The 143,562-nt window shown below is 43.2% G+C and overlaps 7 protein-coding genes and 1 non-coding gene across 13 annotated transcripts in view; 6 read left to right on the top strand and 2 right to left on the bottom strand.

The window, feature by feature from the left end:
• The window catches only part of LOC114794171 (transmembrane protein 263-B), a 24,772-nt gene extending 15,566 nt beyond the window's left edge, over nt 1-9,206 (top strand). The window contains exon 3 of the mRNA XM_028986553.1: nt 6,997-9,206. Within this exon, the coding sequence (XP_028842386.1) occupies nt 6,997-7,277 (281 nt within the window). The 3' untranslated portion in view covers nt 7,278-9,206. The remainder of the gene's footprint in view (nt 1-6,996) is intronic.
• Nucleotides 9,207-52,302: 43,096 nt separating this feature from the next.
• On the bottom strand, nt 52,303-53,559 carry chst1 (carbohydrate (keratan sulfate Gal-6) sulfotransferase 1). The gene has a single exon (XM_028987500.1). The coding sequence runs from the start codon at nt 53,557-53,559 to the stop codon at nt 52,303-52,305; it is 1,257 nt and encodes a 418-aa protein (XP_028843333.1).
• A 12,961-nt stretch (nt 53,560-66,520) lies between these two features.
• Nucleotides 66,521-66,602, top strand: trnal-aag (transfer RNA leucine (anticodon AAG)). The gene has a single exon. It is a non-coding gene; the product is annotated as a tRNA-Leu (tRNA).
• Nucleotides 66,603-79,683: 13,081 nt separating this feature from the next.
• cry2 (cryptochrome circadian regulator 2) lies at nt 79,684-89,177 on the top strand. Its single transcript, XM_028986145.1, has 11 exons — nt 79,684-79,986; nt 80,781-80,889; nt 82,724-82,866; nt 85,166-85,350; nt 85,494-85,582; nt 85,879-86,019; nt 86,207-86,518; nt 86,764-86,915; nt 87,076-87,278; nt 87,361-87,444; nt 87,578-89,177. Exons 1-11 carry the CDS (start codon nt 79,829-79,831, stop codon nt 87,628-87,630), a joined length of 1,629 nt encoding a protein of 542 aa, XP_028841978.1. The 5' UTR covers nt 79,684-79,828; the 3' UTR covers nt 87,631-89,177.
• A 1,766-nt stretch (nt 89,178-90,943) lies between these two features.
• On the top strand, nt 90,944-102,426 carry mapk8ip1a (mitogen-activated protein kinase 8 interacting protein 1a). Its single transcript, XM_028987337.1, has 12 exons — nt 90,944-91,260; nt 91,600-91,711; nt 92,618-92,965; nt 94,555-94,639; nt 94,839-95,825; nt 97,666-97,741; nt 98,188-98,360; nt 98,998-99,101; nt 99,190-99,306; nt 100,807-100,877; nt 100,962-101,060; nt 101,221-102,426. The coding sequence occupies exons 1-12, from the start codon at nt 91,190-91,192 to the stop codon at nt 101,291-101,293; spliced, it is 2,316 nt and encodes a 771-aa protein (XP_028843170.1). The 5' UTR covers nt 90,944-91,189; the 3' UTR covers nt 101,294-102,426.
• A 1,599-nt stretch (nt 102,427-104,025) lies between these two features.
• Nucleotides 104,026-108,915, bottom strand: cstpp1 (centriolar satellite-associated tubulin polyglutamylase complex regulator 1). 2 transcript variants are annotated; one of them, XM_028987339.1, is made up of 10 exons: nt 108,751-108,915; nt 106,938-107,040; nt 106,631-106,761; nt 106,464-106,548; nt 106,290-106,375; nt 105,942-106,134; nt 105,749-105,858; nt 105,514-105,577; nt 105,394-105,406; nt 105,160-105,312 (listed from the first exon to the last, which is right to left on the bottom strand). In XM_028987339.1, the coding sequence occupies exons 1-10, from the start codon at nt 108,791-108,793 to the stop codon at nt 105,292-105,294; spliced, it is 849 nt and encodes a 282-aa protein (XP_028843172.1). In that variant the 5' UTR covers nt 108,794-108,915; the 3' UTR covers nt 105,160-105,291. The 2 variants fall into 2 exon arrangements, with proteins under 2 accessions (XP_028843171.1, XP_028843172.1); XM_028987338.1 differs by lacking the exon at nt 105,394-105,406 and having other exon boundaries at nt 104,026-105,312.
• Nucleotides 108,916-109,370: 455 nt separating this feature from the next.
• Nucleotides 109,371-131,523, top strand: ckap5 (cytoskeleton associated protein 5). Of its 5 annotated transcripts, none has more exons than XM_028986980.1 (45): nt 109,371-109,525; nt 110,441-110,530; nt 110,781-110,974; nt 111,474-111,680; nt 111,779-111,950; nt 112,073-112,205; nt 115,081-115,181; nt 115,266-115,379; nt 115,579-115,683; nt 115,812-115,901; nt 116,002-116,166; nt 116,255-116,383; nt 116,476-116,652; nt 116,732-116,827; nt 116,985-117,095; nt 117,238-117,330; nt 118,053-118,238; nt 118,578-118,672; nt 118,777-118,834; nt 119,130-119,255; nt 119,938-120,074; nt 120,161-120,335; nt 120,508-120,621; nt 120,691-120,819; nt 121,581-121,775; nt 122,101-122,239; nt 122,413-122,504; nt 122,801-122,926; nt 123,156-123,305; nt 123,869-124,072; nt 124,329-124,464; nt 124,601-124,794; nt 124,887-125,056; nt 125,345-125,374; nt 126,688-126,858; nt 126,956-127,076; nt 127,791-127,970; nt 128,797-128,984; nt 129,085-129,160; nt 129,237-129,425; nt 129,689-129,826; nt 130,041-130,124; nt 130,222-130,384; nt 130,472-130,614; nt 130,733-131,523. In XM_028986980.1, the coding sequence occupies exons 2-45, from the start codon at nt 110,474-110,476 to the stop codon at nt 130,970-130,972; spliced, it is 6,093 nt and encodes a 2,030-aa protein (XP_028842813.1). In that variant the 5' UTR covers nt 109,371-109,525; nt 110,441-110,473; the 3' UTR covers nt 130,973-131,523. The 5 variants fall into 5 exon arrangements, with proteins under 5 accessions (XP_028842813.1, XP_028842812.1, XP_028842811.1 ...); XM_028986979.1 differs by having other exon boundaries at nt 130,721-131,523; XM_028986978.1 differs by having other exon boundaries at nt 130,718-131,523.
• A 1,479-nt stretch (nt 131,524-133,002) lies between these two features.
• On the top strand, nt 133,003-139,978 carry LOC114794640 (serine/threonine-protein kinase dst1-like). Its single transcript, XM_028987328.1, has 19 exons — nt 133,003-133,331; nt 134,584-134,644; nt 134,911-134,995; nt 135,146-135,210; nt 135,296-135,351; nt 135,451-135,498; nt 135,619-135,661; nt 135,795-135,864; nt 135,962-136,093; nt 136,484-136,525; nt 136,617-136,698; nt 136,837-136,902; nt 137,112-137,743; nt 137,973-138,103; nt 138,601-138,908; nt 139,069-139,199; nt 139,281-139,384; nt 139,760-139,798; nt 139,882-139,978. Exons 1-13 carry the CDS (start codon nt 133,227-133,229, stop codon nt 137,730-137,732), a joined length of 1,476 nt encoding a protein of 491 aa, XP_028843161.1. The 5' UTR covers nt 133,003-133,226; the 3' UTR covers nt 137,733-137,743; nt 137,973-138,103; nt 138,601-138,908; nt 139,069-139,199; nt 139,281-139,384; nt 139,760-139,798; nt 139,882-139,978.
• The last annotated feature ends 3,584 nt before the right edge of the window (nt 139,979-143,562 follow it).

Raw genomic sequence — 143,562 nt, 5'->3', positions numbered from 1 at the left:
GAGGGAGTTACGTTACTTGGGGCATGTTTTGGGGAATGGGGTGATCTGTCTACAAAGGGACAAGGTGGATGCCCTCCAGGACTGTCCAAGGCCACAGACCCAGAAGGCTGTGCATTCCTTTCTGGGGCTTGTGGGTTGGTACAGATGTTTCATTCTAGGGCTGCACGGTATATCAAAAAATGATCGTTATCGCAATGTTAGTATACGCAATATCTGTATCGCAAAGAGTTGCGATAAATAAAATTTATGCTGCATCCGAAATCTCACACTATATACTATTGTGACGAGCCGTTGCTGCGAGGTCAGGAAAGGAGAAATGAGAGTTTCGGAATAATGCTTTTTATTGAACGGAAGCCAGTAGGTGGCGCCAATACCTACTCCTCCAGATTCTAGAAAAAAAACTCTTTCGGATTCTTCTCCTACAGCCCTACACCTCGACTTCATGGTGTAAAGTTTCTCTCCTTGAACACACTACATTAAATCCCCATAACACACACATACCGAACCCCAACAGAACACATTTACCCATGGTTAACTATTTGCAGTCCCCGGGCGCGCCCGTCCCGTCGGCGCGTATCTCAGCCGCAAGGCATGCTTCTCCCAACTCATTGGCCGGGCTCCACTAACGCACAATATATTGTCTGTGAAAAACAGTATGCGAGGCGAGTAGTATGTCCGAATTCATAGTAGGGATGCACCGATACCGCATTTTCTATGCATACTCGTACTCGTTAAAAGTCCACCAATACCACGGTCTGTGTTTAAGCAGCGTGTAAGGGGTTAATCACAGGTGCCAAGTGCCCACTGCAGCAAACTCCTGCACGACGACAGAAAATGCTCTTACAGACCTGACCCGGAAGTATGGTACCAACCAGATTCAGTGGGGTGAGGTACAGGAACAGGCATTCGAGATCCTCAAGGGGGCTTTACTCTGTGGACCAGTGTTGCAGAGCCCAGACTGTCAAAGACACTTTACAGTCCCGACTGATGCCTCTGGGGTTGGGCTGGGGGCAGTCCTCCTTCAGAGGGAAGGGGCTGAGCAGAAGTCTGTGGCTTACATAAGCTGCGAGCTCTTCCCACGTCTTCAGAGGGGGTAGGAACTGTAAAAAGCGTGTGCCCTTTTTAACTGTATGCTGCATGTTGTCAATGGATTATAGGCTTATGTATAGGTTATGTCTGGTTTCTGCACGGGTGCCGACGACAGATCATTTTGACTACCCATCCCCCCTTCCTGTCATTAGCTTAGGTTTTTCAAATAAGCACACCACACCGTAGGTTACCAGTTTAATTTTTTTATTTATTTACTTACTTATTGTTAATCACCCTAGTGAACAGTGAGGTACCCTCTGCTTCAGCTTCATTATTCATTCATAGTTCCACACAATTACGCATAATTGTTCACTGTTTCTTACCATGGTTTTCTGGATCCGGCAGCATAAATGTTCCCCGTGGAAACTCGGGTCCTGGGAGAGCGGTGCCTTTATAGGCGAGCTTGGGACACAGAAAAGGGTGTTTGATGTAGGGTGTAACTGTTTATGTGCTGTGTTTATCTTGTTAATGTATAAGTGTTCTTTGTATAATTTGAGTCATGTTATATGTATGGGTATATTGTTATGTTGATATGTAGAAGTCTAGAGTTGACCTGATTATGACCGTGAGGCTGTGAATCTGTATCTTTTGTCATATCTATATTATTGCCTAAAATGGCCGGTTTTATTTGGGGTTTTTTTCAGTATTCTTTTTTTTGGTTTGAATTTTCGAGCACTTCCCGCACTGTAATTAAACCTGCACCTTTTTTTTTTTTGGTGGAAGCACCCATTGTAGACAGGACGTGGACATTCCTGCCTCCCAAGAACATTCTGCTTCTCATATATAAATCCTTGCATGGTCATGCTCCAGTATATCAACTCAACATGTTCAGTATGCATAACTTCAGTGTGCTTCGTCCCTCATTCCACGCAACATGACAAAACCCCAAAAAGTTCAGGTTTTCTTGTATACTAGTGAGATGAGAAACGATTTCTTATTATTATCAATGATTAAAACATTTTTATTAGTTAAGTTTATCACATTCTGGTCTGTTTAATTAATTAACACAATTGATGGCAGTGTAAAAACTGGGGAGAATAAAACTCTCCCTCTGCACACAAAAGCACTGTATTCAAACCACTGAAACTTTATGTTTCCTGGCAGAAAGAGGCATGGCACAATTGAGGTTAAAAGTTACTAAATTGTTAACACAAGTAAATTATTATTGCAGTTACATGTGAATATTTATGTAAAATGGGGAAAAAGGGAGGAGAGAAAAGACTCGGAAGGCGGAAGGCTTCTGATGGAAAAACAGCTGAGAAAGAAAGAAAAAAGTCCCTTCCCCACATGTGAACAGATCTTTATACACCTGGCCTACAGGAAGCTGTCACAGACCAATCAGAACCTGTTGTTTCTGACGTCACGCCCCCGGTGCCTCCCGCCTGGGGGAGACAAAGAGAGTAGGCGGTCCCGACGTCCGACACCTCACACGTTTTGGCTTGGGGGAGGGTCGGCAAATGTTGCAATGCTGTTCGACAAAGGCATGCAAAAAGGAGGTGTTGAATCTCCATGCACAACAAAGGCACAGAAATGTCATGGCTCCGCGAAGTCCCATCTTACAGCAGCATTGAGTTGAGTCACTTTGGTCATGTCCTGTTCTAGGGGAAGCGCAGGGGAAACCAGAAGTGATGCAAAAGGAAAATGGTAGGGAGGCGGGCGGGGTGGATGGCACGGCAAGCGCAGCCCTGAAAAAGGAGACTGAGGCTCCTTTTATTCTGTCTGTCCACAGCAGGAACAGGTGGGCTGTTTGTTTGAGAGAGAGAGAGAGAGAGATATCTCACAGTGCTATAACACAGTATAGTCAAGTCTTTTTACATTGAGGGGTGGATGAAACAACAGTTTCATCCAACAACTCTCCACCAAAAAAAGTCATGTCACATTTATTTCTAGAGCACGTTAACAGCAGTTCCACTGCACCAAAGTGCTGTACAGGCATAACCGCATGGACGGTAGAAGCTAACAAATACGGATGAATAAATAAATAAAATTAGTATATAAAAAATGGGCGGCAGAAGAAAATAACATAGAATAATAATAATAAGTTGTGCTCACTTGCATAATGAACTGGATCCATGATAATAAAATTACGTTTTGAATCAGCTGATTTGTTTGCATGACCAGGAATTTCCTGGTGTGAGCAGCTCGTGCTAGTTTCTGCTCTCTGTTTCTTATTGTAAGTGGTTGTTTCATATGTTTGCCATTGTGTCACTGTTTTCCGCATCACGGAAATAATTTAGCCCTACAATAAGAAGAACGGGAAACCTAAAGTCTGCATGGATCAAATATATTTGAATAGAGCTATAAAGAGAGATCGTTTCAAACTAGAAATAGAGAAGAGAGAAGGGATAATGTCTCAGTTCGCAAATGCAAACTACTTCAACAAGCTAGATGAATCATCTGGATTTTGGCAGCTGAAGCTGGACGATGCAGACTGTGCATGTTTAATAGGCCATTTGTTAGATTACCTTTTGGCATAGCCTAAGCATCATAAAACAATTCACTTGGTCTATGAACATCTGGATGGACACATCCATGGATGACATCATAGTGTGTGGGAGTACTAAAGCTGAACATAACATGAGACTGAAAATAGTCCTGGAAGCGACAAGAAAGGCAAATTTAAGACTAAACAAAGAGAAATGCCAGCTCGGAGTGGGACAACTGACCTTTGTGGGTGACATTCTGAGCGGTGAGGATGTTAAACCAGAGCCCATGAAGATATCAGAAATAAAAAATATGCCAAGACCAGAAAACAAGAAGGGCGTTCAGAGGTATAACAGAATACTAAATTACATATCGCTGAGATGCTTGACAGAGAAAAAGACTGAATGAGAATGGGATCGTGAACATGAAAAGGCGTGGAAAGACCTGAAGACAGAGCTCACATTAGAACCTGTTCTGAGATTTTATGACCAAACAAAGCTAATCAAAATATCATCTGACTATAGAAGATTGAATATTGGCAAATGACTCCTTTGCATCACGCTCCATGCCAGAGACACGGCATGCAAAAATTGAAAAAGAACTCTTGAGCATAACATATGCCTGTGAGACATTTTACCAGTTTGTCGGCGAGCAGGTAATCAGTGTTGTAACAGACCATAAGCAATTGATTGATTTATTTTAAAAAGCCTCTTACAGACTGTCCTCTGAGAATGAGAGTGATTCCAGAGAATGATGAATCGGCTGCAGAGATGCTCTTTAACAATGGCATATACACCAGGAAAGCTGATGTATAGGGCAGACGCGCTATCCCGAGCAGCTGACACACAGGAGCCAAGGAACAATAACCTACAGGATGATGTAGATGTCTATGTGGACATGATCACTGGTGTATTACCAGTGGCAGATGAGAAAATATGGTGAGCTTATCAGGGAAGAGCCCACCAAAGGTGTGACATTGACAAAACTTGATGATTTGACTAACACTAAGCAAAATTATGATAACTCTTTATTGCGGTTGCAATACACCATGTCACTAGTCACATGTACCAGCAAAAAATTGGCAATCAACCAGACCATACATATATACAGAACCATCATATTTGGGGTTGGACAGGTCAGGAAGATATGGAAAAACATAAAAATCACATGGGGAGGGGCAGTGGTGGCCTAGCGGTTAAGGAAGCGGCCCTGTAATCAGAAGGTTGCCGGATTGAATCCCGATCCGCCAAGGTGCCACTGAGGTGCCACTGAGCAAAGCACCGTCCCCACACACTGCTCCCCGGGCGCCTGTCATGGCTGTCCTCTGCTCACTCAGGGTGATGGGTTAAATGCATTGGATGGGGTGGGGAGGTCTTTTGGATGGGGAAGAGAGTCTCCCCCGAGGGTGTTTTGGATCAGCCAAGTCTGAGGCCACTGCTGACCAGGGGAGGCCCAAAACTCATAGGATGGGTGATGTTGTCCAATTTGCGATCGATCGTCACAGTTTGAGTGTCTACAGCTCTGCCCACTCCTTCAACCATCCCGGCCAGCTCAGTGGGGTTTTTAGGGGCTGTCGCCGTTTCCAATCTTCAATTACCAGGGCAGTGCCTAATCAAATCTGCACAAGATCTGTTATCATGGTTACAAAAAGGTAGAATTCCTCGATATCCTCCATGGAAAGAGCTGCAAGGCATGCAACCCTCCATGATGTACCCCGCTGCATATGTTCCAGAAGGACTCTCGGGTTCAAACCCATTGACAGTTGATCAAATCCATGATTTCCTTGGTTCGGAGAGCAGTGCTGGGAGTCTCTAAAGGTATGAGAAAATAGAGGAAGGAGCAAGCAGGGAAATAAGGAAGGGAGGGAGAGAAAAAAGATGCCGAGAGCAAGAATTCAGAGAGCAAGAGCAAGTTCAGCAAGTTGAAATCACAGAGTACTGGAATTACAGAGCAGAACTATCAGTCATCAGAGATGTTGTATACAAGGGTAGCAGGATTGTAATCCTCTTGAAAGAAGGCATGCTCAAAAAGATACATACAGGACACCTCGAAAGTGCAAGGAAAGAGCACATGAGAGCACTCTGTTCCAGAGCCTATATGAATTATTTCTGACATCCCACGGTCATTGGAGAGGGCTTTGAACAAGCAACACCTGTTCTCAGAATAGAATGTCAATAAATGCTATGAATGGCATTAATGGTTCAGTGAAGTCTGATTTCTATCTGATCTTTTCTCTGTCTGGACATGTCTCTTGTTATGACAGAGGCATGAAGGGGTGTTTATAGTGTTGTGTATAGGCAAGAATCGCACAATATGATACGTATAATGATACATGAATCATGATACAATATGCATCACAATACTGTACTGTGCATCACATTTTTGCTAAGATCTGATGGAACAGTTGGACTGCTATGCAAAATTTTCCAAAATCTCAAAGATGTTTATGGGTTTATAGTCTGAATCCTAGAATTGTCATCTTGGAATATGCAACCAGGGAAAAATTTACCTGGTTATTTAGTATAATCAGGTGGAGGGTAAATTAAGCCCAAATGCGCGGTTATGAATTAATTAATAAGAACGTGATTTCAGTAATTTATTAATAATTCCACGTATTTGATGCCTCATCCGCCGAGAGATCCTTGTGGTAATAATATACTGATCTTTTATATATATGTGTGTGTGTGTGTGTGTGTGTGTGTGAGAGTCCTCCTACTCTCAGGCAGGCTGTGATGTCAGCTGCCAGCGTTCTTGCGTTGTGTGGCAGTGGGTCGTGGATGTCGGCACGGTTTCTGCTTCTTCACATTCGGACACATTCATTAACATTTTTATCAAACAAAACACAGGACCAAAGTGCTGACGATGGTGATAGTGATGGTGATTATACGCGCTGTTCTGAAAAAAGCATTTGCGGTATGTATGTAGTTGTGGATAATATCGGCATTAATTTAATAAAAAAGTAGTAATAAAAGCCTTTCCCCTAACATCTTGCTCCATGTCATGTTTCAACGTGGACAACTGCGTCTTATAGACAAGTGCGGCTTATGTAATTATGTAGAATACATTTTTTTCTTTTTAAAATCAGTAGGTGCGGCCTATACATCGGTTTACCCTACAATCATAGTTGCTCAGGGTGGTAGTAGCCTAGTGGGTAACACACTCGCCTATGAACCAGAAGATCCAGGTTCATAAAAGAAAGAAATAAGAAGAATGCACAGCCGTCTTATACACATCACACTCATGCCAAACATCTTATAACAAAACAATAAAGCATCCTCCAGTTTGCCATCACTGTGAGGGGCATAAATCTTCTGGTGAAAAGGGGCCCCCATGGCAACATGCAAACTCCAGGACACGCAGGTATGGAGGTATGAGGCCACAGCCTCAAATCATGAAACGAATGGTGTATCTGGAGAACAGACATGCTCCTAAATTAAGTTACTTTGCCTCTGAATGAACCTGATGTCATTTTTTCTGTTGCAGATCTGGATAAAGACCACCCAAAGACTGAAGCCGGAGTGATCTGGCGGGTGACGGGGGGACTGTTCAACATGACCCGGGGTGCTGTCGGAGCTACGCTGGGTGGCGTGGCGTGGGTGGGGAGCAAGAGCTATGAGTTGACCAAGACAGCCGTTACCAGCGTACCCGCTGCTGGTGTCGGCCTGGTGAAAGGCAGCGTTTCCGTGGTGACGGGAGGTGTGGGCGCTGTGGGCTCAGCAGTGGCAAGTAAAGTGACTCCAAAGAAAAAGGACAAGTCTGACTAGATGTAACATGTTCTCAACTCACATACACACACCCGACCCGCTCAGCGGCCTCAACGTGCTTCATTGTCTGCTCTGTCTGGAATTTGTATGTCCACTGTATTAGACTATGAAGAAGAGGCAAAAAAAAAAAAGGCGTTCCCTCTAGTGTCATTCTTTAGTTAGTTTTTCCCCCATTTTGATGTTTGATATAGGGTGTAGAAATCTGGGAAATTTACGTTTTCTTACATCAATGCCCAAAGTGGGATTTCACAGGATTAGTAAACCCATTCACAGCATTATAGTCATATTGTGGTTCAATTTTCTTGGAACAACAATACCCAGGCGACAGAAGGATCTCATCTAGTACAGATAATACACAGGGATGAAGTATTAAAGACTGTAAGCACATTTCATGTTATTACTCCAGAAAGACACACAGCCAGGGCAAGTCAAGAGCCTGAACCCTCAGACCTACTCTGCATAGGGATGGTACAGTATTATCTCTTTCTGTTCTTCAATTTACCAGTGTAAAAGAGACTCTATGGGTCCGTTTCCCGTTCATTGATTAACCCTAGTCATAGACCAGGGGTCGGCAACATTTAACACATTTTTATTACCAGCACGTATATGCAAACTGATATAGAAACCGATGATGTGAGGAACGTTTAATCGCCCAGACGAGTCTAAGAACCCGACCAGACATGTTCGGGGAAACAGGGAAATGTGGTCTCCCTAACTTAGCAGCGCAATGCTAACTTACATATCAACTTAGTCTTTATATGCAAATCATTAAACACTAAATATTGCAAATATTGCCCTAGTGGCGTCAGATTTTGAAATGCTACTCTAAGAGAACAAACTGATAAACAGCTCTAATGAGGGTGGCGGGCATATATGCATATACGGCATTTGTGATGTAGCCTACGGCATTGTGAAGCAGCCTTTTAATGTTACAAGTTTACCATAACCTTCAAATTTCAATGTACAATTAAAAAAAAGAAACACTTAAATTATTATTTATTTTCCAAAGCCACATGGAGCCGCAGTGTAAGGATGAAAGAGCCGTGGGTTCTAGACCTATAAGCATTTTTGTATGGAGAATTCCTATGAAGTTAACTTTTAGTCTAGGACTAGGATTAATCCATGAACAAGAAACCGACCCTAAGTGTTCATTACTGTCTGCCGGATGTTCAGGCATCATCTGCTTGACAGAGGTGAGCATGTCAGAGAATGCAGGACCAGCTTAAGTGGACTGTGTCAAATGATATGGTCCAATTCATAGATCATTTTCACTAACATGCGTTCAATCTTGGGGTGTATTGGGGTTTGAGAAATAGATGGATCAATGAGCAGAAACATTACAACTTTCTGGATTTAATTTAAATGGACCTCCAAATTGAGACAGCCCTGGCTTTTTAATCAGTCTTAGATGGACTTGGCTTCCGAATTGAGATGTAGCTCATGATATGGCAAGGGTGGTGCTTTTGTAACTTAGCAATCATCAGTACGAGACCTTAGTGTGTTGTGTTGTGTGAACATTTTAATCACAGTTAGCAGAACCTGGTATTAGCATTTTTTTCAATCAATCGAGCATTTCAGTGGCCAGTGCAGACTGCAAAATATATACAATTGGAAGCTTAAGATGATGTACATCCTTTTAAATCCTTTTCCATTTTTTTTGTTTTACTTTTGAGAGATGAACTGTAAAGCTGTTGGTTGGGTGGTGGGTGGAACTGGTTCTAGTGCATTGCATGCTTTTATGTTGTAGTTTTCTGTTCACAGTATGCTGTTTATGATCAATTTGTATTTTTTATTCCCTCTCCACTCTCATTTTGGATTATAGCCTCGAAGCTCTGTTACTGTAAACTGGACTCATAGATTTTGTCTATTATAGAACTATTTTTGCAAAATGTATGCTGTATACTATAAATAAAGCAGCTCTGTATTTTAGAGTTGTGTTGACTTTATTACCATCCATGCAAAACTCACTCATTCAGAAACAGGTGAGCGGGGCCATTGACGGATTTGCATTCATGTGGACTATGGATGAAAAACAGAGGAAACCCAGACTAAAAAGGGCGGAACATACAAACTCCAGTGCCAATAGACCGGCACAGTATCAGGCCAGTGGGGGTGTGCGGATATATATTTAGTAAAAATATGACTGGTCAAAAAAACAAGTAAAACGTGTTTATACTAGGGTGGTCAGACTATTTGTAACTGATTCATTCTAAATTTTGCAACAACTAATCATGATTAGTTACTAAAAGACTAAAGCTTGCAATAAAGCTTATTTAAAATTGATACTGAGATAATATGTCTCTGAGATTATTTGGTCTATTTTTTATTTTAATAAAATATCCTGCTGTAAATAAAATGCAATGGCAGTAAAATATTGATATTGCCATATATAAGCCATGCAATATATACATACAGTGGAGGAAATAATTATTTGACCCCCTTTGGTCCACTCCTCTTTGCAGATCATCTCTAAATCACTAAGGTTTCGAGGCTGTCTCTGTGCAACTTTGAGCTTCAGCTCCCTCCATAGGTTGTCTATTGTCATTGTCATGCTGGAACACCCATCCACGACCCATTTTCAATTTCCTGGAAGAGGGAAGGAGGGTGTCGCTCAGGATTTTACGATACATGGCTCCGTCCATTTTCATGTTGATGCGGTGAAGTTGTCCTGTGCCCTTAGCAGAAAAACACCCCCAAAGCAAAATGTTTCCACCTCCATGCTTGACAGTGGGGACGGTGTTTTGGGGGTCATAGGCAGTATTTTTCTTCCTTCAAACACGGCGAGTTGAGTTAATGCCAAAGAGCTCAATTTTGGTCTCATCTGACCACAGCACCTTCTCCCAGTCACTCTCTGAATCATTCAGGTGTTCATTGGCAAACTTCTGACGTGCCTGCACATGTGCCTTCTTGAGCAGGGGGACCTTGTGAGCACTGCAGGATTTGAATCCATTGTGGTGTAATATGTTTCCAATGGTTTTCTTGGTGAATGTGGTCCCAGCTACTTTGAGGTCATCAACCAGCTCCTCCCGTGTAGTTCTAGGATGATTTCTCACCTTTTCAGAATCATTGAGACCCCACGAGGTGAGATCTTGCGTGGAACCCCAGACCGAGGTCGATTGATGGTCATTTTGTGCTCCTTCCATTTTCGAACAATTGCTGCAACAGTTGTCACCTTCTCTCCCAGCTTCTTGCTAATGTGAGAACCAGAACTCTTAATGGTTGGTAGGGGTTTAAATACTTATTTCACTCAATGAAATGCAAATCAGTCTCTATCTTTTATTTAAAGTTATTTTTTCAATTTTCCTTTTGATGTGCTATCTGTCACTGTTAAAATAAACCTACCATTAAAATGATACTGTTCTGAGACTTTTCATTTCTTTGTCATTGGACAGCAAGGGGGTCAAATAATTATTTCCTCCACTGTATATTTCTGCCTATAGGCTGATTAAGACGATTGTGAAATAGGTTACATAGTACTCTGTGCATAGCAATATATATCTGGTTGCAGGTCATTTCCACTGTCTGCTCACCTGAAAAAAGCCACATCCAGATGCAAGCGCATCGTGGACCTCGAGTGTGTTTGAGCAACTCTGAAGCCACGTGTCTTCATTTGAAAAATATGTAAATGCAAACACAAAAGATGTGTCTTCTGAATGGGCCCTGAAACACCATTACTGTCCATGTCCATCTTTATTTATGGGTTGTTTCTGGCTAGGATGAAATTTGCTTCAGACCCCACAGGAAGTAAATGTGTTGCTGTGTTAATTGCAGTGATGAATTATGACAGCCCAAGTTCATACACATTCCTAAAACATAACATGACAATATTTTAACTTAAGAGTGTAATGATCAAAAGAGGATGAAGCATTACATTTTTTATGGGATTAGGTGAAGCTGATGTTCTAATATACAGTCTACCATAAGATTATGACCAATCAATATTAGGTCTGGTCGCGTCGCCGCCGTTTGCGCCGCTGGTGACGTCACGAGTCCCGGTTCCTCGTCACCGTTCTCTTCCCCCTCACGATGTAAGGTCGGCCCTATTTATAAGGCATACAAACCTACCCACAATTACATTACAGCCATTAACACCGTGCTACAAGCCGCTGTACTCGACAAAAGCACATTGTAAGTCGCTCTGGATAAGGGCGTCTGCCAAATGCCTTAAATGTAAGTGTAAAATGTAAATAAGTCAATCAAATGAGTAAATCTATTTTGCAGATATATTGTTTTATCAAACCTCCAGCCTCACTGCCTTCCTCCTGCTCATCAACAGGCCACTGTCAACTAAACCAAATCACCCTGTAAAGCACAGAAGGTCTCAGATCAGGACATGGGTTACCCGTATGGGACATATCTGAAGTGGCTTGGCTGTAAAAGTCCTAATTGCTGTGTACTGGATGGCAATGGAGGTTAGGGCAAGAAGAATCACAGCCTTCCAGGAACATTGCATGACAAAACAGTTTCATTTAGATGCTGTAGTCCAATCTCTTGAGATCACTAAATGTGCAGCTGAAAACAAGAATGACAATAAGAGTTTATTGGCATGGTGTCACATGATTCCATCAGCCGGGAGATGCCAGCAACCTATGAAGCACTCATACAACTGGCGCTGTGGATCAATCACCATCCTTTGGCACTCCTGAAAACTGCGGCTCCTACTCCAACCGTGCACCGGACTCCCCGACCTCCATTCTCACCACCTCAAACAACCGTCACTCGGGGTAACCCATGCAGCTTGGACGGACAGCCCTCACCCAGGAAGAGAAACAGCGATGTTTCCCGGAGGGTTTGTGTGCATACTGCGCTTCCCCCTCACACACCCGCTTAAACTGCCCTATTCGTCCGGGAAACGGGGCGCCCAGCTGATTGGAACGGCACGATCAGCTGGGCCACTTCTTCTTCATGTTCTGACGCCGACCTCACGACTCACTCTCCCAACTGTCCTGGAATGGAATCAGCACGTTGTCTCCACCACCGCCTTTGTGGAATCCGGGGTGGCTGGAAAATTCATAGATCACTCCATAGATCACATCCCCCTGGAACATCTCACAGGTCCACTCACTATCACCTCCGTGGACGGTCATCCCGTCTCCTCGGGACCCATCACTCACCGCACGGTTCCACTCCAGCTCCGGATCGAAATCCACATCGAAAAAATCCAGTTCCTGTTATCACGACCCAGCCACCATCGTCAGTCCGTCCCAAGCTGCCCAGCTGCCACCCCATCGACCAGGCGACATGGCCATTGACCTGCTACCAGGAATCACTCCACCTAGAGGACATTTTTACTCTCTCTTGAAGGCAGAGCAATTGGCCATGGACCAGTTTGTGGCTGAGGCGCTTCAGAATGGCACCATCTGCCCATTGACCTCCCCGGCGGTGGCAGTGGACTGTTACCAAAAAGGTCTGAGACCCTGCGTGGACTATCGTGGCCTCAACAAAATCACCATCAAAAATCTAACACCATTGCCCCTGACTAACACCGCCCTCTCGGGGGCAAAGTATTTCACAAAGCTGGATCTATGCTCGGCCTATAACCTCATCTGCACCCAAGAGGGCGATGAGTGGAAGACAGCCTTTATCACCCCCACTGGCCACTTCGAGTCCTTGGTCATCCCCTTTGGACTGTGCACTGCACCCGCCATCTTTCAGCAGTTCATTAACAATGCTCTCCAGGACATGCTGGGACGGTGGGTGTATGCCTACCTGGATGACGTTCTCATTTACTTGCCCACCCTGGAATCCCACATCCAACATGTGAGAGCAGTCCTGAAGAGATTGCTCGATCACTGTACTGTACTGTAAGTTGAAAAAATGCACCGTCCACCAGCGCTCCACCGCGTTCCTGGGTTTTACCATCTCGCCCCAGGGTGTGGCCATGGAGCCCAAGAAGCTGGAAGCAGTGGCATCTTAAATAAAATAAAACAACACAAAACCCAGAAAAAAGAACCCAAAGTGTACATACAACAGTACAATATTCATTTAAAATTGCACAGTTTAGATGTAATGTATATATTTTCCCCAGTTTTTCACAAACTTAATTTTAAAACTCTCAGAAAGAAAAGAAAACAAACAAACAAGATACACAAAATGTAAATTCAAAATATTTCCCATATTCCCTTTAAATCTGAATAAGGTGGAGACCCATTGTAAATCGCTGTGCTGATGCCCAGACGGTAAAATCTATTGCTAAGAGTTCCAAAACAAAACGAGAGAGAGAGAGAGATAGGCCCCACACACACACACACACACACACATACCAGAGAGATAAGGTCTGGCAATGCGTGTAGACGCACATACCCACACACACACACACACACACACACACACACACACACACACACACACACAGAGGCTGGAGTGTCTCATCAGAACTCCTGTCCTGCACTTGTATTTTCCTGTAGATGTAACCATTCCCCTATTCCGCCAGTACTGAGCAAATGTATATTGGCTATCAGTATATATAGTAACATCTTTCCCTTTCATTAATTTACAAGCCTCAGTTAGAGCAATTATTTTGGCTGCTTGCGCTGAAAAAGTCAATGGTAAGTTGTCAGCTTTAATCACTGCTGTCACCATGGCGTAGCCCGTTTATGTTTTTCCCAAATAATTTTTCTTTGAAGAGCCATCGATGAATATTACCTCACCCTGAGGCAAGGTTGGTCACTTAAATCTAATCTAGATTTAGCTGTGTGTTCGTGTTATTCTCCGTCATCGGGTAAAGTTAACAATGTGGCTGGGTTAAATGTGGTGCATCGTTCGATAGTGAGATGTGGCTGTGACAGCAACGTGGCCATGCAGGAGAGGTGCCTTGCAGGTGATAAAAAGATCATATTGGTTTGCAGTAGTAAAGCAGCCACTGCATGTGGGACCTTAAGGGTCAATGGGTGGAATAAAACTATTCCGGCACTTGCTTCTACTGTCATCGACGCTGCTATCACCGCCCTCACACAGTGTGGCATTGTGCGGGCTACACTATCTAATTTGGATGAAAAATATGCTATCGGCCTCAGGTTGTCTCCATGTTGTCGGCCTAGGACAGAAGTCATATATTTGTCTTTGCAGTCCACCATTTGTATAAACGGTTTACTATAATTTGGCAAGGCTAGAGCTAAATTGGAGGTCAGCGCCTGTTTAATATCACAAAAAGCTTTTTCTGCTTCTGATGTCCAATTTAGCGATGATGTCATTTTCAGGTCTTCAGTGTAAATTAAAGCCGTGAGTGGGGAAGTAATCTCAGCGTAATTTGGTACCCAACTTCTACAATAATTAGTTAATCCTAAGAATGACATCATTTGTTTTTGATTAATTGGTTTTGGCGCCTGTAGGACCACGGTTTCCGTTCTTCTAGAATAGTTCTGCCGCCTGCAGTGAGGTGGTGACCCAGGTATTTGACTTGTGGATTCCACAATTGCAATTTGTTTTTACTAACTTTGTGCCCCTCTATAGCTAGGTGATTTAAAAGGGCCACAGTGTCAATTTTACATGCTTCCAGACTCGGAGAAGCCACTAATATATCATCAACGTAAAGTAGAATCTGACTTCCCCCCGGTGGTTGAAATTTGGACATGCTGGCATGCATGGCTTGGGAATATATAGTAGGGCTTTCGCAATAGCCCTGGGGAAGCCTAGTATAGGTGTATCGTTTCCCCTTAAATTTAAAAGCGAACCAAAATTGGCTGTCTGGGTCTATGGGAATGGAGAAAAAGGCATTACTAATGTCGACCACAGTAAATATTTGCGCATCTGGTCTTTAGAATTTGGAATTTAGTAATGTGTGTGGGTCAGGCACACACAGAGCTCGCTGTACTACTGCAGCATTTACTGCCTGCAGATCCTGCACCTTTCTCCATCCCATCGAGGGAGCTTGCTTTTTCACCGGGAATATAGGTGTATTGCAGGGGGAATAATCTCTCTCTATAATAACCCCTGCTTGCTGTAAGTCACGTATCACTGGTGTTATGCCTTCTAGTGTGTCAGGTTTAAGCGGATATTGTCTTATGCAAGGCCGATATTCTGTTTTGGGTCTGACTCGTACCGGCAAAATTCCTTTTATCAGTCCTACATCAGACGGTCCTTGTGACCACAATGATTGAGGGATTTGTACATATGGACAGGGGGGTTTGTGCTAGTTCTGATTCATCTTCTTCAGTGAGCAGAAAATGTCACTGGTTTCTGGATGTACTCCAGTCTTGGTCTGTATTGTCCAATACAGCCATTTCCAAATTATGCTCTAATTTGTCCCACATGTCTGCCCAAATCCGTTGCGCTGTCACCTTCTTGAACTATGGTGCCCAACGACTTCCAACTCCTCTCTCTGTTTTTATACGGTGAGATGTGCGGTGGATACCAACCCGGAGCATTGCTAGGTAAAGCGACCCCCGCCACCACGTTACCTTGCCCGTCCGAGTAAACATAAAGAATGACTATGGTTGTTGGCGTGAGTCGTGACAATTTATTTTCGTATATTGGATCAGGCCAAGGAGAGTTTTTATACCACATGGTGACATGCAGTTTGTCAGAGGGCATGAGCTCCACACCTGTTACGGAGTGGAGACGAGTGCCAAACCTAATTTAAGTAAGCCGTCTCTTCCCAGCAAATTAACAGGGCATTCTGGGATAAAAAGGATGGACACGTTTTACATGATGTTCCTTTGGGGTCTCTCACCCAAACTGGTTTAGAAGCAGTGACTATTGTTGTACCCCCATTTGCTGATCTCCCTACTACTCCCTACTAATTCTTCTCCTCCAGTCATGCCGTGTTATCTCCCGGCCCTGCTAGACAGTCTCTGGCTATGTGCCCAGCCTTCCCACAGGACCAGCAGCCTGCTCTCCATTGGCCCTGTGTGTTCCACCCTCGTCCTTGGACACCCCCTCTTCTTCTTCCCCTGCGTCCTCCCTGTCTCCCTCTACCTCCGCCTCCATGGTAAAACGTGTCTGAATTCCCCATAGTGTCTTCCCAAAAGGTGTCAGTTTTTTTTATAGGTTTATCTTTTCTCTTTTTAGTTCTTATGAGTTTGTCTATGTGCATGGCGTGGATATGCCATATCCCATATCCAGATACAGGGGAGGAGCTGCAGGCACAGAGGGAAGCGCTGGTGGCTGCACTAGCGGCCCCCATTGCCCCCTCCTCCCCTACTCCTTCCTCGTCAGCCCTACGCACCCCTTCCCTCTGACTTCCCCTACTTCCAGTTTCTTCATGGTCTTCTTTGCGGAGAAACAGAATAGTTTTCTCCACTTCCATCACTTTAACTGCCTGATCCTCTCTCTCCCTTTCCTCCTCACGTGCTGCATTCTCTCTAGCCTGTCTTATCTTCCTCTCCCCTTCTTCTCTCTTTCCTGCTATCTTTATCCACTGTATTAAAGCCTCAACCCCTTCTCGCTTCATTTGCTTCTCCTTATTTTTACATGTATGTTTTATGACTCCCTGTAACTCAATTAGTAGGGCTCAATTAGTAGCTTTTTACTCTCAATTGTCCATCAAACCCGTATTTTGTTATCCATTTATCTAACGGCTCGACGTAGGCTTTGTTAATCTGCTCTACATACTTCCAGTCTTTACATTTTAGTTCTTCTTTCGGTTCTGGTTTACTGGATCTCTTACCCATTTTGACCTAAATTTGGGCCAGTGTGTTGTACCTGGGGTAACCTAAAACACTGGTATTTGTTCACAGGACAGCGTATCAAAATTCCTCTCGTGGTGTATTTCACTTCTACCTCAAATCATTTGGGGTGGAAATACCTTGCCTCTGCGTCCACGAGGGGTCGCTGTTTCCTTCCCTGTGAGGTTTTGTATGGAGTGTCCGTCTAGTGACTTTCACCCCCACTCATCCACACACTCACATCCGCGCGCACTCTCATACACCTGTATGAGTTTTAAATCACTTATTTTACTATTGAACGTTCCTTTTCACTGACAGAGGAGTCCGTCCTCCCCGCGGATTTTAACCCTTTAAGGGAGGGGTCCGCCCCCCCACGGAATTTAACTGTCTTTGTTACCTGCCAGAGTCTAGAATACCCAGGGTTTGTTTCCTTTAAGTAACCTCTTGTTACTCTTGTTACCTCTTGTAACCTCTTGTTACCTCTTGTAACCTCTTGTAACCTCTTGTTACCATTCATTCCATTTCTTTTAAACAGAAGTCAACTTACCCCCGTGCCTTCTCTCACTCGTAAGATTCCGTCAACCTCCAGATCCCAACCGACGGGTCGGCCTCCCAGTCCCCAAAGGGGTCTGTCTCTGGCCCCTACTAAGGAGTCAGCCTTGGCCAAGGATTTCCTGGTATCCGTCCCGTCCGCTGGAGTCCTTTGGTGTCTTGGAATCCGGCTCGAAGGACCAATAAAATGTTAGAGTTGTACGCCGTTCCAACACTTATAAACCAGAGAAGAATGACACGAAGAAGTTGAGCTCTTTTACTTGCAAGGAGAGCGATCAGAGACGGCCAATACAGCAGCCTCCAAAAAGCTCTGCCGTCTCTTCCGCTTCCTCTCTTTTTATTCAATAATAGGGCGGTACATTCATCACAGGATCACACCAAATAAGCTTATAATTTGCATGTAGGGTTGTCTCTTTGGTAGACTCTCCATCGCCAAGGTCTTCTTGTTTTTCTTGCTTCTCCGCAGCTGCAGGCCTCCTCTTATCAAGTCGCGGTCATTCTGTTCTGCAAACAGCCTTTAGCCCACCAGTTTCTGAAGAGACTAATGATTCAATGTAGTGCGCATATTAAAAAGATTAATATAGTTTAATGCATGCGAGATATATATATATGTCAAAAGGATTAATAGAGTTTAATACATGTGGGATATATATGTCAAAAAGGTAGTAAAGGTTAATAGCATGATAACTTATATACATTTTCCAACACCCCTACCCACGGTGCTGCAACGGTTCCTTGGGTTTGCGAATTTCTATCGAGGTGGGTGCTGGCGCTGTTCTCTCTCAACGCGGTCCGGACCGGGAATTGCACCCGTGTTGCTTCTTCTTGCGGAAGTTCACTCCTACGCAGCGGCGTTACGGGGTGGGGAACCGTGAGCTGCTGGCAGTCAGGTGGGCACTTGAGGAGTGGCGACACTCCACAGCTGCAAAGCTGTGACACCCCCTTTCTGGTCTGGACCGATCACCAAAACCTCATGACCATCAAACCTCATGACCATCATTAGTTATAAGAAATGTACTTGAACTCATCTGATGTTACCTTGACATACACATGGCATGGCACAATAGAAGTTACAAGAATAAACAGTTTCTAATTTATTAACACAGGTAGATTATTATCGCAGTTACATGGAAATATTGTATGTAAAATGGTAACAATTTTACAGAAAGACCCAAATGAGAGAAATGGTGAAAGAGCAAGCAGCCAGACAGGGAGTTTTTATGAGCCGTGATGTTTTACAGCCAGGTCGGATTTACATTGCAATAGATTTTTTGTCCATGAGCAAAAAATACTGTATAACAATGAAAGAAACATTGGCCCACCAGCATAGGCCCACCAGCACAGTTACTGTGTATGGTATATACAAACAATTCCAAGCAGACCTTGTTGACATGTCTATGTAGTCAAAGGAAAATGACAGTTATAAATACATGATAACGCGTATAGATGTATTTAGTAAATACGCGTGGCCTTGTATTTTAAAAAACAAGACCTGAACCGAGGTGACTAGAGTGTTTGAAACTATTCTGAAGGAAGGCTGAGACTAGACTAGAGACCGACTAGAGAAAAGAGTTTTTCAACAAAGGTTTTCAAAATGAAATGAAAAAACACGGTATCGGTCATTTTGCCACTGGTAGCGAGTTAAAGGCAAGTGTGATCGAACGTTTCAACAGGACGATTAAGCATAGTATGTGGTGATATCTGACATTGGTCAATTCTAAAATGTATATAGACGTACTCCCAGCCTTAATAAAATCATACAATGCTAGTTACCACCAAAGCATTAGGATGAGACCTGTAGATGTGACCTCTGAAAAAGAAGAGCAAGTGTTTAAAGCATTGTATGCCGTGAACAATGTGAAGCAAAAAAATTACATTTATTTATGATGTTTGTAATAAGGCTTATGTCAACTCGGTCGAACCTGTCACCATAGTAATATCCGCTAATTTTAGGATTATTTTAGGTTTCAAGAACAGCGAACATTTTGACACAACCAGTACGGTAGATCCGATCTGTACGGCGGTGAATACGCCCTTTTTGTCTAAACAGACATTATAGAATACCAGGTGGTGGGTGACTATTTTGTACCCCTTCTACAATGCATACATATATTAGGGAAAAACAAAGATATTGTCACAATCATGTATGACAGAGCACACTATGTACGTGTCACACCCATATAGCTGTAGAGGTGAAATCAGATCAGAATCGCATCATGCCGTTTAAATACAGTAAGGTGGTTACAAAACTACATTTCAGACCCACGAAACAATATTAAAAATTAGCAGGGCTAGGTGGTATTTTTCGAGGTCTTTTTTGAATGGCACTACCGCCATTCACTATAACAAAACCCCACCTGAAATCGTCCGCTAAAAACATTGTTACCGATGTCGTAAGCAACGTCATGAGACCTAAACAAGATGATGTTGAACAGGGTGGTTCAAGGATGATGGAAATGCATAGAAGGTCTGTGTACAGACCACCAGGTGTGAAACGCATGGGAAGAAAAACAAACTAAAGAAGAAAAAAAGCTCATTGTCCAAAAGAAACCCGAGGTGTAAACAACGCTTGCACTGGCTAAAAGAAATGTAAAAAGTCATGGCGTTAATACACAGCATGTCCGATGAATGTGTCAAGTCAGAGTTGGATTTGTTCACAGTCCCTATGACGCAGATGTCTATAGAAAAAAATACATACGTCGAAGTACCGCTTATTTCGGCATTGGCTGACACCGCACCCCTGGAGTTTTTCATAGCAGGAAATGGAGAAGTCTATGTTGATTTAATCAATACACTTCTATATACAAGGCTCAGGATCACTAAACCGGATGGTACAAACATACGGTACAAACATACAGTACCAAAGTATTGAGATGAACTTTTGTTAGTGACCAAATACTAATTTTCCACCATAATTTGCAAATAAATTATATAAAGATCAGAGGATGTGATTTTCTGGATTTTTCTTTCTAATTTTGTCTCTCATAGATGAGGTATACCTATGATGGAAATTACAGGCCTCTCTCATCTTTTTAAGTGGTAGAACTTGCACAATTGGTGGCTGACTAAATACTTTTTTGCCCCACTGTAGATGATGGAGCAGCAGTCGGGTTGATTATCCTTGAGCTACAATATTTTCGCAGGTCGACTTATCCTTGGGGGATTGTCTGATCTCAAAGAGTTCAAATATATACCCGTACAGAGTGTCTGATGAATTATGATCACCACACCCTGGAATCACTTTTCTCTGCAGGCCTATTTTACAAGGATTCTGCGGGTCATATGGATATCGCAGATCCGACTGGATCAAACCAGGGTTTGAAAAAAAGGGCCGATTTCACTAACGCTAGTAATGTTGTAGAGTTGTTAATGCCTATACACAGCGATATCATTTTTGCAAGAAAAACTGATGCAGAACGGTGTTGATATTAAAATTCGGTTAACGCGGGCTAAGGATGAGTTTTGTCTAATGCACAGCGACAATTTGGCAATATAAAATCAACATACTAGCGGCGTCCTTATTTGTTAAAAAGGTTTCTGTGTCACCAAGTGTCAGATTGGGACATGCTCAGGCTCTAATCACAGCAACTGCTAAATATCTTATCGAGAGTGTGCCTAAAAAATTTCTCGGTGGCCGCCGGGACCTGTGTTGCTGATCAGGAAAAACTGTTTTTGGGGACACTACCAAAGACCCTTGTGGTTGGCATGATAGACAATAATGCGTTTACAGGATTGTTTAGTAAAATATCCTTTTGCATTCAAACATAATGATTTAGAGTTCCTAGCGGTATATGTGGACAGCCAACAATTCCCGGCCAAGCCATTTCAACCGCAGTACACAGAAGGTTCTGCTGTAAGAGAGTTTTACCATTATCAACTGGTAGACATCTAAAAAACAGGGCTTTGTCTATAGATAGAGAAGATTTCTTGAACGGATACACGCTCTATGCTTTTAATAATTTTTAATAATATTATTTATGAATAAATAATTGTTTGTTCATGAATTATTATTATTTATTCATAAAAAGTAGATACAGTTATTCATAAATCACAAATGCACATAAAAATTCACACATGTGCAAATAATAGAAAAAAATAATATATACAAATGTTATACATATTGATGAAGTATTAGTATTATTTACATATTAAATATCTACCTGTAACATCTCTCAAACTCATTGTATATCAAAACCCATAGGGGGAGCGTCGTAAAGTCTGGAAGCAGGACTCATTTGTTGTACACAACTTTGAACCTTTTGACATCTGATTTGTTATGTAATGTGAGGTGTCTTTTATTCCTAGTGAGGTTGCGCCCCATCTCTATCAGTTACATAGTTGTTAACCAAATCAACCAGAGAGAGTAGATTTACAGCTTTTGAATTCTCAGCATTGAGTGTGATGCCCTTGTCCTTCATTGTTGTTTTACCGTTAGCCATAATGTAACCGCATGTTTTCGGACCGCCTGAACAAAATTCTGTAAGGTAATGCCTGGAACCTACCTCCTCAGTAAGATCACCCAGATACGGCCCGAGGGGTGGCTTCAAAAGAATTTTGTTTGTACTTCCCCTTGCAGGGTTGGTGCATATTTCTTCCAGGGTTCAGACTGATACCCTGTTTCTGAAAATAATAATCAACGCGTGCCCTCTTTTCAGCATCCGTCACAGCATACGCTGGGTACCCACTTGCCTCCTCCTTATACTGTAGAAATGTTTTCACATAATCTGTAAACAATGTTTCTGACACTTCCTGAATCCGGGATGAAACATAACCCATCTGAACAGCTTTTGACTATTCGATGCTAACCCAACAACCCGAAAGAGCTCTCTCATTGTCACTGTGATCACAGGTTGTAGTTTGATTCTCAAGCATCAAGCATGTTCTACAGAGGGGAAACGTCAGCTTACCATTGCATCGGTATGGTAGCACAGGGTGCAAGAGACCACGTGGTGGATACACCGCAGCTTTGATTAACCCGTAGTAATGTTCGAGACTATCAAAGAATTTCAAAATGATCTGCGGGTGTCCGATCGGATAATCCTTTGTTGATTGGAGGAACGGGTAGAGGCTGGTGAAATTGACATAGCTGATTTTTTCATCATCCGCAGTTTTGTGGTACAATTTGTATGCATTCGTCCAACCGCCAAAGAGACTGTTTCTCGGTTTCAGATGACTTGGGTGTGAGTATGTTGACATGAACTCTATGACTGCAGGGTCTACCTGTTTTAAACAACAGCACTCGCACTCCCACATAACTTCAACTTTTAAGCCGTACGCTTTGGTGAGGGTTTCAACCTTATCATCAAAACGCTTTCTTAGAACACTGTACAGTATCTGACAAAGGGTGTGTTTGGGTGGGTGTGTATTTAAACTCATGTCCATGATGTATACAACCGTTAAATTCTAAACCATGTGTAGCCGCCAAATGTTGCACAGTTAAAGGTTGTACTATTCTAGGTGGAACACAGGGTGGCGCATGCTGGTTTTCAGGTATAAAGGTAGCGCAAACTATGTTTTTGGTAAGTGTTTGACCCGGAAGGGCAAAGGGTTTTTTTGACCGCTTGCACGAACGCTACACCAGATAGCTATTACCAAATAGTATAGCATTGTTACATCAAGCGCGTCAGCCAGGCCACATCCCGTGTCACGCACCTCAGTAGTTCAGTAAAAGACCAAGCTCCTTTAATACCATGTTTACGACCATTTTTTTCATAATAGCGTCAAGATGGTATTTTCCAACAGCCATCTCTCCCTATGTCAGAGCGTGCTGAACGTCAACATTTCTGGATATCTTAATATATTCCAACCATTCAATGCTGACGTCTGAAAACGCCTTGTTTTGTATTATGTACGCATTGTTATGCGTAAGCGCGAGTTTGTCACGTGGAAGGAAGTGCGTCTCATGCAGCATGAGGCCAACATGGTTTGACCAAAAGGGTCTAGCCCTGTGCATTCTATAAACTCACTGCGGTATTTCAGCCACGCCTCTCTTAACAAAACGACATCGTTTCGACCATAGGAGCGAAGTTCTTTCTGACCACCCACAACATCATTGTACCAATCATCAAATGCACGTATGCAATTATTAGACATAGTATCGTATCCATAAAAGGATTTGGATACGGGCCTATGTAGTGGTTAATCTCGCTTGTGTTAAACTTATGCGGAAAATAACTATTTTCTGTGGTGAAAAGATTCAATGCAGCAGTTGTTTTCGTCAATCTCATGGGTGTGAATGAGTAGCTGTCGATAAACCTCTCTTTAAAACATTCATCGTAAATGTGTTACGTCCTGGTATTTTGGGTGTGTTTCTGTTGTGTGTTTTGTGTTGTTTGCAGGTGCCTGGTGATTGTAAATTGAACCCACCTGTACCTGCTGTGGGACAGACTGAATAAAAGGAGCCTCAGTCTCCTTTTTCGAGGCTGCCCTTGCCGTGCCATGTTTGTTTGTTTTTCTCTGTTTTCCTGTTTTGTTTGCCGTTATTCGTTGTAATTCGTTTTGAATGTATTTCATCTTTATTTATATATTTAGTTGTTAATAAAATACTGGTTAAAATTATCCGTTTCGTCTTAGTAGGTTTACGTTTGTGTCCTTTCTTTTGTTATGGGCCGGAGCCCCTAGACCGGCTCGTAACAAAATTGGTGGCTTCGTGTAGGATTTGTTCTGTTTTTTTCTCAGGACAAATTTTATTTATCTTCGGTACATAGGTATTTTTGGGGAAGACTCGCGTTCGACGTTCGTTTGGAACTCAGGTAAATTAGGCGTCTCCAGCCGGATTTTCGTAATCCCTCCCATCGGAGCGCATTTGTTGTTTTGTTGGTTTGTGTTTGGGGATTTTATTTGGGTGGTGTTTTGAAGAGCAACCCCGTGAGGAGCTTCGCGGTTTGTCTTCTGACTGACCACGAACCTTCAATTGGTAACGCTCTTTGAAGAAGAGAAGGTTTATTTAGTGGGAGAGTTAGGCAGGTTTAGGGATCAGAGTTCCCACACGAATACATTGTTGCGGTGGAGAAAGCGCACGTTTCGCTCCGTTTTGATGCTGCATATCGTATCTCTTGGCAACATGTCGTTGGCAGACGAGTTTATTCAGAGCCCTTCGTACGAATTCCTGTCGCGTTGCACTAAAGAGAATTTGTTGCAAATTGCATAAAACTACGCGATTGAATTAACAAGCGAAGATAAAAAGTTGAAGGAATCTCTTTTTAAAGCTGTAGAACGGGCTTTAGTGGGCACTAATGTACTTGCGGCGCGGACTGAGGGTCCGGCGTCCCCGCAATCTGCAGCCAGTAGCGTCTCTGAAATGGAATTAAAGATGCGCGAATATTCTTTTTGGGAGCGGCAGATGCAAGACGAAACAGCGAAGTGGAGATCTGAACGTGACAGCCGTGCTGTGCGGGAGAAGGAAATTGAGAAAGAGTTGCAGATTCGTAAAATGGAAATCGAATTAGAAGTAAAACGACTCGAGTGTGAGGAACGCGAGAGAGAGCGTAACCGGGAATATGAAAGTCAGCACGAAAGGGAAGAGCGGGCCTTCGCTTTAAAGAAATTAGAATTAGAATTGTCCGCTAGAAAAGACGCCGTAGTTCCGGCGGTGGCCTCGTTTCCTCCTGTGTCGCTGTTACCTCCTGGCTCTGTGTCTCCTCCTCAAGTCCCTCCTGTGGACCAGTTTTCTTCCGATCCAGGTGATTATGGGTTTGATGTGTCCCGTAATATTCGCCTCGTCCCTCCGTTCAACGAACGGGAGGTCGAGAAGTATTTTAGTCATTTTGAGAGGGTTGCCATTACATTAAAATGGCCAACTTCTGTCTGGAGTCTTTTATTACAGTGTGTGTTGTCTGGTAAAGCTCAGGAAGTTTACTCTGCCCTCACAGTTGAGCAGAGTTCAGACTACAGTACTGTTAAAACTGCGATTTTAAACGCATATGAACTAGTACCTGAAGCATACAGACAAAAATTCCGTCGACTGAGTAAAAATGACCGAATTACCTATGTTGAATTCGCACGTGAGAAGGAGAACCTGTTCGACTGCTGGTGTACATCAGAGCACGTTACATCCCGCGAACAGTTGAGAGAGTTAGTACTGTTGGAGTTCCTGTGGAACTGTGTTACTGATGCTGTCGCTACCTATCTGCATGATCGACAGGTGACTACGTTGGCTCAAGCTGCTGTTTGCGCTGATCAGTATGCTCTGACACATAAAAGTGTCTTCGTCCCATTCTCTTCGTCTCCCTCACGCTGCATTCGCTCGCCACCTTCCAGCCCAAAACAGAGCTGGAGGAATTCCCGAAAATCTTCACCCCCCAAAGACCCTCGTGGGTGTTTTTATTGTCATGAGCTGAGTCATTTAATTGCTGCATGTCCTCGGTTACAGAAAAAGAATCTAGCATCGTCCAAATCACTCCCAAAGAAAGTTGGGCTGGTGCACACGTTCACTTCGGAGAACATTAACGATGAGGTTGAGCCTGGCTATGAGCCATTTATTTTAAATGGAACTGTGTCTCTTACTGGTCGTGTGGAAGATGACGTTGCTATTAAAATTCTGTGTGATACTGGTGCTGCACAATCGTTCATTTTAGATTCGGTTCTCCCATTCTCTACAAAGAGTTGTTGTGATTCCGATGTGCTGGTGCTGGGAATTGAAATGGGGTTCACTAGAGTCCCGTACTGCTGCCAGAGAAGGAGGTGTAGTTAACACATCAGAATCATTTTACTGGGAAGATGGATTTTTAATGCGGAAGTGGTTAAATACTGCCGGTCATGCCATCGCTGTCAAATAGCAGGAAAACCAAATCAGGTGATTCCCCCTGCTCCGCTCCGTCCCATCCCAGTCATTTCTGAGCCATTTGAGAGAATTATTTTAGATTGTGTAGGACCTTTGCCTACGACAAAGTCTGGGCATCGATATTTGCTGACTATTATGTGTGCTGCAACACGCTATCCAGAAGCCGTCCCATTACGTTCGCTCAAAGCTAAATCTGTTTTACGCGCACTGATCCGGTTCTTTTCTACGTTTGGACTGCCAAAGGTAGTACAGACAGATCAGGGCTCTAACTTTCTATCACGCCTGTTTAAGGAAGTGTTGAGTGAGTTGTCCATTAAGCATGTTGTGTCTAGTTCTTATCATCCAGAGTCTCAAGGAGCCTTGGAAAGATTTAATCAGACGCTGAAGACCATGTTTCGTACGTACAGTGATGACACTAAAGAGTGGGATGATGGGTTGCCACTACTATTGTTCGCTGTTCGTGAAACACCCCAAGAGTCACTTGGTTTTAGTCCTGCGGATTTGATCTTTGGCCACACCATCCGGGGCCCATTGAAACTTTTGCGTGAGAAGTGGGGATCTCAGGGCAAAGATCATCCACGGAACATTCTTGATTATGTGAGTTCATTTCGTGAGCGTTTGCATCGAGCATGTGAGTGTGCACGCAAAGCTTTATCAACATCAGTTAAAGCAAAGCAAAGTTTTCTGGCCCTTCTGAAGTTGTGTCTAAACTGAGTGAAACAGATTATGTCATTCGTACGCCTGATAGACGGCGTAAAACTAGAGTGTGTCACATTAATATTCTCAAGTCTTATGTTACCAGGGATGTGGAGAAAGTAGCTGCTGGAGTCGTTCCAGTCGCAGCCATATCCACTGCGGTGATTCCTTGCTACAGTCCTGAGGAGGATGACCTTACTCTGCGAGACGTTCCTGTGACTTGTGCCCGTCTCCAGAATTCTGAGATCATGTCTGATCTGGACTCGTTTCTGTCACATCTCTCTGATCAGCATGCTTGTGAGATTAAAAATTTAAAAGGCCTCTTTCCTTCTTTGTTTTCAGATGTGCCATCTTGTTGTAATGTCCTGTGCCATGACATTGACGTGGGTGACCATGCTCCCATAAAGCAGCATGCATACCGCCTCAATCCCACAAGGAGGGCTGCGATGGCAGCTGAGGTGGCCTATCTTGCTGATCATGGATTAGCAGTGCCCAGTTCTAGTGCCTGGAGTTCTCCGTGCATTCTGGTTCCTAAACCAGATGGCACTCATCGGTTCTGCACTGACTATCGTAAAGTGAATGCAGTCACACGACCTGACTCGTTTCCTCTGCCTCGTATGGAGGATTGCGTCGACCGTGTGGGCTCAGCTAGCTTTGTCAGTAAGCTGGACTTGTTGAAAGGCTACTGGCAGGTGCCACTGACACCTAGAGCTGCTGAGGTCTCAGCATTCGTGACGCCACATAGTTTTATGCAGTATTCCGTAATGGCATTTGGGTTGCGGAATGCACCAGCAACCTTTCAGCGTCTTATGACTACAGTGTTGGCAGGAGTGCCAAATTGTGAGGTCAATGATGTAGTAATTCATTCGTCTACCTGGTCTGACCATGTGCAGTCACTCCACACTGTGTTTCACCGCTTGTGTAAAGCTTCGCTCACCCTAAACTTGGCAAAGTGTGAGTTTGCTAAAGCAACTGTGAGTTACTTGGGTAAACAAGTTGGTCAGGGACAAGTTCGTCCCCTTGCAGCTAAAGTAGTAGCCATCTCTGACTTTCCTGTGCCAACCACTCAGCGAGAGCTGCGTAGGTTCCTTGGGATGATTGGGTACTACCGTAGCTTTTGTTTGAGTGTTTTGTGTTGTTTGCAGGTGCCTGGTGATTGTAAATTGAGCCCACCTGTACCTGCTGTGGGACAGACTGAATAAAAGGAGCCTCAGTCTACTTTTTCGGGGCTACGCTTGCCGTGCCATCCATCCAAAATTTGATGCAGCCACGCTGGGATCACTCTTCATAGGCTTGGGCTGTTTATGTTTGTCAAAACAAAAATCAGACTTGCAGAATCTTCCACAAGACAAACAATATTTTGACACACCCTCCCTCAGAGGGCACTCAGGATCGTTACAAACATCACACCGATATTTACAACTATGATCTCGGAACGAAGTGTAACTGGCGTAGCAGAACTCACAGATGTGTGGCACTCCTATGAAAGCCTTAATATTCAATATTCCGTAATAATGGGAATCATGAAGATATAGAAACTGTGTTTTAGGATGTGGAATGATATTTGTTTGAAATTTTTGCAACATGCCATCATCTGATCTGTAAAAAACGACAATCTTGACCTCTAATAGATGCTCAAATTTTGGAGCATCTAGAAAGCCTTCTTTCTGATGACTAGCTAGGCCGCATTGAGTCTGAAATGTAACAGCCATTCTTTCTAAATACTCTGATGATTTCTGAAGATTTACAAAATTTGCCAGACATTTATTTACGGGACTCAACACGGCATTTACATCAGAAAGAAGAGAATCACCGCTCAATGTGACATCAAAAACACTGCTCTTACCAGCCAGTGTGTGAGAAAAACTAATAATAATATAAAATGTCATGGAGGTGTGTAATGTATGATGTAATATCTGTGTTCGATCCAGCTCTGAAATTAATATCTCGGTGCAGTACAACCCCATTGAAACATGATCTAGGTGATATTTGAAAATTGTCTATGATGCCCCCTGTTCTGCACAACTGTTTTAAAACCACCGGGTCATATTGCGTTCTATTTTCAACACCACCACCATTTTGTATGTATTGTAAAACATTATTAAACCTATCAATCTCACCCCATGTATCACTGTTTAACAGATTGTGTAGTGTTTTATTAAAATTAGATACCATATCCTCCCCCACACATTGACGCTTAGACTCCATTTTGGTTTTTACAGATGATTTACATGAGTTTTAGAGAGTTATAATAAAATACAAAATGACATATACAACAACTACAATAAAATAAAAAAACTTATACGTGATATATGATTTAAACGTAACAATACTTTTGCATTCCAGTCCACTCTCCCCAAATCACTTATTTGTTCTATTCCTTTTGCCATAATTTCCACAGCCTTAATCAACTTCTCTTGTGACGTGTAAACTTGACAAGGTAATCTAACAGCTGTTTATGATCCACACCACATTCAAAACCAGTGTGTTGGAGATCTGAAGTTTCAGACGGTTCTGCATTGTTTGTGAAATCACCTGCATCCCAACTTGCATAATCTTCATTTGTCCATGATCCGACAAAGTTTAGATCCTCCTTTACCGGATTACTAATAACTGCACAACAAAACACATTGTTAAAATCAATATTTTGTATTAAAATAATAAAACATGTTAAAGATCTATGTAAAAACATACCTTTTTTCACCACATGTTCACCTCTTCAGCTTTTCTTCTTGCCGGGGGCAGTGGTGGCCTAGTGGTTAAGGAAGTGGCCCCGTAATCAGAAGGTTGCTGGTTCGAATCCCGAGCCGCCAAGGTGCCACTGAGGTGTCACTGAGCAAAGCACCGTCCCCACACACTGCTCCCCGGGCGCCTGTCATGGCTGCCCACTGCTCACTCAGGGTGATGGGTTAAATGCAGAGGACAAATTTCACTGTGTGCACCGTGTGCTGTGCTGCTGTGTATCACATGTGACAATCACTTCACTTTCACTTCACTTCAAATTGTTTTGTATCAGCAGTGGTTATTATAGTATGATCTTTGTTGCCGTATTCTTTTGACCTCTGACAGGCGTGTGTGTGACTGCTGCTCCCTCTGCAGTAGTTGTGGTGTGACCGTTATCAGCACCTTCAGTATTATGCCGGCATGGCTAGGGTGCGCAGTTGCTGCTTGTACTGCTGTTTGGCTTCCTCTGGGAATATGGCCAGTGTCTGCAGCCTCTTCTTTTGCTGTTGTATGGTGTTGTTCTAGTAGAGCAGCATCTGTGGATGTGGTGTAACCTCCGTTGGATTGTTCAGTAGAACTCTGCTGTTCAGGCTGCTGTATGGTCTCTGATTTCACTGAATGGTTCTCATATTGAGTGCAACTCATTGGCTGCTCTGCTGTGCGATCCCTCGTGTGCTTTCTGCACTCTTGCAGCTTCATAGTGTGACGTCTCTCATGCACTTTCAGGACTGATGCTTTCTTAAAAGTCAACCCACATTTACTACACAGGTATGGCCGTTCGCCAGTATGCATCATCTCATGATAGAGAAGATCACTTTTTTGTCTATAGCTTTTACCACACTGTTTGCATTTGTGTTTCCTCTCACCAGTGTGCACTAATTGGTGTCTTTTTAAATCTGCCTTTTGTGAAAAACACGTAGCACATTCTGGGCAGTAATAAGGCTTTTCACTAGTGTGCAATAATTGGTGTTTTTTAAATTATGCCTTTTGTGAAAAACACCTACCACATTCTGTGCAGCAATAGGGCTTCTCACCAGTGTGCACTAATTAGTGTGCTTTAAAATGTGACTTTTGTGTAAAACCCTTGCCACATTCTGGGCAGCAATAGGGCTTTTCAACAGCGTGCACAAATAGGTGTTTTGTTAAATATGCCTTTTGTGCAAAACACCTACCACATTCTGAGCAGTAATAAGGCTTTTCACCAGTATGCACTAATTGGTGTGCTGTAAAATGTGTCTTTTGTGAAAAACACCTACCACATTCTGGGCAGCAATAGGGCTTTTCACCAGTGTGAATTCTTATATGGATTTTAAGGGTATTTCGTTGACTGAATCTCTTACCACAATGGGTGCACTGGTGTGGTTTTTCATGTTCTGAGTTGCATGTGGTGATGCTTTCTTTCCTCTAAATTATCTTCTGTGCAACAGCTTCTGTATGGCTCTTGGCCGATCCCAGACTTGTTCTTTCTGCTTCCTTTATATCATTGTTTCTAATTGCAAACATCCTTTAGCAATATTAATGAAAAATGTCAAATGAAAATGTCTTTGTTGTTTAAATAAATCACCGTAACGTGTTCAAGAAGCATCACGATGCGTTCAGGAGGGGTGAAGATGCGTTAAAGAAACTTGCATTTATAACAATCACGCTTTGGACATTGTCCTTTATTTCAGTAAGATTTTACTTTGATGATTAATTGATTATGTCCATTGATCGAATGTTTACATGGTGACCTGTACGTTTGACAGATATATATCACATTGCTTTAGTTTGTGACAAGTATAACACATTATAGTCAAGTCTATTTACATTGAGGGGTGGATGAAACAACAATGAAATAAAGTTAACTTTATTTCTAGAGCATGTTAACAGCAGTTCCACTGCACCAAATTGCTTGTATATGTAGCGCCCCAAGCCCAGCCAGGGATACGCTCCCTGGGTTCCCTCTGAACCTCAGTATTTAACTAGTAAAACTAAATGTAACTAGTAAAACTAAATTTTGGATATGCTCATTTTCTCCCACCACTTACCAATAAGGAAAACCACTAAATGCACAAATTAACACACCACAAGTATTCTAACACACATAAAGAATTTACTAAATATATTTACATATTACATTAATGATTAGACGTCCGCGTCTTCCCTTCCGTGACCCGCGTACCGCGTCGGATTCACCGCTCGGTTTCGCGATCATAATCTAACTCTAATCTCCGCTATTGTAATGGGTCACTGTCTGTTTCCCACTAGCGCTATCTGTTGTGATGGTTATAAATACATGTGCTATGTATCTATTATCTCGGCTCGCAGGTAACTTTACTGCACCTCGCGTCCATCCTCCATCCCTCTCCTATCCCTTCTCTTCCGGTCTCACCAACCAATCACCCCCTACACAGTAGGCAGGTAGTACACACATTACCGAAAGGAAATACTTTACATATATAAAAAATTAATAAAATGCAAATACAACAATTATTCCTCCATACAATAAATAAACAATAAATGAACACCGTATCCAGGCATTTATCAGTTCTATAAATTAAAGAAAATAAATATCAACAGAATAAAATATCAGCAGGGCTACATATAGGCATAAAATATGTGGACGGTAGAAGCTAACAAATAAGGATAAATAAATAAATAAAATACCAAAAAAAAACATGAAGAAAATAACAGAGGTATAATAATTGGATTAAACATTTAAAATGTAAAAGTTGGGTGGGGGGGGCTAAAGAGAACTATGTAAAATACACTATTGGGACTGTCTATCAAGAAAACAGCAAAGGGCCAAGTACAGAGCCCTGGGGCACCTCATAGTGCCCAGGAGGTTCGAGATAAACAGGAGTTAAGAAAAAATTATTCGGGGTGGAGGTGCCTAGATGAGGTTTCCTGAGCATTGGTTGCACTAGAGCCTGTTTGAAGAAAAGTTGGGACAATGCTAGAGGTAAGACTACTATTAAGCAATGTCTGAATGCAGGGACCTAGATAAATAAAGGAATTTTTAATCAGTCGGGGTGGGGCGACATAAGTAGGACCAGGTGATAATTTCCTATTTGAAATCACTTCCTCAATGGAAGACAGAGAAACTGGCTCAAACTGACTGAAGGTTGTTGGGCATGAGGAAGGAGCAAATGTTTTTTTAGAATGCGGTGTAATTAAAGCTCTAATATTTTTAACTTTATCCACAAAAAAAATTAAAAAATATTTTGTAAGTATCAGGGGAGGCTTAAGAGATGCATTGATGGTAAGTAAAATAATTCCAGGCTTGTGACCATTGTCACAACTAGCTCCAAAAAGTCTCTAGCAAGGGGCTTGATGGGGCAAGAAATATGGATCCCCAACAATTAAAATCCCAACAATTAAAAAACGATTATATTTTGGCACAATTTCAGGTAAGAAGACTGAAAAGTCTTGTTATATTTCGGTGGACGGTAAACCACAGCACAGAAAGCTGGATCAGATCTATCCAGCTTGAATACGCAGGACTCAAAGCTAGAATAAGGTACAGGCAACAGTTGCTTAAAACAGACAGTATTTTTTAAAATGACAGGGGTATGTTCAATCACGTGCATTCCGTTGGTACGAGTTCAGTAAAGAGACTTGACTCACCAGTGCTCAACCAGCTTTCAGTTAAAAGATAAAGTGATAAAGTTAAGTGATTGTCACTTGTGATACACAGCAGCACAGCACATGGTGCACACAGTGAAATTTGTTCTCTGCTTTTAACCCATCACTCTGAGTGAGCAGTGGGCATCCATGACCTTGGAGGATCAGGATTCGAACAGGCAACTTTCTGATTACGGGGGGCGCTTCCTTGTGAAGTAAAAAAAGTCATTGAAGATAAAAGTTTTTGTTATTCAGAGACCTGCCGTCCACCATTGTTGTCGCCCTGCTGTTCTCGATCCAGGGAGCCCGGGCGATGGACCAAAGACTACAGACATTCACTCCGCCTTGCTGGGGAGCCAGCAGCCGAGGGCGTGGAGCTGGGACTTCCGAGCCCAGGGTGACAACATGTACCAGCCAGGTGTATGCCGGCTTCAAAAATCTGCAGGTTGCAAATCGGTGGCGATCCGGTCAAAGTTCAGTCAGCAGTCCTTCGAGACAATTCCGAAGGGACGATGCCAACAGCAAACCTCTGCGTTTGCCTCAGCGGTGGCAGCTGGTTCAACGCTTCCTCTATGGTAAGCAGGTAGAGGTTGGGTACAGGTAAGCGGGAACTCCCGATAAGACAGTAAGAAAGAAGGGTTTGGTGATCGTAAGTTTGTACGCAGCCAGCATAATACAGGATGAGTGTAAACAATAAAAACACAAACAGAGCTGACAACTGACGGCATGCCACACACACTGGCGCTATCTTGGATTTTTTTACATCATAATGTCATAGTGCTAGTCTGCTTTGTTAAAGAAATTAAAGGATTTCGATTTTTTCTTCATGTCACAAATACGAGGGTGAGACGATGTTCATTATGCATAACAAAACTCATGACAGTGCCTTAATTGATTTTCTTAAATTGAATTTTCTAAATGTTATGTGTCCCTCATTCCACGCAACATGACAAAATCCAAAAGAGTTCAGATTTCTTTTCTACTAGTGAGAGGCGAAATAATTTTTCAATTATTAAATCATTTTTATTAGTTCGATTTGTCACATTCTGGTCTGTTTAATTAATTAAAACAACTGATAGCAGCGTTGTGTTAAGTCACTTCGGTCATGTTCTGTTTTGTGGTGTGACCGTTATCAGCACATTCACCAGCATTATGCTGGCATGGCTAGGGTGCGCAGTTGCTGCTTGTACTGCTGTTTGGCTTCCTCTGGGAATATGGCCAATGTCTGCAGCCTCTTCTTTCGCTGCTGTATGGTGTTTTTCTGGTAGAGCAGCATCTGTGGATGTGGTGTAACCTCCGTTGGATTGTTCAGTAGAACTCTGCTGCTCATGCTGCTGTATGGTCTCTGATTTCACTGAATGGTTCTCATATTGAGTGCAACTTATTGGCTGCTCTGCTATGCGATCCCTCGTGTGCTTTCTGCACTTATGCAGCATCATACTGTGACGTCTCTCATGCACTTTCAGGACTGATGCTAGCTTAAAAGTCAACCCACATTTACTACAAAGGTATGGCCGTTCACCAGTATGCATCATCTCATGATAGTGAAGACCGTTTTTTTTTGTATAACTTTTACCACACTGTTTGCATTGGTGTTTCTTCTCCCCAGTGTGGATTGTCAGGTGACGCTTGAGATCTGTATTTTGTCTAAACTGTTTATCGCAATGTAAACACTTATATGGCTTCTCACCAGTGTGCACTAATTGGTGTCTTTTAAAATGTGCCTTTTGTGAAAAACACCTACCACATTCTGGGCAGCAATAGGGCTTCTCACCAGTGTGCACTAATTGGTGTTTCGTAAAATGTGTCTTTTGTGAAAAACACCTACCACATTCTGGGCAGCAATAGGGCTTTTCACCAGTGTGAATTCTTATATGGTTTATAAGGGTTTTTCTTTGACGGAATCTCTTACCACAATGGGTGCACTGGTGTGGTTTTTCATGTTCTGAGGGGCATGCGGCGATGCTTTCTTTCCTCTGGATTATCTTCTGTGCAACAGCTTCTGTATGGCTCTTAGACTGTCCCAGACTTGTGCTTTCTTCTTCCTTTATATCATTGTTTCTAATTGCAAACATCCTTTAGCAATATTAAATTTCTAATGAAAATGTCTTTGTTTGTTGATTAAATAGAGCACCCTTAACGTGTTCAAGAAGTATCACAATGCGTTCAAGAAGTATAACAAGCCTTCAAGAAGTTTCACAATGCGTTCAAGAGATATCACGATGCGTTCAAAAAGTATCACGATGCAATCCAGAAGTTTCACAATGCTTTCAAGAAGTATAACGATGCGTTCAAGAAGTTTCACGATGTGTTTAAGAGATATCACAATGCGTTCAAGAAGTTTCATCATGCCTTCAAGAGGCTTGCATTTATACGGTAACGGTCACAATTTGGACATTGTCCTTGATTTCAGTGAGATTTTACTTTAAATGATGATTAATTGATTAGGTCCGTTGATAGAATATTTACATGGTGACAAGTGTAGGACATTATACTCCAGTATATTAATATTGAGGTAAGTGCAGAGCAGCTGGTGGTCTCGAAAGGTCTTGGAGCCAAGGTGTTAGCTCTAGGACATGACATCCCATGGGCCAGACATCTGGGTAGTGTTGAGAGAATAGCTACACATTGGTTGTCCAACAGTATTGTAAGGGTTGTCCCACATGTAAGCTATGTAGCAGCCATAAAGTAAAACCTGCACTCCTTATGTCACTCCACATACTTTGTACACGACATAGTTATATACAGCACCACATGGGGGCAGCACTTGGAATATCTGGGTGAGGTGCTGCGGAATCTGCATCAGGCTGGGCTGACAGTCCAGCTTAAAAAGTGTACCCTGGCTCAGAGGGAGGTACGTTACTTGGGGCATGTTTTGGGGAATGGGGTGATCTGTCCACAAAGGGACAAGGTGGATGCCCTCCAAGACTGTCCAAGGCCACAGACCCTGAAGGCTGTGCATTCCTTTCTGGGGCTTGTGGGTTGGTACAGATGTTTCATTCCCAACTTTTCCTCCCAAGCCGCACCTCTTACAGACCTGACGCGGAACTATGGTACCAACCAGATTTGCATTTACGGCATTTATCAGACGGCCTTATCCAGAGCGACTTACAATCAGTAGTTACAGGGGACAGTCCACCTGGAGCAACTTTTTTGGGTGAAGTGTCTTGCTCAGGGACACAATGGTAGTAAGCGGGATTTGAACCTGGGTCTTCTGGTTCATAGGCGAGTGTATTACCCACTAGGCTACTACCACCCTCTATTGACCAGTTTTGCAGAGCCCAGACTTTCAAAGACACTTTACAGTCCAGACTGATGCCTCTGGGGTTGGGCTGGGGGCAGTCCTCAGAGGGCAGGGGCTGAGCAGAATTCTGTGGCTTACATAAGCTGCAAGTGATTGTGATTAATTAGAAGACTCACTAAGAACAGCATTCCTGTCTTTACTAGACTCAGTTGGAGTTAACCAACATATAACAGGACCTACTCATGAAGATGGTCACACGCTCGATCTTGTACTGACATTCAGTTTAAATATAGAAGATATAGTTATTCTTCCGCAATCTGAAATTAACTCACATCATTTCCTCATCGCTTTTAAAATATGTCTCAGACCCCCCTCATTATAGAGACCAACGGACAATTACATGAAGTACGGCACAGAGGTTTATTAATACCCTACCAGATTTATCAACGCTGATAAACTCTCCGTCAGACCCCGCTGAACTCGACCAAGCAACCAAATGTCTAGAATTAACAGTGTGTAGTACGTTAGATAAAGTTGCTCCCCTAAAAAGGAAGATAGTAAGAGATAAAAACGTAGTTCCTTTGTATAATGATCACACGCGCTCGCTTAAGAAGACCACCCGGAAATTAGAACGTAAATGGCATTGAAGTAAATTAAACGTATTCAGAATAGCGTGGAAGGAGAGCCTACTTAACTATAAGAAGGCTCTTAGCGTGGCTCGATCAACGTATTTGTCCTCGTTAATAAACAAAAACAAAAATAATCCTGTTTAACACTATAGCCAAACTAACCAGGAATAAGACAGAAATGGATAATACCACTCAATATCATCATAGTAGCGATGATTTTATGAATTTCTTTAATACTAAAATAGTCACAAATAGAGATAAGATTAAAATCACAACAAATAGCTCCGCTGATATTTCTATGGAAAATAATCTTCAAATAGCTGACCACCGATTAGAACGCTTAAGCCTAATTAAAGAGCATGAACTAATTAAACTAATCTTGTTGTCAAATCAATGTACTTGCGCTTTGGATCCGATTCCAACAAGGTTCCAAAAACAAGTAGCACCCGATATTATAAATTCTATCCTCAAAATTGGTAACTCGTCGCTTAGCACCGGCCACGTACCAAGTTCGTTCAAGGTAGCAGTCATTAGACCCCTGATTAAAAAGCCTGATCTTGATCGCAGTCAGCTTTCAAATTATAGACCGATATCCGACCTTCCGTTTAAATCAAAAATCTTAGAAAAAGTTGTAGCCCAGCAGCTGAGCGCATACCTAGACAGCAACAATATCCACAAAGTATATCAATCGGGATTTAGACCTCATCATAGCACTGAGACAACACTGGTTAAAGTGGTTAATGACCTGCTGTTGGCCTCTGATCAAGGACGCATCTCGCTGCTTGTCCTGCTTGATCTGAGTGCAGCGTTTGACACTATCGATCACGCTATTCTCCTTGCCAGGTTAGAGAATGTTATTGGGATTAAGGGAACAGCCCTTGAATGGTTCAGATCATATATGACCAACTGATATCAGTTTGTGGACATCAATGGTGTTTCGTCTTCACATAGTAAAGTAGAGTTTGGTGTTCCACAAGGTTCTGTCCTAGGTCAGATCCGCAAACATGGTATTAGCTTTCATTGCTACGCTGACGACACACAGCTGTATCTGTCAGAAATGCCAGATCAGAGGCAGCATCTGAACAAAATAGAGAATTGTCTGAAGGACATTACACAGTGGATGCTCACCAACTTTCTCCTGTTTCTCCAAGACAGAAGCTCTTGTACTTGGGCCTCAAGCAGCCAGGCATAAGCTGGCTGACTACACCATAACTCTGGATAGCCTTTCTACTTCACCAAGTATTGAAGTAAAGGATCTAGGTGTCATCACTGATGCAGGTCTCTCATTCAAATGGCACGTAGATAATGTCACTAGGATAGCCATCTTTCACCCTAGAAATATTGTGAATGAAATTTAGGATTGACTACAAAATCCTACTTTTGACCTATAAAGCTCTAAATGGTCTCACCTCGCAATACCTTTACGACCCGCCATGCCCCCTTTGATCAATGGGTGCGGGGTCGCTGGTACCAAAAGTACAGAAGGTCACAGCTGGGAGCAGATCCTTCTCCTATAGAGCTCCGCAGTTGTGGAACGGCTTGCCTGTCAGTGTCCGGGACTCAGACACAGTCTCAGTGTTTAAATCCAATCTCATACTGTTTTCTCTGACTTTTTGTTAAAGTCCTAGACACTCATTTCACTTCACTTTGACACAATGTCAATTATAAAGTCCAGTCTATCACAGAGTCCCCCTGTTAGACACAGACAGAGTTAAATTCACCCTAGTTAGGCTGTCCTAGTTAGGGTACCGGGCCACTGTAGCACCAATATACCACACATATTTCAGTACCAGTCGTACAATGCCACCATCTGCCGCTGCTTCTGTTTGTTTTCTCTGAGACATGGAATCAAGCGCCAAGACTACTGGCAGACCCCAGTGAAGAGACCAGCAGATAAATCCTGGTTCCTGACAACTGCTAAACGAGGACATAGCATGAAACGAACCAGAGGGTCACCACAGCCACCACCACCATAACAACTACAGCTTCCAACTACAGCTCACTCTCAGTCCCTCTCTGTATCACTCCTTCCCAAGGTTTCTTCCTTTCTTTTTTTTCTCTCTCCTAGAGTTTTTTTTTTTGGAGTTTTTCCTTGTGTGCAGAAGGGTCAAGTGTGGGAGGTGTCAACTGTAGGGCTTGTCAAAGCCCATTGAGACATACTGTACGTGATTTTGGGCTATATAAGAAATAAATGTTGTTGTTGTTGGTTAAGATCAAAGCTACCTATTCAGGAAGACCCAGTGAGGCTCAAAGACACCACAAACACATGGGCACGGAAAGCAAATGTTCTAAGTGAAGTTCAACCACGATCATACAACATTCAGACAGAAGATGGATCAGTGCTGAGACTGAATCGGAGAGATATCCTGGAACCAGTTATAGAAGATCAGACAGCTGAGGATACTGCTGCTGAGAAACCTCAACACTCATCATCTGAGACATCATCTCTAGTTCAAGAACATTTACTTGAAGATCATCAAGGAATGTGAATCCACCAAAGCGACTGGTTGAACAGATTTGTGTAGTTTAGTTACAAGCTTATAATTTGTTAAAGGAAAGGAGGGAAAAAGCGCTTAGTTTGATTATATTGCTTGAACTAGTTGACTAGAAATGAATGAGTTGACAGTGTAATGTAAGCTCTTTATACTTTAAGAAAAGGGAGTTGTAATGATATGAGCAACTTATGATTTGCTGGTTATGTATGTTCATGAAGTTATGATGTGTAAATGTTAGAGGTGCACGTGCAGGTGACCCGGAAATAATAGAGTGGTTCGTATTTTCTTCAACAACTCTATGTGTGGTCTGAGTGCATTGCTGGCAGAGGAGCTAAATTGCTTCTCTGCTCGCTTTGACGCACAACAGATATTGCCAGCGCATACCAAGTGGCATCTCTCCTCAATGACCTAAGATGACTAAAACTAGGCACCCAAGTTAGAACCACTGTGAATTAGGGACTGTCCCTGTAACTACTGATTGTTAGGTGCTCTGGATAAGTGCATCTGATAAATTTAAATGAAAATTTCATTTCATTTGGCAGTGATGCCTGTAGGCATCTGGATGCAAAAACTGGTCTCCAGGGGATTGCCTGGAGAATGGAAAAGATTTCTACATATGTGCACGGCTTTGGGTGGTTTGAGAAACCAGAGAAAACTACAGGTCTATCTTTGATAAATTTGGCAACATAGTTAGTACAGGGCAAAATTATATGGAGTGAAGGTGCAAACTGTTGAGTAATCTGAGAGTAATTTTATGTGAATGTGACTTTGTTATCAGTATTACTGAAATATACGATGAGCTATACAAACTTTGTCCTATAGAGCAGACTGGTTAACCATTGATTCAAGTTTGTTTTACTCCAACATTTACATTTACATTTACATTTAAGGCATTTGGCAGACGCCCTTATCCAGAGTGACTTACAATGTGCTTTCAAGTTACCATCAATGAAGAGATCAATTCTGGTTCGCTAGGACCCCCAACTATGAATACAATCTTTTTATTCACTCTGTTGTAGATTCTGTACACAAGTTCGACAATAAGAAAGTTCATTCCACCACCAAGGGGCCAAGACGGAGAAGAGTAGATGAATGTTTTCTTTTTACCTTTAGCGATGGAGGGACCAGGCGAGCAGTACTGGAGGTTACATATCTTGGTTACATATCTATGGTTACATATCTTGGTACTTTGCTCAGTGGCATCTCAGGGGCACGTTGACAGATCGGGATTCAAACCAGCAACCTTCTGATTATCTTCCTTTACCGCTAGGCCACCACTGCCCTTTCTTTACATGATGCTGGTGTTGAGTGTGCAGGTCTTGTTGTTCAGTTAGTCTACACTTACTGTACTAACCTATAATTTAATACTGAATTATTATGAATGAATTCAAGCTAAATGGTAAATTGTTTGAGGGGCAGGTCTAGTTAATAGGGATTGTTCTATCCACTCACATACATCTTGCATTGGGGTGGGGTTATATGCAGTGAAACCAATAAAATGCTGACACATCATCCACATGTGTAAAAGAGCCTATATGAACTATTTCTGACATCCCACGGCCATTGGAGAGGGCTTTGAACAAGCAACACCTGTTCTCAGAATAGAATGTCAATAAATGCTATGAATGGCATTAATGGTTCAGTGAAGTCTGATTTCTATCTGATCTTTTCTCTGTCTGGACATGTCTCTTGTTATGACAGAGGCATGAAGGGGTGTTTATAGTGTTGTGTATAGGCAAGAATCGCACAATATGATACGTATAATTATACATAAATCATGATACGATATGCATCACAATACTGTACATTAGGGGTGTATATTTGCAAGGGCCTCACGATACATGATGACTCATGATACAGTACATATTGTGATACTAAAAAGCCAGATGATATTTGCATTAATATGGAATTTGATTCTTTGGCTTGGCAAACTAGAGGCTTCCAGTTGCATCCAGTGTTATCGCGAGACGTCATTGTTCTGTTAGCATGAAGGCAGTTAAAACTGAAATAGCAAACAGTAATTCAAAGTAACCAGCTGTACAGCACCGTGTACATGAGTGGAGGTTGTAGTCACACACTGACTCTCAACTCTGCTGACCTCACTAAAGAAAACGGTCAACAGCACCACCCGGTGGAATAAACTTTTGCATACAAAAATGTTGATATTTGATGTCCCTGTTTCGATACGATATCAGCACGTTAAATATTGAAATATATTGCTGTATATTTTCTAACACCCCTAGTTGTAGACATTTCAGATTTATTAAATTAGGACCCTAATTTACAGTGGTTCTAACATGTGCTTATGGGTGCCTAGTTTTAGTCATCTTAGGTCAGAGAAGCTTAAATTATGTCTCATGTCTATCAGACTATTAAAGTGAGATGTTCTCAGCTTCTTAGCTTCCTGTCAACCTCCACAGTGAACCATACATTTTTGGTTTGTTCATTTCTCTTCCTTTGTTAAATGTTAAATGCTGAATGGTCTTAAAATACTGTCTTGGCTATGACTGCACTACAGTATGTGCTGCAATGGGCCAGAGTGATATAATGGCATAAATGACTGGTTGAGAGATTTTGGCAGATTTGGGCGCAAAAGCAAGGTGCTTTCTGATAAATAGAAGTTCACACACACACTCCCCATAGAAAGAGATAAATATGACGAGGAAAGGGGGCACCTTGCCAGCATTAGTTCTGATCTCAACTGGCCTTCACTTTTCCTGCTATGCCTCACTGTGTCCCTTGTGGTTAATATTCAGAAAATAATAGTCATATGTGGATGTATTCTTCTCAGTAATAAGGAAAAGCTAGGGTGGTAGTAGCCTAGTGGGTAACACACTCGCCTATGAACCAGAAGACCCAGGTTCAAACCCCACTTACTACCATTGTGTCCCTGAGCAAGACACTCAACCCTGAGTTGCTCCAGGGGGGGACTGTCCCTGTAACTACTGATTGTGAGTCGCTCTGGATAAGGGTGATAAATGTTGTAAATGTAAACGTATGAGGCCACAGCCTCATATCATGAAACGAATGGTGTATCTGGAGAACAGACATGCTCCTAAATTAAGTTACTTTGCCTCTGAATGAACCTGATGTCATTTTTTCTGTTGCAGATCTGGATAAAGACCACCCAAAGACTGAAGCCGGACTGATCTGGCGGGTGACGGGGGGACTGTTCAACATGACCCGGGGTGCTGTCGGAGCTACGCTGGGTGGCATGGCGTGGGTGGGGAGCAAGAGCTATGAGTTGACCAAGACAGCCGTTACCAGCGTACCCACTGCTGGTGTCGACCTGGTGAAAGGCAGCGTTTCCGTGGTGACGGGGGTGTGGGCGCTGTGGGCTCAGCAGTGGCAAGTAAAGTGACTCCAAAGAAAAAGGACAAGTCTGACTAGATGTAACATGTTCTCAACTCACATACACACACCCGACTCGCTCAGCGGCCTCAATGTGCTTCATTGTCTGCTCTGTCTGGAATTTGTATGTCCACTGTATTAGACTATGAAGAAGAGGCAAAAAAAAGGCGTTCCCTCTAGTGTCATTCTTTAGTTAGTTTTTCCCCCATTTTGATGTTTGATATAGGGTGTAGAAATCTGGGAAATTTACGTTTTCTTACATCAATGCCCAAAGTGGGATTTCACAGGATTAGTAAACCCATTCACAGCATTATAGTCATATTGTGGTTCAATTTTCTTGGAACAACAATACCCAGGCGACAGAAGGATCTCATCTAGTACAGATAATACACAGGGATGAAGTATTAAAGACTGTAAGCACATTTCATGTTATTACTCCAGAAAGACACACAGCCAGGGCAAGTCAAGAGCCTGAACCCTCAGACCTACTCTGCATAGGAATGGTACAGGATTATCTCTTTCTGTTCTTCAATTTACCAGTGTAAAAGAGACTCTATGGGTCCGTTTCCCATTCATTGATTAACCCTAGTCATAGACCAGGGGTCGGCAACATTTAACACATTTTTATTACCAGCACATATATGCAAACTGATATAGAAACCGATGATGTGAGGAACGTTTAATCGCCCAAACGAGTCTAAGAACCCGACCAGACATGTTCGGGGAAACAGGGAAATGTGGTCACCCTAACTTAGCAGCGCTATGCTAACTTACATATCAACTTAGTCTTTATATGCAAAACATTAAACACTAAATATTGCAAATATTGCCCTAGAAACACCCTAGAAAAGAAACACTTAAATTATTATTTATTTTCCAAAGCCACATGGAGCCGCAGTGTAAGGATGAAAGAGCCGTGGGTTCTAGACCTATAAGCATTTTTGTATGGAGAATTCCTATGAAGTTAACTTTAAGTCTAGGACTAGGATTAATCCATGAACAAGAAACCGACCCTAAGTGTTCATTACTGTCTGCCGGATGTTCAGGCATCATCTGCTTCACAGAGGTGAGCATGTCAGAGAATGCAGGACCAGCTTAAGTGGACTGTGTCAAATTATATGGTCAAATCCATAGATCATTTTCACTAACATGCGTTCAATCTTGGGGTGTATTGGGGTTTGAGAAATAGATGGATCAATGAGCAAAACATTACAACTTTCTGGATTTAGTTTAAATGGACCTCCAAACTGGGACAGCCCTGGCTTTTTAATCAGTGTTAGATGGACTTGGCTTCCGAATTGAGATGTAGCTCATGATATGGCAAGGGTGGTGCTTTTGTAATTTAGTAATCATCAGTACGAGACCTTAGTGTGTTGTGTTGTGTGAACATTTTAATCACAGTTAGCAGAACCTGGTATTAGCATTTTTTTCAATCAATCGAGCATTTCAGTGGCCAGTGCAGACTGCAAAATATATACAATTGGAAGCTTAAGATGATGTACATCCTTTTAAATCCTTTTCCATTTTTTTTGTTTTACTTTTGAGAGATGAACTGTAAAGCTGTTGGTTGGGTGGTGGGTGGAACTGGTTCTAGTGCATTGCATGCTTTTATGTTGTAGTTTTCTGTTCACAGTATGCTGTTTATGATCAATTTGTATTTTTTATTCCCTCTCCACTCTCGTTTTGGATTATAGCCTCGAAGCTCTGTTACTGTAAACTGGACTCATAGATTTTGTCTATTATAGAACTATTTTTGCAAAATGTATGCTGTATACTATAAATAAAGCAGCTCTGTATTTTAGAGTTGTGTTGACTTTATTACCATCCATGCAAAACTCACTCATTCAGAAACAGGTGAGCGGGGCCATTGCCGGATTTGCATTCATGTGGACTATGGATGAAAAACAGAGGAAACCCAGACTAAAAAGGGCGGAACATGCAAACTCCAGTGCCAATAGACCGGCACAGTATCAGGCCAGTGGGGGTGTGCGGATATATATTTAGTAAAAATATGACTGGTCAAAAATACAAGTAAACGTGTTTATACTAGGGTGGTCAGACTAAACTGATTCATTCTACATTTTGCAACAACTAATCATGATTAGTTACTAAAAGACTAAAGCTTGCAATAAATCTTATTTAAAATTGACACTGAGACTATATGTCTCTGAGATGATTTGTTCTCTCTCTTTTTTATTTTAATAAAATACCCTGCAGTAAATAAAATACAATGGCAGTAAAATATTGATATTGATACTTTGATTAGTTTTTTCAGCAGTTCAGCCATGCAATATATACATGTATTTCTGCCTATGGGCTGATTAAGACGATGAAACACTGTGAAACAGGTCACATAGTACTCTGTGCATAGCAATATATATCTGGTTGCAGGTCATTTCCACTGTCTGCTCACCTGAAAAAAGCCACATCCAGATGCAAGCGCATCGTGGACCTCGAGTGTGTTTGAGCAACTCTGAAGCCACGTGTCTTCATTTGAAAAATATGTAAATGCAAACACAAAAGATGTGTCTTCTGAATGGGCCCTGAAACACCATTACTGTCCATGTCCATCTTTATTTATGGGTTGTTTCTGGCTAGGATGAAATTTGCTTCAGACCCCACAGGAAGTAAATGTGTAGCTGTGTTAATTGCAGTGATGAATTATGACAGCCCAAGTTCATACACATTCCTAAAACATAACATGACAATATTTTAACTTAAGAGTGTAATGATCAAAAGAGGATGAAGCATTAAATTTTTTATGGGATTAGGTGAAGCTGATGTTCTAATATACAGTCTACCATAAGATTATGACCAATCAATATTAGGTGCTTGGTGAAACTGCAGATGTGTCCTCTCTGCCAAGCAGACTGCAAGTCTGGAGGTAGTCACCACAGAATCTCTAATAAAATTACAAAATTGCAGCAAACACAAGCTGTTCGGTTCCATTTATTATTGAGAACCTCTGCAACATTCATCTGGCAGGTGTCTAGATCCAATTCAGAGCCAGTGGAAGTGCCATGGTGGGTGTATTTGTGAAGGTATAATTTGATTATTGATTGTGTTTGTGACAAATTAAAAAAACAGATGATGGGCGCCAAAAACTTTGACAATTCTGGAGTGGAGAGTTTGGGTTCTCGGGTCTATGGGCATTAGTGTGATGTGGGTTTGGTTTGTCAAATGTCCTAAAGGCATATTAGTAGTGACTGCACTGAAGAAGATTCTTACAATATTGCAACTACTGAAGACCGTTCACCATTTTTATTGGTTTTATTCTTGCTCTCTCATTTCTTTTTTCATTCTGATAACTGTCATCAACAATAGAGAATACAATTAACCTCTTGACATCAAAATTGAGCAATAATTTTGATCACATCATATTTACAAAAGTGGAACTTTAGTACATGCACTTCATACATCTTTGTTTCTCCGCCTATGTTGGCACAAAGTGTAGTGATTACATGGTTTGTGAATCACTGCTGGAAAGACATTTAGCAGCTAGATTATTATTATTATTATTATTATTATTATTATTATTAGATTGTATATGTGTTTCATTCCTACGTGGCTTGAAGTAGAGAGGCATTAAATCATTTGACAACGTTTTTTAGTATTTGGGGGCGCTAGATGACCTGTTAAAATTAAGAAGAAAAGTAATGAAATTAAACATTTAGCAAACTACCATACCAGGTACTATTATGTAATGCACCAGCCTGCTGGTATGAAGATCCATCCATCAGGTGGGTCCGCCCAAGTCCATCCTTCAAATGTAGAATATTCCAGGCACTTTGGACCTCAATACACAGGTAAGAATTAAAAAGATAAAAAGCATTTGCTGCCTGGTTGCTCTGAATTGAGCTTTTCAACATAGAGGAATGTGCACAGGTACCACAGATACGCTGTTTGGTGGTCTGTCATATGCTTATAAATATATTGATTTCTTAAAATGGACAGAATTGCACATATTACCATAAAATAAGTCAATCAAATGAGTAAATATATTTTGCAGATATATCGTTTTATCACACCTCCGGCCTCCTCCTGCTCAACTTTCATATCACTGAATTGGAGCACAGGTGGATGTACAGTCCCCAATGCTGATAGAAAAACTTCTGTCTGAAATGTATGATCTAAACCAATCTAGTGCTGTGCCATTAATACTGACATCTTTAATGAGACAGGGTGGGACAAAATCAATAGGGCACACTTCCTGAGGACCATGTATTCAGCTATTCATACCAGACATATATTGGGCTACAAGAGCAGCTTATCAGGTTTGGCTGTAGTCCTATGATCATCTGTGCCCATTTGTGTTTGTTTCATGATAAGTACACATCATATATACACATCACATCACCAGTCAGCAGTTTAAAATTCAGACAAAGCAATAACAAAATCACAATCCCAGACATATTCAGAGCCCAATAACCTTACAGTAGCATGTCATATTTCTTACTTTGTACTTAAGTGGGCAAATGATAAAGTTAAAGAAGAACATATGGTCTGCATTTTATGCAAGATTTATGTATTATGGACAGGAACAACATCCAACCTTTTCACAAAATGTTCTGGACCTTAATTAGCTTATTAACACTAGAATTACTGACTTTATTATTTTCTGGTGCGAGGCTCGAGGTGTTATTCACCCCTGCTGAGAGGTCTTCAGCTTGATTCTCCTCAGTCTTTTGTTGTGCAAACCACCCATTACCTGTGAGGCTGGCACATTTGCATTTGCAGAGGAGACCACTCGTGCTTCACTGCACAAGCTGGACCCACAAAGTCTGCTAAGGTTTGTCACTGTCATAGTACATATGATATTTATATAAATCTATTTAGAGTGAGGTTCATGTAAATCTCAGAACAGAGCCGGACTGGAATTTGGCAATTCATGAACTGATGCCATTCATTTCAGTTCTGTTTGTAAGCGCAATCATGTGTTCCGTTGATGCCATTGTGAACTGATGGTCAGAAAACTTTCTGGTGCCAGTAATCAAAGAGACAATGCCCCGAGATAGATTCATTTCAATTATGTAACACCTTCGATTTGATGACAAGGACACACGGGCAGAAACTGTGAAAACAGACTAATTTGCTGCAATCTCAGACATCCGGACACGCTTCAAGAAGAACTGTGCTGAGATTTTCACTTCAGGAGAACACATGACCATAGATGAACAGCTGTTCCCTACCAAGGTTTGTTGTACTTTCACACAGTATATAGCAACCAAGCCAGACACATTTGGGATCAAGTTCTAGATGGCCACAGATTTGGAGACCAAATATGTCTCCTTCCTTGGGACAGGACCCCAGTCGTCAGAAGGGAGAGAGAACGTGGCCATGACCAGTGAACGTGGTCATGAATCTGATGGAGCCATTTTTGGATGATGGGAGAAATGTCACGACAGACAATATCTTTACTTCACTGTCACTGTGGCACAGACTGCTGCAGCGCAAAGCAACGCTATTGGGCACAGTGAATAAAGCAAAAGACACTGAACAGCGAGAGGTATTCTCCACTTCAGTGCTTAGAAGTGGCAGTGTCTCCTTTACTTTGGCCTGCCTTGGTTTTAAGATAACAAATGCAAATGTGCCAGGCCTCACAGGTAATGGGTGTGTTTTCAGAACAAAAGCAAGAGAACAATGGAGCTCAGCAGGATGCCAGGAGGTGTGAGGTCCAGGGAATTTACGCAGATTTGCGCAGCCTTAGTAAATCTAGTGTTAAGATGTAAATACACTAACTCTTCAAACATGCTCCTAAAATCCACATCCATTGGCTCCAAGTAGTTCCCAGAAATGCTCACAGAACAGGAGAACACCACAAAAAGATGTGTGCTGTTAAAAACAGTCCAATAAACCAAATAGAAAGCCAAACTGGATTTAATGTTCATATTTTATAGTTAACATACTGTCACGACTACGGACTTACGGGGGAAGGAAGCGCAGAGGTGTGACATTCTGGGAAGGGTTTTTTATTATTAAACAAACAGTAAACACAAATAAACAATGGCGCGGTGGCCAAAACGGGAAATAAAGGGGAATAAACTTAAACAAACCCGCAGGCGTGTGGCGATTGCCAGAACTCAAAATACACGTGAAACATACACAGGTCAAGTTCGTGCAGCGAGTCCACGAAAATGCAGTCCTTCCCGAAGGGGCGGACATCTGCGGTTTTTAAGTGCTGTCAGGATTGGATACAGGTGATAAGCACAGCTGCAGTCAAACCTGACACATACTCTGGAGTAGTGATGCACCTAAACTAATATAACCTTCATGGAAGAGTGAGTAGAAGAAATGAAGACATAATAGAACTTTCTGGCTATTTTGTTCAAAGGGGGCAAATGGGACCAAATACTACGAAATGAGTACTTCTAAAAATTCTAAGCATCATGGTGGATGGATCATGATGTTGAAGAATTCCCATTCAATATTTACAAAGAAGGGATACATCTGATTGGTGAGCATGACTGTCTATTATACAGGAACATTGCAATGTGATTGGACACGGGAGGTGGAATGTACATCCTAGCGCCCGCCGGGCTTACTGAACAAGGGAACCATTGCGCTTTGCCCTGAAACCCATTATTTTCTGTCTTGCGTGACACATGATCGTCAGTCAGGGCTGAATCGGAAAAACACTTGCCTAACCGAGCACAGCACTCGGCGGTCTAGCGGTCAAAGATGAAACAGGTGGGTTTCAGTCACGTGGTTATGATGACACACGATTTCGAACGAAGGGCAGGAAGTAAAAATGGAGAATACATCTTTGTAGAAAAGCTTTGCAGAGAGTCTATATTGTACAGACTGTGTCTAGATAGCGATACAATTAATAAATGACTAAATATGTTGGATGGGATCCGTAACTCATATAGATGAGTGAGTTTGCTGAAACAGCGTGACAACCAATAAAATCGTGTGTCGAAGTGGGCAGTGTTTGGTCTTTCCCTCCTAAACACACACACACAAAGCGGTCAGAGGTCTACAACACCACATTACCGCTTTACCGGGAGTTTACAAACCCATGACGATTTTTGCGTTGAGCCCATGGCTAGCGCAGTACGGTTGAGAAGCCCCCTCAGACAGACAGCGCTCTGCCCATTCATCCATCCTCATTCTCCCTACCATGCAGTTGCTGCAGCTGCCTCTCTTCTGCCTGCATCCCCAACGCCGTGACCAAACTATTAAACGTTTGAAAAAATTTGGTTTCTTAGAATTTGCGATGACACGGTTCACAGCACACACAGGACTTTCATATCAGGTCATGTGGCTTTTCGTTCCGCACGGTTTGACATATGCTCGATCGGATTTACGGTCTGTGCGCAATTCCCAAAAAAGCGTTTCGGACCGCGTTTATTATCCTAGTCCAAAATTGGACTCTTTTGGACTTTGTGTCAGGATGGTTTGAGATACAATTAATTTTTTTATGTTGTCTCGTAGATCGACGTTTTGACATATGGTTTGTCTCTGTCTGATATATGGATCATGCACTATTCTCGAAAAACAAAAAAGTGTCAATGGGCGAAAAAACTTAGTTTTTTTTTTTTTTTATTATTTCAGACTTTTTTTCGGCACTTAATGCGGGTCGTACCGAAGCACGCACACCGGTCTACTTTATATCAAAAATTAGTACTTTATTGTGTGAGGTGTACTATTACTTTTATAAGCGATCGGACTGGGTGTAGCCGAGCTATTAACGCTCAAACAGGGTCATTTTCCCATTAGAATGCATTGAATGCTAATTTTAGCATTGGTAGCATTTGTAAAATGGGGCCCCTTTTAAGTGGTACGGCTACAGTGCCAGCACTGTAATTCAATGGAATCTTAAACCAACAGCTTCATTAGGATGCCAATCAGCCACATTATTAAGACCCCCGGTCCTTTGGCCGCTTTATTAGGGATGCCCTGTCCTTTGGCCACTTTATTAGGGACGCCCAGTCCTTCGGCCACTTTATTAGGGACACTCGGCCCTTCGACCACTTTATTAAGGACACTCAGTCCTTTGGCCACTTTATTACGCACGCCCGGATTTTTCGGCCACTTTATTAGGGACGCGCTGTCCTTCGACCACAGACATGCTACGCCTTGAGCTAACATGCTAATTTTTCGACTTTCTCTAAACATCACCAAATTTAACATGATGCATCTTGGCCACGCCCTGTTAGCATTTTTGATGTTAGCATGCTAACATTAACATGCTAACATGCTCATTTTTAAACACGCTCCAAACGTCACCAAATTTAATGTGATGCATCTTGGCCACGCCCTGTTAACCTTTTTTATGTTAGCCTGCTAGTATTAGCGTTAGCGTTTTTGATGTTAGCATGCTAGCATTAACATGCTAATTTTTCAACATGCTCCAAACGTCACCAAATTTAACGTGACACATGTTGGCCATGCCCTGTTAGCGTTTTTGATGTTAGCATGCTCGCTTTAGATCGTTTAAATGCTAATTTGTTAACATGTTTCAAATGTCACCACGCTTTAAAGGGACTGCCTTGCCCATTGGCTATTTTAATACGACTGCCTGTTCTTAAAGCTGACAACAGTTCAGGAGGCTATGTGCGTTGCTGTGACCAACACCCGGACAGGCCCATCAAAATTTCCTCTGGAATTTTGGTTTCTAGTATAGATCTACTATTATGGCCCAACAATATGAAGCGCTGATAACACACAAACTACAGATCCCATAATGTAGCTCTTTAGTTGTCTTGCTGCACGCAATCTTTACACTTTAGCTAAATCTGTACAGAAGCTGTTTCTACTAGAGATTTTCAATACCCCTGATTTCCATTTCAATCTGATAACAAGTAAGAAACTGTCCCTCATTTGGAGTTCAGAAAGTCGGCAGCTCTACCCAGAACGATTGTTTTCTAAAATGGGTTCCAGGGTGAATTTCTTTTTCCTGTTTATCCGTGTGGACAGCAAAGCAGCTTTTTTGGTGAAAACGCTGATGTATTAGCCAAACATCCAACCTGACCCATAACCCCAAAACCATCATACATACAACAATGGCGGATAGCACCTTGGTGGAAGCAGCTACAAGAAATCCTCTCTCTACGGTGCATATTTGTAATGAAATGCCCAGGCTGGTGGACAATGTCTAGTTTAACTCACTGAGGAGGAGAACTAGACGCCAAACAAGGAGAGCACTTTTGGTGATATAGATGTGAAGGGGAGGTGGAAACAGTGTTCGGGCTGTTCTCTGCATCTCCATGTGGACTCAAGTTTTTTAGAAATCAAAAACCCGTTTTACCATAAAAGCGTACTCATGCCTTACTGTAAATGTGACATGGAAATTAAGGCAGCTGTATAAATATATAAAAAATATTTGTACATCATTACCGTTGTTACAAAAATGGCACAAACATTTTGTCCTCAATGAGCGTGACAGACATATTTTTCAGCTCCTCAGAGGAATTGGCCAGCTTGTAGCCAAGGTCTTGTAAAATGTTCTGACACACTGTCTGAGTGTAATCAACAATGTCATAGGACAGGTTGAGCCTCCAGTGCTCAGCGTTGGCTGCTGAATCTCTCACGGTGCCAAATTTATGCTTGGCTGACAGCTTGTTACTCCCTCTGGTGTTGTTCTGTATCCAGTCAACCACATTCTTGTCCATGGGTGTGCCCAGGAAGTCATAAATCTCCCTGGTCTTCTGAAGCGGGTTGAGTGCCAAGTCTTCATACCTGACCAGCATGTACTTCCCTCTGAGCCATGAGGGCTGACTGAGGCCCATGGTCACAGAGTTGAAGAAGTCCTCACATACTGTGGTCAACTGGCTCAGATCAAGGTTGCTCGGCCTCTGGCCTGTGGCCCTCCAGATCCTCCAGAGATGGTAGGTGTCCCGGAAAGTCTCAGTCCTGGATGCCAGGATGCCCCGAGGATCCCTCACAAGCTGAATGATCTTCAGGTTCATTCGGGGATCTTCCACTAAGCCTTGGAGGTCCTCAACTTCAGGAATGCGCACTGTCTTGATGGCCACGTGCCTCCGCTCCCGACAGGCTTCAGAAGCAACTGTCAGGTTAAGGGACCCACACTTCTTGACACAGTCGCCCTCATTGATGTCAGCATCACTTGGGAGAAAGGCATCACACACTGGCAGTGAGCAAAGAGCCCTGCTGGCCCCACGACGGAATAGATCATCTGTGCTGTGATTGGTTGGCATGGGTTTGATGTAGCTCTCCAAAAAGTAGAGGTCACAGTTGTACAGGCTTCTCAAAAGGTCCCTGCTGGCACCCAACATCACACTGCGGTCTGCTGCATTCTGGCTGTGAGACAGTCGGGGGATGAGGGCAGTCTGGACATGATAAAGGGGCTCAAACAAGTAGAAGATGCCAAAGTGCTGGTTGAACAGCTGGCCAGCAAATGATGAGCCACTACGGGTGGTGGCAAGGATGAGAATATGAATTTTCCTGGAAACATTGTATCTGAAGTACGGGTAGTCATCGTGATCGAGCGATTCTGCCTCCTGTCCAAGGACACAGTTCAGGGGGGTTGGTATGGGACATATCTGAAGTGGCTTGGCTGTAAAAGTCCTAATTGCTGTGTACTGGATGGCAATGGAGGTTAGGGCAAAAAGAACCACAGCCTTCCAGGAACATTGCATGGCAGAACAATATCATTTAGATGCTGTAGTCCAATCTCTTGAGATCAGGAAATGTGCAGCTGAAAACAAGAATGAGAATAAGGTTATTATATGAAGGCAACCGTACTGTATATGGGTTATAAACTGCTGTGCACTGTACTGTAGTTGCTGTATTGCGGCAGAGCAAAGTGCATTACAAAAAGCCCGCCCAAAAAAGCAATACAGTTGAAGGTTGGTCAACACAAAGATTGTGTAGACCTTATTAATCTGACTCCATTAGTTATAAGAAATGTATTTGAACTCATCTGATGTTACCTTGACATACACATGGCATGGCACAATAGAAGTTACATGAATAAACAGTGTCTAATTTATTAACACGGGTAGATTATTATAGCAGTTACATGGAAATATTGTATGTAAAATGGTAACAATTTTACAGAAATACCCAAATGAGAGAAATGGTGAAAGAGCAAGCAGCCAAGCTCCAGACAGGGAGTTTTTATGAGCCGTGATGTTTTACAGCCATATCGGATTTACATTGCAAATGATTTATTGTCCATGAGCAAAAAATATAACAATGAAAGAAAAGTTGGACCACCAGCATGATCTTGAAGAAAACACTATTTTAAAGTCTTTGTAAACTAGGGAGCAGTAAAAACTGTGTGAATCACCAAACGTCCGTTATCTGTCGACCCCAAGCACCATATACCCTTTGGCCCCTTACGTCACATGAAAGATGACCAGCCACAACATCAAGCACGAACATAACCATAAAAAACATAAAAAACGCGTTTATTGTCAATTCAGCTAATTTATCACTAGCACATTCTTCCATTTTCTTTATCTAACAGCATCCACTCCCATGTGAATGGTAAATCTGTCCCGGAGAGCATCCTGGGTCAGAGTGACCACGTGGCATCACTGACCTTTATAGATTTCCCTGCCGTGGTGCCTGGCCCTTAAAAGCCATTTGTTGATTCCACCTGATAGTCACCCGCTGGAACTCCATATTATATTACCTCAATATTACATCACAATACATAACTAGACTACAATAAGTCTATGTACCATATTTCCTGGATAAATTTCATTGACATCCCAGGGTAATCCAGTCTTGACCAGAGGAGGATGGGTTGTCCCTTTTTAGGGATTTTTTATTTGCCACTGTTGCCTCTGGCTGCTCATTAGAGGTCTTGAGCACTGTTCTTTTATTAGGCGCATTGTGACAATGTAGATTGTAAAAAAAACGCTGTATAAATAAAATGTGATTGATTGATTGATTGATTGATTGAAGAAAAGCGACTTCACTGACCTAAGTGAGAGAGAAAAGCACAGACAACGTAAAAAGTGAACCGTAGAATCATCGTATCAGACAATGGTCCCCAATTCTTGTCTCAAGAATTTGCTGCCTTTCTGAGAGGTCGTGGCATTGAGCATCTATGTACTGCAGGCCACCATCCTGCTTAGTTGACATGCTTTTAAACATGCTTTGTGGGGCAGTGGTGCCCTCATGGGTAAGGAAGCAGACCTGTAAACCAAAGGGTCGGGGGTTCCAATCCCAAATCGCCAAGGTGTCACTGAGGTTCTCTTGATCACATCCCCACACACTGCTCCCCGGGCGCTTTTCATGACATTGCTCACTAAGGGTGAGGGTTAAATGCAGACGTCACATTTTGTTGAGCGCACCATGTGCTGTACTTGCCGTGCATCACAATGACAATCACTTCACTTTCAGCTTAAATGTCACACGAATTCTAGTAACAGGACCTATAAAAAATTTTGTGACATTTTTAAAAAAGCTGACTGAGATTGACCAAGACATTGAACACTTAAACATGTTAAACATATATGTTCAGAGTTGGAAAAAGATTCAGAATTAAGTTTACATCGTATTGGTGGTAGTTTCTTCACTATTTAATAAATAAATAAATAAACAAATGGTTAAGGAAGCGGCCCCGTAATCAGAAGGTTGCTGGTTCGAATCCCGATCTGCCAAGGTACCACTGAGGTGCCACTGAGCAAAGCACCGTCCCCACACACTGCTCCCCGGCGCCTGTCATGGCTGCCCACTGCTCACTCAGGGTGATGGGTTAAATGCAGAGGACAAATTTCACTGTGTGCACTGTGTGCTGTGCTGCTGTGTATCACGTGTGACAATCACTTCACTTCACTAGTAGCCTAGTGGGTAACACACTCGCCTACGAACCAGAAGACCCAGGTTCAAATCCCACTTACTACCATTGTGTCCCTGAGCAAGACACTTAACCCTAAATTGTTCCAGGGGGGACTGTCCCTGTAACTACTGATTGTAAGTCGTTCTGGATAAGGGCATCTGGTAAATGCTGTAAATGTACATCAAGGGAATGCCACCCATTCAGTGGAATTTCCCCCCTTGCCTGATTTCTGACACCAGAAGGAACCTCTGGTTATTCTCATTTCTGACACACAGCATAAAGTAGGCAGATTTTGTGGTTGAAAAAAAAGATCAACAGCTCAGAGTAGACTATCATAAAGGGAAAAGTTTTGCTCTCCTGCTCCCTCTACTTGTGTATTGCAGTGTGCGTGGTTGCGTGTTGAGGGCGAATGCGGCTCCAATTTACCACAGATGCCGCGCCAGGGTCTGGGGTGGAAACACTTGCCTATTTCCTGCATCCGGACCCAAGTCCTCCAGCGGGAACGCATCCGTCTGCTCGGTGGCAACCGGTGGGGCGCTGGTTCGAACGGCGCCGGCGGTCAACGGATCCTCTCGGAAGGGTTCGTGTCTGTGGCAGTCGCGTGTCTGTGGATGTGTGAGGAGAGAACCTGCGCAGCCAGCCCAGCCTCTTCAGCAGCACCAACACAAACTTCATTTCCCCTTTAAAAGTCAAAATGGGTTTGCGATGTGACAGTCATAGAAGTACAGGTCAAAAGTTTGGACACACCTTTTCATTCAATGTGTTTCTTTATTTTCAGGACCATTTACGTTGGTAGATTCTCACTGAAGGCATCAAAACTATGAATGAACACATGGAGTTATGTACTTAACAAAAAAGGGTGAAATAACTGAAAACATGTTTTATATTCTAGTTTCTTCAAAATAGTCGCCCTTTGCTCTGATTACTGCTTTGCACACTCTTGGCATTCTCTCGATGAGTTTCAAGATGTCGTCACCTGAAATGCTTTTCCAACAGTCTTGAAGGAGTTCCCAGAGGTGTTTAGCACTTGTTGGCCCCTTTGCCTTCACTCTGTGGTCCAGCTCACCCCAAACCATCTGGATTGGGTCCAGGTCCGGTGACTGTGGAGGCCAGGTCTCCACTTTTTGTTAAGTACATAACTCCACGTGTTCATTCATAGTTTTGATGCCTTCAGTGAGAATCTACAAACGTAAATGGTTATGTAAATAACTGAAACACATTGAATGAGACGGTGTGTCCAAACTTAAATTCTTAATGTAAATCTGGGACCACTTTTTTCCAGGAATATGTCTGATTTCATTTGTGACCTTGCAGTAAAATGTCCGTAACCTTCTCTCTATTGTAAAAGGGTTGGGGGGTTGGGTTTAATCTTTTTAGATTTATCAAGAAGAACATCTCTTCAGTCTATATTCCCAATATGAAGTGGCAATTCTAAGCATATCGTTATTTCTGTCACGACTACGGACTTACGGGGGAAGGAAGCGCAGAGGTCTGACATGCTGGGAACGGGTTTTATTAATAAACAAACAATAAACACAAATAAAGAATGGCGCGGTGGCCAAGAACGGGAAATAAAAGAGGAGAACTCAAACGAGCCCGCAGGCGTGTGGCGATTGCCAGAACTCAAAAATACACAACCTTACATACGTGCACTAAGGTCCACTAAAATGTCGTCCCTTCGGAAGGGGCGGAATTCTGTGGTTTATATGCACCGTCAGGATTGGCCACCAGTGTTGAGACCAGCTGCAGTCAATCCTGACGGAGCCCCCCCTCCAAGGGCTACGTCCTCGGAGCCCCAGCGGTACCATCAGTGGAGGCGGCGGGGCGGACGGCGGAAACCACAGGGCTCCTGCCCTGCTGTATCCTCCCTTTGGAGGACCCGGTCCCTCGGGCTGGCTCCCCGGCGAGGTCAGGCGTGGCGGCCCCGGTCCCTCGGGCTGGCTCCCCGGCGACTGTTCCAGGCACCCCAGGCTGGTGCCATCTGAGACCATGCAGCCCCTCTCACTGCACAGCCCTGGTGCCAAGGGGGGGGGCATAGCCAGACCGTCCGGCTAGCCCCTTCTCCATCCGTTGGGACAAGCAGGCCCTCTTCCTGCCTGTCCCAGCTGAGTCCTCATGCCTACCAGGGGTCTCTATGGCGCTCCACCCCTCTGGAGGCGGACACAGCACTCCACACCATCGCCACCGTCGCCATCTGGTGGACAAAAAGAGGGGAAGTGGGGGCGACATACGGACACATATGCCACGCACACACACACACAGACAGAGACAGACAGAAGAGAGGGTCGTCTGGCTCCCTCTCTGGCCTCTCCGGGACCTCCTCAGGGGGCACAGCCAGGATCTCGGGAGGCGCAACCTTCTCGTCGCCCGCCAGTGCTTGGTCTTCTTGCCCCGGATCCTGACTGGCGCTGGATGTGGAGGGGCAGAGTTCGATCCCTGGCTCAGGCTCTGGCCAATCAAACTCCGCCCTTAGTCTCTGCTGGAAGTCCCGAAAACTCCTGTCGGTCTCTCCCTGCTGCCAGAGGGCTGTGCTCCAGCCCCATGCTTATCCAGTCAGACACGCAAGGATGGTGGTGATCTCAGCTGCGTCTGCTGCCCCACTGCAGGGTCCCGGGGCCATTGGGCTGTCCCACAGGGGGCTGGGCACGTCGCTGGAGATGGTGGTGGGTGTGTGGCGTGGAGGGGGGTGGACATCTTCTCCAGCAGGCGGGGGCGCTGGTGCTGCGCTGCTGTTCAGATGGGGAACGTCCGGGCAGAGGGAAGGCGGGTCGGCGACCGAAGCTGGGATGGAGGATTCCCTGTGAGGCAGTCCCGGCAGCACAGTTGGTGGCTGGCGACCTCCCGTCGCCCTCTTCCACCAGCTGTCCTCACACTGCTGGGAGGGACGTGGGTCTCCACGGACCTCGTGACAATCCTGGACAGGCACAATGGGCGGAGCCATCCCGGCACCGACCGGCCAGACGGCGTCATCTTGGTCGTCGTCCGTGTCAACCTCGTACCCCCAGAAGTCACGGGAGTCTTCACGGATGCCGCGACGATCTCGGACGCGCACACTGGGCGGAGCCATCCCGGCAACGACCGCCCACCAAAAATCCACGTCATCATCGCTTTCGTCATCCATGTCCTCCCACCGAGGGTCGTCCTCTCTGCGAACATTCTGGACCCATGGCGCGATCAGCTCCCATGGGCAGTACTCTGGCCATTCGGGCTGGAGCCTGCCCACCTCCTCATTGGAGGAACGCCGCCGTTGTCGTCGCTTACACCCCTGGAATTGATGTGGGTCGGTGATGGACGGGCGTGACAACTCGCATCTCCCGTGCTCTCGTCATCGTCCGTGTCGTCCCAGTCCATGGGGAGCCTGGCCAGCAGAGCGCAGAGTTCTTGGCTCGACATGGCGAAGATCGTGGGGGTCGCATCCTCTGCGCTCGCTGCCCACGTCACTTCCTCGCTGCTGCCGACGCCATCGTCTTCGCTCCGCCCCCTCACCCGCCGACATTGTCGCTTCCGGGTTTCGCGGAAGATGACATCATCACCGGGCTGTCGCGGCGTTTGTCGCGCCGGGCTGCGTCCTTTGCGCCGTTTCTTTTCCTCTGCTTTTTTCCTCTGAGCTTTTGTTGAGAGGGACAACATTCTGTCACGACTACGGACTTACGGGGGAAGGAAGCGCAGAGGTCTGACATGCTGGGAACGGGTTTTATTAATAAACAAACAATAAACACAAATAAAGAATGGCGCGGTGGCCAAGAACGGGAAATAAAAGAGGAGAACTCAAACGAGGATACAGTTCAAATAAGTTATATATATACATAAAGTGATATGTGCTATACATAAAGTGATATGTGCAGGACAAAGTGATATGTGCAGGAGTAGTACAGTGCAGTGATTATCAGGAGTGTATGGGGGGGGGGGGGGGGGGGCAGAGGAGTTCAGCAAGGAAACAGCTCTGGGAAAAAAGCTGTTCCTAAGTCTGCTGGTTCTTGTCTGTGGTAGCCTGAACCGTCTGCCTGAAGGCAGGAGAGAGAACAGTTCGTGGGCAGGGTGGGAGGAATCCTTAAGAATACTGCAAGCGCGACGCAGGCAGTGCTTCCTCTGGATTTCCTCAATGGATGGAAGTGGAGTCCCTGTGATGCGCTGGGCAGTTTTCACCACCCGCTGCATCGCCTTACGCTCAGCAACAGTGCAGCTTCCATACCACACTGTGAGACAGCTGGTAAGGATGCTCTCTATTGTAGAGCGCTAAAAGTTCAACAGGATGGTAGTGGGTAGCTGGTTCTTTTTTAATGTTCTCAAGAAGAAGAGGCGCTGGTGAGCCTTCTTGACCAGGTGTTAATGCTCCAGGACAGGTCCTCTGAGATGTGGGTCCCCAGGAACTTGAAGGATGTAACAGGCTCCACAGTCATCCCATTGATGTGGATGGGATCATGCGAGCCTCTTCTCTCCCTCCTGAAGTCCACAATGAGCTCCTTGGTCTTGGTGGTGTTTAGGAGAAGGTTATTTTCTGTGCACCAAGTGGCCAGATGCTGGACCTCCTCCCTGTAGGCAGTCTCATCGTTGTTGTCGATGAGACCTATCACCGTGGTGTCATCTGCAAACTTAATAACGGAGTTTGATCCATGCATAGGTCGGCAGTCATGGGTGAAGAGGGAGTAGAGGAAGGGGCTCAGCACACAGCCCTGTGGTACACCAGTGTTGAGTGTGACAGTAGTGGAGCGGATGTGGCCTGACCTTACATGCTGTGGTCTGCTGGTCAGAAAGTCCATAATCCAGTTGCAAAGTGAGGTGTTGATGTCCAGGGCTCTAAGTTTAGAGATTAATTTAGAGGGGATGACAGTGTTAAATGCTGAGCTGAAATCAACAAACAGCATCCGTGCATATGTGTTTTGCTTGTCCAGGTGTGTGAGTACAGAGTGGAGCGCTATGGAGACTGCATCCTCTGTGCTCCTATTGCTACGGTACGCAAACTGGTGTGGGTCCAGAGTTGGTGGGAGAAAGTCCCTCAGATGTGCCAGGACTAACCGCTCGAAGCACTTCATGATTATGGGTGTGAGTGCTACAGGGCGGTAGTCATTCAGGCATGTTGGGCTAGAATGTTTCGGCACTGGTACAATGGAGGTAGATTTGAGGCATGTTGGAACAGCTGCTTGGGCGAGAGACATGTTAAAAATGTCCGTGAATACGCCAGCGAGCTGCTCTGCACATGCTCTAAGTACGCGCACAACCTTACATACGTGCACTAAGGTCCACTAAAATGTCGTCCCTTCGGAAGGGGCGGAATTCTGCGGTCTATATGCACCGTCAGGATTGGCCACCGGTGTTGAGACCAGCTGCAGTCAATCCTGACAATTTCCTTCTGAATATCTAAGAGTTAAGCATAGTCAAAAAATATGTGAGTATGATCTACCACTAGGCCACATTCCCTCCAATGCCGTATAATTTGAAAAACATGGTATTAGTATTAGAGGCATTAATTTAGAGGTTATGTACAGTTATGCAAAACCATTTGTTATAATTTGATCATCCTGAAGTTTATTTAATAGACTGCCTTTCTATATAATTGTAATTGCACGAGTGCAATCATTTTCACCATAAAGATAAATTATTGTTCAAAGAAAATGTAATAATTTAAATGTTTTTTCCCAAGGGCCCAAATGGAGAAACCAAAGTGGTAGATGAAGGAACTTCATCATCTGTTGACGCCAGTGAAGAAGAACTTCCTCCATATCTGCGTGAGGAACCTCCAGAAGGTAATCACTAAACACCTCCACATAGTGTTTCAATGTTTAACTCAGATTGTGAAAATGATTACTGTGTTCTGTGACTGTATCTCAAAATGTTGTAATGACAATCACATACACATCAAACACAAAACACATTTAATGCAGTACAACACAGTGAGGCCAGAGAATGGGATGCTTCACAAACGAACGATTTTATTCAAAATGACAAACATGTTGTGGTTTTGCAAAATGCAAATGTTGTCATTAAAAGAATGAAGAATGTAACATTTAAAAGCACAACCAAAAAAAGGGAATTTAACAAAATTGGTATAATTGGCCCTTATATATTCCATGCAAGTAACATAATACCGTAAATGTTGCTTATATAAGCATGCTGTATTTTACCGCTGAATTGGAAAACTGAATTATTGAAACTAATTTCAATTAAGATTCAAGAAATTAACCTAAAAATTTTATTAGAAATAATCTATTGATGAAATCATATTCAAGCCACACCTTTACACTAAAATTATGCTTTTCAATTTCATGACAAAACATCACTCTTTTAGTTGGATCAAATACACATTGTCTATGTATTTTGTGAAGGATCCAGGAATCCGGCCTTGTGTTCAGTTCAAGAAGGCAACCATTTTAATTTTTGTGACCTGGGAATGAACCAAAAATCTTTCTTCCAAATAAAGCCCCTCTAATAATAATGTAACACAATGTAGAATGGGAAAATCCAGAACTTCTCTCTTCCTGTCTTTCATGATTTTTCAGAGGTTTTCCATTCTTACACGTGTGATGTTGCTATGTAGATCATCCAGCTCACGTCTTCTCGGGAACGTTATCCAAAATGTTGCCATCCACACGGAGACGCAGACAACAGCCCGAACGCTGTTGTAACCCTCCACTCCACACCTTTAAGTTAGGCTGTAACTCCCCGCTCTCTTTGTTAAACATGTTGTTGTTCTCCAGCCTTGTCTTTTCATTAAAAATATTTGGTGTAGATAGTAGCGGTGTGTATTGGCAAGGATCTTACGATACGATACGTAGCACAAAACATGGGTCATAATACAATTATATCATAATATATTGTGATACTGGACATATTGCAATATATTACAGTTCACTTACTACCACACTTACTACCATTGTGTCCCTAAGCAAGACACTTAACAATTAACAATAATTAATTATTAAATCTTTTTTTTTTAGTTCAGTTTATCACATTCTGGTCTGTTTAATTAATTTAACACAACTGATGGCAGCATTGTGTTGATTCACTTCGGTCATGTCCTGTTTTGGAAAACAGAACTTGAAGACGGAATTGCGTTGTATCAGCAGTGGTTATTACAGTATGATCTTTGTTGGCGTATTCACTCGACCTTTGACAGGCGTGTGTGTGACTGCTGCTCCCTCTGCAGTAGTTGTGGTGTGACCGTTATCAGCACCTTCAGTATTATGCCGGCATGGCTAGGGTGCGCAGTTGCTGCTTGTACTGCTGTTTCGCTTCCTCTGGGAATATGGCCAGTGTCTACAGCCTCTTCTTTTGCTGTTGTATGGTGTTGTTCTAGTAGAGCAGCATCTGTGGATGTGGTGTAACCTCCGTTGGATTGTTCAGTAGAACTCTGCTGTTCAGGCTGCTGTATGGTCTCTGATTTCACTGAATGGTTCTCATATTGAGTGCAACTCATTGGCTGCTCAGCTGTGTGATCCCTCGTGTGCTTTCTGCACTCCTGCAGCTTCATACTGTGACGTCTCTCATGCACTTTCAGGACTGATGCTAGCTTAAAAGTCAACCCACATTTACTACACAGGTATGGCCGTTCACCAGTATGCATCATCTCATGATAGCGAAGATCGCTTTTTTGTGCATAGCTTTTACCACACTGTTTGCATTGGTGTTTCTTCTCCCCAGTGTGGACTGTTAGGTGGCGCTTGAGATCCTTATTTTGTCTAAACTGTTTATCGCAATGTAAACACTTATATGGCTTCTCACCAGTGTGCACTAATTGGTGTCTTTTAAAATCTGCCTTTTGTGAAAAACACCTAGCACATTCTGGGCAGTAATAGGGCTTCTCACCAGTGTGCACTAATTGGTGTTTTGTAAAATATGCCTTTTGTGAAAAACACCTACCACATTCTGGGCAGCAATATGGCTTCTCATCAGTGTGCACTAATTGGTGTCTTTTAAAATCTGCCTTTTGTGTAAAACCCTTGCCACATTCTGGGCAGCAATAGGGCTTCTCACCAGTGTGCCCTAATAGGTGTTTTGTAAAATATGCCTTTTGTGAAAAACACCTGCCACATTCTGGGCAGCAATAGGGCTTTTCACCAGTGTGCACTAATTGGTGTGCTGTAAAATGTGCCTTTTGTGTAAAACACCTACCACATTTTGGGCAGCGATAGGGCTTTTCACCAGTGTGAATTCTTATATGGATTTTAAGGGTATTTCTTTGACGGAATCTCTTACCACAATGGGTGCACTGGTGTGGTTTTTCATGTTCTAAGTGGCATGCGGTTTTGCTTTCTTTCCTCTGGATTATCTTCTGTGCAACCGTTTCTGTATGGCTCTCGGCCGGTCCCAGACTTGTGCTTTCTTCTTCCTTTATATCATTGTTTCTAATTGCAAACATCCTTTAGCAATATTAAGTTTCTAATGAACATGTCTTTGTTTGTTGCTTAAATAAATCACCCGTAACGTGTACAAGAAGTATTACAATGCGTTCAAGAAGTTTCACAATGCTTTCAAGAAGTATAACGAGGCCTTCAAGAGATATCACAATGAGTTCAAGAAGTTTCATGATGCGTTCAAGAAGTTTCACAATGCGTTCAAGAAGTATAACGAAGCCTTCAAGAGATATCACAATGCGTTTAAGAAGCATCATGATGCGTTCAAGAAGCTACATGATTCGTTCAGGAGGCATGAAGATGTGTTAAAGAAGCTTGCATTTATAACAGTCACGCTTTTTGGACATTGTCCTTCATTTCAGTAAGATTTTACTTTGATGATTAATTGATTATGTCCATTGATTGAATGTTTACATGGTGACCTGTACGTTTGACAGATATATATCACATTGCTTCATTTTGTGCCAAGTATAACACATTATAGTCAAATACATTGAGGGGTGGATGAAACAACAGTGATCACAACTCTCCACCAAAAAAGTCAAGTCTATTTTTTTTCCAGCAATTGCGAAGGCTCTGTCAACATTCTGTTTAATGTGAGATCAGGGGACGTGTAAGAGAGCAGCAACCAGTGCAGTGACTCAACAACTGGGGTAATGTGTTCTCTTTTTAGTACCGTCAGTATTAGACAAGCCGTGATGTAATAAAAGTGTGTATGGCCTTCTTAAAATCATTAAAATGTAGAAAGGGTTTAACTTAATGTAGAAAGGGTTTAGCTAAATATCTCAGATGATAAAAACTTGACATGGCTACCGAACTTATCTGCTTGTCCATTTTAAAACCACCATCAATGATTACACCCAGTTTCCATACCGAGGACTTAGTGTAAGATTCTAGGAAACCAATGTCCAATTTAGGGCAATAGCTGGTTGCATTGGTCTTAAAAATGAAAAGCTTGAATTAAAATGTAAAAAGCCATCCATTCTTTGGATTGCCGGTTTAAATCCCAATCTGCCATGGTACCACTGAGGTGCCACTGAGCAAAGCACCGTCCCCACACACTGTTCCCCGGGCACCTGTCATGGCTGCCCACTGCTCCCCAAGGGTGATGGTTAAAAGCAGAGGACATATATTGTTGTGAGCACCGTGTGCTGTGCTGCAGTGTTTCACAATGACAAGCACTTCACTTTCCACATGCGCTCAGCCTTCCTGCATTCAAATCTAGCTGAGCGAGTGACATCATTAAGCCATTGTTTGGAATTGACCTTAGGACGCAGGGTTTTATACAGTGCTGCAGTGTCTAAGATGGCTTGAGAAGCAGATAGAAATAGTACGGTCAGCTCTTCAGTATTCTGACAGCGACATAGTGATGCAAATAACTTTATACTAGCAAAGGAAATTGCCGCAGTACAAAGGGTCAAAACACACCAACAACACAGCGTACAACACTAAGCCTAGGGGTATTAAAGAGATCTCACATAAAATAGGTAGGAGAATACAGCATCACACAATTTAATATCAGACACAGATAGCCCATATGATAAGATGAAATCGAGTCCACTAGCTCCAAAAAGTCTCCAGCAAGGGGCTTGGTGGGACAACAAATATGAATGTTAAAATCCCCAACAATTAAAAATCGGTTATATTTCGGTGGACGGTAAACCACAACACAGAAAACTGGATCAGATCTATCCAGCTTGAATACACAGGACTCAAAGCTAATATAAGGTACAGGCAACAGTTGCTTAAAACAGACAGTATTTTTTAAAATGGCAAAAACTTCTCCACCGTATCCAGAAGTCCGTGGTATGTTCAAACATGTGCAGTCTGTTGGTTCGAGTTCAGTAAAGAGACTTGACTACCAGCGCTCAACCAGCTTCCAGTTAAAAGATAAAGTGATAAAGTGAAGTCCCTCAGGCCTCCCCTGGATTTTCTCCCTTTGAACTTTTGTATGGAGAGCAGGTGACAGGGTCACTGGATCTGCTGCGAGAATCTTGGGAGAAGCCTCGTCCAACAGGGAGTAGCAGTGTCATCAGCTATGTTTTGAGAATGCAGAAAAAGATGGAGGAGCTGCCGGGCCAAGTCAAAGACCACCTGGAGCGGGTCCAGGAGTCACAGGCCCAGTGGTATGACCAGTCAGCCAGACAACAGACTCGCCCGCTGGGATGGAAAGTTCTGGTGCTCTTGCCTACATTGGAAAACAAGCTTTTGGCCAGGTGGCAGGGGCCTTACCGGGTGTTTCGTCAGCTGGGAACAGTTACTTATGAAATCAAGATGCCGGAGCGGCGCAAAACCAGACAGACATACCATGTCAACCTGCTGAAAGAGTGGCAAAAGAAGGGCCTGCCTCTGAGTTAGCAGCAGTTGGTGCAAGCAGTGGTGGAGCAGGATGATCAATCAAAACAGTTCCCCCTTTCCATTAAGGGCTACAACCATCGAGCTGGACTAGTGAATGGTAGTGTGGCCGAGCGGTCTAAGGCGCTGGATTAAGGCTCCAGTCTCTTCGGAGGCGTGGGTTCAAATCCCACCGCTGCCAATTATGTTTTGGGGCAGTGGTGGCCTAGTGGTTAAGGAAGCGGCCCCGTAATCAGAAGGTTGCTGGTTCGAATCCCGATCTGCCAAGGTGCCACTGAGGTGCCACTGAGCAAAGCACCGTCCCCACACACTGCTCCCCGGGCGCCGGTCATGGCTGCCCACTTCTCACTCAGGGTGATGGGTTAAATGCAGAGGACAAATTTCACTGTGTGCACTGTGTGCTGTGCTGCTGTGTATCACGTGTGACAATCACTTCGCTTCAGTCATCTGACTCCACAGCAGCAGTGTGAGTTGCAGTCCATCAGTTTGTTTCAAGATCAGCCGAGCCGCACAGCATTTGTGGAGCACGATATCCTCCTAAAAGACACTCGCTCAGTGCAGGAGAGGATGTATCGGATCCCTGAGCGCTTGTTGCCGGCCCAAAAAGGATTGGGCTTGCGTTTTTGCATTAATTTCAGTCAGGTCACAGTTTGATGCTAACCCTATGCCGAGGCTGGAGGACCTCATAGAGTGGCTGGGTAAGGCACAATACATCACCACCCTGGATCTTTGCAAGGGGTACAAGGGGCACCAGCATCCTTGTTTCAAAGTAGTTCCAGAAACGTCAGTGAGTTTGTGGAAGCGGTTGTGAGTTTCATTGGGAAACTAACGGACAACACCGTTCAGAAAACGATCGTCACAACCTTTCCCAATGAGAAGCCGTGGGTGGATAAAACCATCCGCGACGCTCTGAAATCTCGCACCGCGACCTATAACGCGGGGCTGGCGTCCGGGGACATGGAACCATACAAGGATGCGTCGTACAGTGTCAGGAAAGCGGTGAAGGAGGCGAAGCAGCGCTACGGGAAGAAACTGGAGTCACAACTCGAACAGAGTGACTCTAGGAGCCTGTGGCGGGGACTAAGGACAATAACGGACTATAAAGGACCAAAATCCGGTACAACGAACGCGGACGTGTCTCTGGCAGATGACTTAAATGCTCGCTTCGAGGCTGCAGCTAAAGGCACTGGCGATGCTACGGCTAGCGGCTCCAACAGCTGCAGACCACCAAGAACCCGTTCGTCATCACCGAGCATGACGTGAGGAGAGCCTTCAAGAGAGTGAACACCAGGAAGGCAGCAGGACCAGACGGCATCTCGGGGAGAATCCTCAGAGCCTGCGCAGACCAGCTAGCACCTGTGTTCACAGAGATATTCAACCTCTCGCTATCTCAGTCGGTGATCCCCACATGCTTCAAGGAGTCCATCATTGTTCTGGTCCCCAAGAAAACCCATCCTGCCTCCCTCAATGACTACCGCCCTCACCTCAGTAGTGATGAAGATCTTTGAACGGCTGGACAGAGACTTCATAATTTCTTCACTACCAGACACACTCGACCCACTACAGTTTGCGTACCGTCCCAACCGATCCACAAACGACGCCATCTCATATCTCCTCCATACAGCACTCTCCCACCTGGACACTCGGAAAGGGAAATTATGTTAAAATGCTCTTCATTGACTACAGTTCAGCATTTAACACAACAATCCCTTCCACACTCACCACCAAGCTGGAGCACCTGGGACTCAGCTCATCTCTCTGTCAGTGGATCACCAACTTCCTAACCAGGAGACCTCAGGCAGTAAGGATGGGCGGACATGTCTCAGCCTCCATCACTCTCAGCACTGGAGCCCCCCAGGGCTGTGTTTTGAGCCCCCTTGCTGTACTCCCTGTACACATACAACTGTGCAGCCACTACAAACTCCACCACCATCAAGTTTGCTGACAACACTGTCATGGTGGGACTGATCTCTGACAACGACGAGACGGCCTACCTGGAGGAGGTTGGAAATCTGGTGAACTGGTGCCAGAGGAACAATCTCCACCTGAACGTCAGCAAAACAAAGGAGTTAATAGTGGACTTCAGTACAATGCAGGAGAGGACCTACTGTCATCAGCAGGAGCCCAGTGGAGAGAGTGGACAGCTTCCGTTACCTCTGTGTTAACATCACGCAGGACCTGTCATGGTCCTGTCACATCAACACCGTGGTGAAAAAGGCCCGGCAGCGTCTCTACCACCTCAGACTCCTGAGAGACTTCAGACTGCCCTCCAAGGTGCTCAGGAACTTCTATTCCTGCACCATACAGAGCATCCTGACGGGAAATATCTCAACCTGGTTCGGGAACAGCACAATGCAGGACAGGCGAGGCCTACAGAGGGTGGTTCAATCAGCCGAACGCATCATCCGTACCAAGCTCCCTGACCTTCAATCTATCTACAACAAACAGTGGTGCACCAGGGCCAGGAAGATAGCGAAGGACCTCAGCCACCCCAACAATGGACTCTTCTCTCTGCTGCGATCAGGGAAGCGCTTTCACTCCCTGAAGTCCAGCACAGAGAGGATGAGGAGGAGCTTCTTCCCGCAAGCTGTCCAAGCTCTCAACAACAACACTACATAGAACTCCAGCACTTTCACCTTCAATCACTCTGAACTCTTCGCACAAATCACTTTGCACAAAATCACTTTGCACAAAATCTTTGCGCTTTTTACTTTACTGCTCTTTTTTTTTAAACATTGTCAATCATTTGCACACCTTGACCCTACCAGTTACACATATTTTATGTTAAAGACGTAAAAGTGTAATATTTGGTTATGTTTGCAATATTTGCATATTGGTTCATTGTATACTTGCAACATTTGCAATACTGTGGTCTGTACAGTCGCAAAAAGCATTTCACTGCATATCATACTGTGTATGACTATGTATGTGACAAATAAAATTTGAATTTGAACTTGATTTCAGCTTCATTATTCATCCATAGTTCCACACAATTACGCATACACACCGTTCACATTTTCACCATGGTTTTCTTGATCCGGCAGCATAAATGTTCCCTGTGGAAACATGGGTCCTGGGAGAATGGTGCCTTTATAGGCCAGCTTGGGACATGGAAAAGGGTGTTTGATGTGTTTATCTACTGTGTTTATTTTGTTAATGTGTTAACCACAGCCACCAGCACCGTTACAACTACAGCTTCAGGGATCTTCAAGTGGACCAGAAGCATCATAATGGACACATAATCTAGACCATGACACTGGACTACATTCTGGACTTCTCCAACCCTACAACTGTAGGACTTATTATTATATTGTACAAATCATCACCAGCCCTGCACTGACACCATTTGCAGGCTCACTCTACCCTGGAAGGGGGTCCCTCTCTGTATCACTCCTTCCCAAGGTTTCTTCCTTTCTTTTTTTTTCCTCTCCCCTAGAGTTTTTTTTTCTGTGGAGTTTTTCCTTGTGTGCAGAAGGGTCAAGTGTGGGGGGTGTCAACTGTAGGGCCTGTCAAAGCCCATTGAGAAATACTGTATGTGATTTTGGGCTATATAATAAATAAAAGTTGTTGTTGTTAATGTATAAGTGTTCTTTGTATAATTTGAGTGATGTCATATGTACGGGTATATTGTTATGGTGATATGTAGAAATCTAGCGTTGACCTGATTATGACCGTGAGGCTGTGAATCTGTATTTTCTTTTTTCACCACCTATGGATGGTGTTGGTGGCCTAGTGGATGTGAGGTACGTGGGAAGCCAGTCAGGGGAATGAGGAGATTGTGGGTGGGTGAAGAACACCACTGGGGTGGTGGTGAAGAACACCACTGCCTCCTTGTGGTTGAGCCCCAACGTCAAGCCCCATGATTGCACGTGGTGGGGCATAGCGGGTGGTATAAAGGTGAAGCAGGGTCACCAGATGGATGTTGAATCCACGAGTGGTGGTGACCAGGGGCAATTGTCTCTGGTCATTAGGTGAAGGAGCGAGAGGGGGGTTCAGGGCAAGCGATGGATGCCAGGGACGCCAGGTCTGGCAGCTGGCGCTGAAACGATTATGCCCCCCGCAGTAATAACACGGCCCTTGTTCTTCCTAGCACGGTCTCTCTTGAGGTGTGAGGGGGAGTCAGGCTCAACACTTCTGCATGGGTTCTTTGGTGGTCAGTTGCAGGGTTGAGGAGGAGGTGTCAGTCAACTAAATCTCATTGGCCAAGGTGCGTAGTCGGCCACACTCTTGAGAGCTGGGCTGTGTCTGAGTATGTTTTGGTGCAGCAATATCAGAGCGCAGCAGGGCTCAGTGTTGTTGGTGCGGTGCATCCTGTTGTTGCTGTAGGGACAGCTGCTGCTGCTGCAGTGAGATGATGAGCTTGCTGAGCATGTCCTGGACTGAATCCGCTGTGCTGCATACACTGCTCACTCATACTGTCACGATTATGGGCAGGGGGCACACTTGCAGATAGAACCAATAGGACAGACAGGGAAACATGGGCAATAATAGAGAGCGATAGTGTGATAGAGATTGAGAGCGATAGTGTGAGATGGAGCGTGGCTGAGCATGCAGTCCTGCTCTACGAAGATAGGCCAGATAAGAGAGAGGAGACTGGGGTAACCGTGGCAGGGGTGAAGCAGAAAACAGTTGGCTTGAGAGCCATAAGGGAGTGTTGGTCCTGCACGGGGTGGATGGTACATCAGAGGCAATTGGGGTGTCAGTGGGTCGATATCATGAGAATTTAGCGGGCAGTTCAAGGAGCATTCAAGAGTCGTGGGCAAAGCAGTCTACACTTTGACTGCTTTGCCCACGACTCTTGAATGCTCCTTGAAGTGTAGTGTAGTCAATGTAAAGCAGCAGCAAATTGAAAAAATCAACAATGAGCAAGCAGCGTCCAAAATTGGGCAGTTCATCCAACTACGTGACTAGCAGGACAGTCGGCCATGTCACGTGATCACTCTGAACCAGGAAACTCCCAAGGCAGGATTTACCATACCCAGTGGAGTAAAGGAAAGAGAAGAGTGAGTTAGTGATGAGTAAAAAAAAAATGACAGTAATTGAACATAGAACTAGACATTTCTGTCTACTCTAACTACTTCAGCATTATTAATGGTGAGGTGAGTGTTGTTAAAGGCTTGACTGTATAAGTAGGTTTAAGCCTGAATTTAAATACTGATACTGTGTCTGATTCAATGTGTCTGAAGCAAATGCTCTATTTCGGTCACAACCATGCAGGCATGACGAAGCAGGTGAATGGAGAAGAGGACGGAGAGGTGACGAAGAAGGAAGGATGCAATCGCTGACATCACGAAACCGGGGTTTAATTGGTGAAGCACAAGACAGGGGAGACATCTGAGACACTGGTGAACATAGAACATAACTTTAAAGACCTGACAGTGAACAGAAACGAACAGGGCAGCTTTATACAATTTACACAGGTGAAAACGATTAGGGAACATTTCACATGACAACAGTGAAACTAGGAGTTGTTATGTGAAAGGGGAGTAACCTCTTTCAGACCGGATCATGACAATTTCCAGCAGTGACTATGCGGGACACAGCTCAGAAAGCCTTCTCCCAGCAAAAGAAACGTCATAGGTTATGAGAGATTAGTAGGTTACTAAAATAACCTGGAGCAAGACCATGCAAAGCTTCATAGGAATTTTAAAGTCAATACAGAACTTATCTGGAAGCCAATGCAAACAAGACAATACAGGGGTAATGTTATCATACTTTCTAGTGTGTGTAAGAAACCCGAGCTAAGGTGTATTCAATGAAGCAGCAGAGCAACCAGAAAACAGAGAATTTCTGTAGTCCAGGCGATAAGCTATGAATTTTTGAACTACTTTGTGTGAAACTTTCTAACTCTAGCAATGTATTATAAGTGGAAGTACACTGTCCTGGAAATATTTTGAATGTGATAATCAAATGACATAAAAGCTCAAAAGTCACAACAAAATATTTACGGATTAACTAGAACCAGTTGAAAAACCAGCACATTCCAATCTATATTCTGTCAATCCACATCTCGCCCCTTTGGGACCAATCACCAACACTTCAGTCTTGTCTGTGTTGAGCATGAGGAAATTGCTGGTCATCCAGTTTCTGATTTCATTCCCACCTTATTTAATCAGCATCAACATGAGTTTGTGGCATACTCATTGAGTTTGAACCAAAGTGTTCCTGATCCATTGTCTGTCCCTTTCCCAAAGAGTCACGTAACACCATTCATGTTCCCTGGGGATACAGAAGTGGGTGACACATCCCGGATATAAGCCAACGGAAATGGAAATTTTTCTCACTCCTCTGAAACATGACTCGGCTCTTCTCCTCATTGATTTCAAGTTACTGTCTGTGTCCACTCAGTAACTGAGTGTCCACATACATCAGTGTGCAGTGCAAGCTGGTTCACACTCGTATAACAAACGTCCTTCTATCTCACCAACCTACAACCAAACCCTCTCGCACAGGACTTTCCAATTCAAGTAGTCCCTCACTGACCTCGTGACAGTAAAAATAGCTCCTCCCTACCACTCAGCAACACTGACATTGATACCATCTCTGGTGGCAACATCAAACTGGACTGCCTATAATTCACATATGAGAGGGCAATGAGTAGAAGACACAAGAGTCTGGTGATTCTTTTTGGCCTCTGCATTGCACCTGCTGTCTTTCAGCAGTTTATCTCAGGGACACGCTGGGACAGTGGGTGTATGCGCATCTTTTTGACATCCTCATTTGTTCACCTACCCTGCAGTCTCACATCCAACATGTTTGAGAAGTGATGAAGAGATGTTGCTCACCGATTGTACTGCAATTTGGAAAAGTGTGCTTTCCACCAGCACTCCACCATATTCCTTTACCGTATCTTCCTTAGGTGTGGCCATGGATTTGAAGAAGCTGGAAGTGGCACATTGTGTTTGACCGTGGACCCCAGTTTATCTTCAAAGTCTATCAGTTCCACCTACAGCCTCTCCTCCAGTTATCAGCCCCAGTCCAATGGCCGGAACAGGCCAATCAACAGCCTGACCATTTTCAATGACTTGACTCAGATTGACTTGATCCTATGTCTGCGCTATTCTCAAGGTGTCTGACTTTGACGGATGTTGCAGTTTAAACTGATCAGCATTTGTAGAGTATAAGAGCAATACTCCCCTGCACATTGACTACTTTGCACATTCCTGCAATTGGGTTCCCCCATATTGCTAACATTCACCTTTCAGAGTGCCAATATCACATTCATTGTGACATGCTCAGGGACTTTGTGGGTCAACTAGTTCCTGTTGTCCTTACAGTGGACAATGCAAGTAGTAAGAGTTAGATAAGCAGGTCAGGACACATCCATGATGTCACAACCTCCAACCAGCAACCACCTCCAACTTTACTTTAATTTACTTTATTTTGCAGACGCAAGAGGATGCCCGCAGAAGAAGCACACAATGACAATGCGATTAAACCAGAGGAAATAGCGTCTTGTTTCATTTTAGTCAACAAAAAGAAGACATTTTTTATTTATTATAGAACAAATTTAGTCACATTTTTCACATGATATATTTCATTGTTATGGTCACATGATCAGCATTTATGTTGTACTACATGTCATTTCACTCACGTCAGAAAGCTTTAAATGCTAATAAGGAGGTATGACAAGGAGGAGGTTGGCCTATCAAAGTGAGCGGGAATTTGTGGACATGACATCGTCAACTCCATTCACCAACCACAATGTTTTGCGCTGACAGGACATTGTGTAATCTTTCTGCTTATGAGGACATGAGGGGATAAATTCCAAATCATACCTAAATTCCAAATCATTCCAAATTCCAAACCATACCTATCACCATTTCTAGCACTGGACCATAGACAGGCTAGAGGAACTTGTCCTCATCTTCCTATGCTTATCCGGGTCCGAGTCATGGGGGCAGCATCCCAAGTAGGAAATCCCAGACAACCCTCTTCCCAGCCACCTCCACCAGCTCCTCCAGCAGTACCCCAAGGCGATCCCAGAATAGACTGGAGATACAATTTCTCGGGGGGCCTCCTGCCAGCAGGACATGCCCAAAACACCTCCCAATGGAGGCGTCCAGGAGGTATCCTGACCAGATGCCTGAACCACCTCAACTAGCTCCTTTTGATGTGGAGGAGCAGCGGTTCTCTGAGTCCTTCCCGAATGTCCGAGCTCTTCACCCTATCTCTAAGGCTGTGTATTTGCGATCTCGTGTGACATCCCGTGGCAGAGTATGGGTGTGTTCTCTTTGTGTGTGTCTCTCTTTCTGTCTCTCTCTCTGTAATGTTGTAGGGTGGCTCCTCATCAGCCCATGATTGGACTCATCCCACTTCCTGCCATGATTGGTGGGCTGTAATAGGGAAGAGGACTCAAAATGGCGTCTGCTTTGGGACAAGAGGAGGATGTGGTGTGAGGAGAGGGTGTTGTTGGTGAAGCGAAGAGAGTGTTGGTGTGAAGGATTGTGACCAGAAGAGAAGACTAACTTAGACTGCCCAGACCTGTTTTGTGTGTGTTCTGTTGTTTCAATGTCCTTGTTTGTAATAAACAGTTTCTGCTCCTATGTCCCATTTGTTATGTCCCTCACCCTAGACCACTGGTTATTTTGGTCATTACATAAGCTCATGACCATAGGTGAGGATTGGGACATAGATCGACCGGTAAATCGAGAGCCTTGCTTTCTGGCTCAGCTCCCTTTTCACCACGACAGATCGGTTCCATCTCCGCAGTGTCCTCGGCTGCGAACCTACCCAGCAAGAGCTGAAGGTCAGAAACTGATGAAGCTAGGAGGACAACATTATCTGCAAAAAGCAGAGATAAGATTCTCCTGTCACCAATCTCAACACCCTCCACACCCGGAGTCCAACCAGTACAGGTCCGACTTACTGCCGGCTATGCTACACTCCTCTGGTGCAGGGACTGAATGGCCCTTAACAAAAGGCCATCCACCCCATACTATTGGAGCACCCCCCCATAGGGTGCCCCTGGGGACACGGTCATAAGCCTTCTCCAAATCCATAAAACACATGTGGATTGGTTGGGTAAACTCCCATACTCCCTTCATCACCCAAGCAAGGGTAAAGAGCTGGTCCACAGTTCCACAGCCAGGACGAAAACCACATTGCTCCTCCTCAATCTGAGACTCAACTATCGACCGGACCCTCCTCTCCAGTACCTTGAAGTAGACCTTTCCAGGGAGGCTGAGGAGTGTGATCCCCCTATAGTTGGAACACACCCTCTGGTCCCCATTCTTAAAAACAGGGAACACCACCCCAGTCTGCCACTCGACCGGAACTGCCCCAGATGTCCATGCAATGTTGCAGAGACGTGTCAACCATGACAGCCCTACAACATCCATAGCCATGAGATACCCAGGATGGATCTCATCCACCCCCAGGGCTCCACTTCTGTGTAGCTTTTTGAATACCAGAGATTGGACAGTCCATACCCAGGCATCCCAGCTCTGGTTCCTCATCAGAATGCATGTCGGTGGGATTGAGGAGCTCCTCAATGTATTCCTTCCACCGCCCGACTATAGCCCCAGTCGACGTCAGCAGCTCCCAATCCCCACTGTAAACAGTGTGAGTGAGTTGCTGCCTTCCTCTCTTGAGCCGCCGGATAGTTTGCCAGAACCTCTTTGGAGCTGATTGGTAATCTTTCTCCATGGCCTTACCGAACTCCTCCCATGCCCGAGATTTGGCCTCGGCAACTGCCACTGCTGCACCCCGCTTGGCCGTCCGGTACCTGTCTGCTGCTTCAGCCATGCCCCATAGGCCTCCTTCTTCAGCCTGACAGCTCCCCTAACCTCTGGTGTCCACCAGCAGGTACGGGGGTTACCGCCACGACTGGCACCGGCCACCTTGCGACCACAGCTAGCAACAGCCGCCTCAACAATCGCAGAATGGAACAAGGTCCATTCGGACTCAATGTCCCCCACTGCTCTCGGGATGTGGTCAAAGCTCTGCCGGAGGTGGGAATTAAAGACTATCTAAAGACAGGTTCTTCTGCCAGGTGTTCCCAGCAGACCCTCACTATATCTTTGGGTATGCCAGGTCTCTGTGGCATCTTCCCCTGCCATCTAATCCAACTCTTCACCAGGTGGTGATCAGTTGACAGCTCCGCTCCTCTCTTCACCCGAGTGTCCAAAACATATGATACGACTACAAAGTCAATCATCGACCTGCGACCTAGGCTGCCCTGGTACCAAGTGTACCCATTGGCATCCTTATGTTCACTTGAGTTTAGATATGGCGGGGCGTTCCTCCCAATCATGTCCCTCCAGGTCATGCTGTCATTGTCCACGTGAGCGTTGAAGTCCCCCAGCAGGACAATGGAGTCCCCAGTCAGAGCACTATCTAGCACTCGTCCCAGGGACTCCAAAAAGGGTGGGTATTCTGAGCTGTTATTTGGCACATAAGCACAAACAACAGTCAGGACCCTTTCCCTGAGCCAAATGCGCAGAGAAGCTACCCTCTCATCCCTGGGGGTAAACCCCAACAAACCAGAGAGGTGATGTACCATGTTCCAATAGCCAGTTTCCTTGTCTGGGGATCAGACCGCCAAAGCGCCCGCCTTGGTCTGCCACCTGATCCACATTGCACCGGAACCTTCATGTTCCTCCTGCGGGTGGTGGGTCCACTGTTGGATGAGCCCATGTATCCAGTTCGGGCTGGGCCCGGCCGGGACCCATGGGTGAAAGCCCGGCCACCAGGGGCTCACTCACGGGCCCCAACTCCAGGCCTGGCTCAAGGGTGGGATCCCGGTAACCATCCGGGCCGGGTACACTGACTCTTTGTTGTTTTTTCCATGAAAGGTCTTCTGAACTGTTCTTTGTCTCGCCCTTTACCTAAGACCAATTTGTCATTTGTCACCAAGTGCCCCAGACAACATATCTCAAACTCATATCAATGTTAAATAATATCATAAAGTGAAATTTTCATGTCAGGAGACCTTTAAATCCTGTTTAAAATCCCACCTCTTCATTCCCACCTTTGCCAACTTATGATATGTTCTTCATCCCCACCTCTTCCCCCGATCCTTTCCACCCCGTCCCCAAATGCCTCCCCCCTCCCACTCCGTCATACCAACATACACATAGGGCCTTGAGGTGCAGGTGCGTTGCTGGATTGCAGGGGAGATAGTCCTCTTCTGTCCCCTTGTGGCCACCTGCACTTCATGACAACTTAGACGTTCTCATTACTGACCCTGTCATTATACATACATATGGGACCTTGGGAGTGGGCACACCGAATGCCATCCACAGGGTCTATTCATTTAGACTTTTCTCTGGTGACAGTGCCCACTCCTCTATTTTAATTGCATTTAGACATTTAGGGTTCTTAGGAGGGGCCAAGCTGACACCAACTGCAGTTTATCATACCCCTCCCGTGTTTTAAAAGCATTTTTAGAACAATACGCACTAACAAGGGTAGGCATGGAGTCTTCTCACACCCTTGCTCACAATCTGGCTGCCCGATTGGGGTCTGAGCTGCTGCTGCGGGGATCGGGCGGTCTTTTTGCCTTCACCCCCAGGGTGTGTTTCCCTGAATGTGTGAATATCTGCATATGTGTGTATGAGGGGAAAAACTTGTGTTGCCTGTGTTTCTGGGTGCCTGCTTGTCTACTGTATGTGTCAAGGATGATTGGTTAAAAGCAGAGGACACATTTTGTTTCAAAGTCACTTTCATTTCTAACTGAACCGTGACATTAGGAAACGTATCGCCTGTTCTGTCTCATATACAGACAGATAAGGTTGAAACCCGGAACATTTTTGTGGTCTTTGTATTTGCATTTTTCTGCATGTTTAGTTTAGGTTTATTTTGAAAGAAAGAATATGTATATACAGATTACATGTACATACAAAATGTGCTATAGTTTCAAAAAACGCTTCTCTATCAATTTATTCACGGCTAGTCGTAAATACATGTCAGACGAACCAAGACAATGAAAGTCTCTTCTCAAATTTTAATTCTGTATTCCACCTTGGTCCTGATAGAATCTCATTCATTTAGAAGGAGCACCAGCCCCTCCCAAGATGGCGGCTCTGTTGACGCAATCACTCCCGTAGACGCCCCACCGCGGGAACAACAAAAGTTAGCGCAGCAAACAGATCTGCTGTTGTGGACTGTGGACACGATGGACCTAGATTGGTGGTTGCTTTGGCGATTTTATATTATATTACATGCATTTACCTACTTCTGGTGCGGTCTGCCTGTTGATAACGCGTACCCATGCAGAACAGTGAATTATGGGTAATGTCTGAATGTCGTCAAATATTCACTGTATTCACTTTCGATGTTCCCGCGGCAGCACATCTGACGAATCAGCAGAGATAAAGTTCCCACGTGATTGTGAATGATGAAGATTCACCGACTGATTCGGACCAAAGCAAACGAACTAAGGTGTGAAAACGTGTGACTTTAAATCCATAACCTTAACTAGAGCCCAGTTGTAAAGCAGCACAGCTCCCGCTAGAGCTGGAAATCTTGCTGGGTTCGGGTCCGTCTGGGGGCAGCATCCCTCCAGCCCTACCTGGAGCTGGAGCAGGGGCAGTGGTGGCCTAGCGGTTAAGGAAGTGGCCCCGTAATCAGGTACGCATCAGTGTTGTGAAAAATAAAGGCAGGTTATACTATCATTTTTGTACTGTTCCTATCTAAGCTTGTTCGTGTTTGAAATCTCTCATTTGTTCACAAAATTCCTCTCCTATTGATATTCAGATAGTTCTGAATATAGGACTGGTCGTGTGATTTTTGTACTGTTCCTGTACTGTGGTAATATGTCCTTGTTTCTAATATGTACCTAAAATGGAAAATTGGTTTCTGTTGAATTTATGGATCTCTCATCCTTTCCACTCCCACAGGTTACAGATGTGATCTGAGAAACATGAAGTTGGGTCTTGACTCTTATCACCAGATTTGTGTAGTTTTCCACACACCTTCCAGTAGGTGGAAGTAGAATTCTCGTGTTTGACTTTAAGTTAAAAATAAATTGGATTTAAACCAAACCATTTTATTAAATTAATCCACTGAACAGCACACGCACGTTCCGCTTCTTTTTTCATGTTTTTTTTTTCCTGCAAGGAGATCAAACGAAGAAATCGAAAACGACGACAGAAATACTAAACGGGAACTATCCAGATCTCACAAAAAAAGTAAACGTGACAAAGACGGAGCTCCACGTGCGAAGTAACCAATCGCCGCCAGGCTGAGTGCGTAACCTCGCGTAAATACTCCCGGCACGTGACGTCTTCCTGGCCAATGGGAGACGAGGACGGGAGGAAAACCGTGACGTCGCTTGTCGCCGGCCCACAGCTCCCGAACGTGTGCGCGTCGCGAACGTGGCTGGGCGAGAGGGAAAGGAGCCGAGACGCAGCCGTGCGACCGTCCCGCGGACAGGGCTGTATGATGTCGGACTAGGGGAGCGCCATGGTGGTTAATTCGGTGCACTGGTTTCGGAAGGGGCTGCGGCTTCACGATAATCCGGCTTTGCAGGAGGCGCTGAATGGCGCGGACACTGTGCGCTGTGTTTATATTCTGGACCCGTGGTTTGCTGGATCGGCTAATGTGGGAATAAATCGATGGAGGTCTGGTTCCTAAGCATACGTTGTGTTTGTTACTCATTTAAAACGCATTTTAGATTAACTCATTAAGCCACCGTCTTGTTTTTATTTATAATTTTACTCCGTGTTTACAGATTAGTTAGCTACCTAGCATGCTAGTTGATAATATAATTCCAACTAAAAAAAGATTTTGCCTTGAACTGCCTACGAAACTACTAAAAAAGCCCTTGTTAATGTTAATCCTCAGGAGACACGGGTCTAAATTAAACCATTTATTAACGTTAAAAAATGCATCTTGCTTTGTTTATTCGCACTGAAACCTAGCTTGCTTGTTAGCCGAGACTGTTTACTTACGTAACAAGCGCCAGTCTGAATCAGAGTTTATACGAGAATTAACACACGCTGCCGTTTTCTGTTCAGGATAGAAATAGCATGTAAATAGGTGGGTTAGGAAACTGCAAATGCCCTGCTTGAATGAAAAGGGTCTTCGGTCTGAGCCCGAGGGTCACCGCAGGCCACGCATGGCGTGCGTGCCAAAACTTTTACAAGTCAAAGATTTATGGTCCTTTCACTTATTTGTTAAGGAATCCTGTCTAAGTGTCCCCGAGATGAACGTTCTGGCCACTTGATCCTTTCCCGATCCTATGCTGGTGACTGAAAACAAGTGGTTGAAGAGTTTAAAACAGAATCCATAACAAGCCCAGTTGCCACTGAAATAACCTTTTTTGTGATATGTATGACCTGGATGACTGAGAACCTTCGCAGATATTATAAAACAGATTTAACAGCGCTGCCTTCACCTGACCTCTGACCCTCAGGTTCTTGTTGGAGTCTTTGACCGACCTGGACACCAGTCTCAGGCAACTAAATTCAAGGCTCTTTGTGGTGCGAGGTCAGCCAGCAGAGGTGTTCCCCCGACTGTTCAAGGTTCGTACCAAATTTTCTGTATTATTTTGAGTGTAAACTCACCAGCCACATTATTAGATACACCCGATCAATTGCTTGTTAGCAGAAATATAGCCAATCAGCCAATCAAATGGTAGCAACTCAAACGTGGTGAAGACATTTTGAAGGTCCTACTGAGCATCAGGATGGGGAAGAAAGTGGATTTAAGTGACTTTGCTATAGTTGTTGCCAGGCAGGTTTGTCTGAAAAACCGCTGTTTTACTGGGCTTTTCGCATACAACCGTCTAATGGGTTTGCAGAGAAAGAGAGAAAATATCCAGTGAGCGGCAGTTGTTGGTGTCAGAGGAGAACGGGCAGACTGTAAATGCAAAAATTCACTTGTTTACAACCAAGGTATGCGGAATATTATATGTATACTCACTCAGAAGCATTGAAACAGACAGGCAGACGCCAGGCACAGTATACCTGAGTGCTGCTGTTGACCATCAGCTACAAGGTCCGACTGGTTTCTCCAGTGGGCTCCACAGTCACCAGATCTCAGTCCAATAGAGTACATTTGGGGTGTGGAGGAATGGGGGTTTTGCATCATGGATTTGCAGCCGACATATCTGCTGCAACTGCATGATGCTGTCATGTCACCCTAAAATAAAGGTTACCTGCTACCTGCCTGCTTGTTAGGGGAACTCTCTGCACTGGAGGAAGACTTTTTCCACAGGCTGAAATGCACAATCCCCACAATCACACCAAATGGCCGATGTTGTAAGTGGGATGTAAATTTTGAACGGGAGCCAATATAGAGGACGAAATATGAGTCAGACCATTTGTGTGAGCAGGTTAGAAGCCAGGGAGAGGCAAACAGGTAAAATGTGAGTTGCAGTAGTCTTAACTGTGATTATGACTCTCTGTGTTCAATTCAGAAGGTCTTAAAATCAGCCACCAGCCATGAGCAGTGAACAGAATCAGGAGTGACTCAGCTAATTTTAATGTAGTGACTAGCGGATCAGAGCTTTGGAAGAAAGTTATCTTACCCTCGGTAGGTCAGAGACTGTTGGCACATGGGTTTCCTGTGGAGTTGTGTAAGGGTCCTGATTTCAGTCCCATTCATCAGATGACAAAGTGGGGTCCCGGTTATGTCGGTGACTTATGTGCCCAAGTTCTTCTTGTTGGAAAAGGGAAGATGCTGAAATAATGTTGTGTAAGTACATATGATTCATCCATTATTCTTAAGAGAACACTGGACGTCTTGGAGCATGGGTGACTCTCCTACTATTTGCAAAGGTCCACTTTTCTTGGCCAGAGTTTAGATGTCCTGAGAATTGTAAAAGGAATGCTTATTATTTTGATTAAATATATAAACTGCAAGCACTTGAATACCCCATGATTATTTTGGCCGTTGTTTTTTTTGTAGAGGGTTGCTATAACAAGGGGAAAAACGTTGGTACAATGCACTAAAGATTAACGGATATATATAGGGTGGCAGTAGCCTAGAGGGTAATACACTCGCCTATGAACCAGAGGACCCAGGTTCAAATCCCACTTACTACCATTGTGTCCCTGAGCAAGACTATTAACCCGAAGTGTCTCCAGGGGGGACTGTCCCTGTAACTACTGATTGTAAGTCACTCTGGATAAGGGCGTCTCATAAATGCTGTAAATGTAAATATATTTAACTAAAGCGTGTGCACGTAATGTGCATATTGTACATGCATGCTTTATTAATTGCAATGATTATTAGGTTATTACTCGACATGACCAAGCATATGGAATATAATAAAAGAATCAAAAATATAAGTTGTCAAATATGAAGCAAAAACATTTCCATCTAAGATGTAATGTATCACTTTCTTTCTTTAAGGAGTGGAACATCACACGCCTTACATTTGAGTATGATTCTGAGCCTTATGGGAAGGAGAGGGATGGTGCCATCATCAAGATGGCACAGGAGTTTGGAGTGGAGACGGTGGTGCGGAATTCCCATACGCTCTACAACCTGGACAGGTGAACCTGCAGTCAAAGCCACAGTCTTCTACTTCACTTGTATATTTCCTCTCACACATCAACGTGGTAGTAACCTAGTGGGTAAGACACTCACCTATGAACCAGGTTTAAACCTCACTTACTACAATTGTGTCCCTGAGCAAGACACTTAACTTTGAGTGTCTCCAGGGGGGGACTGTCCCTGTAACTACTGACTGTAAGTCGCTCTGGATAAGGCCGTCGGATAAATGGTGTAAATGTAAATTCGAGAGTCTAGGGGGATGGTTCTTGCTGAAGCAGGTTAAGAGAACTGTTAGCAGTGTAGTCTTTATTAAATTGTAGTCTTCTCTACGCTTGTTATGATGCAAGAGAGCAGTAATTAGACCAATACAGTCATTTTTGGTTGCTCAGTAGCATCAGTGGTTCCAATTTGTTGTTTAGCCAGTCAGTGTCCTGCCAGAGATGCAACCCAAATTCACAGCCCATAACAACCAGTCCAATGCATTTGTCACTAAGCCATTTCCATAAACAATTCGGCTCTATGCAATATAGACAGACACTCATCTTGTATTATGTTGTAGTCTGACATATGGGCTCCCTGTATAGTTGTATAAGAGTCCTGATTTCAGTCCCATTCATAAGATTGGTAAGGGTGTAAGGGTGCCTTGTTAAATCGGAGGCAATGGTTTCTTTGTGTACTAGGACTGTTCATGTAACCGCATGTAATTTGTCCATTATTCTGAAATAATACCTATTAGATGACTGCTGAAATCATTTGGATAATCTACTGCATCACTTCTGTTGACAGTAAACTCTTTTTACATTGAATATACCTTTGAGCCTTATTGGATATTAATGATGTAATCTCTAATTTTCAAGTTGATAGGTAATGTATGTAATTACTAAATATTAATGTAAGTACAGGTCTTGAAATTGAAATAATTTGTTACTAGACAACATAGTATATCAGAATTGAGATACAGATGAAATAGACAAAAACATAAGTAGAAATTGAAGGTTTCAATATTTTAGAAAGAATAATAACTGTTTATTGTAATTATTAAGGTAATTTGTGTAAGGAGTCCTTTTTTGGTACATAACAGGAATTGTAACATGGAAGTATTAGGAAAAGCAGTGTCTCATATATCATAAGGACAGATTTGGAGACTGAAAGCACTGGTTTAATGCCTAAATCAGGTGGTGAACTGGTTCATTTAATGCTGAATGCCCGGCTAAGTAATCAGTTACTAATATTTCTGCAGTGTAAGGATGTTGTGCGTTCACTCATGTGAATTACAGCTCATAACTCTTAAAAAATATACATTTAGTGCTTGAAATGCTTTGGTAGAAACAAATCAGCTGGTGCTCACGATTAGATAAAGATCGCGGATGCCCGCTTGTACACCCACACGTCAAAGTTTATTATCAGTATGAAAAATGTGTGCATGGGCATGGGCGTTATCAGCTGTGTGCCGCTCACTGGTGCTGCCACATTGTGGCAGCGCAGTGCAGCTGCAGGTCACACTGCAGAACATGTGCCCACGGGAGCGGAGGGGGCAGATCGTCAGCAGTGTAGGAGTGACGACATGAGCGTGTGGTAGGGTAGAGTCATTCAAAGAGACACAGCTGCGCACACGTACGTGAGTGTCCAATCAGGAGTGCAGAACAGATGGCATACACTCGGCGGTTGTATAAGATGGGAAGGGGTGTAACTGTGCATGTGGTCACGGTCTTGATGAACGAACAGGTCTAAAGTATTAACAATTCAGCTATTTGGTTTGTATACATTTAAAGGTGTGTGTGATGGTACAAAAATGTTACTATAAATCACTTTTTTTTTTTTTTTAGAACAGTTTAAACGTATAATTTCTGCATGCCAGCATTTCAATAGATTATGACTAGACTAGAGGAAGAATCATTCTATTTTTCTATATTGGGTTGATGCGAACCAGAAGGCCACAAAGTCACTGGTTCAAACCCCACTTACTTCTATTGTGTCTTTGAGCAAGACATTTGAACCTGAGTGTCTCCAGGGGGACTGTCCTGCTCTGGTTAAGGATTTCTGATAAATGTAAATGTGTTGTTTCACTCCTTCTCATGATCAAATTTTTGAAGCACATCACGTATCCCTAACACAAAACTGTATTGATTATTTCAAACTAAATGCATTTGTGCTTTCACATGTGTTGTATCTGATACTGTATCAAATAACCGATTCTAAATAATTTTGCGATATACAGAATGGCTCCTATGAACATTGTTACCCTCACCCTCGTTTGGTTCTCTTATAACTGAGGTCCACTCTGAACTTATACAACAGGATCATTGAGATGAACAACAACAGTCCACCGCTCACCTTCAAACGTTTCCAGGCCATACTGAACCGGCTAGAGTTGCCCAGGAAACCACTGCCGGCCATTACAAGGGAGCAGATGGACAGCTGCCGTACCAAGATCGCAGACAACCACGACGAGCACTACAGTGTGCCCTCTCTGGAGGAGCTGGGTTGGTGCTCGATTGTCTTATATATGGGTTTTTTACAGTGGGGCTGGGGGTGGGGTCAAATATCAAATATCTTGTTCTGGAGCTCATGTTCGCCAACTTCACGTGCAGCGTTTTTTTTTTTTTTTTTTTCCTCTTTCTTACAGGATTTAAGAATGTAGACCAGACACCAGCTGTCTGGAAGGGTGGTGAGACTGAGGCTATGGACCGGCTCAATAAGCACTTAGACAGGAAGGTGGGTTGAACTCCCCACATTTTCTTCCCCCTGAAACGCCCGTGGTTTCATTCATCTTCATGTCGCGTTCTAGCAAACAGCATTTATTTGGCTGAATGTAAGAAATCGGATGCCTTTATAAGGCCATGAAATGTCTGCCTATCATAAACTCCTCATCTTTTAACAAGCCTGGAGTCAGCAGAAAGAGGCCATGCACTAGATCAGTTACCTTTTTATAGGCAATTTTGGCCTTATGTACTCCAAATGCTTGTTTTAATTATGGAGGTTTTATGCCCCTGGTTATTTATTTATTTTAGGCTTGGGTGGCTAATTTTGAGCGTCCACGAATATCTGTATCTTCACTGATGGCCAGTCCCACAGGGCTTAGTCCCTACCTCCGGTTCGGCTGCTTGTCATGTCGAGTGTTCTACTACAGCCTACGGGAACTGTACATGAAGGTACGTGGCCTATTCTGACCTTGAACTTTAGCTCCGTATTGAAATTTCGGAGAGTGTACTGTATATACTGGACAATGCTTTCGTGTTTGTTCGTTTGATGAGGGTTTCAGTTGTTCAATTGTTTTGTGTGTGTGTCTGTGTGTAATATTATTAATTGATCTGCCCCAACTCCCACCCCCTTCCTCAGTTACGTAAGCGGTGCAGTCCCCCACTGTCACTTTTTGGGCAGCTGCTGTGGCGGGAGTTTTTCTACACTGCGGCCACCAACAACCCCAACTTTGATCGCATGGAGAGCAACCCCATCTGCGTGCAGATCCCTTGGGACCACAACCCCGAGGCGCTGGCCAAGTGGGCGGAAGGCCGGACCGGCTTTCCCTGGATTGACGCCATCATGACCCAGCTGAGACAGGAAGGGTGGATCCATCACCTGGCGCGGCACGCGGTCGCCTGCTTCCTGACCCGAGGGGACCTGTGGATCAGCTGGGAGAGTGGCATGAAGGTAACTTGAAACCTTGGAGTCAAATTTTTTTTACCTTTTTTACATTAACAACACTGAGATTTGTGGCAGAAGTATTAAACAAAACGTTTCTAACATTTACCAAAAATGAAGCGAAATTACTGAATTGAGAAAGTCATGAGAAAAGTGGAAATTCTATTTATGATTTATGTAAACATTTCTTTTTTAATTACTTTGACCACGTAAGTTTGTTGCATACAGTATTTGTGTGACTGCGTTATGCTCAGGTGTTCGAGGAGCTGCTGCTGGATGCCGATTGGAGCGTTAATGCTGGTAGCTGGATGTGGCTGTCCTGCAGCGCGTTCTTCCAGCAGTTTTTCCACTGCTACTGTCCCGTGGGCTTTGGCCGGAGAACGGACCCCAGCGGGGACTACATCAGGTACATCGTTCCTGTATTTATTTCTATTTTCATTATTAGGGAGATCTAGTTGACAATGTCCTGTGTACCATGCTGAGTATGACATCCAATTGTCTGAAAGTAAAGGATATGGCATCATGATGGTCATTTTAAAATAAAGGTTTGGCTTTTTCATTTCCAGGAGGTACATTCCAAAGCTAAAGGACTATCCCAACCGATACATTTATGAACCATGGAATGCCCCAGAATCTGTGCAGAAGGCAGCCAACTGCGTGGTGGGGGTAGACTATCCTAAACCCATGATTAACCACGCTGAAAGCAGTCGGCTCAACATTGAACGGATGAAGCAGGTCTACCAGCAGCTCTCACACTACAGAGGACTGAGTGAGTGTTGCATCCGTGGTGCACACCTATCCCTCGTTGATTTAAGCAGGATGATATCAGTTTCTCTGTCCGTTTCTTTCAGGTCTGCTAGCCTCTGTGCCAACCATACAGGAGGAGGCAGAGCCGCCCATGTCAGACGACTCGCAGGCCAGTGGCAGTGCCTCAGGTGAGACGAGACAACGTCTTGAAAATGTGTCTCACTGTTGTGGGATCTCTTCATAATCTAATTTAGAGATTATGTGTAAAAAAAAAAAAAAAAGCCAGACTGAAATTATCTTTATTCTTTCTTTTGCCTTAAGATTCCGGTAAGGTTGGCTGGGATCCATCTGAAGAACAGGAGAGGCAAACCTGAACATGAAAGGGAGGAGTCTGTCGCGGAGGAACCTCCACAGCTAAAGGAATAGGCGCATGTTATCCTCTGCCCATGATGTCATGTCCTGCAGTTTGTTTAGTCAGAAGACAGAAAGATGCCTTAGGCGTGGCGCTCATGATAACGAGTTGCAAGTACAGGAAAACTACTGCACCATAGTCTATAATGTTTTAGACCATTTAGTAAGTCTCATGCTTGTAACTGTTTTAAACATTCCTAAATCTGCTTCTGTTTTCTTACATCACACGAACATGTTAAGATTGTGGAATTAACTTGCACTTTTCTCTGTTTACTTGCATACTGCGTTTTGCATCTGTTTTGTGATAAAACACCCTAGTTCAGTTGTCCAGATCAGATAACAGGTACAGGTTAGTTAGACGGGGTAAAGGACATTATTATAACTACAGTCCGTGACCTCAGCTACTACTTTTCTTAACTTAACCCGCGCAGTTACGGCCTCATGCATCAAACCTGTGTATGTTCAACAGTGTTAGGATCATCTTTAGATTACTCACATAGATAATGGCGTGTAAAGGATTTAGCAGGGGGTTCATTTTTATTCTGGACTGTGGTACACAACATTTTACTACTTGGTGACCTGGTTGTTATTAATTATATGCTGCGATTAGATTAAGATAAAATACATAAATACACCATTGTTGTGTAAATAATTTTATATATATTATATGCACTAGGTTGCAAAGATCAGGAAAATCTTCAAATGCCATGTAGTAGTAACTATCTAATAATTGTCAGTTATACGTTGATTGTGCATTCTGGAGAATGCAATTTTTTTGCACTTTTCCCTGCTAATAGTAATAAAACAATACAGATAACTATCCACAGTAACAGCAGGCATAGTACAAGCTTATGCTCAGTCTATTTCATCCTACAGATTTGCTGAAGACCAGCTCATAATTTTCTCATTTGCTGATATTTGAAATGTACATATGCTTGATGCATGAGGATCCCGTTCGCTGTTTATACTATCAAGGCTTATATTTCTATGTCTGCTGAATTTGGAATTTCCATTTGGCTCATGAAACAGCTAAGTGGATATGCATGTAAGAAATGTAAGGAATCTTTTCTAATTACATCTCACATATATAAGGAAGTCAGGTTGCAGCCCTCTAATGAAGATTGTAATTAGATCTTTGTCTCAGCTGTAATAAATATATTGAAATAATAGGGGGCAATTCAATAATGGTGACTAAAGCAATTTATGTTCATACAGATTGTCCATTCATAGCATCAACCAAAAATTTTACATTCCATACCAAGGTGTTTATATACACAACAGTTCCTTTTGAGAATCATGGATTTTTTTTTTTTTTTTTTGGAGGGGGGGTGACATTGTACAAAAGAGTTTATTTTCATTAAATACATTGATAGTATTTGTAACTGAGAATGGGTGGGTAATAATTTATTACAGCCACCAGACTACATGTCTGTCAACATTTGAGAGAGTTCTGTTGAGGTATTGTAGAAAACAATATGTTGAATAAAATCTGGAGAATACCCGAAAAAAACTGTTGTTTGGTATCTTTCCAATTCAAACTGGTGTAACTAAGTAAAGTTGACAGAATTTAAAGTACATTTTAATTCAAGTTGAAATATGTGCTAGACCACTGTGTTAAATATCAGTTTAATTGTATGTCTGCTAATGATTTAAGAGTAACACTCAAGCAGGACTGATACAACCCTTTCCCATTCCATCTTATCTTCCTTTCCGATTACAATCCATGGGTTAGAAGTATTTCAAAGAGAAAGGCAGGAAGGCACAAACGCCCAAGGAAAGTCATGACACCATCTGAATTGGGTGGTAGTAGCCTAGTGGGTAACACACTCGCCTATGAACCAGAAGACCCAGGTTCAAATCCCGCTTACTACCATTGTGTCCCTGAGCAAGACACTAAACCCTAAGTTGCTCCAGGGGGGGACTGTCCCCTGTAACTACTGATTGTAAGTCGGTCTGGATAATAGTGTCTGATAAATGCTGTAAATGTCAAACTGTTCCAAAAGCTAAACCAGGAGTAAACCTTAATCTGAATTCCATCAGTCCTTACAAAGCAATCCTGCCACTTTCTGCAAATTAATATCACTTGCTTGAGTCCCAATAATGGCGTCTCATGGTGGGTGGAAGGCAAGCTTGTGCAAGAGCGCGGCAGCCGATTGAAGATACTGATGGCACAGGTTACGGGAGAGGTTTTTAAACTGCTGAAGGTTCCAGTCAGTGCTGCTGAGGAGCTGAGCCCAAACTGGAATTGCTCTTTCACATATGGCTGGTATGACCGTTCTTGTGCTGATCCAGATTGCAGCTCGGTAGAGCAGTGAAACGGAAGTCAGCATCCTGCTATGTGGTTTGCTGTTGCTTTTTGACGACAGAACTATTGGCCAGTGGCAGGAATTTGATGAAGTGACTTGTTGCAAAGGCGAAATCCTGGGGCAGTGGTATGTTAAGTCGCTGAGATCTTTATTCTGGCCAATCGACCGTAAAAAAAATATATATATACATAAATGAAGTAAAAACCGAATACCTTGCAGTGTTTGAAAAGCAATGCCATCTTTGGTCCGGCTCCCCTGCTAGATGGTTGAGGATCAATCTTTTGCACCAGCAGTTCCTTCTGCTGTATATGCCACGTTATTAAACCGTCTCCATCTACCGTGTTTAATTCAAACAATGATACCTACACATACATTCTGATTTTGGCTTATAAAAATGATCCTAGTATACCTAGGTCGCCAAATATGAGAACTTTATTTTGATGGAACGTCTGCAATGGAGACACTGCATCTGAGTAATTAGGAGTGTTCACATGGTGCCATGAGTTAACGCCATGTGGACGAATGATTGGTGAGCTGTGTTGGTTCCCTTTGGCTCTGGTAATAACCAGGCTGGTATGTCCCGGTCAGTCTGTCTCTCGTCTTCCGTCTCTCATCCCTCCATCCTGTATCTCTCCCCTCCACCTCTCTCCTAACACAGATATTACAAAGTAAGATGACATCCATGTCGGAAAGCCCGCGTGGATAAGGAAGACCTTTCCTTTCTTCTCTTTATTTTATAATTCAGTCGTGTGAATGTTTGGTTGAATGAGAGTCTGGGGAGAACCATGTCGTCCTGCTGCCAGGACAGCGCTCCTCCGTGCAGGGGCGGCAACTTGAGCTGCATCGATCTGCACCATCCATCACGGCGGCGACAGGCTTTTAATGGGAGTGCTGAGGACAAAGCTGTCTCTCTCTCTCTCTCTCTCTCTCTCTCTCTACCCCCTAGTCCCACCCAAGCTCTGCCTCTACCTCTTTAAACCCAGAGCAAATGAAAGCCCTGAAAACATGGGGGGATGAAAGGAGGAGCGGAGACGGGAAGCCCCGGGGCTCTGCGGATTGCTGCTGCCTCCCGAAAGTACAGGGAAGGAGTGCCAGGGTGAGGAGGAGCCAGGGTGTGTAGGTCTGAGGGAAGGATGTCCAGCTAAGTGGGGGGGCAATTGGCCGGTAAATCAACCCCCCTTAGCGGCAGGTCCACGCCTATGCCCGACACGGCTCGATGTTGCTCAGCCTGGACATGGAGTCCAATGCGGATGCGGACGGCTGGATGGAGGAGCAGTGGGAGAAATGGTACAGTAGGCATGGGAGCGGGAGTTTATCCTCTTTCCTTGACATTTCAAATACTGAGTGAACAAGAAAAATAGTTTCGCTCCAAATTATTGTTCTTTTAAATGCGATACGTGTGTTTTATAAGTATTTCATTTGGTTATTTGGTTAGCTAAAGCTGTTTGTATTCAATCAAATGGTAGAAACTGTACCAAAATATAAATAAGTGCAAAAAAGATTATGAATTCCCCTTTCACTGCATCGCATAATAACGCTTTAGTTATTTCTGCTAAAAGAAATGTCTTGTGCAAGTCAGCATGTCTCTCTGTCTGCGAGTCAAACGCTCCCCCCTTCTTACCTTAGGCTGACCCATGACATCAGCCTTGGTGAGTATGATGACGAGGACCTTTCAGAGGTCACTGACATCGGAGGTGAGCAGGGGGCCAAGCAGAACCGCCTTATTGTGGACATCAACGTAAGGGCATTTTGACACGTTTTCCAAATGGTTTACTAGGAATGGGAATTATCTGATGATTTTGAAGGGGAAAAGAGAACGTTCTGGTCTCAACAAAGGAACATCAATTTACCCACAAGTATTAAATGGCACAAGACCACAATAATACAGAATAAAAGCAGATTAGCCTAGTAGTTCAGTCTCGTTTCCTTCCCTGAAGTTATGTCAGAGTTAATGCCGCTGTGTTCATTATTATACTCATGCATGCGACGTCCTCAAAATATCCGAATAGACCCAATAAAAAATCTTCTACTATATATGCAATGCAGTCTTATTATTTGTCATAATTGTAAGAAAATGTATATAACTTTCTGTTTTCGGGCTTATCCAGCAGGACAAATTAGCCTGTAGCATGTGCGTACTTCGCAAAATTATGTGTCAGCCCCGAAGGCGCGTGATAATTTACTCCCATGTGGAGCGACACCCTACCCACCCACCCACCCACCCACCCCCACCCTGTCTGTCTGTCATTAGGCAGTCACCTAGCAACAGGGGTAGGGATGCACTGGCATGATGTCGCAGCAGAACGTAGACATGAGGCCTGAAGGCAGTGGGTGTGGCTCTCATCTTCCCGGGTTCCCGGTCATCCGGCCCTCAGCCACATAAACACACGTCGTTCTAGGGACTGACCTGCCTGGAAACCATTTTCCAGTCTTACTCCGAATGTGGCCGTGCAGGTCATTGTTCCTCCTGATTGAATTAGAGCAGCCAGCAGGCTGCAAAACAGCAAGAGCAGGAGGGTTAGGCTGATGATGTCATGCCGAGCTGTGATTGGCTATCTCTCGCTCACTCACTCATTCTCCCTCTCTCCATTTCTCCATTCCCTCCCTTTCAGTGACTCAAAATAACGGTGCCTGATCTTCCCAGGGTCACATGTCCACTGCAACCAATGGGAGTGCAGGGCTGCCGGTGAGGAGGAGGGCAGTCGCGGAGCTGCAGTCAGAGATGCTCCACTTGGATCTGATCGATGCAGAGGAGGGTGGGAACTCGGGGGAAGGAGACGACGACGGAGACGAGCGCGAGCAGAATGGACTGAGGAGGCTGGGCCTGGTTCATGTCGCCCCACCAGTGCCACAGGAGGTGGGAGGTGACGCCAAAACAGCCGCGGCACGACAGCATCCGCCGAGCGAGCGCGCCCCTGTCATCGCCATGGATACTTACCGGCCCAAAAGGCCGACTACCCTCAACCTCTTTCCCCAGGTGCCTCGTTCTCAGGTGAGTCCCTGTCCGTCTGTCCCCAGCAGGGTGGTGTGAACGACTGTGACGTGGGGGCAGTTGTGGCGGATGGAAATAATAAAGACATAGTGGCACACAGATAATGTTTCGGTTTGCTGACTGACCTTGTCCACATCCTATCAGAGGGCAGTGCCCTTCCCATCATCATTAGTACAGGAGATGCAAGGCATCTGGCATTTTACAAGGATGACCTACCTACCTGCAGTAACGAGTACTGTATTTTATTTCATCAACTGCACACAGCGATGGGGTCTGTTGACATGCAAAATCACGCCCATGTGCAGCGTACAGAAAGGAAGTCACATGACAGCTCGTCCTTTTAGGGTTTCTAGTTGCTAGATAATGGCTGTCATCCTGATCTTAAAACTGAAAATGTATTTCAGATCAAGGTGATGCGTGGACTGAAGTGGATGTGCGGTGTAAAAAGTCTCCTGGTGATGGCAGATCATTGCAGAATATCAGATAATTGGTTTGTTGTTTTGTGTGCATGCGTATGCAAATAAGCCAAAACCAGAGATAAACTAAAAAGAAACACAACACTGCAGCGTTTCTTTACAGCATTTTTGTTCAAAGGACAAAAAATAGTCTAAAAAAAGTGTTGGAAGTGTCATAATCAAATGATCGATGCCATCCATGACTGAAGCAAGGTTCAGTAAACTCTGGCTTGTGAGATCAGGGTCCAGATTCAGGTCAGCTCCTCTCTTGCCAGGATGTGTTTACCCTCTAATCCCGCTGGTGTCAACCTCACTTCTGTCTCGGCAATGCCTGGAATTTAAAGGGCATGCTGGGTATGTCATCTCAGGTTGTGGTAGTCAGGAAGGAACTTTTCTCTCTTTTGCTTTGCTTTGCTTTGCTTTGCTTTGTGTGTGTGTGTGTGTGTGTGTGTGTTTGTACACTAGGTTTTCCCATGAGCCTGAGTCAGAAAGAAAAAAGAGACGGGTAAAATTTGTGTCCAAATTGAATTATAGAACAGTGCTAGAATCACATAAAGCCTTAAAAATTAAACCACATAAAGCCTTATAATTACTTAAAATGGCTTAACTTTAGTTTGTTGTTTTACATTACTGAACATTACTATAAAACCTTAAAAAACGTTTCAGCTAATACAAAATTCTGATGATAGCTGGAATGATTGGTACTGAAAAATATAAATATAAAGAGCATGGTACATTTTCACAAACACAAGCCAGTCCATTAAGAAATGATTACTGTTGCATCTGTCCCTTACTTATTTCCACATATTCCACATCACTTTATGTGTTGTCATTTTAATATAACATTGCATTTACTTCTTTGTGTAGTTGTAAATTGTCTCTTTGAATTGTCTCTTTGTCTGCTTGCTTGTTCAGCTGCTTTATTTAACTCTATATAACAGAAAGCATTATAGCTTTACTCTGTTTTTATTGCATTCTTACAGACGTAAATAAAAAAAAAATCAGCTAACATGGTAATATATCCATAACACATCGTATTTAACAGTATTTTATAATGTCTGCCTTCGCTCAGTTAGCATGGGATTAGGGAAGCGTCACCACATTCTGTCCCTGAACCCCTCCCTCCCGTCACAGGACACTATAAACAACAACTCCTTTGGAGAAAAAGAGCGGAAGAAAAAGGAGAAAGTTTCCCGTTCATCCTCTCCACATGTAACAGGTGAGTTGCATAAATGTTTTTTTCCTCGCTAAAGTACAGCTTTGCAGTGCAGCTGCCACAAGACCTGACTTATTGTTCACAAGTGCTTATTTTGTTATAAAAATCCCTGTGTCTTAGCTTGTTACCTAAGGAATAATCCCTGAATTTCCATATGTGTGTGTGTGTGTGTGTGTGTGTGTGTGTTTCTTGTTTGTAACAGGGGAGCTGTCGTCTAGACGTGACCGGGCCAGGCAAGGTCAAAGTGATGAAGTGGGCAAAGCAGAGCTTACCAGCTCCACTGCTCACAGGGCACCGGTGGACAAGCACAAGCCCACCTCGGCACAGCCCGAGGACCAGCCCGCCGCGAGGCGCGTGGCTGGGGACAGAGTCCAGGAGGACGGCAGCCTGGAAAAGGCCCACTACCACACCCTTCACGGCACTAGAGAGATGGTGCGCTGCCCTGCGCACGGCGGGAGCAGCATGGGACAGACAAGCTGTCACTCACACAACAGCCAGGCCGAGGTGCCGGAGGAGCCCGGTGAGGACGCCCACCTGAGCCCAACGCAGCCCACGAATGGGGACAGTCGCCACTCGCTGTCCCAGAGCAGTGACAGTAACCGCATGTCGCTCAGTTCTGACAGCGAGGCCCCGCCCATCGGCTCCCACCACCACCACCAGCCCAAACCTTCCATCAGCGAGGAGGAGGAGGAGGACAGCGTCTGCCCCCCGACCCCACCCAGAAGAACAATCAGCCTCAGTGAGGCCTTCGTAAGGGAGGGGACCTGGCGGGCCATCGCGGAGGTGGATGAGGAAGAGGAGGTGGGGGAGGAGGTGGGGGAGGAGGTGGTGGGAAAGCCTCCGTCCCTGCGGCCGTCGGTCAGCTGCTCAGATGCTCAAGGGCTGAGCTACGACGCGGTGAAGTACACCCTGGTGGTAGATGAGCATGCAAAGCTGGAACTGGTCAGCCTTAAGCAGTGTTACCAGGGCTACCAAGACAGCGACAGTGACAACAACACTGTCTATGAGTCGGCCCTGGAGGAGGAAGACGAGGATTCTGAAGAATCGGAACAGCAGGCGAAAGGTGGTTTAAAGAGGGAGGAGTCTTCGGGCCTTTTGACGGACTCTGCTAGCAACACAAATTCTGATGTGCCACGCTCGCGCAAATTCCGCAACGTTTTCACCAACGGCCATGCTTCTCGCCTCTCGGGTAAGTCTCCATTTCAGCCATCAGCTGATGGAAAAGATGACACGTTATACATCGCAAAATTGCTACCCACAACTGAACTACATTAATGATACATTTCACACATGTATCACCTTGACCTCTAAACTATGGGACGGTGTAGCAGGATTAAAAAAGTATGAAAGATCATTACCAATATGCTTCAAATACATGTTCACACATTTTTCATATAGTTTGTAGCCTGGTGGGTAAAACACTCACCTATGAACCAGAAGAGCACAAAGACCCAGGTTCAAATCCCACTTACTACCATTGTGGCCCTGAGCAAGGGGGACGGGGGACGGGACGACTGTCCCGGTAACTACTGAGATTAGGGCGTCGGCTATTAGGGCATCAGTAAAAATGTAAAATTGTTTGACGGATCATCCAAGAAATCAAAAGACACAATGAATCTTTTCTTCTTATGCTCTGTTCAATTTGACCTCTTCAAAATGCAAGTGCATGAAAAGTTATCACTGATCGTGGCCAGAGAGACGACACAGTCGACAACAGTGAGGATTTGCAGAGATTTACCATTGTTTACTGTACTAGCCTAAATCATAACACATGCCGAACATTTGTTACTGTATGAACAGATACCTGAATCATTGTTGTTGCTGTGAGACATTGAACAGTTACTTCTCCGTGAAGCTGACTGGATGGATCGGACAATGATTCAAGTCTGTTTTAAGTAAAAAGTCATAAAAATCCCTGGTGGTCTAGTGGTTTGGATTCTGGTTCGATTCTCGGTCAGGGTAGAGTTGTGAAAGATTTCCATTAATAAGGGGCAGTGGTGGTCTAGCTGGTAAGGAAACAGACCCCCTAACTAGAAGGTTGTGGGTTCGAATCGCAATCTGCCAATATGCCACTGCGCCTGTCATGGCTGCCCACTGCTCACTAGGGCTGCACGATAAATCTAATCGCAATCGTAATCGCGATGTCAGTCTGTGTTTGGTCACATGACTTTCGATTCGGAGACATATGGGTAGACGGCGCATGACGCGCTTCATCGTACGTCAACGTCGATGCCATATTGCGATAGGCTCTGCTGTGGCATGAAGCATATACATGTCTATGGAGATAAGTGCATAAAAATGCCTCACTCTTGTGCTGCTTGGGGCTGTACAAACCGCTGTACGCTCCAAACCAGATCCCGGGGGATTACATTTCATAGGTAAAGGGGGACAATTGTTTTGAATATATTTGACCATTATAAAATCCCGTTTTATAAGTCTTAACCTTAGCTAAACTAGGCTAAGCTAGCGAAGCTATGCATTCCTGTGTTCAAGTCAGCCTCCAAACAACGTGGCCAAATATAATCAAAACAGTTGTTTAGCCTTACCAGGGTTTGTCGTTCGACAGTAATGTAAAAGAGTTTTTGTGATTATTTAATTTTGTAGAACATTGTATTTTGAAAGCACTGGGCATTTCAGGTTGTTATAAGTAGTTTGTATGTTTCACTTTGAAATTAAACATTTCACTATTAGTATGCAACTTTTCATTGATATACAAGCAAGTGCCCTTTATCACATCGCAATCGCATATCACAATATTGATCTCAATAATCGCAATATGTCTTTTTCCCCAAATCGTGCAGCCCTACTGCTCACTAATAATGATGGTTGAATGCAGAGGACACATTTCGTTATGTCACCGTGTGCTGTGCTGCAGTGTTTCACAATGACAATCACTTCACTTTCACTTTTCACTTAAAAAATCGCTTGCATTCAGAGTTCCCTGAAGTAACACCAACTAAGCATGTTGGATTTGAATGAATCTGGTGCCTTGAGTTCATAAATAGAGCTTGTTGATTGGTTGGTTCTAGGTGCCGAGTCGTTTGGGCTGTTTTCCTGTATCATAAATGGGGAGGAGCAGGAACAGAGCCATAGAGCTGTGTTCAGGTAGGGTCTAGCTCTTTTTTTACACAATTTAAATAACATTTATATAATAAGTATATGTGAATTACAGTCCCCTCCAAAAGTATTGTTGTTTTAGCTGTGCTTTAAAGACATTTGTGTATTACATCAAAAGAAAAATTTGAAAAACAGTGGGGTTTTTTTTTTCTGCTGTGTATTTTTTATGCACAGCAGAAATTTAATTATCGATTTTGCTGTTCCAATATTTTCAGCATGTATGTCAGATTTACAGTTATTAATAAAAATAAATGTTCAGTATCAACAATAGTACATTGATTTTTAAGTGGTTCATCCAGGGTTGCTTAAGCTGCCTGCTGGCGATGTTCACAAATAAATTAAACCACTGTGTGGTCAGTGTCCCAGCATGCTCCAGCTTCATGTCCCCAACCAATCAGGCCTTTTATTGAACCAACTGGATTTGCCCCAAACAGGTTTGTGCCTCGCCATGATGATGAGCTGGAGCTGGAGGCTGATGACCCACTTCTGCTCAAATACCAGGCGGAAGATCTGTGGTGTGAGGCCTACAACATGCGAACTGGTGCCCATGGCATATTCCCTTCCTTCTATGCTGTGAAGATTGCTGAAGAGACTTCAAGTGCTAAAGGTGTGTCCACTATTTATATCACTTGTAATCGTGGTGTGTGTAAAAATTTCATAAAACCTGGTATTTAGGCATATACTGCAAAATCACACCAGAATATTTAACTTTAACAAGATGAAATTGAAAGCAAATTAGAATTTAATAATTAGATAGATTACAAAAATCCTATCTATCTATCTATGTACGTACTATGTATGTATGTATGTATGTATGTATATATATGTGTGCACATATATGCTCATAATAATGGTTGTTGAATGAGCATGAGCTTTGTGGCAGAGCATCTTTGGTTTTTGAATTGGATGAGAAAACAAATTCCAAAAATATGGTGGTCCTCTTTCATCTCAGGGAACTGGGAATTTGCATCACCTGCCTGGCTGTGGCATAGCTTTATGTCAGTGTCAGAAATGTAACCAATATGTTGACTTTATCATCTACATGACTTCTAGTAACAATGTTTAAATATTCTGGCATTGCTTGTCTTGATTAAAGTCTTAACTTTTGAATCTGTGCAGAATTTTATCTTTTATACAAGTATTTTTCCAATATTGATACAATAATGTGTCACAATAATTTTGCTTGATAGCTTTCCTGCTTTATGCACCACAACAGGCCCTTTTAATTCTTGTTATAATTACAGAGAAGAGAACTGATTGGATGGATACATTCTGGGTGAAGTTCCTTGGTTCTGTACAGGTACCATATCACAAAGGAAATGATGTTCTTTGTGCAGCTATGCAGAAGGTATGTTTTTTTATACATAAGCACAGACTGTTTAGCTATTCATGTTGCATTGAATATGTAGTTTAATATGTATGCTTCATTAACACAGATTGCTAAAAACAGAAGAGTGACAATGCAGTTCAGTCCACCATCCTTGTGCATCGTGGAAATCAATATGAGGGGGGTCAAGATCATAGTTCAGGATGACTGCAGAAATGCTGAGAGAGTAAGTGATTCTTTTTTGTCAGTTTTTTTTGTCTTTTTAAAAACTTTGCCTCTGCATTTCTTTGCAATAAGAAAAGTCTCACTCTTAACCCAAACTCTATCTGAAAATGTCTATTTATAAAATTATTATTTTAGAAACAAGTTATCTGGTTTGTCACTTGGATCCTCAGGCATTACATACATGCATACCGTCCCCACACACTGCTCCCCGGGCGCCTGTCATGGCTGGCCACTGCTCACTAAGGGTGATGGTTAAATACAGAGGAAACATTTAGTTGTGTCACCGTGTGCTGTGCTGGTTTACACAATCACTTCCACTCATGTACACTGTAAATTAGGAATGCAATGGTACACAGAAATCATGCTTCAGGATATATCTCTGTTTTGAAGTTTTTTTTTGGTCTGGTCTGGTACAACACAACCAAGTCAACTGAAGGAATTACAATATATATATCAAGGCAGTACAACGGTGAGAACATCACAAAACAATGCATACCAGTTGTCCACAACAGCACTGAGCTATGCTGCAGCCCCGCCCGCCCCGCCTCTTTTTACCTTCATGGCTGCTTTGTTCAATATTGTCATCATTAAAGGCCGCTTGATGATTGATGAAGCTGATGAAGCTGTTTAACACGAGTGAATAGCTGTTGGAAACCATCCCTGTTGTCTTAAGGTGGTGGAGAGAAGTCAAGAGTGTGATATGCTGCCATCAGCAAAAGCTCCCTGATTTGGAGAGACTCAATTTTCCAATTTTTTTGTCTCATTTGCAAATTTTTAAAATTACATTTATTACACAACCTCACGTGTATTGTTTCAGAGTTTTCAGTTTTGTTCTATAATGTAAAAAGTGTAGGTGCATCAAACTTTCGACTGGTAGTGATAGATAATAGTGAGGCAGTGGTGGGCTAGCGGATAAGGAAACCGACCCATAATCGGAAGGTTGCTGGTGCCGGTACAAAACACACATGTGACTATATCCAACAGAGGCAGCAGTGAGTGGCATTAATTGATTAAACCAGCAGTATGATTCTTCTGCCAACCATGAAAACAGTATAAAATCAAATATTTAGGTATATTACCATCTGTATGTGTATCACATACAAGACGATATATAATGATTAGACAAGACATGGAGACAGGCAGTCACATTTCTTCCAATATCAAACAGCTTTGAACAGCTGATTCACTAAAGCTCTTCAAACACAAACTAACACAAAAATGGTTATTAAACAATATTCACAGAATAAGACCATATAAACCAGATGAGGGATAAACATTTCAAAGTACTTCAAAGTACATTTCAAAGTTACTCTGGATGATGTAAATATAAATGTAATAGTAATACCGGTAATTAAACTGGTCTGTTGCATGTAGCAACATGTAGTAACCTGATTGTATAACTTGTGTAGTAAGAAAGTCTTTTGAGCCCAATGCTGCTTCTTTTAATCAAGCTCCACTTTAAACTGACTGAGGTGAATGCTTGTGTCTGTTTTTCCAAAAGGGGGATAAATGCTGCCACTTCTTCCAGCTGAAGAACATCTCGTTTTGTGGCTGCCACCCAAAAAATACAAAGTGAGTTTGGCTCCACCCTGAGTTTCACACTGAGAGCAATGTGCGTACTGCTTTGGAGTCCATGCGTTCTCTGTGCTGTCCCAGGTATTTTGGGTTGATAACCAAGCACCCAGCCTATCAGAGGTTTGCCTGCCACGTCTTCTTCTCAGAGGATTCCAGCACAGCATTAGCCGAGTCTGTGGGGTGAGTGACCTCCTACCAGCCCTAATACAGAATACTGTTGTTCAGGTGACATTACGGTGACATCTCCCGTTTTGTGCATCGTAATACTGTCCTGATAAATATAAATAATAGTACAAAGCACTGCAAATATTTGATACCTTTTTATTTGTCTTCACAACAGGAAAGCTTTCCAGCAGTTTTACAAAGAACACTTAGAATATTCCTGCCCAACGGAGGACATCTTCCTCGAGTAACCTGCACTGTATGGTAAACTATTGCATTGTTGTATGATTTGTCATAACAAGTATTGCATGATGGACTATAGATATACTTTGAATTGTTATCATTTATGGCAAGATCTTGTAGACAAACAAACAAATTGCTATTGGACAATGCTTCACGTTCACATGATGTGTGAATCCTTTCCCGTTCACAAATTAAATCAGGAAGGTCATTTCATGAGATGTCTTCAAGTCACCAAGTTCTTTTTGTTGACCCGTCTTCTGCTTTTTTGCATTATCGTAAAAGCGGAGGTCCAAAAACTGTCTACACAGAGTTCTGGTTTTAAATGCCAAATACGAAAGCATCTCCTCGAACAACATGCTCATCTAGTTTTAGTTAAAACTCTGTAAAGAAACATCAATCTTTACTATTAGCCAGTCTGACTTCGTGTGCACCGATAAAGTCGTCTAGTTCTGCTCTGAATCACTCCCTCAATGAATGTTTACTTCTTGCGGACTTTTCTCAGCACTGTCACAACGCTGAATTCAGAACTGGATAAATTGATAGATTTATATACAGAGTGGTGTGGTTTAATTTAATGTGAAGAAGGGTGGTTATGTATTCTCAAATGTATACCATATTAAAACCAAATATGTAGAACTATTTCAGCATATCTCCTATTTATCATTAAAATATAAGATTCCTGTAAAAAGAAATGATAAAATCAAGGGATGGTGGATTGAACAATTAACCCAAACCAAATTGCAAAATATTGCACTGTTGAATTAGGCTGCAGTGACCCAATAAATCCACAACTGTTTCGGGAAGAATATTGAAAAGACAAGTTGGAAAAATATCCAGAAACTGACATTTCAACGTCACCACACTGCAGTCACGATATATTCACATTACACTGGTTTGCAGTGTGAACTGATGCATACTGTGCACATTAGACAGGTTCTACGTTACAGGACCCTCTGATGAAGGTGCTGCATTATTTTACACGAGCGGAAGGGCCAGATGTGTCTTCGGATCAATCATGCAAATCACAGATTGTGCCTAATTTCATTTTGTGACAGTTATCCATTGTGTATTGTCTTTTTTATTTTGAATGAGCTGGTGGGTACAGTTGAACTCATGTGAATAAATGCTGTTTGTAAAGGAACTGTCCTTTGGTCTTGTCTTCAAGGTCAATTTATAATTTAATTTTTTTTTTTTTTACCTACTGATGTCTGTTTATATCTGAATATTCCAGAAGTAGTTCACAAAGTGTATTTCTTCAAATCTTGAAAGTGCAACTATCAAATGAATATTAAATAACAAATGTATGGTGATGATTACAGTGGTAACATATCATAATAATTAATAATAATAGTGTATTTATAATTTAAAACAATAGACACTTGAGTACACTAAGATGACACTAAAATCTGGCCCCACAAGCACAAACTACTCTATCATCTAAGGTGGAGTACTTGGACGTACTGTAAAGTAAATGAAGTCACACCAGAAAGTATTTTTAATACGTTCCAGCCTTAGTCTAAAATAGATTTGGGTATAGTTTTCGTTTACAAAAACTATACCGAATGGTTCAAAATGGCAAAGAGAGTACATGTTATGTTATTTATGGGAGCTACAATGATCCAAATGAGAAGTGAGAAAACTGTGAACCAGGACGGCAGTAGTATGGTTGGGGTGAGGGAGGGATGGAGGAGATTGATATTATGACGATGACAGAATGCAGACTGGGTAATGTTATTTATATGAGATTGAACAGAAATGGTCCTGTCCAGGATGACACCCAGACTCGTAACCTGCTGAGAGGGGGCGACAGAACAGTTATCAATATCAATTAAAATACTGTTGATTTAGTACTTTTGTAGATGAATTTAGTAGATTAAATATAAATAACAAAAGATAGAAGAGAATCCGGGGGTTGGATAATGTTCTTATACAACAAGAATAGTGACTTAGGGATCAGTGACTAAATCTGCTCTAATGAAGGTAATAGAGTTCTGGTTGTGTTGGTGTGAATGATACAGTTCTTGTAATGGACCAGTTCAATAGCATACCGTAGGACACGACACCTCAAACATCGTGATTTATAAAGGAGTTTAGTTTTTACAAAGGTGTTTGTCAAAGGAACACGGCCACAGTTCAGGAAGTCCGGTTCACAGGCTCCTCCTGCCATGCACGGAATGACTCGGTGAACAAATCCTTTTAGTGAACTGATTCTAAATATTCCATACATATAAAAGAACTTCACTAGTCTGGAGGAAAACAGACACTGCTCATAACCTGGATAATACCATTCCTACTGTCAAGCATGGTGGTGGCCTAGCGGGTAAGGAAGCGGACTCCTAACTGAAGGTTGTGGGTTCAAATCCCAAAATGCCATGGTTCCACTGGGGTCCCCCATCCCCACACACTGCTCCCTGAGTGACTTTCATGGCTGTGCTCTGATGAGTTAAATGATAATTTTTTTGTGTGTGCTGTGCTATGTTGTGTATCACTTTCATGCTGCAGCAGGAACTGAGCGGCTATTCTGTAAAGTGCGAAAGATGAGTGCAGTGTGTGGGGAAGATGCATTGCACTCATCTTTATGGGTTACGGTGTAGATAAACGACACTGAAATCTGTTTCAGAATAAGGCTGTTAAACAAATACTTTCTGGTGGCACTTTAACAGCACTAAGCGGCCACACCTTTTTGTTTGTGATCACACAAAAAGGCAGGGCTAAGTGAACAAAAAACGCTAAGGCTGAATGATGTTCATCTTCCTAATGATGATTTTTAATTAGGATGTTTTTTTACATCAGACAAATTATAAACTAAATAAAATATATAAAAAAAAAAAATAATACAAAATTGAACTTAATTAGTTAGATTACCCTCTTTTGAGGATTACCCTCTGCCAAATATCAAAAACACATAAATAATACATAATACATAAACACAAACAAATAAATATAGAGATGGATTCAATTAAACTTCATGAGGGGCTGCAGAAACATTGCATTCAATATGAAACAATCACTTATTAAAACATAAAAAGTTTCACATTTCAAATGTCAACTGCTTTAATAGTTTTGATGGAAGCATTTTACTTCCAGGAAGAACAACAATGTTCTTTGCATATTTGACATGAATCCAGAATCCTCTCAGACTTTTACTTAGATCCGGACCCAGAAGCTGTCAGAGAAGGTCAACAACCTGCTGAGAATAACCAAATTCTCAATAAAGGACAGACACTTGCCTTGATGTTTTCCACTATCCTAATATTAATGCAGACAAGCAATTAACCCCTAAAATTTCTTCATAACCTGAGAGCATGCAATGCACTGACAAGAGATAAACTTATGAAAATAGTTCGATTATTAAACTGGTTAACTGCACACAGGTTTATTCATTAAGATACACATGAAATATTTAATATTTGCTTTATTTTTTCGATGACTGGAGAAGGACTATTTATTAGTGCAATTATTTACACAGCCTAGCAGTTTAAATATGAGTCAAATGATTATGTTCACTGCAGTAATCTGCTTTATTGTGCCGTAGTGAAGCACGAGTGCTTGTGGTCAACATTTGCAACTACAGAATCGCGGACGAACAGACAAATTTTTAAATGTCCGTGTTAAGTGCAACGAGGCCGAAATGACCGATTTGCGCCTTGCACTGCTCTCACTTAAAAGTCCACTACCATCTGAGGACATTAATACATGATGGTGGAGTGGCTTCACTCCACCATCCCACCTTTTTGAACATTCCACGCTGTGATTCAAAATTAGGATGGTATGCAGCACAACTCACTTGTGGCTTGCTCTGCGACTAGCACTAGGGCGAGAAAAAGAACCCAAAGCGTGAGGTTGCTGAGGGTGGGAGAATCAGTTCTCAGAAGAGTCGGTCTCCTCCGTGGATCCGTCACTCTCCATCTCAATGCGCTTGCGCGGGTGGAGGGACTTGCGTGGCGAGGCTTTCCGTGGGGGCTCTCTGAGACCAGCAGCACTGCCGCTGCTGTTGGACGTGGGGCTAATGGAGATCTGGGCTATTCTACGGGCACAAGGGAAAGGATAACAAATTAAGGTGACGTTTTTTTTTTGGGCCACATTTTCCGGGGTGCTGTGGTTCTACCTGGAAATCTTGTCTGTATGTGGCACAAATAAACACAGGAAAATGCATTACAATGTATTCCTGTATTATTCCCCTACAGTGAAGCACAGGAAGCATGTTTACAAGTACAATTATACTCACAGTCTCTCCAACTCTTGGTCCATCTCAGGATCTATAAGCAGATCAGACTTGCTTGGCAAGGCTCCTGTCATTGTCACAAATAGCACCACAATTAGAACATGGGGGGAACGTTCACCATATCAAATGAAATATCAATTAAATGAATTAAGCTACTTCAAAAAGTGTGTCTTTTTACTAAACTAGCACATTCATCATGATGGTTAATGACAGCCCTCTGTTTGTCTGTCACCCTCACCTATTTCCTGACTGATCTTCTCATTTCTGGCCATGGCGATCAAAAAGCCATAGAAGGAAACCCTCTGAGTGTTTTCCAGTATATCTCTGATGGCAGCAGGAGATGGGTGGCTGCAATAATAAATAAATAGACCTTCTGTAAACTGGCTTGAGAGCAGTGAGGATTCGGCACTGCATATGTATCCTAGTCTCACCTGTGCTTGAACCTTTCACAAAGCCCCATGATGCACTGGGTAAATAAAGTGGAGTCCACCCCCTCCTGTGAAGCCTCATCTTCCACGGCACTGACCAGATGCTCCACCGAAGTGGAAGTGGGGACAATCACGGTGTTGGGGCTCTTTCCAGACAGCAGGTCCTGGTAAATCACAGACACGCTCTCCAAGAACTCTGGTCAGGGAGACAAAAACATGGGGTTAGGAAATGTGAGCAGGTGGCTGCACATGAAATGCATCTTAAACAATACACTCTCTGCCATGCTACTTTATAACTTCCATTTACCTAAAAATGATAAGTTGTGTATAATATGATTGAAAATAACAAACCTCCATAATAGAACTGGATCTGAAAAGCATAGAGGAAATCAGAAAAGGACACAAGGCAGTCCATGGCATCATCAATCAGGACAATTCTGCAGAACGAGAAAAGTAGAGTCGTAACAACGAATCGCTTCATCATGCACGGTATCTGTATGTGGATTCAGATAAACGTAAACCTACTTAGCAGCGCTTTGGACCATCTCTGGAGGATAATCTGGGCAAATGAGCTGCAGCAGCGAACAGTACTCCAACACTGCCAGCAGATCTGCAATACAAACCAGGGAATCTTGAAAGATCCAACTGCTACAGGTATCTGGTGTAGTACTGTAGTGCCCATGTGCACAAACCTCCATTTTTCCCAATCTGCCTGAAGCATCTCCAGAAAATCCTAAGGAAGGATGCTCTGTTGTGTGGGGTTGCCTTGACGTAACTGAATTCTCTGAAGAGAACGTGGTTGCCATTCTTCACACTGCTAAAGCTGCACAGTGAAAAATGTTACAAACCTCCCGAAGAGAAAGACAAAATCACATCATGCTATCTGAACCCGACAGTCATGTCTTCAAACGTTATACTCTTGAATTACAGCCACATTAACCATTAACCAAGTGGCCAAGGGGACTTACAGAAATATGAAGGGAAAATACCATTACTTACTATTCAGCAAAGTAACGGGCAACACCAAACTGAATATATTCCTCCTTATGTTCAAGAAGTTGCGTGACAGCATCGTTCAGGTAAAAGAGCACGTTGGTCTCAGCTGCAGGGGAGAAAATGACTGAACATTACCACCTCTGTAAAGTTAGCACTGAGTTCTGTATTGGATTTTCTCTTACTCAATAACCCAAACCACAGCATCTACAGCTTGTAAACGTATGTGCATGATGTACAGTCGTGGCCAAAGGTTTTGAGAATGACACAATTACTGGTTTTCACAAGGTTTGCTGCTTCTGTTTTTATTATGGCAATTTGCACATACTCCAGAATATTATGGAGAGTGACAAAATGAATTCCAATTATGAAGGAAATGGTCGCCATTTGGCCCAGAAGTTGATTGACAGCATGCTAGGGCAAATTGCAGATGACTTGAAAAAAGGACCAACATTGCAAATATTGACTCTTTGCATAAACTTTATGTAATTGTAAATAAAAGCCTTCAAAACTTAAATGCTTTAATACTTCAGATACAACTGACAAAAAAGATCTAAAAACACTGAAGCAGCAAACTTTGTGAAAAACAGTATTTGTGTCACTCTCAAAACTTTTGGCTGACTGTACTGTAGCGGTGTTCAAAAACAACATTTTATGTGGATATATTGTATCGATATAGGGACGTGAACAATCTATATCTTTGTTAAAACATTAGTCCACCAGGTGGTGCTGTCGAGCGTTTTCTTTAGTGAGGTCATCAGAGATGAGAATCATCCACTCCTGTAGATGGCGCTGTTCCGCTGGGTATTTTTAATTACCGCTTGGCTACTCGGGCAGACTGAAACTTCAAAACGCTAATCATCTTGTAGATCAGCTCTTGTTTACATTTTGAGCAAACTGTAGAATATCACAATATATCGTGATATAATCGAATGGTGATCTTTTTACGTATCATGATACGTATCGTATTGAGAGATCTTTATCAATACACGCAGCTACTGTCCATGTACACAATTACTGGTTTTCACAAAGTTCAGTTTTTATTATGGCTATTTGCATATTCTCCAGAAAGTTATGAAGAGTGATCTGATAAATTGCAAATCCCTCTTTGCTATGACAATGAACTTAATTTCCGCAGGAAATTCAGCCATGCAGCAAAGATCATTTCAGTGATCTCCTCGTTAATACAAGTGAGAATGTTGAGGAGCACAAGGCTGGAGATCATTCTGTCATGCTGACTGAGTTAGAATAGCAGACTGGATGTTTAAAAGGAGGGTGATTCTTGAAATCATTGTGCTTCCACGGCTAAACGTTTGGCCACGACTATTCATGGATTTACACACGTAATTTGTCCCCAATCTGAAAGTCATGACATCATGACATGAATGTATATTAAACCATCCCCCGTCTTTCCCATTGGAAAATGTTATTTTGAAACGTTGCATGCCGTTTCAATTATTTCGCATTTCCACAATTTATCGGCTGCATAAATTGAAAAACCAACATGTGTGTGTGTAAGTTCACAGACATACATGACTTGTGAATGTTGAGATTTCTAGTTTTTTGTTTAATGGGTTAAAGCGAAGAAAATCCAGCGAAGACATATGAATGGCTGTCGAATACAGAACTCAGAGCTAATTTTATTCAGGTAACCTTACCTAACCTTATATTAGCACGCAATACAAAATATTCTTAAACAGAAAAATTTACCAAGTCTTTCCTTTAGTAGAACCAAGACGCTAGAAGGCACTATGTTAGAATTGTGTTCTGGTGGTCTCAAGACCCTTCCTTCGCATTAGAAGAGAAGAACACGACCTACCGATAAACTCCTCGGCTGTTAAGGCGAAGCGGTCAAAATTCATTTTCTTTTCTCATAATCTCGACGCTCGGCGCTTCGTGTGGGATTCTGCGATGCGTCCTATTTACCGGTTACCACAACAGGACGAGAGACCAACATAAACGGTCCCCCGGAAACACGGTGTAGTAGAACAGTTCCGGGGCGAGAGGTCCAGATAATACAAAGAAATGTGCACTCAGCACCACTTTAATCCGCGCACAGCAGTTTACAGCGAAAGAACACACACCCAGGCCAGTACAGGCCCAGAACAAGAATGAAAATTCGCAATATTGTATAAATATTTAAATTATTTGAACATGCATTTGAACCCATATATAAACTTACAATTAAGAATTAAATGTGTGTATATATAGTTTGTTAATGACACGAATACCTTTTAACTCAAATTTCAGTGTTTAGTAACCCTGTCTTTGCTACCTGTGTGTGACTGACCCGTAATCATGAATATGTTAGATAAGATGAGCACAGCTCGCGACTGGTGTCACATTTCACCCTCTGTCCATATAAAAAATTCTCCTCGTGTTGGTGTGATTGTTGTGGTTGGAAGAGGCTCTCGTCCCGGCGGGCGGAGCGGCTTGTCAGCGGCGCCGCGTGACGTAGACGACACGTGGGCGGGGCCTCGCTCATCAGAGCCCCGCCCTCCGGCTCTCCGCCCTTGGAGGCGTTTCGTAGGCTGAGGAGACTGACGAGAAATGGGCGAATTTCGGCCGCGTCTGTAAATCGCGCTGAAACTCAGGTAACGTGAAGGGACCGCGCGTCTCCGGCGCCGCTCCGTGAGCTCGGGGGGTGGCCTATAACTGCGTAATGCGCCCGCCGCCGCCGCGGGTTCGGGCCCTGCTCGGTGGCGGCAGACAATGGTGCCGCCTTATTCGGGACGTTACCGGGCTGCGCTGCCATGGCTACCGCGCTCTCTGACTGGAAATGGCGGAATTGGCATGTTTCGCCAGTTTGCCTGCGCCCGGCTCGCTGGACATTTTTGCACCGCGCGGCGCGGTCCCCGTCCGGGCCTGGAAGGAGCTTCCGCAGCGCCGCCGAGCGACAACCGGCCGCGCAGGGCGGGATGCGGGGGACGTTTTGGTTTTTTTTTTTCTTTTCCGGTGGTCGATGGGCGAGAATAACAGCATCAGCATCTCACCGCGTAGAACGGCGTTCACCGAGGTCTGCAGGCTGTAAACAAGGCGTCGCACGTCCGCGTAGCGGGAAGTGGATAAGTGCCGTGTCGCGCTTCGTGCTTTCTGCGGATCGATATGACACCCGAGACGCTGGTCTATCTGCAGGAGGCATTACTTTCCCTCCCCGCCCTGCACAAACACATGCTTCAGCTCAGCCCTTCTAAGTAATCGTTCGTGTGTTCAGTTTTATGGTTTTATCTCCCTCTGGATTATATCTGGGTTTTTTTTCCACGCTTCTGACTGGACCTGGATCTTAACTTTGATATGGTTGTGATATGATAAGTGTTTTTTTTTTTTTATGTCGCACGTAATGGAGACAGGAAGGCAATGGTATTCGCTTACTGGCTTCGGCCCAGTTCGCCGATCGGCTCCACACTGTTGTTTACGTGGCTGGTGTCCCTGTCACCACAATGGAGACTTTCCAGAGTTTGAATCTGGGAATCGAGGAGTGACCCATTACGATTTTCTCCCCCTTCTAGTTGAAGAGATAAGGAGAGATCGCAGCAGCCGCCATGGGTGACGACAGTGAGTGGATGAAGTTGCCCGTTGACCAGAAGTGTGAACATAAGGTGACTAATAGCTATTAAGTTTACTAAGAGATTTGCCAAGATTTGGTCCTCCTCCACATTCTGGCCTGGCATCTGCAGTCGGACGCAGCACAGATAGTTTCTGCTATCTACAATGAAATGTTTTGTCCTACATTTACTTTTAATGATCCCGCGTTTGTAATGCTTCTCCAGACTCCAGACACATAATTGCCCGTTATTGTTCCTGAAGCCTTTTATTCTTTTCTCTCTTTCCTTCTGGGCTCGTCTGAAGGTATGGAAAGCCAGATTAAATGGGTACGAGGAGGCCCTGAAGCTCTTCCAGAGGATAGAAGACGAGAAGAGTTCTGAATGGGGCAAGTACTTGGGATTAATAAAGAGATTTGTGACGGACTCCAACGCAGTGGCCCAGCTGAAAGGACTGGAAGCAGCGCTCGCCTACGTCGAGAACGCCCACGTGGCTGGCAAGTAAGTGTCCTCCTGTTGGAGGAGTAACGCACGGAGCTTCACGTTCGGTGTGCTGCAGGCCCGCGAGAATCGCAACAGGAGTGAAATGTGATGCCTGAGGGCGGTTATTTCCGGAGCGAGTCACAGGTCCCCGTCTGTTGCGGGCAATACAAATGTGGACAGTGGGGTGTGTGCATTAGTGCATGTGTTTTGCTCCTTTGGGTGCCAGATGTTACAGTGTGAGGGTTAATCTTGTTTAACTCGTCTACATATAGCTGAAAACGTGTAACAGGTCTGTGCTCAATGACAATTGCTCGATTAGTTGGAGAATTTCAAAATTTCCCCCGTCTGTATGGAGAAGTTTCAGCATTTTCAGAAACGCGCTAGGCAGCCACGCCACTTTCCGTAACGCGACGTTCGTAACGTCCTGTAGGGGTTTCTCCGTGTGCAATCTCTCGTGGGAAAAACGGCATCTTTTGCCAAGCTTTTAGCCAGTTAAAGGCTTCGCTTCTAATTCCAGGACAACTGGAGAGGTGGTGTCTGGAGTGGTCAGTAAAGTGTTTAATCAGCCGAAAGCACGTGCCAAAGAGCTGGGCGTCGACATTTGCCTCATGTATGTGGAGATCGAGAAGGCCGAGGTGGTCCAGGAGGAGCTCATCAAAGGGCTGGATAACAAAAACCCCAAAATCATTGTCGCTTGCATCGAGACACTTCGAAAAGCGCTGAGGTGGGTCTTTATAACGTGGGCAGTGCGTTTTCTGCTTTTTCTTTTCTTTTTTAAGACAGTGAAAAATCCCTTTTTTATTTATTTATTTATTTTTGCAGTGAATTTGGATCTAAGATTATCACCCTAAAGCCAGTAGTCAAGCTGCTGCCAAAACTGTTTGAGTCTCGCGAGAAAGCAGTTCGAGACGAAGCCAAGCTGCTGGCAGTGGAGATCTATCGATGGATCCGCGATGCCCTTCGAGCCCCTTTGCAGAACATCAATTCCGTGCAGGTGAGCGACTCAGACACGGCAGTGGTTGCACGGGCGGCAGCCAGCTTCGATGGGGACTTCCCGTTGGTTTGGATGTCCACGTAGCGGGTGGAAGCCAATGTCTTTTGTGTCCTCGCCTGCAGCTGAAAGAACTGGAGGAGGAGTGGGTGAAGCTGCCTGCCACGGCCCCGAAACAGAGCCGATTCCTGCGCTCCCAGCAAGACCTGAAGGCCAAGTTTGAGCAGCAGCAGGCTGCCAGCGGAGATACCGTGGACGGTAGGCTGCAGTTTTACGCATCTTTCCCGCGTGTGGTACTGTGAAGATGTGACCTGACGCTGTGTCGCGTGCTGGTAATAGGGTTTTTACCTGGGGAAGATCCACAGACCATGAGCCAGTTAGGTGTCAATCAGCTCTGTATGGACCCCTGTGAAAAGTTCCTGTAGAAAAATAGTTTAATTATAAATATGACTTTTAGCCGGTAACATTTATTGTATATATTCTATACATTCTATTGTATAGAAGAATGGTAAAAAATATTTCCATCCAGACACTACTAAACGGTATAGAGGTGCAAAAGTAAGCTCAAATCCGTATCAATTGTACAAATTTATTCATCTGCCCAATATATGATTTATAGTTCATTTTTTCTGATAATCCAATAAAATTAATGTTACTGCTGAAATACAGTAAGTAAAATGCATGGCATGCATATATATATTAAGTGTGTGTGTGTGTGTGTGTGTGTGTGTGTATAGGAAGTTGCTAGTTTAAATCCTCAAGGAGTTCCCAAACTTTTTTTATGTGACTACACTTGCGCACAGTTTTTGAAGGAATTCTGCTGGTAGGTTGTTCCAAACATCTTCAAGTTCGATCCACAGATCTCCTGTGTCGTCTCAATTCCAGGACTTCTTGTCCTTTATGCTGACGAATGACATAATTATGTGAGTTTGGGGATTGTTGTCCTGCTGAAGAATAAATATGGGGCCACGCCTACATGATGTTCTTGTATGATGGATGTCTCAGCATTGGGGACCGCATTAATCCTGACCAAATCTCCAACTCTATTAGTAGCAATGTGGCCCCAAACTCACAAGGAACCTCCACCATGCTTCACTGTTGCATGCAGACACTCATTATTGGTCCACTCTCCAGGCCTTATGTGAACAAAGTGTCTTCTGCCAGAGCCGAATATTTACGAATGTTTTCAAAATTGCTGTGGGCACATGCACCCCATTCTTATGTTCTATGTTTTATGAAATGTCTTCCACAACTTCACCTTGGTAGCAGAGTTTGGCCTCTCCCCTCCCACTATATATTTATATTTTGTATTTTAAGGCCGTATAAAAAACAGTTAACTTCTTAACAGCTAAATCAGTTAACCTTTGTGCTGAGTTCCTGCATTAAACGGAAGTTCCTGTGTGAGTGAGATTCAATTGTCGCTCTTCCTAAAAAGCACTCTCACCCAGATGTGGTTGGCTGTTGTGGAGGATGACTGGATGAGGGAAGTCATACAGATGTAATTCTTTGCATCTTTGTTATGATGATGTTTTTTACTTCAGAGAGGAATTCTGTGCCAGATCTTTGATTACGACCGACATAATTGGTGGTAGTAGCCTAGTGGGTAACACACTCACCTATCAGTAGACCCAGGTTAAAATCCCACTTACTACCATTGTGTCCCTGTGCAAGACACTTAACTCTGAGTGTCTCCAGGGGGGGACTGTCCCTGTAACTACTGATTGTAAGGCGCTCTGGATAAGGGCGTCTGATAAATGCTGTAAATGTAAATTGTAATGGTGTGTGCGTGAGCACGAGCCCCAGACAGGAATGAGCTTATTGAAGTTTTAAGTGACAGGCTTGTTTTTCAAAAAGGAAATGAAAAAGAAATAGCACCGTGAAAATGTTACACGTGGGCTGAATGAATAAATACTTTTTTATTTGTAGTTTCTAGGCTTCATGTCAGATTGTTATTTAATTCAATGTTTTAATATCCTATTTTAAATAATTTTGAGAAACCCGGTTAAGCTGCCCTGTGTACTGGTGCATGCATACCTTGATTTTGCAAGCTGCCCCAGCCCAAAGCTGGTTCATTGCAGTGCGACCCCCCCCCCCCCCCCCCCATCCGAAATACCACCTTGCATAGATAGATAGATAGATAGATAGCTCTCCTTTTATTCGGCAGTCTGTCATGAGTCAATTTAAATGCAGTGATTTATTTTTGTGTGAGAGTCGGTGATCATTTACATTTGCGGGCACGGTCGGCCATGTGCGTGCACTATTCATTTGCAGCCTGGATGCGGAGGGGGGGGGTGTCTCCTCTCTGCTATGACTGCTGCGCGAGGCTACTGAGAGACTGGCCGCCTGTGAGTGCTTTTGGACGGGAGAGGGGCTCACGGCATCCCTGGTACCCAGGGATACAATATTAATTTCCCAATCAGTGTCCATAACTGCCAAATGCGCAACGGGTTGCAGCTTCCAAAGCCCAATCGGGGTGAGGATCCACACAGGACTGGGCACCAGTCAGCTGCATGGCACACACATCATTAAATCAGTATGAGCACATCACTCACATACAGCCCAAAACCACCTAGGTTCCATGTACTCACGTTACGCAAAAGTTGTTGACATGCAAACTTGACATGCAGGCTTACAGTTCTGTGCAAAATTCTTTGGCATTCTATTTGGCAAGTTAATGTTTCCTTAAAGTCTCAATCAGTCTTGATCCTGTGATTGTCTAGTCAAGGGGTCGGCAACCTTTAACACTCAAAGAGCCATTTGAACACCACAGCACTCACACAGAAGTGTACCCGCAAATCTAGTCAATGTAAAATGAAGATAACAGTGAAGATAATTGTTCTTTCCTTGATTCCTTGAAAGATCACAATAATCAAATTTCAGACTACACGTAATACTCTTACAATTAATACTAATATAATACTCTTAAACTATTATTTATTTTCCAAAGCCACTGGGAGCCACAGTGTAAGGTGAAAGAGCCGTGGTTTGCTGACCCCGGGCCCAGTCAGTTCTTTATCATATGATGCGTATCACAATAAAGCACACAATATGACTACAATATTTAGCATAATAATGACATGTCTTGTTGATAGGTTGAGCACAGCTTTATTTGTGTGATTTGACCTTCTTTTAGGAGATGATAATGAGGAAATTGCTCCACAAGTCGACCCATATGAGCTCCTGGAAGCTGTGGACATCATTTCAAAATTGCCTAAAGACTTCTATGAGAAAATTGTAAGTCCAAGTAGCATATTGTAGGAAGTGCTACCCTTTTCTCTTTTGGAAATGTTGGTTTTGACCCAATTTGTTTCTATACAGGAAGCCAAGAAATGGCAAGAGAGGAAGGAAGCTCTTGAGACCGTGGAAACATTGACCAAAAACCCCAAACTGGAGGGTGGAGACTATGGGGACCTGGTCCGAGCTCTTAAAAAGGTGAATGCACAAATATCCCACATGCAAAGTGATACACACAGGACTGCAGAATAGGCAGCAAGTCAGTCAGAAAACAACTGGGTTCATCCTAAGGAAGTGGAAAGTTTTTCCCCCCCCCAAACATCTTAATTCTATCCTGCTTTAAAATGTCTGCATTTCCTGTTTTTTTTTTTTTTGTTTTTTTTTTCCCCCCACACAGGTCATTGGCAAAGATGCCAACGTGATGCTGGTGACCCTGGCTGCCAAATGCATCGCTGGATTAGCAACTGGCCTCCGAAAGAAGTTTGGGACTTATGCAGTCCATGTATGCTTCATATTTATTCATATTTAGTTCAAATATTAGTTCAAATATTATTCATATTTAGTTCATATGCCCTATTTCAGGTTTTATAGTCCAAATCTTTTTTTTTTTTCTCAATGGATTGATTGAAGGTGGTGCCAAACATTTTGGAGAAGTTTAAAGAGAAGAAGCCTCAAGTGGTCCAGGCCCTGCAAGAGGCTATTGATGCAGTTTTCTTAACTGTGAGGGTGTTTTTTTTTTTTTTTTTGTTCTTTTTCTAAGAAAATATGTTGATCTCTGTTGCAATCTACTTGTTATTTTTCATATTCCCCCTGTGTACAGACAACCCTTCAGAATCTCAGTGACGATATTTTGGCTGTGATGGACAACAAGAATCCCTCCATCAAGCAGCAGGCTTCTCTTTTCCTGGCTCGAAGCTTCCAACACTGTACACCATCCATGTTGCCAAAAAGTGTACTGAAGCCTTTCTGTGCAGCATTTCTTAAGGTACTCAAAAGTCCAGTTCATAATGCTCCTTTTTATGTAGAATCTTCTCATTCTGTCGAGGTGCTGAAGTATAACACAATTTTTCCAGCAAGTGAACGACTCTGCACCAGAGGTGCGAGATGCTGCGTTTGAAGCTCTGGGCACTGCCATGAAAGTGGTTGGAGAGAAAGCTGTGAACCCCTTCCTGGCTGACCTGGATAAACTCAAACTTGACAAGGTGGAACACTGAGATTAAATGTCCATGTTCAGTTTATGAAGAATTATAACTACTATTAAACTCAAATTTGTTTTCCTTATCTTGAACGACAGATAAAAGAGTGTGCTGATAAAGTGGAGCTAATAGGAGGGAAGAGAGGAGGAGGAGGAGGAGGTGGAGGAGGAGCCGGAGCCGCTGTGGAGAAGGAGAAACCAGCATCTAAGACTACACCCATGGTGGAAGCTGCCTCAAGACCTTCTGGGCCACCAAAAAAGGCCGCACCCTCCAAGGTGAGTGAGCATTTTTAACCACGTTATATCCCCTCCTGTCCATTAACCTTGGATTAAAAAAACTGTTTAATTCCTTCAGTCGGCAGGCCCTCCGAAAAAAGTGAAAAAAGATGCACCCAGCGCCAAACCAAAGAAGGGCCTGGACACTAAAGAGATTGTAGAGACGGAGCTCTCTGTGAGTAAAGGCCAAACACACTCATCCCTGTTGATATGGATTTCATGGTTTACTGTCGTATAACAACTGTGTGTGTGTGTGTGTGTGTGTGTGTGTGTGTGTGTGTGTGTGTGTGTGTGTGTGTGTGTGTGCGTGCGTGCGCGCGCGCATGATACAGATCGAGGCATGTGAGGAGAAAGCTGCAGCAGCACTGCCTGCCTCCTGTATGCAGCTGCTGGACAGCGCTAACTGGAAAGAGAGGTTGGCCAGCATGGAGGAGTTTCAGAGGGTGAATATAAATATATATTCCTCTGTCTAAGGGTCCGTGTAGAGTGTTGGACTATCTTTGATGTTCCAGTAGAAATATTTGTGTGAATCCACCACCCAGCAGTGGAGGTGGGCTGAATTAACAGCAGTAAGTGTGTTTACAGGCTGTGGAGAGTATGGACCGTGGTGAGATGCCATGCCAGGCATTGGTCCGAATGCTGGCCAAGAAGCCAGGCTGGAAGGAGACCAACTTCCAGGTAGGATCCTTCAGTTTATACCTAATCCTGTTTCTGCTCTTTAGTACTGCACAGAAAGCCTTGGAAATGAAGAAAAATGATGCACACTCCACTGGAAATGTGTTTTCATATCATATCTAGACAAACAGCTAAAATCTGACAAAAAAGATGGAAGAACACAGGGTTATTAGGTAATAAGCAGGAATGCACAGATTTTGCAGGTTATGGATAGTTTGTGATGAGTTCTGGGGGTTTATCAGTAGGGGTGGGCAATCTGATTTATTTAAAATCATTATGTAACTAGAAGACGTTTACTATCTACTTTTCAATTAAATCATATATCATGATCTATTATATTCGCCTACTAATATTTAAAGCCTTCACAGATTTTAATAACAATACTCACAGAAGAGTTTCCCATTAACAGCAGGCAATAGGGATGTTTACACAGGGATGGCAATGAAATGTCTGGTAACTGTGCTTTTTCAAGTACGGAATGAACCAAAACTCTTGTCATTTAGGAAAAAAATAAAATTATTTTATGAACGAGTTTGGAGTGTCATTTAGATTTTCTAAAATCAAGACCGGGTCAAAGATATGCCTACACCTATTTATCTTGACATGGACAGACACTATGGTTTTCTTTGGGAAGTGACCTCGGTCACATGTCAGTGTCCTGGAAAATAGTCTGTAGATGAGCGTCGTGGCCTCATTGTCTGACTGCAGTGGCTGCTGCTTTGCAGGTGATGCAAATGAAGCTGCACATTGTGGGACTCATTGCACAGAAGGGCTCCTTCTCTAAAACCTCAGCTCTGGTAGTGCTGGATGGTCTTGTGGACAAGATTGGGGATGTGAAGTGTGGGGGTAATGCCAAGGAGGCGCTGACCGCTATTGGGGAGGCCTGCTCCCTGCCGTGGACTGCCGAGCAAGTGAGTTAGACTTCGAAGTGGTAGGATCATTTATGCGAGGATATGTCCTCACCAAGAGATTTAGTGTAGAGGGAGATTTGGAGAGGGCCAAGTATTGAACCTCAAGGGACACCAGTATAGAGCTTGCACATTTCTGTATGCAGTTGTGCTGATGCATGAAACAGTAATTAATGTTTTAATGATCATTAAATTGTCCAGTTTCCAATTTCACAGAGTTATCAACATTAGACTAAAATGTAGAAGTGATTTTTATTTAATCTTAAACTTTTTTCATTGACCGTTGTTATTTAATGAATGACATCTCTGCATTTTATTTAATCATGTAAAATGTTCTCTCAGGTGGTCTCAATGGCTTTTTCCCAGAAGAACCCTAAAAACCAGGCAGAAACGCTCAACTGGTTGGCCAATGCCTTGAAAGAATTTGGTTTTGCAGGGTATGTGCTTGTGTGCTGTAAATAAAAGAACTAAAGATATTGTTCTGAAAGATCTTGTTAGTGTATTTTTTTTGTATAAAACTCATTGTTTTAAAACCCAACAGCATAAACGTCAAGGCCTTCATTAGCAATGTCAGAACCGCCCTGGGCGCAACCAACCCGGTGAGTAAAAGTGATCATAGAAGTGAGCATATGTCTTTTGTATTTTGAACTTATATGCAGTGTGAACTCTAATTCACATAAGTGATAGTGGAACTCTTCACATTGTGGCCTTTAAACAGAAAAAACAGACATTAACTTCTCCATACATGCTATGAACCAGGAAGCTGTTAATGGGAAGAAATTGTCGTCTTAATGTTGAGTCTCCCCTTTGGGACAAGTAGTTTTGAGAAATATATTGACACTGTGTGGATGGCTGAAGGTTTCTTTTTCTCCTTCTCTTGGTGGGGCTGGCCAGGCGGTGAGGACTGCTGCAATCACTCTGCTGGGGGTCCTGCATCTGTATATGGGGGCTCCTCTGCGGATGTTCTTTGAGGATGAAAAGCCAGCTCTGCTGGCCCAGATCGATGCAGAGTTTGAGAAGGTATTTTGCTATTTGGCAGTATGTGTGTGTCTTCTTCTTTACTAGCTTTAAATGTGTAAAGATCACAGCACATAAATAATCATGAGAAAAGTCACAGTTCTGGTATGTTTGTGTGGTCAGTCAGTGAAGTTTTCAGAACTTAGTATGTACCCCACTAGTGTAGAAATCTATTATCTTTATGTGTTTAATTGTTGTGATGAGAACTGTCAAATAATCAGAAATGAGACATGTTTACACTTCAGATGGCTGAAAATCATATTAGTGTGATGGTTATGTAGGAACAGATATTTATAAAAGCTCCTGCTCTAAAAGAGGTCATGTAGAGGATAAGCGTTTGGGTAAGTGGATAAAATCTTGGGTACGGTGCTTGAGAATGGACTGCTGTACACTATAATTATGAAACTCAAGTTTAGAAGTGTTATTAAATGTAATTATTTTAAAATCAGTTGCCCAGTGAAAATGATGCTGATATTACTCCTGCATATGGAGCGAACTACAGACAGAATCTTCTTTATGAGTAAATAATAAACGGAACGAATATTGAGATTATATAGGAACATAGTGTGAAAGGGGTCATGGGAAACATGCAGTGCAGAATGGGAGAGGGGAGCAGGAGCTTCACTCTGCTAATCGCTCACGTGCCCTGGCTGTTACAATCACCCTTTGTGTGTGTTTGTCACAGATGCAGGGCCAGTCTCCTCCTGCTCCGACCAGGGGCGTCAAGAAGGGAGCAGAAGAGGACGGGGAGGAGCCTGAGGAGCAGGAGGAAGAGGGAGGTGCTGGAGGCATCATGGACCTTCTGCCCAGATCCGACATCAGGTCTGAGCCTCTGGACACAACAGCATTCACCAGGCACTGCTAACAGCCTCAAAAATATTTAAACCTTTAAACTTTTTAAACTATAGTGACAAGATCACATCTGAAATGGTGTCTAAAATTGGTGACAAAAACTGGAAGATCCGGAAGGAGGGTCTGGAAGAGGTGACTGCAGTCATCTCCGAGGCCAAGTTCATCCAGCCAAACATTGGAGAGCTACCGCTGGCTCTGAAAGGCCGACTCAACGACTCCAACAAATTACTGGTGAGCAACGAAGATCGGCTGCATGTGCACCATGTCTGGATTCCCGCCACGCTCCTGTTCATATTCTTCTAGATATTAATTTGCTTAATATGATTGAGAAAAACGATGAATATAAAGGCAGCGTAAACAACAATAACACGTTGTGACCATCTGCACTGTGGTCTGTCCACAGGTCCAGCAGACACTGACTATTTTGCAGCAAATAGCCACAGCCATGGGTCCAGCTCTGAAACAGCATGTCAAGAATCTGGGGATCCCCATCATCACGGTCCTGGGGGACAGCAAGGTGATGTCTCTCAGCCTGCTGAACGCCCAGAAGCAGGCAGGGTTAATCTGATCGTCTCTTCTCTACTAGGCCAACGTAAGAGCTGCTGCCATGACCGCACTGAATGCCTGGGTAGAGCAGACAGGCATGAAAGAGTGGCTTGAAGGAGAGGATCTGTCTGAGGAGCTGAAGAAAGAGAACCCCTTCCTTAGACAGGAGGTACTCGAGCCTTACCCCCCAAATGTGCAAAATGAATCATACAATGGCGGGATGAGCATATATGTTGTAATATTATTCAAACACTATGCATCTCATGCTTGTGCTGACCACAGACCAGGACTTACTGTTCCAGACACACCACTATTCAGATTGGTCTTTAGTTGAGTTGTTCAGGTTTGAGGCATGACACAAATGGCATTTTGCCTCTCAGATGCATATTCAGAGAGGATCCAGTAGGTGGTACTAGAGCATCCCAGTTCATAGCTGTATAACCACAGAAAGGAACAGTGAAAATGATTAGTTGTCACATGTGACTCACCACAGCACACAGTAAAATGTAGTCTTTGCACTTGTGGGACAGTGTGTGGCTGTGTGGGGATGGTACTTTGTTCAGTGGCACCTTGCCCGTTCAAGATTTGAACCTGCAACTTTTCAGTCCGCTTCCTTACCTGCTGGGCCACCACTACCCCAGTACTTTGATTCTAGTAGAGCTGATGAAGGCGAATGTTGCACTCCTCATATCTAAATGTTAACACTCTATTCCTGACACATTGTGCCCCATGCTGATTCTGGGTCCTCAATAGTGGAATAGATAAATAAATGAAAGTGAGCATAAAATGTGTAAATTATGAGCAAGCAATCTCTGTAGCATCATCCTGAAATACTTTCTGAGCATAATCAAACATACAGACTGCTTCCAGATGGAAGCCCAAACCCATAATCCTGAAGTTCTGGTATCTTATTACTTCTCTTACCCCCAGTTGCTTGGTTGGCTGGCAGAAAAGCTGCCCACCCTACGCACTGTGCCTGCAGACCTGATGCTGTGCTTACCCCACGTCTACTCCTGTCTGGAAGACCGCAGCGGTGATGTGCGCAAAAAGGCTCAGGACGCCCTGCCCACCTTCATGATGCATCTGGGCTATGACAAGATGAACAAGGCTACCAGCAAGCTTAAGGTGTGCATAGCATCCATCATACACACAGGCCCCTTACTCAGACCTGTACTCAATATGAACACATATATTTCTCTGCTAATTAAGAATAAGAATACAGTTTTGCTGTTAGCATGCATTGTAGCTTTACTTCCCTACATCTTCATTATCCTATATTGAAAATAATAGTTAATGATAAATAAAAGCTTGTAATTTGGCAAGCTCACTGATAATGGCTGCATTTGATCTTGAGATCTGGCTTATAGTAACCTAGTGCATAAGACAAAATGAAAAATGTGGATCTTCTATAATCAAACTATCTGTCTGATTGCTTCCTCCTTCCCTTCAGCCGGCTTCAAAGGATCAGGTTGTTGCCATGCTTGAGAAGGCCCGTGCAATGATGCCAGCCAAACCGGCGGCTCCTGCCAAAGCCAGTCCACCAAAGGCCTCCTCCAGTGCCAGCGTCCCTGCTTCCAAACCGGCCTCAGGTAAGACAGTGAGTCCCACCATACTGCCATCTAAATGCCACTGTGAACTTGTACACGGTTGTTGCATACAGCGCCACTTCATATTATGTAGGTTGGATCCTGTGATTTGTGGCATTCTGTTGTCACCAAAATACACATCTGATGAATCTGATTTATCTTTATGTGCTTTACAGCTCTCTCTAAACCTCAGGCTCCAAGTGAGGATTTCACTGAACCCAAACCAGAAACAAAGAAGGTCAAACCTGGAGGGCCAGCCGCTAAAAAGGTTTTTTATTTGGTTTGATCATTCTGGGCCTGCATTCATTTCCTCTCTCTGATTTGCATATGTTAAATGTGCATTCCATCTGATTTCAACACAAAGGCCAGTAGTTAGAACTGTAATTCTTTTTTAGTCAAATGAAGTGTTATTATTTCAATAATTAGCAGAAAAAAATAGAATTTAACACAATTGTGCCTTTTTGGTTTTGATGTCCAATACATCCTGACCTCATTTGGGCTTGTGTTCATACATTTTCGTGTGTTTGTCTTCCTGAACATTTATGATCTATTTTGCATCATCAGAGCGTGGTTGGGAAGAAGGCTCCGGTCAAAGCCAGCATGAAGGAAGATGATGACCGATCTGGTCCTATTTTTATTCTGGTGCCCAATGGCAAAGAACTACGGATAAAGGAGGAGAAGTCACTGAAGGTGAACTAAACCCTCAACTGCAGTTGCAGCTGCCCACTACTCCCAAAATCTGAAACACTGTGGGGAACAAACAGATCACCAAGAACTTCATGAACAATAACACTTTTACATTTACATTATCGTAATCCTGAAATTGGCATGGTTGTTATTATATTCCTGGCCTTAAATAGTTGTAACACCATCACATAAAGCAGCCATAACATTGAACTGTTTGACACTGTGTCTGCAGATCCTAAAGTGGAATTTCATCACTCCTCGGGATGAGTATGTGGAGCAGCTCAAAACCCAGATGTCCACCTGCTTGGCCAAATGGCTCCAGGACGAGCTTTTCCACTTTGATTTTCAGCGCCACGTCAAAGCTATTGGTGCAATGATTGAGGTGAGCAGTTTCTGGGAAGGGTCATGGTTCATGAGTATTGAGTATTTTGGCAGGAACACTAATTCAAGTGTCATTATTTCATTACTGACAAGAAAAACTAGCAGAGCACTTTACGTCATCAATGCCATTTTTGGCTTAAATATTTTTATATTTATAGCACAATCAGACATGACAAAAGTGACAACTCTTATAAACGGGCCAGACGCCCCTCAAAAAAGGGCAGTTATAAAGGCAAGATAATTTATTCATCTAAATGGTGTGATTATATTGGGGGGTTATATTGGCTGGATCTATTTTTGCAGGGGTCATGACCCCACAACACCCCCCAAACCCCCCTGCAAATGATACCAATAAAGAATATAAGAATAAAGTGAAATATAGCATTTCAAGACCTGCACATCCAACTTACTCCAGAAAACTAACATTAACATTGAGCTGCTATTAAGCACTATTTAAAATCCTCTAAAATTAAGATTGTAGCATCATTGTTCTTTATGAAACACTCTTAGTATTCATTCCCTCTTCTTTTTTTTTTTTCCTGCTTTCTGGCCTTTTCTATGAAGCACATGGAGGATGAGCGGGAGGCAGTAGTTGGGTGCTTGGACCTGGTGTTGAAATGGTTCACACTGCGCTTCTTTGATACTAATACGAGTGTCCTGATGAAGGCCATGGAGTTCCTTAAGCTTCTCTTTTCCATGCTGAGTCGTGAGGACTACCATTTGAATGAATATGAGGCATCGTCCTTTATCCCTTACCTCATCCTCAAAGTAAGTCTTTCAGCCGTGAACAACAAGTGTAGTGCAAGTCTTGTAAAATAGGCTTTTTTACTAAGGCTTTCATTAATGGTTTTGGACCAGTTGGACTTTTATAGTTCAGTATCAGAGTTGAATTATAGCACTCTGAGGTTTCATGGCTCTCTTAGGTAGTGCTTCCAAAAATTGTATTAAAATGGAATTTGAGATTTACATGTTCCTTTTTTGTTTTGTCAAACCTGTTTTCCTCTTTCCTCTTTTTTTCAATTAGGTAGGGGAGTCGAAGGATGTTGTACGTAAAGATGTACGTGCCATTCTGTCCATGCTGTGCAAGGTTTACCCTGCAAACAAGCTCTTCCCCTTCCTCATGGAAGGGACCAAATCCAAGAATTCAAAGCAGCGATCTGGTCCGTAAGCTCGCACACACACACACATATATATATATATATATTGCACCACTTTTTTTGTTTGTTTGTTTCTTGGGATGGAAAGATGATAATTGTTCTTTTTTTATAATTGTATTGTTTAACTTGATCATTTCAGAATGCCTTGAGGAGCTTGGATGTCTGATTGAGAACTATGGAATGAATGTATGCCAGCCAACTCCAGCCAAGGCCCTCAAAGACATTGCTGTTCACATTGGTGACCGGGACACAACAGTTCGTAACGCTGCGCTCAATACAGTTGTGGTGGCGTACAATGTCTGTGGAGATCAAGTCTTCAAGCTCATTGGTAATGTAAGTGTCGCTGAGCATAGTTATCAATTTTCAGGATTTAATGTGCTCTGTTTTTTTTTCATATTCACTTGAAAATCCTTTCTTGTGTAAAGCTTTCAGAGAAAGATATGAGCATGCTGGAGGAGAGGATCAAGCGTTCAGCAAAGAAGGCTCCACCCGCACCTGCCAAACAGGTGGAGAGGGCACAGAGAGAAGTCCCTGCCCACCCCAATGCTACTTTTGCACGCAAGACAGCGCAAGAGGAGATGCCCAATAAACTCAAGTAATTTCAGCAGAATAGATTTTAAGGAGTAAACCCAGCATGGTAGAGATTTTTCTTTTGACAAAACCGGAGTACATGTGGAGGCGTACTAATGCCTTAATTAACACTGTGAAGCTATGTAACACTGGGTCAGCTAACCGTTGTCTCTTCATGGTTTCCTCCTTATTCCTCTGCCTTCCGTATCTCTTCCTTCTCTTGGTCTGCTGTGTTGCGCTGCATGAAGTGTGTCTTAATCCTGGGCCTGTCTCTCTCTCTCCCTATAATTCCCTCTTTCGTGCTGGTTTCCAGGGACAGAATTATGTATCGCACATATAGGATGTAAGTACATAAAACTTGCATTTGTTCATTTCCCTGCTGGTAGCTGCTGGTAATCATGCCAAAGCATGCTTTAAACTGTTCATGATAGTTGTTCAACCAACTTGCTGGCAGCTGGTTTTAGCTGGATGTCACCTGCAAAAGTGTATACTGAAGTATTCAAGGCTGCTGAAGCTTTCAGTTAAGTGGCTAACATACACTGAGGCTGTTACCTTCAAATTGAGTGTTAAAGCCACGTCAGAGGCATTTCATTGTGATGTTATCTGATACCAGCATAGAGAAAAGTAGCTGTTGAGAACAGACGAGTGAAAAAAATCTGCAGTTTTGTGAAATTGAAACACATAGGAGTAGAAATTGCACCACTGCCAGCAAGGGTGCTTGCTTAGACTGTAGTAACTTCACTATAGTCAATGTGCAGTACATTTTTTGTAAATATATTATTATGTCTTGCCTTGGGACAACACTGAAGATATGACACTTTGATACAATGTAATCAGTGTACAGCTTGTATAACAGTGTAAACTGAAACTTACACAGTTATTAATGTCCACACTGCGTGCGACTAAAGTGAGTGAACCCCTAAGTGAAAATGTCCAGATTGTGCCCAAAGTGTCAATGTTTTGTGCGGTCAGCCTTAACTTCCCTGGGCATGGAGTTGTGCTCCTCCACCTTCCATTTGAGGATGACAGCCATGCAGACCAATTTGATGCAGTGTGTGACGTATGTTCTGAGCACCGACATGCTGACCGCCCTGCCCTTCAATATCTGCAGCGATGCTGACAGTAGCTGTAGCACAGTTTCAGGGTATTTGCAATCGTATTATAGCCTAGACCACTGGTTCCAAGACGAGTCAGGACCCCACAAACTCAATTCCTTCCCGCATACACTCTTTAAAAGAATAAAATGATTAACCACAAACTTTTATTTGCAAAAAATAAAAAAGCAGTTGTGGGTTTTTGTTCTTATTCTAGTGTCTACACAGCCTACAGGATTATATATTTGGTAACCTCAGCGCAGATGAAATTGCAATCCCTAGCAACCCCAGGTTGGGAACCACTGGTCTAGACCCTCTTAACGCACCGGCTCCTCATTCACAGCTAAGAGCTTGTAACACCAATTAGCCACATGACATTGGGGAGGGAAATGACTAATTTGGAATTTTTTTTCATGTAGAAGTGTTCACTTTTACAACAATCTTAGGGCTGAACTCACTTTTTGAGTAACTTTATATAACGCTTGTCATCGTTTACTTTCTCCCAAATAAAAGAAATATTAACATGAGACCAAAAACTGAAACAATTTTCTCTCTCTGGCAGCCAAGCACGGTCACAGAACATCCACGACCATTCAGCCCCCTCCATCCCTAAAGAGTTTCAGTTGGACCTAGACGTGATCGAGAATGACCACACACATGTAAGCGAGCTGCCTGACCTGGTGCAGCACAAGCTGGATGAGCTGCTGGAGCCGGTTACAATCCCAGAGCCCAAGTGAGTCAAGTTACACTCTCAACAAACGCGATATAGATTGGTAATCTTTGCATGTACACAATTTCATTTTTTTTTCCCCCTTCATCTGTGTCCTCAGGATCCGTTCAGTCTCACCACATTTTGATGACCTGCACAACAGCACAGCCTCCACGATCAATTTTGTCATTTCTCAGGTGGCCAGTGGAGATATCAACACCAGCATTCAGGCTCTGGCTCAGGTGAAGGGCAGTGCTCAGCTCATGAGAAATGGGAATGTATAGTGTGGGAATCAGTGGTTACAGTGCTTACATCCCCCCCTGAGCAACTCCGGGTTAAGCGTCTTGCCTGACTACTAGCACACCTTCTCTGTGCAGCGCTTCAGGACATTACAAGACAATGCACACTTAAATGCATTAAGAATATTTTTGTTTTATGGGCAAATTAATGAGCAAAAGCATTTAATATAATGTGATGAAATTAATGTGAGTACAAAGTAAAGGTGTCCTAATCATCACATCCTGCTCCTCTAAAATGTCCTGGCTCAACCGCAGTAATTATCAGACAGTCTGTCTCCAGCTCCCACCAATTTTGAATTAATGCTTCATGGTTTCCTGACAAAGAGTGTTTTGAGAGCATTTTTATTAATTTGACATTTTATACTGTTATATTGTTGTGTATAGGTTGCAAATAATGTTGAATTCAATTATACTTCATTTTCCACCTTGTCATTACATTATACTGTGACAGGATGTATTTTTTGGCACGACCTGCTAGAAAAGTCAGATTGTATGTGCTGATTTGTGCTTATAAACTTATGTGTTGCTTCACTATACAAGCTTTTGAATTTAAAACTATGTCTGAATTTTCTCATTAATTATTATTAGTTGTTGTTTTGCAGTTTCACGTCCTGCATGGCAGAAACCTCTTTATTCTTTTTGTCTGTATGTACTTAGATTGATGAGGTGCTGCGACAGGAGGACAAGGCAGAGGCCATGTCAGGCCACATTGACCAGTTCCTCATAGCTACATTCATGCAGCTGCGCCTCATCTACAACACACATATGGCTGATGATCGCCTGGACAAGAAGGATATCTTTAAATTGTATAGCTGCATCATTGGCAACATGCTGTCGGTACGTATTGGTCCTGTACTGTTTTGAGGAAGGGAATTTATCAGCAATTGAACTGCTTAAATCGATTGAAAGTGAATGAGTGTGTGTGTGTGTGTGTGTGTGTGTGTGTGTGTGTGTGTGTGTGTGTCAAAAGGGTTCAGTTTGGCTGAATAATAAAAAGTAGCTGACATGATTAAATTGAGTTAACAGCTGTTGCTCCAGGCATAACTTCAGTAGTACAGTGCAGGGAGTGTGAGCATATGGTCGTGGACAGGTTTCCAGCTGGTGTGAAGAGATGCTCCAACCTTACCCTACTGAACCTACTGAAAAGGAAAATGTTCACAAATTAAGTTGAATGTGTAATGCATTCGCTTGCATATCTTTCCGGTGAATAAAACATTACTATACTACTGATGCTAAACTAATATTTCTACATTAGCTTAAGTCACTCAGACTTGCATAACCAGACTAGACATGCTCATGCATCACTGCTGTGGAAGGAAATTCCCTGCTGCTCTGATTAATACATTCTACTTCTTCAGAGCAGAATGCAGTCTTTACTGATAGTAGATGGATTACTGTCCCCATCGCAGTTACAAATGAACAGCAGTGGAGATACTAATCATTCTGGCCCTAGTAGTCATTACGGCCATAGTAGCCGATCAAAAGGTTTGGGGAAAATACTCCAGAGACTGCCGATTGGCCTCTGTAGCGTACACTGCATTCTGCAGGAATGAGTAATGCAGTTTCATAACATTTGGGTCTTCGAGAGATCTTTCTGAACAGTGTGGGGGTTTTTTTTAGATCCATTTAGTGCTCTTATCTCAAATTTGTTTGGTTCTACCAGCTGTTTTCCATGGAGAGTCTGGCACGTGAGGCGTCCATGGGAGTACTGAAAGACCTCATGCATGGCCTTATCACCCTCATGCTGGACTCACGGGTGGAGGACATAGAGGATGGCCAACAGCTCATTCGCTCGGTCAACCTGCTGGTGGTGCGCGTGCTGGAGAAATCAGACCAGACTAACATCCTCAGGTCAGCTCTGATGTCCTTTATAGGGAGAGTCTTTACTTTTTCACTAAATCTTAGTGAAAATCTTGTTTTTGATGTTTCGCATTTGTTGTCTCTCGTCCAGTGCTCTCCTAGTGCTGCTACAGGACAGCCTCATCACTACCGCATGGTCTCCAATGTTCTCAGAACTGGTCATGAAGGTATGGACTCATTCTTTGAGGTCATTAAACTGTGATTTGAAGCCCTGTGGGTTCTGAATGCCCTCCTCCATCACAGTGCCTATGGAGAATGATTCGGTTCCTGCCTGAGACCATCAAGAGTATCAACCTGGACCGCATCTTATTAGATGTGCACAACTTCATGAAGGTTTTCCCCAAGGAGAAGCTGAAACAGCTTAAAAGTGACGTTCCCCATCGGACACTTAAAACCCTTTTGCACACACTCTGCAAACTCACTGGGGCCAAGGTATGACCTGTACACCTTCACATGTTTGGTGATGATGTCAGCATTTTCTTTTAAAAAGTAGACCTGCTTTTCTTTTTTACTTTCACGGCTTGCACTGGCAATTGCCAGATTTAAGTTTTTCATCTTTATCACAAGTTTATGCAACCAACGCCAATGTGGTCACATTACACTGATATAATTCAATGTCATAATCATATCTACATGTGATGAGTCTCTAAATATGAATAAAAATGAATTTAAAGACAGCCCATTCATTCACACAGATCCTGGATCACCTGTCCATGATTGAGAACCGAAATGAGTCCGAGCTAGAAGCCCACCTGAGGCGGGTGGTGAAACATTCCGGAAATCTCTCTGGCCTCAAGTCTGATAGGGGTTCAGAGAAAGCTTCTCTTCGCATGGTATGTCTACGTCAGATGTTCAGATGCGGTTTTTCTCCTTGTACAGGTTGACAGATTACAAATACTGATCCTTATTATATCCAAATTCTTAATATAAACATTTTCAGAATTGTCACTGATTAAAGAAGGAGATTTCTAAATTTTATTTTAAAATTGAATTCATAATTAATTAATTGTATAAAAATTATTTATCTGAAATGTTCCTTCCATGCAGGATGAGAAGATGTCCAAAACTAAAGTCAGTGACATCCTCTCTGAGATTTTCAAAAAGATTGGTTCTAAAGAGAACACTAAAGAGGTGATTCGTAATAAACATTTTTGATCTCTCGTATTTGCTCTGTTTGAGATCAAACTCAATCTCATTTCATCTGTGATTGCGTATGTCTCACTCTCAGGGCCTGACAGAGTTGTATGAGTACAAGCAGAAATATTCCGATGCCGACCTGGATCCCTTCCTCAAGAATACATCCCAGTTCTTCCAGAGCTACGTGGAGCGGGGCTTGCGTATGATCGAGTCAGAACGTGAAGGTAAAGGCCGCATCCAGCCCTCCAGCACAGGTACAGTCACTGTAATCACTTTAATGTGCTCTTATATTTGATAGTAAATCGTTTCAATATAAACAATCAATGGTTTGTTTTATTTAGGCACCACCCAGCACGGGTCAGACACCATTACACACTTGCCAAGCTCTGTTCCCATCAGCACCAGTGGGGAGGACATGAAACCGGCAATGTATTATGAGAGGTTGAAAATACTGAGGCAAAGACATGCTCTGGAGAACTCAAAGGTTAGTAAATTTACCACACTTCACTGCTCTTGTTTAGGCTGGTTATTAATAAGCAGTCCAGTTAATTGAACAATATGTGACACAATATTGTTTCTGGTTATAGCAGCAGCAGACGCAGCAGCAGCAGACGCAGCAGCAGACGCAGCAGGAGGAGCGTCCCCCTCTCTCGTCCCTGTTGTCCAAACCCTCGGTGGCCTCCTCTACAGACATGTTGCACAGCAAGTTATCTCAGCTGAAGGAGTCGCGCGAGTCGCACTTCCAGCAGGAGCACAGCCACAGTCCCACGCGCACCTCGCCCGCCGCCAACCTCGACGACCTGAAGAAGAGACTAGAGCGCATTAAGAGCAACCGCCAGTGAAGAGCTGGCTGCTCGCATCAATACGAAGAAGGTTGAAGAGTTAGGTCATTTGCCTAGTAGAGCAGTGGTTTTAAATAGGCCCATCTAGCCATTAGTTTGGTTTCCTAACTCTCTGTGCTAGCTCCGCTAGCTTTCCCACATTACCGCACACTGAAAACAGATTAACACATGACCATATGCTCCTACACTGTGTATAATTATTTAAAATAAAAAAACATACCTTCTTGTGTAAAATATTTAAGTGAATTCCTTTCTTGTTCAGTATTGTGCACAATATGTTTGTACATATATTCATGGTTGTTTAACACTGATGCTTGAGTGTCATTTTAGAATTTCAGTGTACAGTTTCCTTGTCCAAAATGCTTTAGTATGTAAAGATGTCCTTATTTTCTGGAAGTCTTAGAGACTTCAGTTTATTTCTGCTTCCCATAAGGATTGTTTTTTTCCCTTCCTGTGTCACTGTAAAATCTGAAGGAATTTTGATTACATTGAGTAGCATGGCATGAAGTACTTAATTTTTTTTTGTGGAAATAAAATTTTGCATTACTAAAGGCTGTTCATTAATTAAATCCTGATTTTAACAATCCCCTCAGTACAGTACAAGCTTTTGTTGTCCATTCATTTGGATGGCATTAAATTGAACTATTTAACTCCATTGTTATGGCAATAAAGATTTGGTTTGTGAACTAAATAAATACGTCTTGAGGTTTATATACCCTATCGCAGTGCAAATTAGCAGACAGCAAATGAAACCAACAAAATAAAGATATTAACAACAGCAACTTATTTTTGTATAGCCCAAAATCATACGCAGTAGGTTTCAATGGGTTTATCAACCACTTTTTGCAAATGATCATTCACTTTTTTTCTGAGATATAAAGCTTTCAAAGAACACAATGATACTTTTGCTGTACTTTTTATATTTACAGATTTTCAGCAAGGATCAGCGGCAGATAGGTGAACTGTAATGTAAAAAGTACACTGAGCATGGGACAACTCTGGATTCTCTCATTTTATCTAAAATGTGCTAAATATATGCTGCAGGCAGATTATTTATTGTCTTTTTTTTAAAATCCATCAGGTTAACCTTTAGTATAGCATATTTACCATAAATTAATACCCACTCTAACATACATAATAATACTGATGTTGGTGGATTAAGGGGTCTTTAAAGACTTCTTCTTCAAAAAGGAATAGTCAGGAACCTAGAAGCTTCCAGCCGCAATGCACTGAAACGCTGAAATGAAAATCACTTCTATCTTCTATTTCATCAGGAGATTCAATGTACTGATAATGCACTGAAGTTTAAAATTTCGGACAAATCTTGTTCTGTGCTTGATTTTATTTAGCAATTTCCCGCGTTGCTTTCAGCCATTAGAGCCTGCGTAATTGGTCGCGTCGTCACGTGACCAGCTGTAATGTAGCGGCACTGCGCATGCGCTCTGCAGTACGCCACTGATCAGTTACTGAGAGCACGGTAAGTGGAATCTTAATGGCTTCTTCTAATAGACTGTTGCTAATGCTAATCAGAATCTACACAGAAAAAAAAATTTATCGTGTAGGAGGCGCCGATATTGTTTTAAGTTAAATAGCATTTTAAGGATTCTCCGTGACGAAATGTCCTACGCTAGTTACGGAATTTCTGAGGAGACTCTGCGTTGCCACTACTGACGCATTTTAATGCTATTTTAATGCTAAGTGAGTTTCCTGTAGCTCTAACACATTTTTATTTTACAACTCTGCATTTTGTTAGCACTGTAAAATTAAAGTGTGTGTGTGTGTGTGTGTGTGTGTCGGGGGGAAGGGGCGGGGGAAAAGATTAGATCGGTCACCCTGCTTGACTGAACTTCACTGAACGTCACAGAATGAACATAAAATTAATTTTAATATGTTTATTATTGTATACCGATGTGTGTTTATGATCAAATGTTGGATGCCAGTTGTTGAGCTTCATTGTTGATGTTATTTGTTGCCATGGTAATAAACTGGTAGCCATGGTAACAACTAGCTTAGCTTAGTTGCTAATTTAACTGAAATTCACAAGCATCCAGAGTCCCAGGTATTAAAATGTAGTGTTATTCTTTATCTTACTCAGAGCCTTTGCGAGTGAAACAGTGAGCCATACAGCGAACTGCAGAGCGAGCAATACAGAGCGACACAGCTAGTGAAGCGTTTAGATCACCATCTAGAGAAGAGAAGAAAGAAGAGGAAGAGAATCAGGATCGTCATCTTCTGGATCAGCAACATCTGGAGCATGGTCAGGACCAGATCGGGCACCATGGATTTCGGGCGCGAAGTCCATAGAGATTTTACTATCTCGAAGTGTATCGGGAGCGGTGGTTTTGGGCAGGTCTTCAAGGTATTTAGTTTTTTTTTTTTACATTTTTTAAACTTAACAGGAGATGGACAATCTTGTTTATTAGGCTTAATTCTTGTTTATTTTAGGCTTACTGGTGCATAAATATTATTGAATTCTACTCTATTTAGTTAGGAAGTGTACTGTAACGCCAGGGTGCCATTAGTGCACCAGGTGGCGCCATTTCCCTGTTTTGTCTTGTCTGAGTTTATTATGTCCACCTGTTTGTCCAGTTCCCAGATGTGTAAACTGTAAATGCTCCTGCCTGATTCTCTCTGTTTACCTGCTCTTCTATGTTAAAGAGATCATTATTTTCTTTTTATTTTCATTAAAGAAATGTCTGGCCCTTATTCCTTTATAACATCTATACAAATGTTTTCTTTTAATGTAACTCTGACTTATTACCTCCTCTTTATCATTTTCTGTCAATTTCAGTTCTTAAACTCTTAATATCCTAAGTCCTGTTACTCAGGTTCATGGCTGCCTTTGCTCATCCTGGGACTCAGGGCGCAAGGCGGCAATTCTTCCAGGGTTAAGATCACAATAAGTCAATTTAGAGATCCACTACGTCCAAGCCAGTATTCGAATTCATAAATGCGTGGGTGTGGCCACGTTGCTATCTGCTTTTGCTTTAATCTTCTGGAGCAACACAATGTTCTACTGTCAAGCAGCATTATTCTTAATAACGAGGTGTAAGATGTGAGGTCATATTAGCATCATAGGCATAATTGTGCATTTTGTAGTCTGATTATATTATAAAGTAGTAAATACTGTAATATTTCTGAAAAAACTGGTGAATAATGAGAGTTTAGCCTGTGGGGTGATTTCTCTCCATATATCAATCAAATTCAATAATTTTATAAAATGGCTTGTACCTGTAGATCTATCCTTGCTGAGGTTAAAAGTGCAATTAAAATCTCCTGCTTTTAAAAATATGCTCATTAATATTGAAAGGGAAGAACAGATTTTTTTTTTATTTGATTCTCTGTGTTTGGTCCATGCAAGTTTACAAAATTTGTATTTTCTGCTTTCAAAGTGCTCTGGTTAATGAAACATCTGCCCAACTTGCCTTTAATAAGATTTTTCACCTGAAATAGAATGGTGTTATAAGGCCCACTCCTCGCTCTGCCCCGCCTCACCACGACCATATTTTTTAATGGTGGATGTGGCCTGTAGACATGAATAGACATTTTGCTTTTGTAATTTGAGTGTGTAGAACAGCAGCTGATGCTTTTCTTTGCTCTTTTTTCTGCAGGCCCAGAAGCGCAACTCTGATGAGCTTGTAGCCTTGAAGTATGTGTACTGGGATCCTGGAGGTGAGATCCTAGAGTGTGTGTGTGTGTGTGTGTGTGTGTGTGAGAGAGAGGAAGACAGAAAGTGTAATTTGTATTTACCTCTGACCCAACAGAATATTACTTTTGTGGTTCAGCTGAAAGTTTTGACCTGAGCTTTTCATTCAGTTTGTGTATATGTTGTTCTTGAGGTGTGTGATGTGAAATTTATCAAATTTCTCACGTGCAGTGACTTGGTTACATGTTCTTATATTTTTGCCTAAATATGTGTGTTGTCTGTCTTTCTGCAGCTACCACCAACCCCTTTAAAGAGATACGCCTGTTGAAGGAGTGCAACCATCAAAATCTGACCAAGTTTCATGGCACCTACTTGCAGTAAGAAGCGTGGAGGGTGGGGTGGGGTGGGGCAGGGAGTTACCTGCATAAGATCAACACAACAGAGCATCCAGAGTTGCTGTTCACACCTTGAGAGTTTGTGTTTTTAAAACCTTGTGATCATGGGACTGACTGGATCTTTTTCTTTAGGCGTCACACCATCATTATCGCCATGGAGTTCTGTGGTGGAGGGTCCCTCTTTGAGCTCTACAAAGGTAACCCTGCAGCGCCGTTCAATCCAAGTTTTCTTCTCCTGTGTATTTAGAGCAGCATTTCATGTTTGCTTTGTTGTCTGGACAGATTGTGACCCATTTTACAAGGATGAAACGGCTTATGTCTGCCGGGAGGTCTTACAGGTTACTATCTATTCATCTATTCCTCCACTTTCACACACACAAAAAAGCCTAAACTTTTTCAGATATATATGTGATGTACTTCCTCTTTGCATCCACTAGGGGCTGAAATACCTGCATGCCAAGAGCATCATACATCGTGACATAAAGGTATCTAAAACGTTTAAGGCTTCTTCACTGTTTGATTTAATGCTACACGTACCCAGAATATCATATATTACAAGTGTACGATCATATCTAACCTCAGAGTGTCTGTGTGTTGGTCTACAGGGACAGAATGTCCTGGTTAACAATGTCGGCGATGTGAAGATCTGTGAGTACTGACTTATAGAAACAAATTTTTCCACCACTTCCTGTGTAGCGCAAGGAAGCAGCGCTGAGGGTGTTTAGAATATGTGGATGAAGAAAAATTGTGAATGTGATTGTTTAAACATCTCTTCCTCCAGGCGATCTGGGTCTGGCGGCAAGATTGTCAGACCATGGTGCCCTGTTCAATAAAGCAGGAACTTCCAAATGGTACGTTCCTTTCAAAACCAAATATTCATCTTTGTGTCTGTGTGGTGTGTATCTCAGGGCTCACTTCTCCCTTGTCTGTGTATCTGTTCTCATGCAGGATGGCCCCCGAAGTCGTCAGGGGCAAAAACAAAATGCCCTACAATGAGAAATGCGACATTTGGTCGCTGGGGATAACGGCCATTGAAGTCGCTCAAGCCGAACACCCCCCCGACTTCATGAACCCTCGCCGGTAAACACACTCATAAACACAAACACATAGACTTATACACACTTTACATTAACTTTGCATACACTGTTTACTTAAGAAATTTGGACCATCTGTAGATAGGGACAGTGGTGACCTGGCGGGTATGGATGCGAACCCCTAATCAGAAGGTTGCCGGGTCAAATCCCGAACCGCCAATCCCTACACAATCCCTACACACTGCTCCCCAGCTGCCCACTGTTCTCTAAAGGGGATGGTTAAATGCAGAAGACACATTTCGTTGCGTCACCGTGTGCTTTTCTTGTTGTGCATTAGAATGACAATCACTTCACTTTCAGATTCACTATCAGCTTGTGTGTGTGTGTGTGTGTGTTCTCAAGATTGATGTATTTCTCTCTTTCTGTGTGTTTTCAGGATTGCTTCCTTCATCTCACGCCTGAAGGAGGAGAGAAATTGGTGAATGATTTTCTTCATTACACACACACACACACACACACACGCACACACCACTGGAGGACTGTAATTAACCATACAGTTCTCTTCTCAGGTCTAGGAAATTTGAGGACTTCATCTGTCAGGTTCTTAATGTTGATCCTAGAAAGCGACCTTCAGCTGAAGAGCTTCTTTTGGTAAGGAAACGCAAGTCAAAATTCTAACTCTATTCACATATACTCTGACAACCCTGAAAATCTTTTTTTTTTTGTATAAATAAATTACTACCAGTACTAACACACTGTGTGTGTTTGTGTGTGTGTGTCTGTGCGCAGCATCCATTTGTTAATGGAGCTCATCTGAAACCTGGTCTGATGATTCCTCGGCTGAAGTTCTACAAGGTAAATCTGTTGGTCTCCCACTTTCTCACCCCATAACCTCATTCATTACCCAGTCACTAATCCTGAGTCTACGTGTTCAGAGGGGAAGTTTGGTGAACTGTGAACACAGAATAAGTGACTGTTCAGTGATGTACAGCTGGTTTTAAATTCAGCTTCCATTATTGTCTCTGTGTGTATTGTTAGTTAACCTGATCTTTGACTGTTCACAGGAATCCATGATGAGGAATAGGAACCAGCAGTCAGGTCTTGAAGAAGAGGCTGAGGAGGTTGAGGAGTCTGAGGAGACTGAGGAATCTGAAGATTCTGAGGACTCTGATGATTCTGAAGAGTCTGATGATTCTGAGGACTCTCAAGATTCTGAGGACTCTGAGGAGTCTGAAGATTCTGAAGATTCTGATGATTCTGAAGAGTCTGATGATTCTGAGGACTCTCAAGATTCTGAGGACTCTGATGATTCTGAAGAGTCTGATGATTCTGAGGACTCTCAAGATTCTGAGGACTCTGAGGAGTCTGAAGATTCTGAAGATTCTGATGATTCTGAAGAGTCTGATGATTCTGAGGACTCTCAAGATTCTGAGGACTCTGATGATTCTGAAGAGTCTGATGATTCTGAGGACTCTCAAGATTCTGAGGAGTCTGAAGATTCTGAAGATTCTGATGATTCTGAAGAGTCTGATGATTCTGAGGACTCTCAAGATTCTGAGGAGTCTGAAGATTCTGATGATTCTGAGGACTCTGAGGATTCTGAAGTTTCTGAGGATTCTGAAGAGTCCGAACCGGAGGAGCCAGCATTTTGCCAACCTCCTCACAAGAAACTACGAAGAACCTGAGCTTCATTCAGGCATGTCTTTCAGCACCTTTGTGGCAGCTTTAGAATACAAGACTAGGCACCTTAAGTCCTACTTTGGTGGACTTTTACAGTGAGAAGCCTAGAGGGTGGGGTGGGGCAGGGACTTTTAATACCTGCATAAGATCAACACAACAGAGCATCCAGAGTTGCTGTCCACACCTTGAGAGTTTGTGTTTTTAAAACCTTGTGATCATGGGACTGACTGGATGTTTTTCTTTAGGGGTCACACCCTCATCATCGCCATGGAGTTCTGTGGTGGAGGGTCCCTTTTTGACCTCTACAAAGGTAACCCTGCAGCGCTGTTGAAGTCACTCACGCCGATGTTCCCACCGACATCATGAACCAGCCCCGGTAAACACACTCATAAACACAAACACATAGACTTATACACACTTTACATTAACATTGCATACACTGTTTACTTAAGAAATTTGGACCATCTGTAGATAGGGACAGTGGTGACCTAGCGGGTATGGAAGCGGACCACTAATCAGGTTGTCGGTTCAAATCCCGAACCGCCAAAGTGCCACAGAGCAAAGAACAGTCCCTACACACTGCTCCCCAGCTGCCTACTGCTCACTAAGGGGGATGGTTAAATTCAGAAGACACATTTCAAATGAATTCTAATTCATTAGAATGACAATCACTTCACTTTCAGATTCACTAGCCCCTTGGGTGTGTGTGTCTGTTCTCAAGATTGATGTATTTCTGTGAATGATTTTCTCCATTACATACGCACACACACACACACACACACACACCACTGGAGGACTGTAATTAACCAGGTTCACTCTATTCGCAAATACCCTGACAACCCTGATCTGTTTTTTTTTTCATATAAATGAAAGGATTCATATAGATGAGAATTCTGAAGATTCTGAGTGGTCTGAACCAGAGGAGTCAGCATTTTCCCAACCTTCTCAGAGGAATCTACGGAGAATAAGGAATGGAAATATGGAATCAGTATTGTAAAATATGAATTCGTTATGAATTATGAATATAATTTACTGTTATTAATGCGAAGCGTGTAGTTTCTTTGTTTTTCATGTCTGACGGTCATCCTGGAGGACCAGGAGGAGGAGATGCAGATTGGAACTGAGAACCACTCACCAGAGCAACATGGGGTGGCATTTGGCTTGCTGACTAAAACTAAAAGGTAAATAATAGAAATACAATCTAGTTTCTTGTGGTCTAGGTCATTTTGTGACTTTGTAGAGTTTGTTCATTGACAGTGAAGAAGAGAACATCCAAAATCTGATCTCAGCAGGACTTCGTACGGCCATAATTTTTTTCTTTGTTGTCCTTTCCCCCACAAGCAAACCAACCAACCAACCAACCAACCACTCAACCCTGCAGACCAGAAGGAGGAGGAGATGCAGATTGGAACTGAGAACCACTCACCAGAGCAACATGGGGTGGCATTTGGCCTGCTGACTAAAACTAACAGGTAAATAATAGAAATACAATCTAGTTTCTTGTGGTCTAGGTCATTTTGTGACTTTTTAAATTTTGTTCATTGAATGTGAAGAAGAGCAAACCAACCAACCACTCAACCCTGCAGACCAGAAGGAGGAGGAGATGCAGATTGGGACTGAGAACCACTCACCAGAACAACATGACTAAAACGAACAGGTACACATCCTGTCATTCTGAAAATTCTTTTAGCTCCTTCACAGAAGGACAGATTTTTTTGTGAGTGCTGGGTTGTTGATTTGAACAGTGTAAAGTTTATTGTTTTTTCTTAAATTTACTCTGCATGTGGTGCACTAGGATAAAACAGAATTATACTGTCTGGGACGGGGACAACATTTCGTAATAACTCGCATTGCTCCTACTGACTGGCGCCGGCGCCTTGTATCGGTGGGAATATTTTGCATCAACGTATTTTTATGTCTATGCAATCGATGACGTTGATGCATCATCCCAGGCCTAGTACTGAACGAGCAGATTTTATTTCCTCTTCTTCATGGTCATAGTTCATTTTTCTACTGTCCTTTGCCCCACAAGATCACCAGCCAGACGGCCAGAAGGAGGAGGAGATAAAAGGTACCTGTCCTGTCCTGTCCTTCCCACAACTCTTCCTACTGTTTTTTATCAGGTCTAATTTTATTTCTGACTGTGTGTTGCAGGATGTTTCCACAAAAAGTCTGTTCAGTTTTTGGAGGCAACTGTATCACTGCAGTAGCACCAGAAGGGGAGCTCTCCTACCAACCAGTATAATATACAACATGTACAATAAAGACATAAGACTTGAATTAGTGTCTTGAGCTGGTTTTTCGCTACTTCAGCCATAACATTCATTTTTTTCCACTACAAATGATGTTAGTAAAACTGTATTAGAGTTCAGAGCTAACTTTGCTTGAGTGAGTGGTGTGAGCACCAATGAATTCTTACTGCAGCTTTATTAACTGAAACAAAGAAATCTTGTTATTACTGTTTATTACTTTTTTTTTTTTGCACATAAGCCAGCAGGTCAAGCCACTAGCCAACCCCTACTATTCAATGTCAAGTGGAAATGGGAATGCAGCACTTTTTACCCCTTATCACACACACACACACACACACACACACACACACACACACACTAAAAGTAAACACTCCTTACATACATACCTCAACCAACATGGAACACATAACAACAGTCGAATATTTACAAGACCCATGTGCACTCGTCCCTCTTGGCACACATTTCTGGTCTTATACACTTGGCCGCCTGTTGTTAAGAAGTGCTAAACTAAAAAGAAAAAGATTTTACAAAGGTGACAGATTTCCAAATGAATATTCCTTGACCATTTCAAATGTGAATTGTAAAAAATAATATTTTAAAAAATGAAGTCAATGTATTTCTATGGTGCCGTGGCTTGCAGTAATTACACTGCTTGGAGAGTACATGTGAACTGTACAACACAAGAGCGCAACAGACATGCTGATCATTGTATGTGGCATTATTGTCTACAGAACCTGCTGTTAAAATAAAGAGAACACTTCATCGGTGCTGCACTGTATGGTGTGTTTGGCGTGAGCTGGTGTTTCTTCCAAGGACTTCCTGAATTACCTCTACATTAAGAATCACCTGTAAACATCGCCAGTTTCAAATCACATCATTATTTAGTTATTATTATATCATTACTACCCCTGAATTGGCCCCATCCCACCTTTTTTTGGAATGTGTTGCAAGCCTGAATGGCAAGGATGGATATTTATTTACAAATCAAATGATTTTGACTAAAAAATGAATTATCTTGTCTTCATAATGTCTTGCAATGAAATAAAAGTTAAGGGAAATGGATCAAGTACTGCTTTATTATTTTTTTATTCACATTTTCCACCCTGTCCCAACTTTTTCTGATTTGGGGTTGTAAAACAACTTCTAGCTGGAAACACCCATCTGCCACCATCTGAAGAAATTCTTCTGCTCTACTGTTGCCTCTCATCATCTGCTGAAGTGAGAGCTGGACAAGCTGTTGATGTCTTCATTCCAAGATCCCCAGTTGTTTGCACTTGTGTCATTGTTATAAATGGTTGCCTGAGGATTCATCTCTATTTGAACCCTCCAACTCCCCCATCTTCTCTAACCGCTGAAGACTTGCCAACTTCCCAGGGAAGATTGAGCATATCTGCCAGACACTCTGCACCACCACAAGGACTCATGGTCTTCTGGTCCCCTCTTTTTGTGCTACCCAGATGTTGGCCATACCCACTGGGGTGGGGTTCGCAGATTTAAGGGAGACGATGAAAAGTCAACAAGATCAGCTTAACCATCTCAACGAAAATATGTTTCTTTTGCAGAAAGTCCGCCTAATCCGAATAGATTAGTCATATGTAGCCAGGGCATTATGCAAGGAATTGTGGCGAGGCAGGGCTATCTGATGGTGATCAGCAAAGGAGGTCAAAAACTAAATATGGAATCTGTATTGTAAAATCTGAATTCATTATGAATTGAGGGGTGATGGTTATTATTTACTGTAATTAATGTGAAGCATGTAGTTTCACTCCCTGGGGACTCTGGGGTGGGGCCTGTGGTTTTTTTCACCGGGGGATGTTGGGCATGAACATTATTCATGCTTGTTATGATGAATTGTTCAGGCAGTATGGTTCCTCTTTCTTCGAACAGTCCCCAGTTCAGCAGGCACCGAGCCAGATTCAGCAGGCCTTACAAGGCCATCACCAGGCCCGGGGTCAGCCTGAGGGATGCCCACGTAGGATTGTTAAGGTAAGGGGTAAGTGCCTCGTTTTATACTGGAGTTGATTGGGTCTTTGGAGTTAGATGGCCTTTCAGAGCAAGAATGGGGAAAGAAACATGGTGATATCTTTTCCACTCATGAGGGAGACCTAGAGTGCACTGACCTTCTGGCGCATGAAATCCCATTGGTTGAGGATGTCCCCGTTAGGCAGCGGTTTCAGCAGATTCCTCTGTCTGATAATGAGGCAGTTATAAGAATATATAAGAATATCCCCTCTGGTCTTTGAGAGTGTGTCGGTCCGGGTTCTGTGTCTCTGCTGCCCTCTTGTCAACCTGACAGCCCTCCCCATCACTGGTGCAGCCTGGATTTAATGAGTCCTGATCACTCGTGCTCAATCAGTGTCAGATGCGAGTGATCAGGACTCATTCATCAGGTGCAACTGATCCGAGCCGACCAAGCGAAGACCAGGGGGGACGAGGGGAAGGCGGCGCAGGGTCCCCGGGCTGTTCGCTCTGTTGGTCCTCTCTGGCGCTGTAGGACCCAGACCCTCAGGTGGCGTTCCCCTCTGCTCCCAACTGGAAGGTTTTCCCAGACTATACAGCTTCTGATGTCAGGGGGAACTTTTCTGGAGACTTGCAGGCTCGTCCAGCACGTCCCTGCTGGAACCTCAATAACATGTCACCTTTTCTCGGGGTGGGTTTCCAGTTGCTGGTAGGTGTCTCCCAGACACCATCTTGCCTCGCATAGCCAGCTTCCTCAAATCGTCTCTCTTTCGCTGTCGTTTCCTGGTCAGATGTTATGAAGGCGTGTCAGACCAAATGTCTCTGTTCAGGCTGGTCGAACGGCACCCTGAAGAGCTCGATGAAGCGGCTATATGATGCGTGTTGGTGAACAGCTCACCCCATCACTGGTGCAGCCTGGTGCAGTTTTAATGATTCCTGATCACTCGTGCTCAATCAGCGTTAGCTGGGAGTGATCAGGGCTCATTCATCAGGTGCAACTGTGTGAGCCCAGAGGCCCCTGGGTACAATGATTGGTTTAAGCTGTTTAAATGTTTTTCTTAAAATTATACATCAAATCACCGTAGACTATAATTATTCTGGATGTTATTGAAAAGACTTCAATGTGAGGGAGAAAGACCTGGCATCACACAGAGCATGTATTCATGAGCATATAGAAATGGCCATCAATCACACTCTCCCAGGCTCCCTGTGGTTATTCAATTGTACAGGTTATAAACTTGCTCCTCCGGTTTCATTTGATCTTTAATTTCCTGCTTCTGCATCATGAATACTTGTCATTCCCATGACCCATGACCCATGTTAACCTGTTTTGGTGTACTGGTGTCACCATTACACAACATCTGGGCAATGGGCAAAATGTGCTCTACCTGTGTGTGAAATAATTAAATCAATGTCGTGTATTTTCATTTATATATTCATCTAATTGTGCCAAATGTGCATTTTAATTTTTGGGGGATAAATAACAATATTTTTTTTACAAAATATTATCTTTGAGGACATCTGGTATTCCTTTTTTGATTGGAAACCTGAATGTAAGACAATACCACTTTTTCTGAGGTATTTTAATAAATTGGCCAAACAATAGATATAATATATATAAAAA

Source organism: Denticeps clupeoides, chromosome 7 (genome assembly GCF_900700375.1).
Source record: "Denticeps clupeoides chromosome 7, fDenClu1.1, whole genome shotgun sequence".
Lineage (NCBI taxonomy): Eukaryota > Metazoa > Chordata > Actinopteri > Clupeiformes > Denticipitidae > Denticeps > Denticeps clupeoides.
Note: the sequence above shows the minus strand (reverse complement) of the source record. Positions and strands in the feature narration are given on the sequence as shown.

Coding starts and splice junctions, on each gene's coding strand:
- mapk8ip1a (XM_028987337.1), top strand. CDS start 91,190: ATGTTGCTCAGCCTGGACATGGAGTCCAATGCGGATGCGGACGGCTGG. Junction 91,261..91,599: donor GAGGAGCAGTGGGAGAAATG/GTACAGTAGGCA, acceptor TTCTTACCTTAG/GCTGACCCATGACATCAGCC. Junction 91,712..92,617: donor GCCTTATTGTGGACATCAAC/GTAAGGGCATTT, acceptor TGATCTTCCCAG/GGTCACATGTCCACTGCAAC.
- LOC114794640 (XM_028987328.1), top strand. CDS start 133,227: ATGGTCAGGACCAGATCGGGCACCATGGATTTCGGGCGCGAAGTCCAT. Junction 134,645..134,910: donor TGTGTACTGGGATCCTGGAG/GTGAGATCCTAG, acceptor GTCTTTCTGCAG/CTACCACCAACCCCTTTAAA. Junction 135,662..135,794: donor TGTCGGCGATGTGAAGATCT/GTGAGTACTGAC, acceptor CTCTTCCTCCAG/GCGATCTGGGTCTGGCGGCA.
- ckap5 (XM_028986978.1), top strand. CDS start 110,474: ATGGGTGACGACAGTGAGTGGATGAAGTTGCCCGTTGACCAGAAGTGT. Junction 127,971..128,796: donor TCATTGGCAACATGCTGTCG/GTACGTATTGGT, acceptor TGGTTCTACCAG/CTGTTTTCCATGGAGAGTCT. Junction 130,125..130,221: donor CTAAAGAGAACACTAAAGAG/GTGATTCGTAAT, acceptor TCTCACTCTCAG/GGCCTGACAGAGTTGTATGA.
- chst1 (XM_028987500.1), bottom strand. CDS start 53,559: ATGCAATGTTCCTGGAAGGCTGTGGTTCTTTTTGCCCTAACCTCCATT.
- cry2 (XM_028986145.1), top strand. CDS start 79,829: ATGGTGGTTAATTCGGTGCACTGGTTTCGGAAGGGGCTGCGGCTTCAC. Junction 85,583..85,878: donor ATAAGCACTTAGACAGGAAG/GTGGGTTGAACT, acceptor TATTTATTTTAG/GCTTGGGTGGCTAATTTTGA. Junction 87,279..87,360: donor CTCACACTACAGAGGACTGA/GTGAGTGTTGCA, acceptor CGTTTCTTTCAG/GTCTGCTAGCCTCTGTGCCA.
- cstpp1 (XM_028987338.1), bottom strand. CDS start 108,793: ATGAATTTTGACCGCTTCGCCTTAACAGCCGAGGAGTTTATCG. Junction 105,859..105,941: donor TGTGAAAGGTTCAAGCACAG/GTGAGACTAGGA, acceptor TTATTATTGCAG/CCACCCATCTCCTGCTGCCA. Junction 105,313..105,513: donor GACCAAGAGTTGGAGAGACT/GTGAGTATAATT, acceptor TTGTGCCCGTAG/AATAGCCCAGATCTCCATTA.